The following is a 144,179-nucleotide window of genomic DNA, read 5'->3' as shown; positions in this document are numbered from 1 at the left end:
ATAGCTTCTCTAAGTTCTACATGACTTTACTATGCTCTTGAAGTGGGGGCACATGCAGCCTCTCCAAGTGAATAGTCTTAAACTAAGTGAAGATAAGGCTGATAGATCATTCAGTGTGGATCTCTTTAACCCATAATTGAATACTATGTCTCTCTTGAACCCATAATTGAATACTATTAGGACTTTCAAATTTTTCATGGAACTCAAAAATGTTGGAAGAAAGTATTTGCTTCCAAAAAAGAATAAAACTAAAGCCTCTGCTTGAGGACAATTGATGTCACACCACTAATACTTCTCCATGGAATCTGTATAGGTAAACCACAAATGCAGAATTCCATTAGAATATTGTGTTTATTGAATACACAAATGAAATCATTGCATTTCTTTAAAATACCTTTTCAAATCAAAATTATCGAAATTACATATCGATAACCTAGTGGGTGTAGGATAAAATTCACCCGTGTCATTCACAGAAAGCATGAGAAAAAACCTAATACTATATATAAAACCAAGAAAAATGCAAATTCATCACTTCTAGGGACCTCGTAACCACCCTGCCAATACACAACTATGTTCCTGGTTGCAGTTAGAAACATTACCCAAATTACGATCTGTATACTCCAGCCTATGTTGGAAAGTTATAGAAGGATGATTAGTGCAATCAATCCATTCCTTTTAGCCCTGGATAGTTTAAAACAGAAGTATACAAATATACTTGTCCAATGTCTATGCTTTAACCATTCACATTAAGATGTTTTTACAATATAATTTCCTAAGTCTATTTAATATCTTCATTATCATAAAACCCAACCTATATCCATCTTAACTCCACATCTACCACTCTTAGGGGGATGAAATCTATTTAACTTGGTAGACCCAATGGATCTAAGATGATAGAATTTCCCCTTTAAATAGTCTATGCTCACATGAATACCATGGTATTACCATGGGTCAATACCATGGGTTATCATAAACCTAGAACTTAAAAATTACTATTAGTAATTTATAAAAATTAATAAAATTAATAGTTGATTTTATTTTATTTTTTATTTTAACCAAGCTAAAATGTTTAACATACATTAAATTATAACATCCATTTTTACTCTTGATCCACCAAGCCCCAAGAGGGATCAAATATTTTTTCACTCTATGCTGGTTTGCATGTCACGATATTTAGTAGATACAGAGTAAAGATGGATGTATGCTGGTTTAATTCCCCCATTTAAATAGACTACATTCTAGGTGAATACCATGGGTCAATACCATGTGCCATTTTTATTTTTATTAATACTAATATTAGGGTTAATAATGTTTTTTTTGCATGGTATTAATAATAATCTAGCCCATGGTATTTGTCCCATATATTTTTCCCATAGGTTACACCTAAATATAACACATTTTTTAAGTGTTCGTAAATATAAGGTGACTTATGGAGTAAATATAAAAAAATGTTTTATTTGTTTACCATACCTCTCGTTTATTTATATTTTTATTAATTTACCATACCTCTTTTACAAATATGGTATTTGGCCCATAGGATTCACTAAAATAAAACCTCTTTTTTGAGCCTTCATAAATAAAACCAGGGTTATGGACTAAATATAAAAAGACGTTTTATTTATTTACCATACCTCCACTTTACTTATATTTTTATTTGTTTACACCCTTGCATGTATATAAGGTGAATTATGGAGTAAATATAAAAAATATTTTATTTATTTACCATACCTCTCATTTATTTATATTTTTATTAATTTACCATACCTCTTTTATAAATATGGTATTTGGCCCATAGGATTCACTTAAATAAAACCTATTCTTGAAAATTAGGGTGAATGGAAGGTTGTAACTCCTAATTTCAAGGGCTAAATTTACCTTTTCTACCCTCTCCCTTAAAATAAGGTGGGCTATTTGAGGTGATTTGTAAAAATGTACTATGATACAAAACATTCGCCCACTAAAAATTTAAAACCCCTTAATTTCGCCAAAGGGCGAACATTCACCCCTAAAATTTTCCATGCTTCATAGCCTCTGCGAGGGCCAAGTTGCTATTTTTACTCGCTATGGCTATGGGGTCGTGTCCTTTGAAGGGCAGTCAAGAAATTCTGTGAATTAGGTCGGTCGTGATGGGAATAGCATCCTCCAGCCAGAGATACCCATCATGGACCGGGCACATCGGCTACCTGATGACGAAAATGGTGATGGGCACGCGGTGGTATTGGGGTATCCATCACAGATGGAGTAACCCAGCCTTCTCCACATTGCGCAACCATTTTCGTGGCTCCAAAACTGTAATGGGTGCCTCTGAATTTTGCTTCATTAAACTCTCAGTGGCTAGGTGTGGGAACTTCGTGCTGTCTGTGAGGTCCCAATCCGCGAACTTCATGGTAGGTACTCGTCCCAAAAGCGGACCTTCAAAAATTATACCGTCGGGGAGAAGCGAGGTTTGGAGTGCACTCTTCATGGCCTCCAGGTCTTTCGGTACCTTGGCTTTCCCTTTCCACGGAGGGACGTATGTGGGTAACTTTGTTGTGGAAGTCATTGCTGGGATGCCCTCCTCCTCTTCTTCCTGCTACTCTATTTCAGCGATGAGGTCCTGTAGGTCCTCCTCTTCTTCCTCTGATTTGACATTCACAGCCTTGCCCTTCTCCTCCATGGAAAATTTTCCGAACTGCAGATTTCGTGGGGACATGTGGACCGGTGCCTGTGCCTACTTATCCTTCTTTGGCCTCGGTGTCCGAGGAGATTTTGGAACCTCCACCGTAATTCCTGCCTCCGCAGGGTCATCATGAACTAAATGGGGTTGCGCTGCTTCGCCAACAGTATCTTTGGCAAATCGCACTCTTGGTCTGGTAGCAGTCATCTTGGCTAGACTGGAGATCTCTTGTCATGCACTCACAGGCTCTAAAATCGCTCGGCGCTCAACACTCTGCAACTGCTCAAATCTCAAATGACCAAGTGTTGTTTCGTGGATAGATCTTGCGGTTTTATAGTGCTTTTCAAATTCAAATGTGATTGTTCCCCCAAATCCGGGCCATCAATGCTCCTTTGGTGGCAGATTTTCCAAAATCTGGTCCATAACTGTTGTCTTAATTGCTTGCTACTCGCTCCATTTTGCCTTAATTCGACCATCTTATCATGAACAGTGACACCAATGGTCACTTCATAGCCTATCCGCATGGTAGCGCACCCCTCAGTGTGTGGGCGCGAACCTTGTGTCATCATGATTTTGCACGCACCTTCATCTTCGCGCATTTCCCTAACAGACTGTTTTATAGTCCCGCGCTCTCTTTCAACTGTCTGGAGCGGTGAGACTGTTCTGCCAACGGTCAGTCAGGTGGTTGCACCACCTTCGTGGAGCTCCATTCCACCCCATGGAATAGTCTGCGAAAAATCATTCACTATTCTTGCCACGTGCCCTACTGGTTGTGGCGTGCTTTCTTGATTTCTACGCAGTGTGAGCTGCAGTTCCAGCCACGGAATCAACCTGACTAATTCTCAGCGGTAACCCTCCCATTCATCATTATGAGTGTGCGCACCCAGCTATACTATTATAGGTTTTTTATCGAGAATTGCTTCCTTTAGTTCCTTTTCCAACTTCGTGACTTCTACGTCTAGCAACATGCTCTTCATTTTTAGCAGTACCCAGTCTCTTTCAAGTTCACACAGTCTTTGTTCCCCTCGCCGAATAGCTTTCTGAAGTCTTACAAGCTCACTTTCACGTAGCTGTGTGGCTTCGTGCGCTATCCCTTTCGTAGGTACTATGTCACTCGGGGTCTTCTATTCAGGTTCTTCCGAGAGTACGGCCGGTTCTTCCCTTCGCACCCTTGGAATTGATTCCGTGGTCAGAGTTTTGCACATTGTCCTATAGGCCTAGTGGATCGATGGAATGCGTAAGTCCTAGTCTGTACATCGTACCTGGTGTACTCTGTTCATTACTTCGCACACCCATTTGAACGCTTCGCCTTGGATAGTTGGTAGCGCACCCCACCTCTTCTGCCCTTGCATCTGGTTCTGGCTTCCTACCTTGAGACTGGTGTGCACTGGGGCAAGCTACATGTTGTATGTCTGCACCCATCGAGAAAGGTGTGCGCGCAAGTTATCTTGTTCCTTACAACCGGTCCTCCTTAGCTGGGGTTTTCCAAATCATACACGCATCATTTTTCTACATTCGCGCCAGCTCCCAAGACTTCCTTGATGCGTACCCCACCACCTTGCGGGTGTAGCACGCAGTGCCCATTTCAAGGCCTCGAACTGCTATTATTCAAGTACTGCATTTTCAAATTCGCTTAGAAATTCCTCCACCGTGGTCAACCCATCATACATCGGTAGGTCATGCACTTCTATTGTTACACAGTGTAGTGACTTCATCAGTGTATTGCAGTTGAGTGTTGTCACTTCATGCAGCCGATTCTGCCATCGCTCTATTTCTTCATCTAAATCTGAAGTGTAGGAGCTTTCGCGTTCCCACGTAATCCTACCATCTACCATCGGATTCACCCAATCTTGTTCTTGCGCAGTTATTTGATAGACACAATTGAGTTCATCATCACTATCTTCATCACGCACTGGTTTAGTGTATCGCGCTCCTTCAACAAGGTGTAGCGGTACTACGATGTGTAGTGCCTTCTTCTCAAAAATCATCTTATGCTTCATAAAGTTGATGATTCTGTTCATATCGGTGGCCCAATCTATTGCTAATAGCATGGGATAGGGGTTGCTGTCATCGACAATCTCTATTACTTCAAAATCTGCCTGTGTGCTTGTGCCTTCAATATCAACTATTACCCCTGGCAACCTCCCCATGGGCAAAATATTATGTTGTTTTTCCATTTGTGATTGAATAGGGGACCATTGTAACGCAGGCCTACCCATGTGTTCCCATGTTTGCCTCGGTAATACATTCACGTCCGAATCTAGATCTAGGATTACCTGATCCATTTCATACTCACCAATCTGTGCAGTCAACCTCATTTCCCTTCTAGTGCACAATGCATGCTTCCCCAATTTCTGGACTACGCACGATTCTTCTGACCCCGTGCACCTAGTGATCAGCTCCTGTAGTCTTGTAACTACCTTGCTGTCGCGCAGTAGTTTCATGCATGTCTCGAGAAAGGTAGTGAGCATTGAAGGATCCATTCATGGCTCTAATTGATCCTTGCTACCTGAAGTGGAGGCCTCCGTGAATCTCTTCTTAGCTTCCATGAATGTCTCCTTTGCTTATTATAAGTCAAACTTGGGTTCCTTTACAGGAGCCTTGTGAACCCACGTACTTTCCTCTGGCTGCTTCCCCTTATCTTCTATCGTGGTTGTACTGCTTCTGAGCATCATGTTTACATTTGGGTCTGCTTCACGCGGCTCAGACCTCATCATTTATATATTCTGATTCGAGGGAGGCTGGAATACCCCTTTTTCGAGCATCTGTGTTATCAACATAGGACAGTCTATTGTTTGATGATCAAACTAAGCATAATACGAACAGGATATCCTCTTCAGGTTGGTACAATCATGGGAATAGTGCCTTGGTCCTCCTTAATTGTAACAAACTAATTGTCTGCAACCCCTTCCTGGTCCCATACCTCCTCATCATTGACCTTGCCCCTGAAATCCAGTGTGCGCCATCCCCGCAACTGGGTCAAGGGCTCGCGTTTTGGTCTGCATCCTATGGGCAAGGGTTTGATCCATCATTAGCTTATAACTACGGCAAGTGCGCTCATCGTGGCCCACGACCTGTAGAAATTACAAAATAGTTGTTGGGGTGTCTGTGTATACTTCTACAACAAATGACAATTATCCGTCATGTGTTTCCCTCCTATCTAATAGATCGCACACCATAAAGCAGGTGTCACGCTTGGCCTTGTCTGTGCCTTCGGTCTCAATAGAATTGGCCCTCTTTCTGCCAAGTAGTTCGCGAATACTAGACAATGATTCTTGTCATGGCCCTAGCCCTTACATTTTATGCACCATACTTCTGCGCACGCCTCTGGCTGCGGTGCCCTATCTTTCTTCATACTTTGCATTTCCAGCCATATTTTTTGTAGTTGCACATGGATTTGTTGAACTCCCAACCCAGGGTCTTGTATCAGGGTCTCATGTAATCTCATCGCCATCTCCAACACTTTGACCTAGGTGGAAAGTTTATGTTGTGACAGCGCCATCCTCAAGTGCGGTTTCAGCAATGATACAAACCATGCACGATGTTTTCCATCCATCAATGTCATATTGGCTTCACAGATCGTACTCTTCAGCTGTTGATCTAGATCCCAAGGAGTCTCACCCAGAAGCATCGTGATTTCTTTAAACCTGATGATTGATTGTGTCTCTGACTTTGGCCTGCTAAATTCTCTGTTCAGCGTGGCCTAGATCTCTGTTATCCCTGTGTTTGGGTGGTCGTTAGAGTGCTTGATGTACCATGTTAATGCACGATCCTGCAGTGCGCTCACCAATGTAGTCTTCTTAATATTTTTTCCATGACACCTTGTGCTTCCCATACTGTTCTTACCACAAACCAGAATTGGTCCGGATCTTCATTCCCTACTCCTCTGAATACTGGTAGTTTAATCGCGCTCGCCATACTGAACTGTGGAGGTGGTTGAGGTGGAGTGGGTGGAGATGGAGGTGAGGGAGGTGAAGTGGGTGGCAGTGTGGGTGGAGGTGGTAACCGTGGAATTCACTGCCTTATCAAACTGACCACGCTTCTCAGAGAAACCTTTGCGAGCTCATCCTCGCTTTCCCGCGAGGGTGAAATTAAGGGACTGTTTTCCAATTCTTCACTGCTCTTATAGATCTTTCTGCTCCACGTGGTTCCAAACATTAATTTATTCTCATAACCCCTTTTTCACACAATAGCATGTTAATCCAAGTATTCAAAGTTCTAATGTACTTACCTCGCGGTCCTTTGAGAAAGCGTCATTCTGCCTCGCTGTAGCTCGTGGTCATGTTTACCACAAATTTAGTGATAAATCCCCCTATTATCTGGTCGAGCCAATGGTCCACAACTCGTGCAATCTTATCTTCTGATGCCTCCAGTCTGCGCACTAATTCCAGAGTCCACACTATTGGTTTGTAGAGCCTACACCTTCCCTAGCTATCGGCTAACTTCACGATCCACTCATACAGCTCAGAAGGAAAGGATGCAAAGAAAATATCATGGGTTTCTGCATATGCATAGTGCTCCAACCACTTTTCCTCGGATACTTGCAGAGTTTTATTTTCCTGTTTCGCGAACTCATGAATCTTCTTGTCCAACAACTCTTCAATTTCATTCTTCGTTGGGTTCCAGTGGCACAAAGTTAGACATCCCTTATGCAAATCCCAATCCTAGCAACAGAACCATTTGTTGGCTTAGTGGGGCCTGACCCAAGTCCGAAAGTGATTTAGCCAAACAAATCCCGAGACTACCAGCCCTTTCGGCAACAGTCCTCAATGTGCGAACTAAGGTCTCACCCGAGGTAGTATGGGAGGGTGCTAGAACCAGGTTTCCACACCCTAAGTATGTCTTGATGAAGTTTCTGGAGGTTCGCAGTCCAAACTTGTGTGCTTTCGCTGCTCCGCACAACTATCTATCCTTCGCGACCTGTACCACTGCCTTCGCACAGCTCTGTAAGGGGTGTGAATAAAGTACTACCCTGATCCTATACTTATTGTGCTATTATATTAGTGCTTAACTTAAATTGTGTGGGCCCAATATTCTTATTAATCATTCAACATTCAGATAAGTGCGCGTAACCATAAATAGTATAAATGCATAAAGATAAATAGAAACACAGATGCACAATATTTTGAATCAAACTTATCTTTATTAGTATTCCTCTTCAAGTACAATCCAAACTCCGCCATGCGCACTCAGTTGCAGGGGTCCACGCACTCAGCTACAGACTCTACTAGGCCTCTACGCACTCAACTACAAAGCCTCTTACTACTACTACGACCTAGTACACTTCAAATCCAACTCTAAGCTTGAACCATGCCTTCGCTATTCTATCTCCCATTCATTAATCTTTTCTACACTTAGAGCATCACTCTATTTATACAATTCCATGGTTCGTGGATCATGGGTAGGCCGACACAAATTTACATTAAATTACAATATTTTAGGGTGGACAACCCTATGACTCATCCTAAACTTCGCGCTTCGCGCCCACAATTCACGAAGTATTACAATATAATTGACCAAAACTTGAGCTTTAAGCCCCAAAAACATGTTGCAGGGGATCCCACACCTAACACTGGCAGTGGAGCAATATGTGTGTTCCTGCGTGACTCTGTCGGGGTAATGTCCAGGCCTGCTGGTACCGCAGCAACACCAGAGATGTAAACTTATACTCTGAAAATATTCAAGTCGTGGCTAAACTACCCTTCTCGAATTCGAAACACTTAGATCAAGCTGAAATTTTGATTGTGTTTGATTGAGTTGTTAAAGGGTGGACCATGTATGTCCACGAGGTAAGTGGGGAAGCTGAAGTAATCCACATAATGATTCAATACTCCCCAAAAGATGAAGGCCCTGTGCTATCAATGAACTGAAACAAAGAAGCTGGAGTTCTACCAGTTTGTCACCAAGTGTTGTAGCGGCTACAACCACCTTCCAAAATTTTGGCCTGCACCCAATTTTGGAGCCTCTCTTGAGAGTTTCACTTGATGACTAGACACACTCGGGTTCACTCCAAGAGCTTGTGTGAGTCCTTGCATCTTCCTTGCTTGTTCATTTCATTCACGTTTTTGCATGCTGGTGTCTAAGTCATGTTTACGGCCATGTTCTAGTTATGCTCAAAGTATTCACTTTGTATGTGCTTGTTGTGTTCGCTATGAAATCATCTATCTCACTCATACATGGAGTCAATTCACTATCACACAAGTGTCATCTCGATCAATGAACGGTTAATCAGGAGTGTCGCACTTGTCACTTGCACCATCGGTCAATCATGTTGAACATGTGTGTTTGGATGGTTTGAGTCATTTCATCATCGAGTCATGTGAGTGTGTGTTTGCGTGATCACCTATGCATCTTTTAATTGTTCACACACTTAGTCATTTTTGCTGAAGTTATGACTACCAGACTCCCCTCTAACAGTTGGACCATCACCCCACCATCGAATTGATTGACTGTCAACCAGAACAATGCAAAAGTATCAAGCACGTCTTTTCAAGCTGTGCTGCCTACAAGCAATTCAATCCTTTCATACTAACCACTCGGAAAATCGGACTTGGCATTCACCCAGGGACTGATTCCCCTCAAAAATTGCACAGAGGCCACTGACCTTACTTGATCAACTGACTGAGGAAATTGCATAGACTGGCCAGACAGACACCAAGTGCCCATCCTTGTCTCCCTCAAAAAATTGCGCAGTTTTCTTAGTCAATCATCCCAACATTCGATCGACAGCTCATCCAAGAAAATGCGCAATTTTCATGAGCAGGCCTTCCACTACCCAGCAATCCACTCAACTTAGAAATTGTGTAGAGATGATAAACAGACCGACCTCCTAGCCTCAGTGCATTTTCCTCTGCCATCAGCTCCTAACAATAGACTATCAGTTCCCTCCAGGAATTGCGCAATTTCTGCTGCCAGTGACCCAACAACCAACTGCTAGTTCCCTCTGGGAATCACACATTTTTGGCTGCCAATGACCCTAGTAGCCAACTTCCATTTCCCTCTCGGAATTGTGTAGTTTTGGCTGCCAAGCTCCCAGGAAATTCCTCCCAAAAATTGCACAATCTCTACCTGTTGACCCTTCTTGCAACCCGGCCTGTTCCTCTAGAAAATTGAGCAAATTTGGCCTTCCAACCCTTACTTCCTGCTTGTTCCAAAAACTGCGTAGATCCTACCTACCTTTCCTTCCTGTAGCCTGGACTATCCCTCCCAAAATTTGCACAATTTTTCCTTCCAGATGAGCGAGACCTCATAGACAATCACTGTCGACTTGGATTGCCCATCTTCATCACTCAGTGACTCTTGTGTAGTTTTCATTAGTTGTGCCTAGAGCCATCATCCCGCTTCACAACCATGCTTCCTCTCCCGGTCACCTACATCTAAAATGATAATGTGTCATGGTAGACTAGGAGGTTTTGGATTTGATGTCATCTTGTCATGAGTGACTACAAGTATAGGTACACCAACAAACATGGAAAGACGACGAATGGGATGAACGAAGGGAGCACATGTAGAAGGACAGGTTCACAAACTGACAAACCAACGATGCATGCGAAGATATGTGATCGTGAATGGATGATCATGCAAAGATATGTTCATGGAAGGACCGACAAGAAAACATGCAAGATGTGCTCACGAACGGACAAACATGCACCTTTCGCAAACAGATGAGTCTATCAAGCCTTCCAACATGCAAGCAAGGAGCAACATGCCTAAGCATCATCAAGCGAACCAAAGACCATCCAAGAATCCACGCACTTTTCCATGCGAAGGTGAAGTTGTGATACACCATGAAGAAATCCATCACCCAGCCGCACTTTAGCTCGACATGCACTCCAACAGCAGCATGAATGTACCAACACTATCATGTCAAGTCATGTCATAAGCCATGTCACCCACATATCCACTATGGGCTATGTTATCAACCAATGTAATGTAACATGGAATTCCAAGAGACCCACTTGTTGTACAAAGAGTCATGTAAAGTCGAAAAGTCATGGAAGTCAAACAGTCATGAGGGTAGTCGAACAACCACAAGGGTTAGTTTTCACCCTTGGCTATAAATACCCCCTCATTTGTACATGCAAAGGACTTTTCACCTCAACTCCTCCCACATAGCCAAGAGAGTCTGTAATATTTCCTTTGAGGAGTAAGTAGTGGCTCCAACGCCTCTCACACTGGGTTAGTGATGTATGGTGTAACGATATGTCATGGAATTTTCTCTTAATTCAAAAGCCTTCTACCAGGCCAGCACGTTTTCACACATGTATTGTAACTATTGTAAGGCTAATCTTTAACACTTGTGTTGCATGTTGCTTTAACCCATGTTCTACATTTTAACTATTTCACTTGTTGTAATGCATAATTTGTTAATGGGAATGTGTTATATATGTTGTTAACGTTGTCTTGCCCATGTAGACTACTCTCTCGGACATCAAACAGACCTTTCACATGGAACTTGTTATAAACTACCATTGCACTCATGTGGACTATTCCACTGAGTGTTATACGTGTTATCTTCCCTTGTGTGTTATGATTTCCACACCTGTGTGGACTACTCTGTTGGAATCTGCATATGTCCTATTGTGTTGTGTGTTCCTAGCAGTGTTGGGGTTGCTCCCAATCGATCTAGAACTCACTCTCACCCTTTCCCTCGATAGTGAAAGAACCATTAACACAGGTGACACTTACACTCACCAGGCACGTGAACCTCACTTCTCAAAGACAAAGTAAACTACTCTCTTGTGTTAACAAGCAAGAGTTGAGGCAAATCCTTAAGATAATGGCAACTGAGCCATCTTACCAGATGGGACTTCCACACCAAATGGTGTGAGGTCTAGTTGGGACTTCATACTAGGGTGATCCCATAATCTTGGTGGACCTAACACCGTCAACATGTCCTTATCTAGGCAAGTTTGTTATTGTATTCATCGATCATCAACATGTCCTTATCTAGGCAAGTTTGTTATTGTATTCATTGATGATATATTGATATATCCTAAGAATGAGGGAGAACATGACGAAAACTTAGCAACCGTGTTGAGATTTCTAAGAGAGCATCAATTGTATGCCAAGCTTATAAGATTCAGTTTCTTTCAGACAGAGGTACATTACTTGGGGCATGTGGTTTCCAAGGGAGGCATAACAATGCATCCAAAAAATATAAAAGCTATCATGGAATGGGAAGATCCTAGGAATGTGGATTAGGTAAGGTCATTTATGAGGTTAGCAATTTACTACAAGAGGTTCATTAGGAACCTCTCGTGGATTGCATATCCTATCACATCATTGCAATGAAAATGGAATAAATTTGAATGGACAAAAGAATGTGCAACAAGTTTTGAGTAATTGAAACAATTGTTGACAAATGCTCCAATTATAAAGGTTACATATCCGGACAAATTTTTTTTGGTGTGTACATATTCTTGCAAGAGAGGACTCGGTGGAGTCTTGATGTAGGAGGGATAGGTGATATGTTATGAATCAAGGAAATTGAATGAGCATAAGCAAAACTATGTGACACATGATCTTGAGTTAGAAGCGATCATTCATGCTTTAAAGATGTGGAGACATTATCTTCTTGGCAGGTAGTTCATCTTGATGAGTGATCACAGTGCATTGAGATAATTATTTGACCAATTGAATCTAAATGCTAGGCAAGCTAGATGGTTGGAAACGATGAGTTTGTTTGACTTTGAAATTAGGTACATTAAGGGAAAGGAAAACATGGTTGCAGATTCTCTTAGCAAAAGAGTGTAGGTGAATCACATAGCAGCTATTAGTTCTTATGGGACATATTTACAAGATCAGATCTTACATGCAAGACAATAGGATGATAGGTATAGGGAGCTTAGGAATATGTTACAACAGCAGGGTACAAGTGATCAAGATATGGAATATCATCTCACAGTGGATGGTTTTATTGGATTTAGGGACAAGATATATATGCCAACAACAGTAAGCTCAAGAATCTTATCTTGAGATAATTTCGAGTTAAACTGTATTTAGGTAATCTGGGATATCAAAATACATTGACAATGGTGAAGAAGTTCTACTATTGGCCGAATCTGAAGAAGGAAGTGGCAGAGTTTGTGGCTAGATGCTTGGATTGTCAATAGGTTAAATTAGAGTGAAAGCACCCAAGTTGTCTACTATAGCCGATTATGATTCTAGAGTGGAAATAGGAGATCATTTCCATGGATTTCATTACAAGTTTTCCATGGACATCTAGACAACATGATTATATTATGGTTGTGGTTGACAAGTTGAAAAAGGTAGCACACTTCATTCCAGTGAATTTTACTTATTCAGCTAGTGATGTTGCACAGGTATTCATCAGAGAGATAGTGAGGTTGAATGGTGTTCTGAAGAAGATTGTGTCAGACAGAGATGCTAACTTCACTTCCATGTTTTGGAAAGAGGTATTTACATGTTTGGGTATAGAGTTGTCCTTTAGCACAACTTATCATCCTCAGAAATATGGATAGATAAAAAGGTTCAACATGATACTGGAGGATATGTTGAGGATGTATGTGATGCGCCAACAAAGAAAGTAGGAAGAGTATCCTCTAATAGTTGATTTTTCTTATAAAATGGGTATCAAGAGTCATTGAGGATGAGTTCATTCGAGGCACTGTATGGGAGGAGTTGTAATACTCCTATTAATTGGAGTGATCCAATGAACATGGTATTAATATGGTTGAACATGTTAGAAGACATGGAATAGGAAATGCATGCTGTCAAGAAGAATTTAAAGGCATCACAAGATAGATAGAAGAGTTATGCCGATCAACACAGGGTGTTTAAGGAATATCGGGTTGGGGAACAAGTGTATTTGTGCATCAAGCCCAAGAAGAGCTCCTTGAGGATTGGGTCATGTGTAAAGCTAGCATCTCAGTATTGCGGGCCTTTCGATATCCTTGAGAGGATTGGACTAGTGACCTATTGACTTGCATTTCCCCCGACAGTGAAATTCCATGATGTTTTCCATGTTTCATTGCTTAAAATATATGTAAAGGATGTTGATCATATTATTGATTGGTTTGTATTGTAGGTGGACCCAGAAGGATAATTCTATATAAAACCTCAGTGCATTTTGTAGAGAAAGATGCTTATGTTCCAAAACCGAGAAATTGAGCAAGTTAAAGTGCAGTGGAAGCACTTGGGCCTGATGAAGCTACATGGGAGATGGTTGATCAGATGCGAGCTATGTATCCTTCACTTTTTTCTGGTTGAGGCAAATAATTTTTTGTATATGGATGTAAATACCACCATGAGTTGTGTTATAAAGCTCCAATAAGTAGTATGGTTTTCATGTTGTTATGTTTGTCATGTCGGTGTTTCTTTTCAGAAGGTTGTCCATTATAAATATTGCATCGAGCTAAGTTATAAAGCTCTATAGGCAGTATGTTTTAGTTTTTAGCGGTTTTGCTAGTTGTAGCTGTCATTCAACATCAAGGATGGTGTTCCCCTAAGGGGGAGGGGTTTGTAGCAACCTCGGGTTAAAAGTTCATGTAATAAATTTAATAAAGGCAAAACAATACCAAGGTCATGGGACATGTATTCCAAGATCAATATTGGGAAAAACATCCTAGCGGGTGTTCATTTGGTTCATTATGGCTATAAAAGGAAATTTGAAAAGGCAATGGAAAAGGCTTTGGAAAGGAAATAGGCATTAATTGGTATTGTCTTTATGAAAATAATGGAAAATAGGAGAAAAGGAAGGTGAAAGGTCATAATGGAAAATGAAGAAATTAGAGGTCTCATTAACAAAAAGGATTTTGAGGATCAGTTCACAGCCTTTTGTCATTTTGAGCTTGGAGCTCTCTTTATTCTCTCTATTCTCTCATTCTCTTGCACACTTAGAGCATTCTTGGAGCACTCTGGCATTAGAGAAAGGAAGGAAAAGGAAGGACAAGAAAGCAAAGGGAAGCAAAGATCAAGTGACTACAAAAAGATTACTTGCAGGTATCAAGTTGCATGTATGATTTCCTTGCTAGTTTTAGCATGCATGGTATATGCATGTGTGTGTTTGGTTCTCTTGTTGTCATTGGCCTGGGTTTTTTACAGGTGTGACAATGGTTTCAGCCTTGCCTTGCCATTTCTGGATAGCCATGGTGTGATGGGCTTCTTCCTTTTGGTTGAGTTGGATTTTTGGATGGTTTCGAAATTGAGTTAGGTGGTCTCAAGAAAAATCACAAGGCATAGGAATCCCTGGACCAGTAAAGTTGGGATTGTGGTAAATCCTGGTTGTGTATACCCTTGTTGGGCCTAGGAATCCTTGACCTATAAATGGCGGGATATACGATAAAGCCTGAGGGTAGAGACAAGAAAATTTCTCACGGTTTAGGTGGAGAGATATGGAGGCATGCATGCTTGTATAGGCCTAGTGATCCATGGGACAGTATGTGGTGGGATTGCAGTAAAGCCTGGTAGTGTATGTTTCTTATTTGGGCCTGAGAATCCCTTGGTGGGATATTCAATAAATGCTGGTTGTATAGGTGCTTGTCTATAAATCCTTGACTGGTTCTAGTGGGATATGCAGTATATCCTGAGAAGCATGGTCAGTTTTATTGTGAGTCCACATTCATGCTTGGAATATGGCACGAGGGTGATTGGTTGAAGGAAAGATTTGGTTCAACCTAATCTATGGTCAGGTGGTATGTGGAAGTCCCTGACTTGGTTGGATTTTCATATGTTAATAATATCTCTTTTCCTCTTGTGTATTATGTGTAAATGTACTTATTATTATGTGGCTTTAATGGATGTTCTATCAATAATATTTCTCTGGTTATAAGCATGGTTTATGATAGACTTTGGTTATGGATCTCATCATGTTCTGATTAATAAATGAAATTTAATTGAATTCATGACCTAATAGAAGATAATGTAGATATTGCGAGAGGGCATCTGACCTTCTTGACGAATCTCATATAAGTATGAGGCCCCTATGTTCAGATGTGTTTCTATGACCTGTAGACTACATGTTCATGATGTGTTTGATGAAATGTATGTCATGGATAGGCCTGGTTAGGTCAAGTTCTTGTCTAAGTTTTGTGTGAAAGGATTTGTTCCCATGTCATTTATCATTCCTAAGAGTGTTATGAAGTTCTAGGCAATGGTCTAGAGACTAGCCTGAAAAAGTGGCATTATGGGAGTGACTAGAGAGTTTCAGTCGCATGGAGGACTTGTCATGGGAGCAACTAGGGGTTTATTTCAGTTAAAAAATGAGTCAACTTAGGGGTTGGGTGCCTAGAGTGGTTGGTTAGCCTCTAGGGGTCTTGTAGCAACAGAAGAAGGTCAGTTTGGTTTTGGTTTTTTTATTCCACTTCCTTAACTATACTTGGAGGGTTGAATCATATAATAGTAACTCTTCATCACATATTTACCTTGGTGGACTGGTTAGCCTGGGTAAGTGTGGGAGGAGGGTGTTACAGTTTTTACTTTTTCTGTGAATTTCACAAATAATTATTTTTTCTCCATGAATTTGTGGCTATATATATATATATATATATATATATATTGTTCGCTATGTTAAATGTTTAAAATCTATAGACCTGTAAGATAGATAAAGAAATGAATTATTAGTTTCAATTATTTATTACTTTCAAGGTTATTTACTTTTTGACATTTTTTTTTAATATTTTTACCTTTATATTTTCATTTTGTGTTCATCACCACACATGTGCACACAATAAAGGACCTAAATACTATCCCTAATCAAAGTATTGTCTTCACCTTACATTGCTAAAATGATTTTGAATGATTAGGGTAGTAAAATACTTGCTTCAACACTTCTTAATGATAAATAGAATGTTTATCAAATTAATTGCATCATTGAATTTTGGTCGACGTTTTGAACCAACTAATGTGGTTCATCCTAAGGACAACGGTGAAAAAAACAATCTTCCTAATTGTTTAAATAGCAAAGATGCATCTTGGCCTGTAATTAGCCGTTATGAACTAGCCATTATGAACTAGCTATTGAGAGAAGGTTGTTATGAATTATGAATTAGTTAATGGATAAAATATTAATTTATTTAATAATTTATTATTTATTTTCATTTTAATGGAATAAAATAATATTAATTTATTAATTTATGATTTATTTTCAATATCAATGAGATAATAAAATTAATTGAAAAATATTAAAAAATGATAGAAGGGAGGATAGATATATGTTATAATAAGAATAATCAATGTTGATTAGAACAATAAAACTAAAGATAATTAAAATGAATTATTAATAAAAAAGGAAATAATAGAGAAAGGCTAAATTTATTTTTTGTAAGCTTGGTAGGACTCTCCAATTTTCATGTCCATTACATACCCCGCTATGGGGGAAGGGTAGCCCAAGATTTGAACCCAAGACTTCTGGTTCGGTGAGACTTCATTTCCACAACCACTGCCACTGAGCTACCCATGCGGACAGAGAAAGGCTAAAATTAAAATGAAAATAAATAGTAACTTATTATTTATTTTCATTTTAATCGAATAGAATAATATTTATTTATTAATCTATGATTTATTTTCAATATCAAAGAGAATGTAATAAAATTAATTGAAAAAGATTAAAAAATGTTAGAAAAGAGGATAGATATATGTTATGAAATTAGTTAAATATAAATAAAAAGGAATTATTAGGGAGATTAACGAAAAATGGAAAGACAAGAATAGAGAAAGAATAAAAAGACAGGAACAAGAAAATAAAGATAAGACATCAAGAGGAATCTAGGGAAATCAAGAGGAGAGGGCAGGAATCCAGCTCCTGCTTAATTTCCATCCATCATCCCGATTGAGATTGATCGCATGCTTCTCAATATCAATGGCTTCTCTTAGCTTCCTATGATGGAAATGGTCAACCCTGACTATGACCTGAGAATCCTCTATGAAGACATGGTGTTTAGATTTCACTGCATGTTCAACTAAATCTGAGGAATGAGAGCGATTATGTCTAATGTATGTTGAATGTTCTTGGATTATTTGGTTAATGGAGTGACCAGTTTCACCAATGTAAGGGATCCCACATGAGCAAGGAATTGAGTAGACCCCTTTCATGTCCTTAAGGTTAAACGGATCCTTAACAGATCTAAAAGAATTCCTAATAGTATTAAGGGGCTTGAAAGTAGCAACAACTTTATTCTTTTTAAGAAAGTGACAAATCTTATCTGCAGTTCCCTAGATAAAGGGAAGCATTACCTTAGAAATTTGATCATCACGAGTTTTCTTAACTCAAGATTCTTTATTGGCTCTTTGAAAAGCCAAGATGCCTTGTTGTATGCTATAGCCATTATTTTCAAAAACAAAAAAAATAAAATAAACTCTAACCTACTGAATCCTATATTGAGTACACAAGAGATTATTATCTAAGTTATTATTATGGAGATAGGTATCAAAATAATTGTCCATGATTTTATTTCAAAATGAACATAATTTTTTTCCTAGGGTGCTTGAACCCATTTTAATAGATGTATTTACCAACACAAGAGACACACTCTCTTTTAAATGCCAATGCTCAATTTACGATTGGTAGTCACCATTTCACATCAAGTTCATTGATGGTTTTAACCCCGTATAGAAATTACCTGCATACTAATTCTAAATCCAGAAAATAAACAATGTTGAGAGCCTAAAACATAAAACAGATATACACAGATATTTTCCCCTCGATCCCAAAACCGGGACTACCAGATTGGTTTTTCATTATATCATTTCAATGTTACAATACATATATATACATGCCAAAGCATCCATAAACCCCAATCCATTAACCCTGGATTAGAACATAAACGTAGTTACCTTGACCGAATCTACAAAATGCCATAGGCAGAAAACCATCATGCCCAAAACCATGTGCGAAAACCACACACAAAACCATAGGTAGGTTCACCCACCTAATATAGTGTCCAAAAAAAAAAATTTCCTGGGCATTGTGCCTGACACAACGTACAGGGGGGCTACCGTCCCCCCTATAACCCCCCCCCCCCCCCCCACCCCCCTGCATGGCCCCCCCCCACCCCCATGCATGGGTTAATCGTGGAAAGAATATAACACACACTCACTTCAACATCACCCTCCCTAACTCTTGTACTTCAAGATCATCACTTTTTGACTCATCAACTACCAATTAATCCAACATGTTTGCTCCCACATTATCCTTTATGGCATGTTTGAATCTTTATGACATCCCTTTTTGTCCTCAACCATATCCCTCAGAAAGTGATACTGAACATCAATGTGCTTTGTCTTCAAATGATAAGTAGGGTTATTCAAGAAAATTTCACTATGGTTGTTACAGTCTATCCTTATAGCTCATTATACTAACCCCATACTTGAACACGATCTCTACAACCAAACTGCTTCCTTGCTTGCATGAGTGGTTGCTATGTATTTTGCCTTTGTATTTGAAAGGACCACTACAAACCGTCTCTTACTCATCCAAATGACTGCACCTCCAAATAGGTTAAACACATACCCACTTATAGATCTTCTCTGATCAAGATCTGTAGCCCAGTCTGCATCAACAAATCCACAGATGTCTAAAACTCTATCCAATCATGGTCTTCCTTCATAGCACAAACCATAATCACTGATGCCACGTAAATACCTGAAAACCCGCTTCACTGCTATCTAATTCTCCTTCCGTGGTTTTGACATAAACCTACTCAATACTCCCATTACTTTTGCAATGCCTGGTCTAGTACAGACCATTGCATACATCAGGCTACTAGCTGCACTTCCACATGGAACACGATACATTTTCTCTTCCTCTTCTTGTGTCTTGGGACACTATTCAACAGATAACTTTACACCTACAGGAATAGGAACTTTCACCAGTTTATTATCCTGCATATTAAAACTCTGTAGTATTTTCTTGACATACTTCCTCTGGTTTAACCAGAGCTCCCTCTTTTCTTGATCTCGTTTAATTTCCATGCCCAAAATATAGTTTGCAGCACCAAGATCTTTCATGTCGAATTTGGAGGACAATTGGGTCTTCAAATCCTAGATAATTTCTTTGTCATTTCCAACTAGCAACATATCATCCACATACAAGGCCAGATAAATAACACGGTCACCAATTAATTTAAAATGCACACAGTGATCTGGTTTTCTTCTGGTGAAGCCAAGTCCCCGTATAGATGTATCAAATTTCTGATACCAGATCGTTGGTGACTGTTTTATCCCATACAAAGACTTTTTTAACTTGCATACCAGTTCTTTCTTTCCCTTCATTGCAATGCCTTCAGGTTGTTTCATGTAGATATCTTCTTCCAGATCCCTGTGAAGAAATGTTGTCTTCACATCCATCTGTTCTACCTCAAAATCAAAAGAAGCAACAACAAATAAAAGTAATCTAATAGAAGCTACCTTGACAACATGAGAAAAATATCACCAAAATCAATTCTCGGCACCTGGGAATAACCTTTTTCTACCAATCGAGCTTTGTATTTCTGCACCTTTCCTTCTGAATTCATCTTCTTCTTAAACACCCATTTGCTACCAATAGGTTTCCTTCCAACTGGCAACTCCACTAGATCCAAAGCCTCATTTTTGTGCAAAGATGCCATTTCATCAACCATGGCCTCTTTCCAGAGTTTTCCATCCTCTAAATCTACTGCTTCCCTCACAGTTTTGGGATCATCATCAATAACAAATAAAGAAAAATTTGTACAAAAAGTGGATGGACTATACCTTTCTGGCTGCCTTCTTCCTTGAATAGATCTTCTCACAGCTAGAGTTTGTGGCTCTTCATCTTCTAATTCCTCTTTTGATGTAGAGTCTTATTCTTCCTCCTTTAGCTCAAACTCTATCTTCTTAGGTTCCTTTGGTAGGCCTTCATGTTTAATAACATCTTTCACTTCTCTAAACACCACATCTCAGTTGTACACAACCTTCCTTGTTTCTAGGTTCCAAAGCTTATAACCTTTTAAACCATCCTTATACCCAATAAAGATGCACCTTTCTGATTTACTATCCAACTTTGTTCTTTTCTTCTTTGGAACATGTACATATGCATCACATCCAAATACCCTCAGATGTGAAAGAGAAGGTTTCTTACTCGTCCATTCCTCTTTTGGAGTCTTATCCTCCAATGCTGATGAAGGTTATCTGTTGACCAGGTAACATGCAGTCTCCACCGCCTCTACCTAGAATTCTTGTCCTAACCTAAACCACTGAGCATGCTTCTTGCCTTTTTCATCAATGTCCTCTTCATTTTTTCTGCAACTCCATTTTTTTTAGGTGTGTATGGAGTAGTATTCTTTCATGATATACCACATTTCTTACAGAACTCTTCTAATTCCTTCTTGCAACACTCTCCACCATTATCTATCCTCGACACCTTTATCTTCTTCTCTGTCTGGTTTTCCACCAAAGCCTTAAATTCTTTAATCCTGTCAAAGACTTTAGATTTCTTCCTGAGGAAATATATCCATGTATTCCTTGAGAAGTCATCTATAAATGATACATAGTAGATAGACTTACCCATTTATGGAACTGACACAGGTCCAAACACATCATTATGCACAAGCTCTAATATTTGTTTTTCCCTCTTAGCACCAGAGGGGAAACTCACCTGATTCTGCTTCCCATATACACAATTTTCATAGAAATCAAAATCCAGAGAGAAATTTGACATACCTTATATCATGCCATTACCATGAAGTATTCGAATGCCCTTCTCTCTAATATGTCCAAGCCTTTGATACCATAGCATGGTCTTTTCTCCAGAGACCACTAGATTTTCTACTCCACTTTCAGGAACCATAGAACTGTTGCACCCATCAATAACAATGCTACCCTAAAGCTTGTACAAAGTTCCAATCCGAACTCCTCGCATCAATACCAGTGCTCCCTAAACCATCTTGTAGGTATCTTTCTTGAACATTTTTTTTACACCTGTATCATCCAACTTGCTTACAAAAATCTAAGTTCTGACCAATGCAGGAATATGCGGAACAGCCGGAAGTGTTCTAATCCTTCCAGCTTGCAACTTCAACTAGAATTTTATGCGTTCGACAATTCTAGACTTTCTATCATCCCCTAAGAATACATCACCACCATCATATTTATCATACTTGAAGAACCACTCCCAGTGGGGAGAGAAGTGAAAGGATGCACCTGATTCAATCAACCATGCCTGATTATCTACATGTGTACTTGAATAAGAAGCCAAGTACACATCCACACCTTCATCTGAGGTGGTTTTCACCTCTACCGAACGAGCATCATCAGATCCATTTCTCGTCTAAGGAGCTTTAGATTTACGGTCTCTTTTGAAGTGCCCTTCCTTTTCGCATTTCCAGCACACCTTTACATGTTTTCCTGGAGATTTAGATCTCCCTCTAGATTTAGATCTCCCACTCAAGGACTTATTTTTGTTTCTATTCTGGGACCATCCTCGTACAGACAAGGCACCACCATTCTGTCCCTCCATATTTTTCCGTCTCATCTCCTCCGACAACAAGGATGAGATTATTTCATCAAATTTCAAAGCAGTTGCATTATTATCTACTGCAACAACCAGACTATCCCACGAATCTGGTAGCGAACACAACAAACTGATGCACTTATCTTCATCTAAAATTTTAATGTCAACAGATAATAACTGGCTTACCACAGTATTAAAGGCGTTCATATGCTCGGTGACTGAGTCTCCTTCTTTCATCCTCAGGTTATACAACTTTTTCCATAGGAACAGTTTATTCATGAGAGACTTAGATTGATACAAAGTCCCTAACTTGTCCCACAAGGCCTTCACTGAAGCTTCCCCTGATACATTCAGTAATAGTGAATCTGAGACACACAATCGTATTGTGCTCTTTGCCTTCCGATCCAACTTCGCCCAGTCTTCAGCTGATCTTATCGTTGGTTTAGTACCCGAATCTACCACGATCCACTGATCTTTATCCACTAGCAGATCCTTGAGTTTCCACAACTCAAAACTCTAACCATTAAATTTCTCAATCTCTATCTTTCCACTCCTCGCCATCTTATTTCACCATAAGAATCGATCCCGCAGATCTCCCACTGAACAGGGTGTACCATAGGCCCAAGAAAAACCCCTTAGCAACAAAGGTGTCCCCTTGAAGCCAAAACAACTCTAATATCGAATGAATGTTTTAACCCCGTACAGAAATTACCTACATACAAATTCTAAAAACAGAAAATAAACAATGGCGAGAACATAAAACAAAAAACAGATATACACAAAGATTTTCCCTTGGATCCAAAAACCGGGACTACTAGATTGATTTTTCATTATATTCCTTTCAATGTTACAATACATATATATACATGTCGAAGCATCCATAAAACCAAAACCATTAACCCTAGATTAGAACATAATCATAGTACCCTTGACTAGATCTAAAAAATACCATGCGTAGAAAACCATGATGCCCAAAACCATGTGCGAAAGCCATGCACAAAAACATAGGTAGGTCCGCCCACCTAATATAGGGTCCAAAAAAGAGTTTCCCGGGGCACTGCCTTCAACCTCGTGCAAGGGGGCTACTGCCCTCCTGTTGTGCTTGACGCAACGTATAGGGGGGTTACCAGCCCCCCTGTGACCCCCCCATGCATGGGGTAGTCATGGAAAGAATATAACACACACTCACTTCAGCATCACCCTCCCTAACTCTTGTACTTCAAGATCGTCATTTTTTGGCTCATCAACTACCAATTAGTCCACCATGTTTGCTCCCACATTATCCTTTATGGATTTTTTGAATCTTCATTACATAATGAAACTCATTAATGAACCTATCCTCCATGATTCATCTTAGCTAGCCATGCCCACCAAGTTGTCATTTGACATTACCAAGTTTTATGGTAGATAAGGTGATGATCCATCAAACCATGTGATAACCTTTCATCTATGTCACTAATCCATTAGTATTAAGAAAAATTATGTGTGGCTTAGGCTATTTCAATGAGGGGTGTCTATGTAATGGGACATGAAGAAATGGTCGGCACTCATACTATGTTTGAGTCGATAACTAAAGATTTTTTTGACCTTTTCTCAATCACCAATCCATTAAGAAAACATGGTAAAAATTATCACTAACTTTTCTAAACTGTTTCCATGCATATCATGGATTATATCTTAGTGGAATCGACAACAACATAGTTTATGTAATATTGAACTCAATTATCTTCTTCTTTTGGATTGATTTTTGAAATCTATTTCCAAACCATTACCACATATTTCATGGATTATATCTATGAGTGACATCACAACATAATTCATGTAATATTAAACTCAAAGGTTTGCTTCATTTAGATTTTTTTTTGAAATCTATTTTCCTTATAATTTCGAAATATTTGGCCACCACCATGATGCCTCAATATGAAGATGAGGCTATCCTAAAAGCACAACACTTTGACCTTATATATGCCCAAGTAGGTTATGTATAATTAGTCATCCCCCATGCCCCTCGGCACTATCCTTTTAACCAACCAACATTAGGTACATTTCATGCTACTAATAGTGTTATTGGGTCCCTTGCACATGACACTGATTAGTTTTCCCATGTCTTTCTCCCTTAACACCAGTGAATGTGGAAACAGGAAAAATTTTAAGGGCGAAGTTTTACTAATTAGCATTTTTTGAAAAACAATATTAGCCAATTGGGTAGAATTTTCACCTATTCTTTACATGTATATGATTAAATGGATGATATTCACCAAAAAATTACCAATTTTAATAGTAAATTACATGTTTTTTATTGAATATTTTCCTACATTCTATATGTTTGACTTTTCAAACCAAAATAGTTTCCTACAATATTATACATAGACATAATATTTGAATCCTTAGAAGAATATATATGTGGAGATCACTAAAATAGAGCCAACACCTCTTATAATTGACATAAAATATCCTATGGTAGCCCAAATCTATCATATGGAAACCATCAACCTTCATCTCAAAGGGAAAGTACACCTACTTTTAAAATTTTCACTCTCAACGGGTATGTAACTCCTCTTATAATGGGAAACCCTATAATAGTTTCTTATCTTCTTCATATGGAATAAGCACATCCTTTAGTGTGCCCCCATCACTTAAGCCACACTACCCATTCCTTAATCCCCCACAAATAGCCTTGGCCCTAAATTCCTCCTTATCAACATCTAACATTGACCTTATTCAACCATCTCTTTCCCAACAAGGGCATGTGTTTCAAGTATAACCCACCTAATATGTAACACCAATACTTGACCCATGTGTTGTAAACACCATGTGCATGAAAAATTTAGGTTGGTGAGTTGAGGCTTACTTTTTGGGGAAGTTCACCTATGTGTATATATGTTTTGGGGTTGGTGTGCTTGTGTGTACATGCCTTTATATGCTATGAGACAAAAAAAGCATAATGTTGTAAATATGTTTAACTTATGGATTCAACAGAAAGAGTACGGGGGGGCAAGACTCCATGGAAATATAAAGGGGGATGATATGATTTATTAATGATTGGAAAAGAGCATCGGAGGGTAACCCAATTTCCATAAGTGATTTTAGAGGGTGCCAAGTGTCAAAAAGAGAAGTGATGCACATAAAAGAGGGATGTTTCCCTGTGGAGGTTCGGCTAGTGAGATGGTGAGACTAGATACCTAGGATGGAAGTAAGACTCTTGGAGCCCCAGAGTTGAGATTGTCCTTGTTTGGCAATAAGAAACCTTGAAGGTGGTGGAAAAAATAGAGGGATTGCGGGTGCTGAGAAGGGGTGCATCGCTTGGGCATAGGCTAATGGGGGGAACGAGCCTAAAGGTTGGAGGTTACTAGGGCTTGATACAATAGAGTGGAGGGTAGCTGGATAATTAATTGATAATTAACAATGTGATCTACAATTAGGAGGAACGTCAATGGTCTACAATCAATTATCCATTAGATGTGCATATCACCTTGTTGGAATATAATGAGAGGGTTGATACCCAGGTGATGGGGTTCGATAGTATTACACAAAATTTATGTATTGGAATGTGGTTGGTGGCATCATTGGAATAAGTAAAACAAGAAAAAAGAACTTGGCCATACCAACTTACAAAGGGTAATTAGGCATGGTTTCACCTAGAAGACGACAGAAAATCCTCAATGGTGGGATGGGGGTGTTACATGTAAAGTTGGTGGTGGGCCAAGGATATAATAGGTGGTATCATAGTTATTGGTTTCAACACTTGGATTATATGGGGAAAAAGAGAAAACAATATTATCTCAAGAAAAATCACAGGTTGTTAATGAATTGTTGGCCATAATTCATGTACAATGGAGGTGAATGAAATTTTTGATTCAAGATGATATCCATGAGGAAAATAAATGTAAAAGGATTGAATGTTGATTAAATCTTATAATTTGTGGAGCAACAGGTGACTTTTAATAACCAAAGAGCTAAAAATTGCACAAACAGAAAAATTTAGAAGAATGAGTACTATTGTTAGGAAATAAAATAAACATCCACAGTGGGTGTTCTACAACAGATCTCAATCCCCATGGTAGATTCTCTAGTGAAATGCAAGCCGAGGAGACTAGCGTTGATCAAGGTGTTACAACCTTGGGTTAAAATCTCTTATAATAAAGTTAATTAAGGAAAAATAAGACCAAGGTCATGGGACACATATTCCAAGTTGAATGTTGGGAAAAAACATCCTAGTGGGTGTCAATTTTGGTTTATTATGGCTAAGGAAATTTGAAATCGAATTTCCAAAGGAAAATATGCATTAATTTACATTTAATAATTAAAATAAAGGAAAATATGAGAAAAGGGAGATGAAATACCACAGGTTCACATAAGGGGGAAATTGAAGGAAAAATAAAGGAAATTGAAGAAAATAGGGGCCTCAATGAAAAAAAGTTTATGAGGATCATTTCACAACATTTTGTCAAATTGTTTTTGGAATTAGTTTGAGAGAGAGAAGAGCGTGAAGAGGAGGAATTAAGAAAGAAAGCAAAGGAAGGCAAAGAAAGGAAAAGGGAAGAAAAGGACAAGCAAGGAAGGGTGGATCAAGTCATTTTAGCAAGAAGACTTGTAGGTAACAAGTTGCATGTGTGATTTCCTAGCTAGTTTATGAATGCATGGCACATGCATATGTGTATTTGGTTATTTTGATGTCATTGGCATGGGTTTTTCCAGGTGTAATAGTGTTTTCAGCCTTGCCATTCCATTTTTGGATAGCCATGGTGTGATGGGGTTCTATTATTTGGTTGAGCTTTGGATTGTCGAAATATTTTGGAACTAGGTGAGGTGGTCTTAGCAAAATTCCCAAGGGTTTTGGGTGGACGTGGTTTAATCTCTGGGAAGCCCTCGATAGGTTGGAGGAGACAAGAAAATTCCTCAAGGTAATGGTGAAGAAATTTTGAGGCATCCAAGCTTGTTTTTGGCGTAGTCATCTATTGACCGGTTTTGTTAGGATCACAATAGCTTGAGGGTGAAGGTGGTTTAATTTCTGGGAATCCCTAGTTGTTTCTGTATCAATTTTATTATGTGATATCTTGAATGGTTTTTGACAATATTGCAAGAGAATGAGGGTGGAGGTGGTTTAATCTCTTGGAAGCCTTGGTTGTTTATGTCTTGAGTTCCACATTCATGCTTGGAATATGGCACAAGGGTGATTCGCTGAAAGAAAATTTTGGCTCAGTCCAATCTATGGTCAGGTGGTACATGGAAGTCCCTGACTTGGTTGGATTTTGCATAAGTTAATAAGATCTAATTTCTTATTGTGATTCATGAGTACTTGTAATTTTTATTATGTGGCTTTGCTGTTTGTTTTATCATGGTTATTATTCTGGTTATATGTTGGTTATAAGCATCGTTCCATAACAGATTCTAGCTATGCCTCTTGATATGTTTCGATTATTTGATGAATGGTTAATGAATGAATGAGATTAAAAAAATTATTGCAGCTATTAAGAGAGGGAATTATACTTTCTTAGAGAATCTTAGATAATATTTAGACTCCTATGTTTAGATATGCATTCATAACCTATAGATTACATGTTCACCTTATGTTTGACGAAATGACTATCATGGCTAGGCCTGGTTAGGTCAAGTCCTTGATTAATTTTTGTATGAATGTCTTTGTCCCAATGTTATTTATTATTCTGGAAAGTCTCATTGAGTTCTGAGCAGTGGTATGGAGGCTAGCCTAAAATGGTGGCTCAAAATCCGAGACCACACCCTCTAAACTGGAATTTTTGGGCTATAATCGCACCCTTTCTAGCTTACGCATGCATTTGGAGGCATATAACTGCATGGATGCATTTTCATTCATGCATTTATGGGCCCAATTCACTAAAAAATCAATCCAACTTAGGGTTTGGGCACTCGGAGTAGTTGTTTAGCTCTCGAGTGTCTTGTGGCTTCTAAGGAGGGTCAGTAAAGTTCCAGTTTGTCGAATCCACTTCCCTAATTATAATTAGGAGGTTGTTTCATGTCATATTAGCCATCATATCATGTTTACCTTGGAAGTCTAGTTAAAGTGGGTAAATGTGGGAGGAGCACGTTAAACAAAGTATCTATTAACTCACAACAAAAAGCTGTTAGGGGAAAAAATAATTTTTTTGTCATTTTGCAACGAGATTTACTTTAGAGGCTAGAGTTCTGAAAGAGGGTGAAACCGTGAGTGCAGATACCACCCCCACAATCCATGAGAACCATGGATATTGACAAGAAACCCTTTTTTTCGATTAAGGGGATGAAACTCTATGTTGGAACCCTCCTTACACCCTCCTTGCTGATGTCATACGGAGAGCTTGTCCCCCACCCACAATTCACAATGGCCATTGATTCAAATGATTAATTTCATCCATTGGTTTGGACCCACAATGAGAAGTGGGGTATAAGCACACTAAAAGAGAAAGGGACTTGGTCTCATGGAGATAAAGATAAACCATGGACTACATACTAGAGTATGGAGCGAAGGTGACAATGTGTTGAGGGAGTGTGGGTCCAAACCCATTAAGGGAATTATGGCATAGGTGGACTAAGTGAACATGTATTTAAAATAATATATACGATGACATCCATAATGAGATGGCAATGCCACGTGACAATACCAAGTGGGAAGGCTTGGTGGCAGAATCTAGTGTGACGAGGCACCATCAGGTGGTTGTGATGCACTAAAACACTATTATTTTCAATGCACGATATGAACCTTGGATATTGATCGCAGGAAATGTGATCCATTGGTTCCATTGAGCAATTTTCACGCTGTTAAACAACCACCTAGTTGGAACCCAATGTGTAATTTGAGTCATCGATCTTGCTAGATAATGACAATTATATCTATCAGGGGCATAAGTTGGTTTTATATCTTGAGTAGGATTGAACCCAACATGAAATATTGACCATTTATCTTGCTTAATTGTGGCTATTAGATCTCTTATGGGCGTAAGTCTGGTGAGCCCTGATATTGCACCAAGAGTGCTACAACTTCCAGAGGCTCTTCAACTTTATCAACCCGGGGTTTCATACAAAATTAGAGGTGACAGTGTTATATACACAGTAGATGCATCATTCTAGTCATGCTACCCTCAACTGGGTCACTTGATCATTAGGGTTCTAGACCATTTCTCTATTGAACTAAAAGGAGTCTAACTATTGAGAGCATAATGTAAAGGATAGTCCTAGTGCAGAGAAAGTAAATGCTTTTCAACTTAGAAAATGGCAGCTGCCAACTTGTAAATGCTATGAAAGGACATAAATCTTATGTTAAGTTGCAGAAAGGAATCTATGCTAAATTGCACTCAATCATCTAGCTATCAGGGTTTCTTGAAAATAGAAGAGTATTATACCATTTCATAATTCAATAATGCATGCATTGACTATCTAATTCACACTTGTAGAGTAAATAAAGTTCTAATTGTTAAATTCGGAAATTAAAGAACTAATGCTATCTAATATTGTAGGAAGGAAAAGGAGTGAAGGGACTGATCTAGGTGGTTCTTCTGGTCATGGAGTCCAAGATGAGGGGTTAAAATAATCCTAGGATAAGCTAGGCTATCATTATAGGTCAAAAAAGGGTCAAAACAGACTGGTATAGGTGAGCTACAAGATGTTGCTACAAGATTCATATACTGCAACAGGATGTCCTAAAATGCTATAGGAAGTTGGCTGAGAGGGTTTGGAGGGTAATAATGGTGAGATGAAGTGTTGGAAGGGTGTATGAAATTTGTGGAAAGTGTGGGGAAGGTGATCATCACCCTTATCCAAGACCAATTTTTAAAGAAGGTTGGATTTGGGCTAAGATGGCTTTCTCGCAGTGACCGAAAAACAGAGGTTTAGAACATGGGTTGGCATGCATCAACAGAAGGTGGAGAAGACCTAAATGTAGTTGGTGAAAGGGGTCCTTTCCTGTAGATCAAAAACCCTGCAATAACACCTGCACCTGTTTCTCTTTTCATTTACAAATTATTACAAGTCAATGTGGAAAAGATGAATTGAATTTGGAAAAGCTTATCTAACTAATGCTAAGAACTTGATTCATGAAATTAACTACCTTCTAAGCTACAACAATCATGACAAGAAAAATAAAAAATGTAAATCTTTCCAAGAAATCATAAAAAAACTATCTAATTAATGCTAAAACTTGATCTATGCAATGATTAGGAAATCACACTCTATTTTTGGGTTGTGAGAGTGGGGTCCTCTAATCATGATCCTGTGAGGGAGATGAGATAGGGGTCATTGACATAGGATTTTTGATGTATTTTACTCTACTGAACTGCAACAACTAATTTTCCCTCTAAGCTAATGGAAGCATGAATAAGCAACAACTTAATCAATCTTCTAAGCTAAAAGAAACATGAATAAACTTCAATAATTAATCAACATTCTAGACTAAGAATATAGATACAAGAGAGGAACTTCTGCTTCTAGGGTTGTGCCCTAACCCAAAAGCTTCAGCTCTCTGAATGAACTCAGTGCTGGATCAAAATAGAACTTCTCATTATCATTTAAAAAGTGTCAAATACATCAAAAAAAAATAGTCAAATGTGCTTCAGCTTAATGACATCTTAGCTACAATAAAACTTTGAATCCTAATGAGTCCCTTAACTTTTTTATTTATACAAAAGTGTAGCTACCATCATATCCTTAGAAAATAGGGATATTTGACTCCCCAACTCGAGAATAGGTGAATCCAACTCTTCCTTGACTTGCACTGGCTCAGCTTCCAGTGAACTCGACCTGCTTGGCTGTCAATGCCACTGAGTTGATGAGATAGAGTGGGTGATCTTCAACTGATTTGAGGAGTTAAGGAGGTGGACCACCTCCTAGAATCTCTCTTTCTTGTGAAATCCAAGTTCCTACACTCAAATAAACTCAAAGTTGCTCCAATTCCTGCATTTAACACACATTAGGCCACATGATATAGTAACACATCTTTACTCCCCACAATAAGCATAATATAACAAAATTTGTAGATAAATGTGAGAAAAAATATAATTTAATAAGATGGAGGATGGCATTATGAACCATAAAATATACCTATTGATGAGCCTCATCAAAGTCAATTTTATTTCCTAGGAAATTTGGGGCCTACTGGGAAATCATGGCCATGGATTTCACTTGATTAGAGCCATTGAATCTATCAGGGGAACAACTCCATTTTAACTTCCATGCAAGTTGGAGCGTGATATGCATTTGGTCTATTAGATCATAAAGGACTCTGCCATTCGATCTATCAGGGGTGTAACTCCATATTAACCCCCATGCAAGTTGGATCTTGATATACACCTAGGCCATCAAATTAGAAAGATCATGGATGTTGGATCTATCGAGAAGGAAACTTTGTTTAAAATCCCATGCATGTGTCAGCCTAACAACGATTTGAGTCATTTATCTATCTCAAGATTAGCTATTGGATCTGGAAGGGGGGGAATCCAAAAGAGAAGTAGAAGTGGACCCTATGTGTAGTTATGTTCACTCAGTTACTGCCACATGGAAAAAACCATGTGATTGTGTGGGTCCCAAATGAGGAAGGACATGCAAAGAAGAAAGACTACATGTGTGCCAGGTGTTTAGTGGAAGTCAAATAAGCCAGTTATTGTCCAATACAAAATAAGGAAAGTGAATTGGTACAAGGAGTTTCCTTCTAATGAAGTAGAGGCACACAGGGGAAGTTGGTATGTCAGAATATAGTTATAGGACATACATACAAACCATTTGGGAAATTGGAATAGATTATGGCATAGGAAATTGAAAATAGAGTGTTGTGATAAACAGGGAAAATTGGGGTAAATAGCACAAAAAATTTTGAGGCCATAACTTCTAGCTCAAGAATCAAATTTGAGAAACCAAACAAATGATAAAAATATATCAAGAAGAGGAATTCACCTACCGACCCATAAATTTGGATTTGAGTAGGATTTTTTTGAAATTTCCAAAATAAGGATACAATAGGTATAAGGAAAAACAAATATGAGGACTAGGAGTATAGAAGATGCTCAGGGGTACTACATTCATGAGGAGTATTTTAGATCCATGAATGTTAGAATGGGTAATGATAGAACATAATCAAATGGGAATGGAATGGGTAGGCTAGAGGACAGAGATATGGAGGAAAGAATGGTGAGCCTCAAAATGGAAGTGCTCAACTACAAAATTGATAATGAGATACTTATAAGGGAACAACAACAAATCAATAATCATATTTTACAGAGCCTAAATAAACTACAGATGATAATGGACCAACAATTTGATTCTTGTTGGGTGTAGGAATTGACTTAAACAAACTCCTCAACACTTAATTGTCAACCCACGGGTTTCGTAAACTTAGAGACAAAGCACAGGCAATGCCAGAAGTGGTATGAACTTCCCCTATTCCTAATCCTACTTGTTGAATGAAATGTTATAGAATCAGACAGAGAAAAATCTTAAAAATAATCGACACCAAATAAATTCTAGTGCTGGAATGTAAAAGAATAATTTGTGAGGAAATCAAGTAAAGGAACTTTCACACAACTTGAAGCAATTTTAAATGCTGAAATGAAATACTATGTTTATATTTAGTATAGATGGCTAATAGTTTAACAAGTGGGCCCTTGCAAGATCTGTTTCCCAATTGATCTTCCTTCTACACCAAGCAACCTATTCTTGTACTATTGCAATCTGCTTGCACTAGTGCAGGTACAGTACTTAAGGGAGAAAGTATATTTTACCTTCTTTACTGAAGACTTATGTCTTTATGAAGTTGCTCCAAGCCTCAAGGCTTAGAGCACTCTATTCCTGTGACAAGAGACCAGCTTTTGCGCCAAGACAGAGCTTCCTTCACCAAAGTTTCCAATTTACTTTCGAAAGGATTAAAAGATGTGTTGAAAAGAATTGCAATTGCAAGCTAGATTCTAAGATAAATTACATGTGAAAAAGAATGCTTTAATTAACTGAAATTTGCAATGAAAGTAAATTTCATAAAGAAAAAACATTTCGAAATAATCAAGTAGTAGTCGAAGTAATTTGCATGCATCAACTAACTTTCGGCAATTCACATATAACATTTATGTTCCTTATTCTTAAGTCATAAACTGCAAGTATAAAGTATAGTGTTTGTAATAACTTTCTTTCTTAATTCATGTAAAGATCCTTCAGAAGTATAATTCTTAACATTGAGAATGATTACTTGAATTAACAATACGTTTGCTTGTAGGAATAAATGAAATTATAAGCAGGAAAGGAACGTAACACTTGTTGTAAAGTAAAATCGGTGTGCAAGAAACTACATGCACTGGTACAGGAAGAATCTTCCTGCACGACCCGAGCGGAAGCAAACTAAGCCAAAATTGTAGGAAAACTATTGTAGGAAGGAAGTTGCAAGAAAGTAATTTGTAGGCAAGAAATTGCAAGAAAGAAATAAACTTAATTAAACTTCCAAACTACGGATCTATTCACACTTGACTATAAAATGAATTAATCTCAGAACTCTCAAATAAACATAAGAGAAATCAAAGCCACGCAAGTGAAAATGAATAAATGTTCACACAAACTTTTTAAATGGTGAAAGCACAAGGGTAAACGAGTTGGATTGGCTAGGCCCTAACCAACCAGCTCATTCCCCATTTAGGAAACGAAACAATTCATCACTTAATCACGCATGAAATAGAAATTAAACACAGCATGAATAAAACATGGCACATCCTTTGTATTAACTTGAATAGAAAATATACATGATAGTGCCAATCCTACCCAGAAACAAGGAGATTGCTAGATTGTCTCTACCTACAGTCTACATTATATACATTCTCTCGGCCTTATCCATATTCTATTAATTACAGTCATTTCCTATTCAAGCCTTTCGGCCTAACGGACTAACAAACGAACTTTGCAAAACCGGTTGATGGTTATAATAAAACGCGTACTTTTCTAGCCGTGGACCATATTCTTGGCAAGCACCCCTAACTATATGCCGCCAATGTCTATCCTCTAATAGTCTGCAACCAAACTAGGAGTCGTGGATAAAAACGCCCGCGTGGAATATCACATAGATCATGGAGCATCATTGTTGGCAGTGCAGGAATTTTCCTACACTGATCATCTAAATAATGATTAACACTTAGTTCTTCAAATACTTTTTAGGAAAGTTAAACATAAGTTACAAGAGATACTAAAAGGTATGAAATCTATGTAAAATAATTAATAAATCACTTAATAAATCTTAATTATGAAATACAAAGTATATGTAGGAATAGATGATTATCTTGGACTAGTGTTGGAATGAGAGGGTTAAATAGAGATAAAACATAGGTTAAGAGTTATGGGAATGGGGTAAAAATAGAGAAATGTGGGACACCGACATCCTCCCATCCCTAAGTTGTTGTGTGTCCTCACACAACATTTTACCTTCTGCCAAAAAAATCTTCAAAAATGGGTGGTCAACTCGCAATCCTATACTTCAATACTTATCCCTGCTTTCACTACCTTTGGCTTTTTACCTCGGGCTCTTTTTAGCTGATTAGTCACCTTCTTGAGGCGTTTGTAGCACTTGGAAGCTCGATACTTCCATACTTTCACTTGTTGTTTCTGCTTCTTGACTTCTGCGAGCAACTCTACCTCACCTTTCTTTTGCCAATTTTGCTCCTTCATGACCTGGTTCAAAGCCTCTAGGTCATGAACTTGCTACTCTAATTCCACTATTCGGTTGTTGAGGTAGAGGGTAGAGGGCTCCGTGCTCAGATCCTCTAGTGTAAATACCTTCTCTGCAACGGACTCCAAGCAAGTCCCATCATTGTCGAGACTAAGGTCATCCAGCGTTTGCATTATGACATCGCCAAAAGTTTCTGCACCCAGGGTTTCCTTATCACCGAGGGTTTTGATGCCCTCCACAACCTTTGTGCCAAGGGTTTCAGTACCTTGCGCACTTAACTCCATAGGGTTTTTAATGCCCTGTTCTTCCAATTCTTTAGGGGATTCAGTACCCTATTCATTTAAACCAGCAGGGGCTTCAGTACCCTATTCATCAAAAACATTGAGGGTTTCGATGTCCTATTCATCGAAATTGTCGAGGGTCTCCATGTGCTATGCCTCATCATCCTCGTGACCCTCTGCCTGAACTTCTTCTACACTCTGTGTCATCTTATTCTTTCTTAATCTATGAACAAGGGTGATAACAATATGTCATCTTCCTTTTCCACGTTCTCTTTGTTTACCATGGTGTGGGCCGCTGCATCTACAAGCACTAAAAGGTTATGGTCTTCAGGAAAAACTTGAGGTGATTCATCAATCACAATCAGAGAGCTTGACCGATATTGATTTGTCCTTGGAGAGATAGTATTCATCCTTGTCGAGGTTCTGGTTTTTCTTTTCTTTGCCGAGGGTGGAGTGTCTTTGGCAGACTTCTTTTCCGCTTGCGTCATCGTGCTTTTACCAGTTTTCTTGGTAGGGGATGGTGTCTCTGCCTTCCTTTTCTTGCTTGTACTCATGCCAGCAGACTTCCCTACACTCCTCACCCAAAAATATTTTAGGAATGCCTTCCAGGACACTCCCTTCTCTTCCAGCACTATCTTGATGAGGATTGTGATAAGCCCATGATGATATAGCTTATATGTGACTTGGATTGCATTCCCACTCTACACACCTTTCACCATTTTCTCGAGACTTTGGAGTAGATAGTAAGGAAAATTGATAAGTTTCCCTGACTCAAAGTGAAACAACAATTTCATGTGGTACACGAACGCTAATGTGTAACGTCCCTCACAGGTCACAAATTTCTGTAGTATGAACATGAGGTCTCGCCATTTTCCAAGCATGGTGCTCTGCAAAAGCCCATTTTTCCAGTTAACCTCAAGCTTTTTGTCACTCACAAACCAACACCATTGTTTCTTTTCAAGCCGCTCCTTTTTGAACCACTACTCCCCTCTAATTGACAAGCCTGTAGCTTGTGCAATGGACTCCTCCGTGATTTTGAATTCTAATGAGCCGACCTTAGCTCGACCTCCTTCAAACGTATTCAAAAACTCCAACACCATGGCCATGTCAAAGCCATCGAACTTCTGCAAAAATGGAAGGTGTTAGGTTCCTATACCAATAGGTTTCATTTTTCATGATTGACTATGGAAGTGCCAAATATGATCATCCTTTCCATGCTGCAAAGGTTCCATATTTTGTATACAGATAAAGAAAATTAAAAAATGTAAAGAGGGTATGCCCTAAAAGAAAAATCAAAGGGCAAGAAGAATGAATTGGTCAACAAAAAGAAAAGGAAAATGAACCCCAAAGAAAGACCAGGAAAGTGGCTAGTCAAAATGCCACTACTATCTTATTTGAGCAAAGCAAGTTCACAAGGTGCAAACATTGTTTCATCACACTTGATGTATGGCCCAACAGTTCAATCTGGGCCAGTCCATATTTAAATTTCCTGCTGTAGAATAGAGAATAAAGATCTGTCCAAACAGCTCAAGCTTGGCAGATGAGTGAATAGTTAGAGAAGCAAAGGAGCCCAACTGCTTAATCTAGGCCCTTGGAAGAGATAAGGGTAGATTTAGATAGGAGGGCATTCAAAAGAAAAAAGGAAAATCAGGGTTTGCTAGTCCAAATGCACCCAATCAAAAGGAAGAAAAAATGCTAGGTGTATTAGGCTGGGCAGGTAGTTTGAGGTTGCAGAAGCAAGTTGGTGATCATTTTTGTCTTATCAAGAAAGACTCTTATCATCAATGACACAAATACCATGGCAAAGTAACTGCAGGACAGTGGAAGCATGACTAATTTCCCCTATCATTCCCCCAGAAGTCATTTACTAACATCCCCTCAAGGACCTTGGGATCTGCCCAATAGTCCTACTTCACTTCATTTTATGAGAAATGCTAAGTTGAACTCTGAGTTTACTTAGTGAAAAGAAGCCACATTTCTTGTGTAAAAATGATCATTCCATACTCCTTTCATTTCCCTATGCCTAAGTTTTCACTCTATAAACTTAGCATTTATTCATGCAGTTTCATTCCATATATTCATATTGACATCCTAACTTATTGTATAGCTCCTTTAATTATTTCCCCACCCCTATTTTACAAAAACTATATAAAAAACCCAAAAAATATAAATATCCCTACCCTTGGCAATTTTAGCCATACAATACAGTTTTGGGGAAATATTAAGTCCATTCGGGACCTTAGTATTAACCCTTCCATGTTCGTAATCCATCGGGATTTATTTAACTCCAGGTTAAATAAATAACCGCATTAAAAACCCCACATAAACCATACATTATAACCCTTCGCGCATTATGTATTTGGGATTTGTTTAAACAGTTGGTTAAACGAATAACCGTGGCGCCCACATAAACCCATAACCCAAAGTTTTATGCCCCCGAAACATTATGAAACATTTAAATAATGTGCGGGCCCCCTCATTTCAAAACCCCGCTGCTTATATTTCCCGTCCACCGTCCGATCCCGCGCCGTAGATCTGACGGCTGGCGGCGATATCGGAAGCCCTTACCTGCCGAGAGTTAGCGTCCGGGGGATGGGCGGTATTGCTGCCGTACCCCCGCCACGCGTCAATCTCCCGGCGTGATCGGAGCCCCCCCCTGCAAAACCACCCTGGGCCAAAGGCAGTGCGGGGAAAACCGCTTACCGCCCGCCACCTGCCCCCTGACGTCAGGCCCACGTCACCCGATGACGTCGCGTCCACGTCGCCCGCCGCTGCTCTGCACCACTGCCACATCACCTGCTGACATCACCGCCCCGCCACCGTGTCGTCTGCCACGTCATCATACACGTCAGCTGCCATGTCATCCTCCATACCCGCTACACGACAAAAATACGTCATAATGACGTCATCATAAAAAAGCGCCAAAAAGCGCTAAAATGTCCAAATCTTGTTAAAAGTCGTGAAAATGACGGTTTTTGTCTATTTCTGTTTATGCGCTAGTGGAGACGCTTGCATGCGATTTTACGATCAATCTGCCACCAAACGTGCACAGTCCATCACCCTGCGAATTTGGCTCCGTAGCTCGACCCCGCAGCTCGAGTTGCCCCTGCTAATCGCTCGTCGCGCCATCAAAACAGGTATTTACTCATAGTCTTGCCCAAACCCTATGTTTTTCACTTTCCTCTGCTAAAATTGCTTACCGACTCCAAATTCTAAGATAAAACCAATCAAAATGCCCACAGAAAGTGCACCATAACCACAATTTTTCCAACCTTGCACCAAGAAACCCTGTTAAACAGTCTCCCTTTGCAAAGTTTCCCCGTGGACTCGAACTCGAGTTCACTCCATTCTGTGAACGCTGAAGAAAAAAGCCCGGAGCTGCCCATATCCGATTTCCACTAAAGAAATTTCTGCTGACTATCTTTCTCACTGTCATTTTCACCTCATCAGTTCATTCAGCCCAATTTAGTCTGTAAAAGTCCACAGAAACAGGCTCAAAACTGTTGTTCCACTCATTTCATCCACACAGACCCCAGTTTCAAAATTCATACTCATAGAATTGAGCCATGGAGACTCCAGCAGCCTTGAATATCACTCCTCTCAATGCACCCCATAAGGAACTGGAAGCATTACCTTTGGCTGATAGGGACCACTTAATTCAAGACTTGGTTGGTGACAGAAACCACCTGCAGACATTCTGTGAGCTGAGGAATAGTTATTTGAACAACAGTGACATTTATGGCATTTGGGAATCAAACTTGCCCATCTACTTCCTTCCTTCTGTCAATGTCTTCCCTGAAATAATTCGCCTCTGCTGTGAAAACTATGACCCAACTCAAAGGGCAGTCAAGTCTCCATCTGGGAGCATCCTCTTCCATATAACTCCTGACTCCATCAATCAAATGCTAAACTTCAAGCAAACTCAGCTTCTGGTCCCTCTCTCTATGAAATTCCTGCTTGATGAAGGTCCTAAACTCTCCAGCTCAGAGATAGCCTGAATTGCCAAAATATTCATGAGAGCAGACCGCCAGCCTACAGGGCCACCTCCTTTTCTCTATGTGTGTTTCAATGAAGTGGGAAAATTACTAGTAGATATGATATCTTATGTACTGGGCTTCAAGACAAGTGAACATATTGATCAAACCATATTGGTCTTGCTGTCTACATTCAGCCCAGGACAACCCCCTGCTGTCAAATACAATTATGCCAAATTCATTGCCAATAAGATACATGACCAACTAGTAAAACTGGATAGGGAGGGAGTATTTAAATACTCATCCTACATTTATCATCTATTCATGTATTATCAGCCAGACTGTTTCCAATGCCCCATCAAAATATTGGACTCCAAAGGAGAAAAGAGGTCTGTGATTTTTTGGACCTCAGTCTTTCATGAAGTCCACAACTCCCCTTACTCTTACTGTGAGTTCATTGACCTGTTTGTCTATCCAGTCTCTTGTCTCCTGATGAGAACTCCTCCTGCTAGGCTATCCTATGACATGCAGAAAATATTGCAGCTTTCAAAGAACTACAGAATAGGTGATTGGTACTTTTACCAGAATCACACTGTCATTAGGATATATGGCTGTGAGCTCTGTCCCTACAGGTTGCCAAGATATGTGCCAATGAGACTGTTTGCCTTGGAATATTACAGGCAATTTATCAACTCTGATTTAACTCATTTTCATAGCACCAAGAAAAAGGCCCAGTTGAAATTCAAGGACCAACTAGGCCCCTTTGTCATGAACAAAAAAGAAGGATGGCAAGATGCTGACCAAATATTGGGGGAGAAATTCAGGTTAAAAAGAAGTTTTTGGTGGGTACCTTATGACCCAAATGGTTTTATCAATGCCAGAAAAATAAAATATAGGCTGTCAGCCTATGAACATTGCAAAATCCCACAGATTGAACAATTTGCCAACCAAGATGAGTGGGTGGCAGGGACACTAGTTGAAGAATTCACCCAAGAAGAAATAATGGAGAAAAATGTAAAAGATTTGGAAAAGACTCTTGACTTGGATTCTTTTGAGCAGGTGACATTCAAACTGCCAAAGCAAGTTGGAGAAGGCACATCAGCTGCTGCTCCACAAGCTGCCCAAGAAAGGTCTACACCAGCAACAGGGACAGCAAAGGGCAAGGAGGTAGTTGATGCAGAGCAAGAAACAATGACAGAACAGCCAACTACTTCAACGGAATAGAGTCAAGGGAAAACCCCTCCACTGCAGACAGAGGCTCCATAGGTACCAGCTTTACAGACTCCTCTCAATGAGGAGAGAGGCAAGAAGCGGGATAGGGAAGAAACTACACCTGCTAGTGGCTCAACACAGCAGCCAGAGGCCAAGAGGCAAAGAATAGATCCTCAAATTGAAGAGGAAATTAGTGAAGAAGTCATAGAGAGCCCAAGGAGGGAGAGGGAAACCAGTCAGCAAGCATCCATCAGCTCTCAAAGACAGGAAACAGAGAGACAACATGGTATGGAGGTATCCTCCTCCAGGCAGCAAGGTGCACAACCATCTGGCATTAAAGGAACCTTCATGGAAATCAAGGCCCAAAATGAGATATTGAGGATACAGTTGTATGATCAATTTCTCAAGACAACACCCTCCAAACAGCAGAGATTAATGGCAGCTTATGACATTAAGGAGGAGAAAATGATCTTAGCTCATTTCAAGCCTAAGATACCACAGCCACAAACAGTTGCAGATTACATAAAGACAAACCTGGAGGTCCTCGCCAAGGACATACACCCAATGGACCAAATTGAGCTACACAAGCAGACAGGTGAAATGGTCTATGCTACTCTAGCAGATAAGGCAATGCTGGCCCACCAATTGAAAGAATCATTGAAAAATACAAATACTCAATTGGATTTGGAGAGAATGTCTTCACTGGCCAAAGACAACAGAATAAAGACATTGGAGGAAATTATTGTGGAACTAGGGCATGACCCTAAGGCTAAGGATGCCCAGGGCATCAAAGCCCTCATAAGAAAAAAGGAAGAAGATATTGCTGCACTTAGAAAGTAGCTAAGGCTACCTGCAACCATGCACCCTCAAACTACAGAACTTGTGCAAGAGAAAGAAGGTGAAGACACAATGGATTTGCTCATGAGGATGAATCAAAGGATAATTCAAATGGAGGAAGAGTTGGAGAAAGCATTACAAGGCAAGCAGGGAGAGTCGACCTCCCAGCCACCTGTAACAGCTCCAACAGTCCCCACTGCCCTTCCCACAGCAGCAGCAGCAATTCCTCCTGTCATTCCAGCATCAACAATAGGTACATCAACTACAGATGCCACAGCAGCAGCAACAACAACACCAGAATCTAGCCTAAGTATGGAAGAAATGATGAAAGCAGTCAAAGAGCTAGAAGTCCAAATGACAGAGCTGAAAGAGGCCAAAGAAAATTTGGCCAAACTTGAAGTAAGCTATGACAAGTCCAAGGTAACAGTGGCTGAGAAAACAAGGGAAATAAAGCCTTGGACAATAAAATAAAGTCCTTAGAAAAAGAGCTTACTCTAGATAAAACTCTAGCTGAGATCAAGAAAATTTTGTGGGCCAAGATTGGCCAATCTATCACTGACCAATGGCAATCAATCCAAACTATACATGAGCAAATAGATTTGATAGGCCAAGCTCAACTTGATACTCAAAAGGCTAGAGCAGCATTGGGAAACATGCCTGAACAGGCCAACAGAATGATTCAATTTTTGAATACTCATACCAAGGAACAGCTGGCAGCACTAGATATCAGGAACAGGATAGATACCATTTTGATAGTGAAAAAGGTGTTGACCCTGAGGAATTTTGTGCAGACTCTAGAAAGAAAGTGCCAGGAAATGCAGGCAGAAATAAATGACTTCAAAATAAAGTTTGCAACATTGCAGAGCAAAGGACTGCCCAACTTATTAACTAGCAGTGGAAGGCTGCTAACACATGAACAATATGCCAACAGGGTGAATAATTATGTTGCTAATCAAATCACAGCATCCTCCAGCACCTCAGAAGAAACAGGGCCTCCCTCTGGACAGAGTCTTTATGATAAATTAGAAAATCTGTTCTACATTGAACATGAGATAAATCACCTTTTTGAGGTTCAGCCCAACTTTTATAGATATACTGAAGCTGATGAGACACGGATAAAAATACAAAGACATCAGTTGCCTACAGAAGACTGGTGGCAGAGAATGTTGGAAATTTTTCCAAGGTAATTTTGTTTCTATTTCCTTTTTTGGTCAGCTACAGATCAGCAAATTCAAAGGCACGGGCCACCTGTCAAAGCGTAAAAACAGCAGAAAAAGGGAGTCAAATTGGGACTGCAGCTCATTAAATGAAAAACCAAGCACTGATGACAAGGCCAGGACAGCAACGCAGCAAGGCATCAAGGCAGAAAAAGCAGGAAACACAGAGTAAAGACGTAGCCACCAGCCGACTCACTTAGTCCAGAAAGTCAAATATTTCTGACAAATTGGACAGCTAGCACACCAACATTTACTGTGGCATTTATTTCTCTCATTTACTTCTTCTGAAGAGTTGGTGAAGGGAGTTATTGCATGAAGACTTATCTACAAGATATTTTGTGTCTCATTTTTGTATAAATACCTCCCCATAAAATGTATTTGGGGTTGGTGATTTTCTCTCTGGACTGTCTAATACAAAGGCTGTTGAAGTTCACTGTTGTTGGACCATCTGGATGTGGATTTGATGTTCTGGGAACTGCTACAGAATTCCTGTGTCTTTCTATGGATCAATAATTTGCTCTAACCTGTGTTTATGTTCTTGTGTTTGCAAATATCATATATGTTTCATAGTCTTAGTAACAGAGAAAAAGAATAGCCCAGGATTTGTTTAAAGGCACTCTGTGTTCAATCTCTGCTATTAATTATGTTTTCTTCAGAATTAGTCATAAATATGAATTCTTAGCTGCTCATGTTTGCACTAATTCTTTCATTTTGAATACTATTTAGGAATTCTTAATTGCTCCTTGATAATATTCAAGCACCTTCCCTCTGCCAGCATGATCAAGGATTCTTGACTGCCCTTCATCCACTGGCTTACGTTCCATTAACTTCCAGATCTCAGAATTGTTCCAAGACTGATTATCTTGCTCTGTAGCATTGCCCTTTTACCAAAGAAACACTTTCAGCAATACATCATCATTGACCCCATTGCCCAATGGTATAAACTATTTTTGATTTGCATCCCAGCCTTATTTAAGATCACCATCCAACAAACTAAAAATCAAACTTTGTGCATCATAACTAGCCTAAAATACTTCAAAACAAAGCTAAATTACAAAGAGAGAGCCCTCTCTGGTTGCAGATTGGCTAGAATCTGCAGCTAAAAGATTGTTTAGTGGTTACCTCGGGCGTATTCCCTTCTGGAGGCAGGGAACAACCTGAGTGATAATAGAAGGAATCCGGATTCTTGCAATAGTGCAAGACTATTCCGGTATTCCGCAGGCTATTTTATCTCCTTCAAGGACGATGGCTCATTCCTTACGGGTGCCATGTTAGAATTTGCCACAATTCCCTATCACAACCTCAAAATGATTTTAGTGATTGATAACAACAGTAGCTGAGAATTTTATGTTGGAGGTCCATCCATCCTTTGTCTTTTCAGTCCCATCCAACCGATCATGCTTAATGATAAAAGAACGGCTCCTCCGTTCAGATGTGAATACGTATCATCCCGTTGCAGGTGAGTAATAATGATTGGATGTGGCAGAGGCTTATGCAGCGACGGTGTAACGATCATAATGATCAAGTTAGGAGGTAAGACATGTATGAACAAGTGATGGGAGATTGGTTCAAAGGGAGGTGATTTATGAGTTTTCAGACAACCTATACTATCCCACGGTCTACCTCATAATTCAATTAAGACATATTTCAGTACCCATTAAAAAAATTAGATTTCAGAACCCAATATATCTTGTACTTTAAAAAAATTCCTAAGTCAGTAAATGATAAAACAAAGTATCAATTAAAATATATAATGCTATGATCTATTAGTGCAGGAATCACTCATGTACAAAGTAATAAAATTCCATAAACATTCTTCATAAGATGCTCCTGTACTGTGTGAAATTTGTTTTACACTTGTTTCCACAGTCGGTCGCGCTCCTGCACTAATCCTACTTGCACTGCATCGTGCTTGCACTGCGCATCTTGCACCAGGGATTTTACCAAAATAACAATTCTAATAGAACACAATTCTATAGCTGGAATTTTGTTTTTGCCTCAATATATAAGGAAATTTTTATTCGCCATCCTTTGGTATTTTGTGAGCATGCCTTTTGGATTTACTACATCAAATTCTGCAATCAATTTATGAGGGAATAAAAAAGTGGGAAAGGGGTGATTTTCAGAATGGGAAGGAACATAACTGTAGGGATTCCAAGAACAATATCACCAAGTGGGATAAGCGAGAATGGGATGTCGAAAAAAATTCAAGGGAAATAGATGGATTTCACAAGATCGTGTAAAGGGTAGTTTTCTTTAGAAGAAAGAGGAGGGTAATTCATTGGGGATTTAGAAAAAGAAAATAGTGGGAAGTACGAAATGGGAAAATAGAAGAAAGGCAAAATTTTATCTTCAAGGTCTACTTGCACTAGTGCCAGAAAAATTAATTGTAGCAGAAATTAAGTGTTTACTTGGATAAAAATTTCCATGCTAGTTATCCCAAACTTGGGTAAGGGCTGGGTTCCTTGAACCTGCTTCTTCTTGGTGGTAGCTAGAATATCTAAATATCAAGTAACATTCCATTTTTATTGAAATTTCAATCTTCCTTCCAGCATGCTAGTTTTCAGGTTGATCCTTCTGCAATCATGTCAAGCAACTGATTTTCATAATTACAAGAATTATTTTTTTTGTCATTTTTTCTTTTCTTTTTACTTATTTTTACTTTTATTTTTTTCTAATGAGGAAAAGAAAGAATCAAACCTTCAATAGGTTGGTGTTACCACCTACCAACTCTTTTTCAGATTGATGTTGGACTTGCTGCATAAAATCTCCTTTAGTAAGTGTTGGTTTGTTGGGGCCTAACCCAGGTTCAAAAGTGATTTAGCCAAACAAATCTCAAAACTATCGGCCCTTTTAGCAACAGTCCACGGAGCGTGGATTGAGGTCTCACCCGAGGTAGTATGGGAGGGCGTTGGAACCAGGTTTCTGCACCCTTGGGATGTCTTGATGGGTCTTGGAAGGCTTGCGATCCCACTCTACATGTTACGCTACTTCCGCACATCTGTCTGTCCGGTGCAACTACCTTTGCATGGCTTGAATGAAGAGCGTGAATGTTCTTTACCCTTTACTTTGCTTATTAGTATTATAGATCTTGCATAAAATTAAGTGGGTCCAATACTTTCATTTACCATTCAACATAAACAAACATGCGTGCAGTCATAAACTGTAAACAGATGCATAAACAGAAGTATAAAACAGATAGGCGATGTTCCAAAACCAACTCATCTTTATTAATGCTTTTTCTAGTTACAATCAACTTCCTACCTTATGCACACAGCTGCAGGGGTCCACGCACATAGCTGTAGACTCTACTAAGCCTCCGCGCACATAGTTGCGAAGCCTCTATCTACTACTACAACCCAAGACTCAGACTTACAGACTCAGAACGAAGTTCGCATTCCAAAAACCGATATCACTTCATATCAGATCTAAAAAACTCACCTTCTACCCTTAGGGCCTCGCTCTATTTATACATTCCCATGGTCCGCGGACCATGGGTAGGCCGACTCACTTTACATTACCTTACATTTCTTGAGGATAGGCAACCCATTGACTTGACTCATTACAATTCGCGCTCCGCACACTTCGTGGAGCCTTTACAATACCATTACCCAAAATTGTGGGATTTAATCCCCAAAACCATTACATAGGTGATCCGCTACCCAACAGTAAGGGGTTGAAAATATACCTTCAATCAATGCCCATTTACCAGGAACACAAAATTCTGTCCATCAATCGTTTTGATCTGTACCGCTCCATTTTCCAACACTTTGACCACCTCATAGGGTCCCATCCAGCGTGTATGGAATTTCCCTTTAAAATATTTGAATCTACAATCATAAAGGAGCACCCAATAACCTAGTTGGAATTGCTTCTTATGGATAGTCTTGTCATGCCACTTCTTGCGCTATTGCTGAACCAAGATATTCTGCTAAATAACATCCCTTCAAAATTCATCTAACTCATTCAGCTGTAGAAGACACTGTTGCTGTGCTTCAAAGAGATCTAGCCCCAATTGGATTGCAGTCTTGAAAGTTTTGATCTGGAATTCTATTGGCAAGCGGACTTGTTTCCCATACGCCAGCTCATATGGCGTGTGTCCTGTGTTGTTCCTCCAAGTGGTTTGGTATTCCCACAATGCTTCCAGTAATTTGTCAGCCCAGTCCTTTCTGTGAATATTTATTGTCTTTGTGAGGATGGACTCAATCACCTTGTTTGTGGACTCCACCTGACCATTTTCTTGCTGGTGATACGATGTAGATTTCCTGTGCCGTATTTTGTACTGCTCCATCACCCCCTGTACTAGATTAGAAATAAACTGTGGTCCATTGTCATAAACAATTTCTCTAGGCACACCAAATCTAGTAAAGGTTTCAGTAAAAATAAAATCAACAACAACTCTTTTAGTAGCAAAAGAAACAGCTTTAGCTTCTACCCATTTTTTAACGAAATCTGTACAAACCAAAATATGCTTTTTATTTAATGATGTTGGATTTATTGGTCCTACAAAATCAATGGCCCATTTTTCAAAAGGCTCAATCATAACTAGATGACATAAAGGCATTTCATTGGTTTGATTAGGTTGGCCAATTCGCTAACAGCTGTCACATCACTTGACGTACTGTTTGGCATCCTTAAACAAGGAGGGCCAAAAATAGCCATCTCGTAACACTTTGTATGCAGTCTGCTTATCGACGAAGTGACCCCCGCAAGGTTCATCATGGGAAGATTTTAAAATATCAAACACTTCTTCCTCTCTTACACATCTAAAAGAGGTCTCCTTGAATCCAGGAATATGCAACGCTTTTCTGTATGATATTCCACTTTTCACGAGTGGATAAGTGAGGTGGTAATTTCCTAGTGACTAAATAGTTAGCTATGTCAGCAAACCATGGGGATTTTGTTGACACAACAAAAATATGTTCGTCAGGAAAATCATCATCAACAAGAATTTCTTCACCAGGATTATTTAATCTTGAAAGATAATCTGCTACTACATTAGATTTTCCTGGTCTATCAATAATGGTAATATTAAATTCCTGTAACAATAATAACCACCTAGTCACTCTACCGCTAGTTAATGGTTTATTCATCAAATATCTTATTGTGGAATGGTCAGTATGCACAAAGACTTCATATCTTGTAATATAATGTCTGAATTTATTAATGGAAAAAATTACAGCTAAAAACTCTTTCTCAGTAACCATGTAATTTAGTTCAGCGGGTGACAAGTTTTTACTAATGAAATAAATAGAATAAGTTTGTTTTTCTTCTTCTTGTCCTAAAGTTGCACCAATAGTAGTATCTGAGGCATCAAAGGAAATATGAAATGGTAGGGACTAGTTTGGTCCTCTCAAAACTGGTGCCTGGATTAGTTTTTCCTTCAATGTCTTAAAGGACTGTTGGCAAGTTGTGGACCAAGAAAACTCACTATCTTTAGCCAAAAGTTAGAAAAGGGGGAAAGCTATCCTTGAGAAATTCTTAATGAATCTCCTATAGTAGCCTGCATGTCCTAGAAAAGCTCTCACTTCCCTTTGAGTTTTGGGTATAGGAAGACTCAAAATAATTTCTATTTTTGCAGGGTCAACTTGGATACCTTTGTCAGAAATAAGATGGCTAAGAACCACCCTTGCCTTGCACATTAATCTGCATTTTTTATCACTCAAGGCGAGATGAGCTTCTTGGCAGTGAAGAAGCACTTTTTCTAGATTCTTGAGGGCTTCCTAAAATGAATCACCAAACACAAAAAAGTCATCCATATATATTTCCACACACTCAAGGTCAGGAAAAATGGCCAAGACTGCCCTTTGAAAGGTAGTTGAGTCATACATAGCCCAAAGGGAAGCACTTGGTAAGCAAATGTACCCCATAGACATCTAAAAGTGGTTTTTTCTTGATCCTCGGGTGCAACCTGTATCTAGTTATACCCACTAAAGCCATATAGAAAAGAAAAGTACTTCTTACTAGCAAGGGTATCAAGTACCTGATCGATGAAAGGAAGGGGGAAGTAATCTTTGAGAGTGGCTTTGTTCAATTCTCTGTAGTCAATACAAATGTGCCATCTCCCATATTTTTTTGGGACTAATACCAATGGAGAGACCCACTGGCTGTCAGAAATAGGATAGATAAAATCAACATCTAAGAGTTTTTGCAATTCTTCCTTTACAACATCTCTTAGAGCTGGGTTCATTCGCCTTTGGGGTTGTCAGACAAGTCAGGCTCCATCCTGAATATAGATATGGTGGGTACAAGTTTCAGGAGGGATGCCTTTCATATCTTCATAGCCCCATGCAAAGGCATCAAGATGGTTTCACAACAAATTCACAAGCTGCTCTTGTTAGGAAGAATCCAAGTCTGAACTGATATGCAAGGATTTACCTGAACTAATCTCAACAAGAGTGGTATCAAGCTCAAAAGTACACATAGGTGTTGTTAGAGATGGTGGCGAGGGAGGTAGAGAGTCATATCTTTCTTGAAAATCTAGACTAAAAATCTGACTCAATGACTCAAAATTGGGCATGGTGTCTAGATTGTTCAAGAAGTCTTGAATCTCACCCTCCTGCGAGAACTCAACATTCTAATGTATCAAGGAAATAGGCTGAGTCTCCTCATCACTACTGTAGTCTAACCATAAAGTTTCTTGAAGCTCCTGAATGGATCTAGTGGGTGGATACAAGGTGACCTTCTTCCTAGAATCTCCATGGGAAATATACGTGTCACTAGAACGACATCCGATATAAGAATCGGTCGTAGCAAGCCATGGTCATCCTAAGATCAAGGGATGTCCTCCCACAGGGTTCTTTGGCTGAAGCACAATGAAGTCTACGGGATATTCCCAAGAGTCTAGAGAAATGACCACATCATCCAACACCCCTTCCGGCTTGATTTTAGATCTTTCTACTAGTTCAAGCACAGTGGGAGTAGCACGAATATCGACCAATCCAAGTTGATCCATGGTTTTCTTGGTCATAACATTAATGGTTTCCCCTAGGTCTATAAGTACATTGGATACAAGGACATCACCTATCTGAATAGAGACAACAGGGTTTCCGGGGTCGGTATATTTCTCCATGTGCATACACCCCATCATTAACTTTGTTGTTCTACCAAAAAATTGAATGTTTTGAGGTTCTAATCCTCTCTTTCCTAGCTTCTTGAGACAAAGTTCCCTAATGATTTTTGGGAAAATGGGTATCTCTTTAATATCTTGGAGCAAAGGTAAATTTATGAAAAGATTCCTAAGCTCAAAAGCCAGGCTAGTCTCAGGAATGGGGTCCTTCTTCTCCACAACTAACCTCTCTAGATAGGGAGGTCAGTTGGAAGAAGATGGAAAAGGCTCAGAAGGTATGGGGATAGGCTGGATGGTGTCATATTTTTCAGAATGGTTAGGAGCTTCCTCCTCACCTTTCTTGTTGATAATCACCATAGGCTGCTTTTGATTTTCTGAGGTTACTATCTTCCCTGATGTCAATTGGAGGTCATTGACTCCAAATGGCATGGACTAATATCTAGATGAGGAAAGCAGGTTCATAGAATGGATCATCTATATCACTTTGTTATTGGGGTTGGGTAAAGGTTGGGAAGGTAGCTGAGAAGGTCAAAATGGTGGAGGTAGAGGCAATGGTGGCATTGGATGACTTAGTTGAGGTAATAATGTTGTGGGATTGGGTAAGGTGCATATGTGGGATGGTGTGACTGCATAGGTGTAGGATAGGGATGGTGTGAATGATATGAATGGTTTGGCCCTCTCCATCCTTGTTGCCAAGATGGGGAGGGTTGTACATAAGGATATTGGTTCCCATGCTACCAATGTTGAGAGTGACTATTGTTAGTTCCTATGAATGTGCATTATAACCAAAAAAATGTGGTGGAGGTTCAAGAGCCATACCTGCACTTACCTAAGGCCAGTTTCTTCGTGATCCCATAACATGCAGTGATTCAACTTCAGGTTTTCCTCCTTCAAGTACAGATTTCAGCCTAGGTATGGAGAGATATTTTTCCATGGAATGGTTCTTTGTAAAAATTGCACATTTATTAGTTTCTTTAATATCAAGAGGACATTCTCTTAAAAGATGCTTTCTTCTACTTTTTGGACAAAAAATGGATAATGACTCTTATTCCTCTACAAGTTTTTGTTGAAACTTCAAAGAGTCTATTTGTTTACTAATAGTATTCATTATTTCAATTTTCATATTGTCCATTCTATTTTCCAATCCAATAATCATAGCATCAGTAGATTCGATTTTCTTATTTCTATTTCGCATTCCTTTACCGGATTTATATTGGTTCCTCGAGGATTTCCTGCACAAGTCACATATTTGATCAAAAGTTTTTTGAGCAATATCCCCTTGTCCTAACAAATTTAAAAAATTCCTAGCATCGTCAATAAGCCCCCATAAGAACAAGGTTCTAATGGTAATTAGATCAAATTTGTGCTTCGACCTTTGGAGGATGTACAGGAATCTCTCCAAGTAGTCCTCTAGAGTCTCATCATAATTTTGCACAATAGTAAAGATTTCATCTTGAATATATCTAGTCTTACAATATTCCTGATATTTTGACAAGAACACTCTCTTCATTTGTTCCCAAGAAGATATAGTGTTTCCTCCTAGTCCCATGAACCAACGGAGTGCTGCGTCCTTGAGAGTTGCAGGAAACGGATTTAACTTTTGGGCATCAGATGAATAATCATAACTTCTACACAAAATATCAAACTCAAATATAAAAGATTTTGGATCTTCATGTACCTTACCGTAGAAATGAGGGCGAGTTGATGGTGAAATATTTTTCATTTGTGCTTATGTATCAGGATCCACAATTGGGAATCCAAAAGTGGATTTTTCCTCATTTACATGATTTTAACCAGTTTATTCTCCATGGTCTTCCTGATCTACCATTGTTGTTCTTCCACGCAAACTTCTCTCAACAGGCTGAGAAGGCTGACTATGGGTTCCAATAGTCCCCTTCTTCCCCTTTGTGGGCTATGTCACACCTGGACCATTGCTGCCAGAGCCCAAGTGGATTGTTCTTGCATGATGAGTCTGAGTTTGTTTGGACTTTCTGCCTACAAAAGAAGGCCCAATATGAGATTTAGTTTCAAATTTATCAATATTTCTTTGGCCCCTAATGGGCTTCAAACCCCTACCTCTTTTAGGCATTCATTTCAAAAAAATGACAAACAAAATTTCAATAAAAATGTTGCAACTTAAAAATAACTGGACACCTATAAATTCCTTCAAGCAAATAGAATCACACTGCAGAAAAAATAATAGCAGACTTACCCCTATTGCAAAAACAAAAAATTCTTACCAATTCAAATCGCCTCCCCGGTAACGGCGCCAAAATGTTGGGTGCAGGAATTGCACTTAAGCAAACTCCTCAACACTTAATTGTCAACCCAGGGGTTTCGTAAACTTAGAGATGAAGCACAGGCAATGCCAGAAGTGGTATGAAATTTTCCTATTCCTAATCCTACTTCTTAAATGAAATGTTGCAGAATCAGACAGAAAACAATCTTAAAGACAATCGACACCAAAGAAATTCTAGTGTTGGAATGTAAAAGAATAATTTGCGAGGAAATCAAGGAACTTTCACACAACTAGAAGCAATCTTAAACGTTGAAATGAAATACTATGTTTATCTTCAGTATAGTTGACTAACAGTTTAACAAGTGGGCCCTTGCAAGATCTGTTTCCCAATTGATCTTCCTTCTACACCAAGCACCCTGTTCTTGTACTATTGCAATTTTCTTGCACTAGTGTAGGTACAATACTTATTGAAAAAGTATATTTTACCTTCTGTTGGGCATGGAATCCCCCCAAGGCATGTTTTGGGGCTCAAAGCCCAATTTTTGACCCGATATTGTTGTAAAGACTCTGCGAATTGCAGGCGCAGTGCGCGAAATGTATGATAGAGTCATAGGGTTGTCCACCCTAGTTTTGTACTGTAATGTCGGCTAGATAGACCTGCCCATGGTCCGTGGACCATGGGATTGTATATATAGAGCAAGGCTCTAAGTGTAAAAGATAACTAATAGGATAGTGAAGTGGTAGAGAAAAGAAAGAGTCTAAGGATCTAAGTGTGTCTTTAGGCCGTAGGATAGGAGAAGGCTCTGCAGCTGAGTGCGTGGACCCCTGCAGCTGAGTGTGCAAAGCAGAGTCAAGTCTGTAACCAAAGAGGGGATTAATAAAGAGAAGTTTGATATCAATTTGTGTATTTTTTCTTGGATTAATGCATGTTTGATATAAATTGCAAGTATATTGTTTATTTACTGCGCGCACCTGTATGAAAGATTTATGTTGTTAAATGTAACTTAAAGCACGCAAGTAGGCTAAAATAATCAACTAATATTGGAATACTAGTAAGGACTTGGGTAATAACAGTGTTCGGACCCCGAGTAGGGCTGCGAGAAGGCAGCACCTCAGGCTGCGAGGTACGGGAAAGTGCACGTAACGACGTGCGCATAGGGTCAAACCGCGAAACACTTGAACTCATCAGACATCTCCAGGGTGCGGAAACCTAGTTCTAGCACCCTCCCATACTACTTTGGGTGAGACCTCAATCCGCACTCTGCGAACTATTGTCGAAAGGGCCAGTAGTACCAAGATTTGTTTTGCTAAATCAACTCTGAACCTGGGTCAGACCCCAATAAGCCAACAAATGGTTCCATTGCTAGGACCGAGATCTGCATAAGAGATGTCTAATGTCGTGTCACTGGAATCCGACAAAAATAAATTGAAGAGTCGCTGGACAAAAAATTCATGAGTTCGCGGCAGAGGAAAACAGGAATCCGCCAGTATTGAAGGAAGAGTGGTTAGAATGATACTTATATACGGAAATCCACAAAATTTTCTTTGCATCTTTCCCCTCTGAGTTGTATGAGTGGATCATGAAGTTAGCAGACAATCAGGGAAGGTGTAGGCTCAACAAACCGATTGTGTGGACTTCAGAGTTGGTGCGTAGACTGGAAACATTGGAAGATAAGATCGCGCACATTGTGGACCATTGGCTCGATCAAATTAAAGGAGGGTTTATCACCGAGTTCATGATAGATACTTCAATCATCTACAACGAGGTGGAACGATGCTTCCTCAAAGGACCGCAAGGTAAGTACGTTAAATCTTTGAACACTTGGATTAAGATGCTACTGTGTGAAAAACGGGTTATGCAAATAAATTGATGTTTGGGGCTACACGAAGTGGGAGGATCTACAGAAACAAAGGTAGCACGGAGATAGAGACTAGTCCCTTGATTTCACCTCTGTGGGAGAGCGAGGAGGAGCTCGTTAAAGTTTCACCAAGAAGTGCAATCAGTCTGATAAGATAGTGAAATTCCGCACATACCACCCCCACCTACACAACCACCAATTTCACCATCTTCACCCCCATCTTCGCCCACACCACCTCCGCCACCACCACAGTTCAATATGGCGAGTGCAATAAAATTGTTGATGTTCAAAGGAGTAGGGAATGAAGATCCAGACCAATTTTGGTTTGTGGTAAAGGCTGTGTGGGAAGGACAAGGAGTCATGAATGATAATATAAAGAAGGCAACACTGGTGAGCGCGTTATAGGATCACACACTGACGTGGTACATTAAGCATTCCAATGACAACCCAAACGCAAGGATCACATATATCTAAGCTACACTAAACAGGAAATTTAGTAGGCCAAAATCAGAGACACAGTCGATTATTGGATTTAAGGAAATCACAATGCTTCCAGGTGAGACCCTCTGGGAGCTAGATCAGAGACTGAATGGTATGATTCTCTAAGCCAACATGATCTTGACAAATGGGCAACACCGCACATGGTTTGTAGCGTCACTAATGCCGCATCTAAGGACCGCGTTGTCACAACAGAAGCTATCCATTCAGACCGAGGCCTTGGAGATCGCAATGACACTGCACGAGACCCTGATACAAGATCCTAACCTGGGAGTCCAACAGATCCACGCACAGTTGAAAAACCTGTATCTTGAGATGCAGAGTTTGAAACAAGACAGGACAACTCGCCCAGAAGCGTGCGAGGAGGTATGGTGCATAAAGTATAAAGGCCAGGGACATGACAAGGACCATTGTCTTGTCTTCACGAACTACCTGGAGGGAGGAGGGCCAATGCCATTGAGACTAGAGGCAGAAGCAAGACCAAGCGCAACACCTGCATTATGGTGCACAATTTGTCAGATAGGAGGAAAGCATGCTACAGAAAACTGCCACCTATTACAGAAGTATACGCAGATGTCCCAGTAGTTGTTCTGTAATTTTTGTAGATTAGTAGGACATGATGAGCGTAACTGTAGAAGTTATGAACTAATGATGGATTAGACTCCTACCTACAGGGTTCAGACCAAAACACAAGCCCTTGATCAAAATGCAGGGATGACGCGCACTAGATTTCAAGGGCACGGACGCGGTCGAGGTGGAATGGGACTAGGAAGGGGTCGTGGATAGCTGATCTGTTACAATTGCAGAGGGCCAGGGCATTATGCCCACAATTGTACAAATTTGACGAGAGCTTCATGTTTATATTACACCCATTTCGATCATGAGACGGAGGACTGCCCCACACTGATAGCAAGGTTGCACTATAAAGGAACACTCCAACCTCCCCCAAATCAGAACTTGCAAATGATGAGGTATGAGCTGCGCGAAGAGGACCCGAATGTAAACATCGTGCTCCAAAGCGGTATCACAATAGGAGATGACAAGGGCAAGTAGCCCGAAGAGAATGCCTGGGTTTGTAAGGCTCCAAGAAAGGAACCAGAATTTGATTTGGATCACGCTAAGGAGACATTCATGGAAGGTAAGAAGAGCTTCATGGAGGCCTCCACTTTAGGTAGTAAAGACAAGTTAGAACCATAGATGGACCCATCAATGCTCACTACCTTTCTGGAGACATGCATGAAGCTACTGCATGACAGCAAAGTAGTGAAGGGGCTGCAAGAACTCATCACTAGATGTGTTGGACCAGGAGAACCGCGCATAGTCCGGAAGCTCGGAAAGCACACAACACAAATAGGAAGGGAGATGAGATTGAGTGTGCAAATCAGAGAATATGAAATGGATCAAGTGATTTTGGATCTAGGATCTGACACAAACATCCCATCAAAGCAGACATGGGAGTGAATGGGCAGGCCCACGTTGCAATGGACTCCTATTCAATTGTGAATGACGAACCAGCAAAATATCCTACCCATGGGAAGATTGCATGGAATCACGATGGATATCAAAGGTGCAAGCGCACTTGCAGATTTCAAAGTGATAGATATTGTTGATGACAACAATCCCTATCCCGTGCTACTAGGAATAGATTGGGTCACTGATATGAATGGAGTGATAAATTTAAAGAAGCGCAAGATGATCTTTGAGAAAAAGTCACTACACGTAGTGGTACCTTTAGACCCTACGGAAGGATCGTGCTACACATAGCTGGTGCACGACTGCGATAGCGACGATGAACTAGACTGTATCTACAAGATAACCATGTGAGAGCAAGATTAGGTGAATCCAACAGCGAATGGTAGGATTTTGTGGGAGCACGAAAGCTCCTGCACCTCAGATTCAGACGAGGAGATAGAATGATGGCAGAACCGGTTACACAAGGTAACCATGCTTAACTGCAACATGATGACAAGGTCATTGCATTGTGTGGCAATGGAAGCAAGAGATCTACCTATGTATGACAGGTTGAACGAGGTGGATGATTTCCTAAACAAGTTTGAGAGAGAAGTGCTAGAACAGTAGCATTTTGATGCTCTGAAATGGAAGCCCAAAAAATGGTGGGGTACACATCAAAGAAGTTTTGCGGACTGGCGCGAATGTAGAAGGATGATGCTCAGACTATTTGGAAAACCTTAGATGTGGATGAAAGTTGGGTATGACAGACGAAACATCCTGTGTGCCCACCTCTCCATATGGGTACAGGCGTATGGTACGCAACCTACACGAATGCACACCGTCCTCGCGATAGGAAACAGGATCAACAAGCAGAAGCGGGCAAGACAATGGCGCGAATGACGAAGTATGATAAGACCAAGCGCGCCACAGCTTATCCGCATGGAAGCTTTTGTCAAAGTATGCAAAGTACTGAACACGGTCCACCAAGTGAGACACACTGACTGGGACCTGTGCATACTAGCAGTTCAATTTGCTTATAGGATCATGTGCAAAACCCTGACCACGCGGGCACTTCCGACGCTGAAGTATGAAGCAGATGCTGTAATCCCTATGGAGCATGCAAAGCCTAGTCTATGCATAGCAACGCTAACAGGAATGATGGACCACGAAGCTCTAGAGGAAAGGCTCATGTAATCAGAAGAACTTGAGGAGGAACGGTTCTTGGTGGGTTTTCATCAGCAAGTACAAAAGAAGCGTGAAAGGCCTGACATGATTGCCATATTAAGTTGCGCACATTTAAGGTAAATGACTTAGTGCTGTTGTATGATAGTAAGTTTGAAAAATTTCTGGGAAAATTCAAAATACATTAGTTGGGACCATACATGGTTAAGGAGGTCACAGATGGAAGCGTGGTCCAACTAGTCAAACTAAATGGAGAACCCTTCCCAAGCAAAGTGAATGACAGTCGCTTGAAGCCCTACACAGGTGGGCCGACTATCTGACTAGCCGGTAGAAGCACAGTCTTCACGCTCCAAGGAGCTGAACAAAGGTGCGGGGCTATAAACATATGCAACAAATACCGGTACAGATGTATGGAAGCACTCCGGACACAAAGGTCTCAGAATAGCGGATGCAGCAGATCCAGCAAACAACAGCTCAGTATGCTGTTGATCTCAGCATAGTTCGAGAACAGTTAGAGGGACTCCATGCAAAGATCGTCGTGCCGATGGAGTTACTCGAGGGCGAGTCACAATGTTTGTGTTGGGGGCCTGTTGGGCATGGAATCCCCCCAAGACATGTTTTGGGGCTCAAAGCCCAAGTTTTGACCCAATATTGTTGTAAAGACTTCGCGAATTGCAAGCACGGAGCGCGAAATGTATGATAGAGTCACAGGGTTGTCTGCCCTAGTTTTGTAATGTAATGTAAGCTAGATAGACCTACCCATGGTCCATGGACCATGGGAATGTATAAATAGAGTGAGGCTCTAAGTGTAAAAGATAACTAATAGGATAGCGAAGTGGTAGAGAAAAGAAAGAGTCTAAGGATCTAAGTGTGTCTTTGAGTCGTAGGATAGGAGAAGGCTTTGCAGCTGAGTGCACAGACCCCTGCAGCTAAGTGTGTAGGGCTAAATCAATTCTGTAACCAAAGAGGGGATTAATAAAGAGAAGTTTGATATCAATTTGTGTATTTTTTCTTGGATTAATGCATGTTTGATATAAATTTCAAGTATACTGTTTATTTACTGTGCGCACCTGTATGAATGATTTATGTTGTTAAATATAACTTAAAGCATGCAAGTATGCTAAAATAATCAACTAACATTGGAATACTAGTAAGGACTTAGGTAATACCAATGTTCGGTCCCAGAGTAGGGCTGCGCGAAGGAAGCACCTCAATCTGTGAGGTACGGGAAAGTGCGCGTAGCGACGTGCGCACAGGGTCGAACCACGAAACACTTGAACTCATCAAACATCTCTAGGTTGTGGAAACCTGGTTCTAGCACCCTCCCATACTACTTTGGGTGAGACCTCAATCCATGCTCCGCAGACTGTTGCCGAAAGGGCCAGTAGTACCGGGATTTGTTTGGTTAAATCAACTCTGAACCTGGGTCAGGCCCCAACAGGCCAACACCTTCTTTACTGAAGACTTATGTCTTTATGGAGGTGCTCCAAGCCTCAAGGCTTATAGCACTCTATTCTTGTGACAAGAGACCAGCTCTTGCACTGAGACAAAGCTTCCTTCACCAAAGTTTCCAATTTAATTTCGAAAGAATTAAAAGATGCGTTGAAAAGAATTGCAATTGCAAGCTAGATTCTGAGATAAATTACATGTGAAAAAGAATGCTTTAATTAACTGAACTTTGCAATGAAAGTAAATTTCATAAAGCAAAAAAAATTCGAAATAATCAAGCAGCAGTCAAAGTAATTTGCATGCATCAACTAACTTTCAGCAATTCACTTATAACATTTATGTTCCTTGTTCTTAAGTCATAAACTGCAAGTATAAAGTATAGTGTTTGTAATAACATTCTTTCTTAATTCATGTAAAGATCCTTCAGAAGTATAATTCTTAACATTGAGAATGATTACTTGAATTGACAATACGTTTGCTTGTAGGAATAAATGAAATTATAAGTAGGAAAGGAATGTAACACTTGTTGTAAAGTAAAACCAGAGTGCAGGAAACTACATGCACTGGTACAGGAAGAATCTTCCTGCACGACCCAAGCAGAAGCAAACTAAGGCAAAATTGTAGCAAAAGAATTGCAAAAAGAAAATTGAAAGAAAGTAATTTGCAGGAAAGAAATTGCAAGAAAGAAATAAACTCAATTAAACTTCCAAACTACGGATCCGTTCACACTTGACTATAAAATGAATTAATCTCGGAACTCTCAAATAAACACAAGAGAAATCAAAGCCACACAACTGCAAATGAATAAATGTTCACACGGACTTTTTAAATGGCGAAAGCACAAGGGTAAATGAGTCAGGTTAGCTGGGTCCTAGCCAACCAGCTCATTCCCTGTTTAGGAAACGAAACGATTCAGCACTTAATCACGCATGAAATAGAAATTAAACACAGTGTGAAGAAAACATGGCACTTTCCTTATATTAACTTGATTAGAAAATATACATGATAGTGCGAATCCACCCCAGAACCGAGGGTGATACAAAATTACAAAGTAAACAAAATTACAACTCAGAGATCACTAGCTTGGCTCTACCTACAGTCTACATTATATACAGTCTCTCGACCTTAGCCATATTCTACTAATTACAGTCATTTCCTATTCAAGCCTTTTGGCCAAATGAACTTACAAACGAACTTTGCAAAACCGACTAATGGTTATAATAAAATGCGAAATTTGTTGGCTGTAGACCATATTCTTGGCAAGCATCCCTGACTATACGCCGCCAATGTCTGTCCTCTGATAGTCCACAATCGAACTAGGAGTCGTGGATGAAAACACCCGCGTGGATTATCACGGAGATCATGGAGCATCATCGTTGGCAGTGCAGGAATCTGCCTGCACTGATCATGCTAAATAATGATTAACACTTAGTTCTTCAATTACTTTTTGGGAAAGGTAAACATAAGTTACAAGAGATACTAAAAGATATGAAATCTATGTAAAATAATTAATAAAGCACTTAATAAATCTTAATAATGAAATACAAAGTATATGTAGGAATAGATGATTACCTTGGACTAGTGCTGAAGGGTTAAATGGAGATAAAACAGAGGTTAAGGCTTTAATATGCGAATAGGGTAAAAATAGAGCAATTTGGGATACCAACAATTCTAGGTATGGAGATGAACATGACTCACCATTCAAAAAAAGGTGTTGGCTAGGAAACATCACCATACATTAAGATGGTAAACCGAGAGGGATTATGTTACTTCAGAATTAGGAAGTAATCCAAGCATATCACTAGTAAGGAAGCCAAGGAGATTTTGATTTGGAAATTCTATAAGGAGAACTCAAGAAAAATAAACTTCTCACATTTAAAGGCAAACATAAGAAAGGAGGGAAGATAAAGCATGGTTATTAGAAATGAAAAATTACCTATGGTTATATAATTTCTCATCCAATTTGGAAGAAATAATTTTCATCTATCATTTGAAGGGAAGGAAAATATGGGGTGGGAACAATTCAAAGAAGTAAAACATATAGATGAAATAAAAATCAATGGAGGAATTTAAGAAGTACTTGCAAAGGAAATATCTATCTAAGCACTATTATGAAAGAAAAATACATGAGTTTTTCAAGCTCAAGTTGGGAAGTATGACTATGAAATAATATGGTAGAAAATTCATTGAAATGTTAAGGTATGTGGATTTTATCAAGGATGAAAATTTTAAGATACAAAGATATGTGAGTTGGATACCAGCATTCTATGGTAATATAATTAATTTTGATGAGCCAAGGACATTGGATTGAGCCATGAGGAAGTTGGAGTACCTATATGAGTAGATCAAAAATAAATCAACCCTCCAAAGGACTTGGGATGACAAGAAGAGAAGAATGATGGAGAAAATGAAAATGGATTCAGACTCTCATTCCTTAGAAACAAATCCTAGGAAAATAAGCAAACAAAACCAACTGTTAGTGAACCAAAAGGGTGTGATTCCTTAAATAAGAGACTAATATTTTATGCTCTTAGATGTTGGGGTTGTGAAGTAGAGCACATGTGTAAGGAATTCCCTCATAGAGAAGGAAATATTTGATCTGTGGAGAATATTCAAGAAGATGATATAGTGTATGATGTGGGTAGAAGCATGCCTAGAATCTATGAAAGATTGGATAATAGGTTGGTTGAGCATTAGACACACATGATTGAAGTGGAAGGTAAGTTAATAATAAACCCATTTACATTCTAATTGATTTTGGATAGTCATAGTTATATTGATTCCAAGTTGATTGAAAGATTTAACTTAAATAAAATGAAGCATCGTAGGAAGTGGTTAGTTTAGTTGTTTACATGAGCTAAAAGGAGAATAATTGAATTGGTAAAAAATGTCCCATCAATATGAATTAGCTAAATACAAATGTAGACTTAAATATAATATTGTTTGGATCGTATAATTTTCTAAATGACATGGATTGGTTGGAGAGACATCATGCAATACCGGACTGTTATAATAACACATTTAATTGTCTTAATGAAGAGGGGAAACAAAGACAAGTACATGGAATCACAAGGCCAATATCTACTAGGGAGATATCAAACATGCAACTAAAGAGGAATTTTAGAAAAGGGTGTCAAATTTATTCAACCCACATGAGGTAAATAATTCAGGATCAATAACCAAGCCTTGAGGACCACCCAGTACTTAAAGAATTTGAAGATGTGTTTGCCAAAATTCTAGGATTACCACATAAAAGATACATGGGATTTTCTATAGACTTGGTATTTGGATCTGCCCCAATGTCCAAAACACCATACAGGATGAGCACACCAGAACTTAAAGAATTACAAATGAATTTAGAGGAACTCTTAAAGAAAGGGTATATATGCCCAAGTGTGTTACCTTGAAGTGCTCCAATTCTATTTGTTAAAAAGAAGGATGACACAATAAAGCTATGTATTAGCTTCAGGTAGTTCAACAAAGTCCCAATAAAGAATAAATACCCCTTGCCAAGGATAAAGATTTGTTTGACCAACTCACGGAAGCTAAGATAGTTTCAAAAATCAACTTGAGATCAGGGCATCATTAACTAAGGATTAAGGAAGAAGACATTGTAAGATGATATTTTGACATCATTATGGCCACTATGAGTTCGTAGTTATACCTTTTGAGCTCTCTAATGCACCAGATGTTTTCATGTGCCTCATGAATGATATTTTTCAAAATTATTTGTACAAGTTTGTTATTGTATTTTTTTATAACATCTTAGTGTATTATAAAACTGCGAAAGAGCATGAACAACACTTGATAATGGTTTTACGAGCACTTGGGGAGCATCAGTTGTATGCTACGCTGAGTAAGTGATCATTTTGTTAAAGGAAAATAGATTATTTGGGCCACATCATTTAGGAGGAAGGGATAGAAGTAGACCCAAAAAATATTAAAGCAATCAAAGAGTGGCCATCACCTAAATGTGACAAAGGTGAGGTGTTTTATGGGTTTAGTAGACTATTATAAAAGATTCATTGAGGGATTCTAAAAAATAGCACATCCTATTACTTCCTTACAAAATAAAGGCATGAAATTTGAATGGTAACATAAATGTGAAGAGATATTCCAATATTTAAAAGCATTGTTAACAAGTGCACCTATATTAAAAATAATTGATTTGAATGAAGACTTCCTTGTGTGCACAAATGCATGTAGGGAAGGACTTGGAGGAGTTCTCATGCAAAATGGGCATGTAATAAGTTATGAATCTAGGAAACTAAAGGAACATGAAAAGAACTATGCCACTCATGATTTCGAGCTATCAGCCATCATACATGCCTTAAAAAAGTGCAGGCACAACCTCATAGGAAGAAGGTTTGAATTATGAATTGGTCATAATGGTTTGAGGTATTTGTTTCGACAACCAAATTTAAATGCCAGAAAAATTAAATGGCTAGAATTATTGGTTGAATACAAATTTGAAATTAAGCATATAAAGTGCAAGGAGAATAAAGTAACATATGCACTCAATAGAAGGGTGCATACCATGTGTGTTGCAACCATAAGTGTATGTGAATCTGATTTAAAAATCAAAAGTTTTAGAGGATGGAAATTCAGATAAGTTGTATATAGAAATAAAAAACAACCTACAACAATGAAATTTTCAACCAAAGTATAAGGATTATGAAATAGGAAAATATGCATTTCTTTTGTACAAGGGTAGAATTTATCTACCAAACTTACAGGGGCTGAAAAATCTAGTTTTAGATGAGATGCATAGAGTGACTTATGGCATCTAGGGTATCAATAGACAATCTTAGAAATCGAGAAACAATAATATTGGCATGATATCAAGAAATAAGTGTTTTCTTACATAGCTAAGTGGTTGGAATGCCAGAAAATTAAAATTGAATATAGACACCCAACTGGATTGCTACAACCAATACCCATTCCTGAGTGGAAATGGGAAATTGTTTCTACTGATTTTATTACGAATTTGCCTAGAACTACAAGGAAACATGATTCCATAATGGTTGTGGTGGATAAAATCACCAAGGATACCCAAATTATCCCAATGAAGTCAACGCACAAGGCAACCAATGTTGTTGAGATTTATATGCAAAAAATTGCTAGGATACTTGAAGTTCGCAATGAAATTATCTTGGATAGGGATCCCAAGTTTACGTCCAACTTCTGGACATGTTTATTGAGGATATGTTGAGGATGTATGTGATGAACAAACCATCGAAATGGGAAGAACAAATGCATTTGGTGGATTTTTTTTACTATAATGGGTATCGAGCATCTTTGAAGATAAGCTCATTTGTATCCTTGTATGATAGAAAATGTAATACATGCATAAGTTGGGATAATCCAATGGATAGGGCTATTTTTAGTCTAGAATTGTTTAGGGAAATGAAAGAGAAAGTGATAAAAATTAAATAGAATTTGAAGGTTTCCTAAGATAGATATAAATGTTATGCTAATAAGAACGGGTTAAAAAAAGGAATTTAAAGTCGACAATCATGCCTTCTTAAAAGAGAAGGAAAAGAAAAATTCATTAAAATTGGGTGGTTCTGCAAAGTTGGCAGCTAGATATTGTGTATCGTTTGAGATCCTAGAGAGGATTGGTCTTGTTGCATATAAGATTGCATTTCCAACATCTATTCATATTCGTAATGTGTTTCATGTTTAATTAGTGAAAAATAATGTTCTTGATACTAATCATGTGATTGATTGGAACATGACTTAGGTGAAGCCCGAGAGATACTTCGAGGTCCAACCAGTACAAATTTTGAATAGGAAGGTTAAGGTGCTTTGAATTGAGCCATTTCCTTGGTAAAGGTGCAGTGGTCCCTCTTCTGTCTTGGATGCACTACATGGGAGCATGAAGATGTAATGAGGGAAGAGTACCCTTATCCTTTTATTTAAATCATATTATTAATATGTGTACATATAATGCATAGAGGATGGTGCATAAATAAGGGGGATAGGAGGGTAACACCCCTACTCAACCCCTATGTTGTAAACACAATGTGCATGTGAAATTTAGGCTAGTGAACTAGAACGTATTCATTAGGCTGTTGAGTTGAGGCTTACTTTTTGGGGTGGTGTGCCCATATGTATGTGTGTATATATGTTTTAGGTCTGATGTGCTTGTATGTACATGCTTTTATATGATATGAGACTAGAAAATCTTGATGTTGTAAATATGTTTCAATTATATTAATAAACACATAATGATCGCAAACTTGATTTGACAAAAAGAGTATGGGGGGCCAAGACTCCATGGAAATATAAAGGGATTTGATATGATTTATTAATTATGGGAAAAGAGCACATCAGGGTAACCTAAAGTCCATAAGTTATTTTAGATGGTGCCAAATGTCAAAAATAGAAGGGATGCACACAAAAAAAGGGATGTTTCCCTATGAAGGGTCAGCGATAGAAACATTGATACTGGATACCCAGGATGTTGGTAAGACTCATAGAGCCCCAGAGTTGAGATCATCCCTATTTGGAAGTAAGATTCCTTGGAGGCAGTGGCATAGACTAAGGGACTATGGGTGTAGAGAAGAGGTGCATTGCTTGAGCACAGGTTGATGGGGGCATGAGCCTATAGGTTGGAGGTTGTTAGGGTTTGATACAAGATCCTAGAGGGTACCTAGAAACCTCAAATGGAAATAAGAGCTCCTAAATCCAAATATCTAAGACCTTCCCTGTCTGGAAGTAAGATGCCCTAGAGGCAGTGGCACAACTTGAGGCACTGCAAGTGTAAATAAGGGCTACACCACTTGGGCATAGGTTGATGGGGGGGCATGAGGCTAGAGTTTGGAGGCTACTGGGTTTTGGTACCTTGGCTAATTATTGGTACTAGACATGCACCCGGATTTGGGCAGATTATTTCCCCATGGATTCGAGGCCCCAACTCGAAGTGACTTGTTGTTGATGGATAGTGAATAACGGGATCTATGGTTGGGAGGAATGTTAAAGGTCTACGACTAGTTGGTCAATTAGCAGATAAGTGTTTTTGTACCATTTACTTAGATTTTCTGCAATTTCTTGTGAACCCTTTTCTATGTTATGTATCAATTTAATTTGATACGCATGAATTATAGCTACTGTATGAATAAGTAAATTTCTAGACATTGCATTAAAATTCCATTAGATGTGCATATCACCTTGCTATAATATAATGAGAGGGTTGATACCAAGGTGACAGAGTTTAGTAGTGTTGTACATAATTTATATATCGTCGGGTGGTTGGTGGCACAACTGAAATAAGTAAAAAGAGAAAAAAAAAATATGTCCATACTAGCTTACAGAGGGGTATTAGGAATGGTTTCACCCAGTGGATGGTGGAAAGGCCCCAAAGGTGGGTTGGGGGTGATATAGGTAAAGACAACAGTGGTCCGAGGGAATTATGTAATCCCTTGAATCCATAGAACAAGGGGAAGAAGATATAAAAAATAACTAAAATCAAAACTACAGGTGGGGGGCGCTTCACCTAATTCTATTACCAATGATGGGGGTTATCCCTATACCACAAATTGAATCCAAAGTCCAACCAAAGTAACTTAGCTAAAAAAGGTAAAGATAACCAACTTAGACCAAATATTCCTTATATTATTTGCAAACAAAAAGGGAATTGCACAAAATATTGACCCAAAATCTCCAAATGACACTAATTAAAGTATTAGAATGAATATTAAACTACCATATATATTCCAATGGACAATTCATCACAACCTTTCTACTAAAATATATTAAAAAAATCAAAATCTACATTATGAGGGTTAATTTTCTCCTTAGATTTTTGGATCTATTATTACTATTTATTGTATATTCAATCAAATTATGACTATTTAGATAATAGAGAAAAAACATAACAATCACTCACAAACCACAATCACACAAGATATGACCTAAGAAACCCTTTTAGGAGAACACCTAGCTAGAAGGTGAGGTCGCTCCACTCTCTCTTTCTTTGAATGGAAATGGTTCCAACTACAAAGAAGTGAGGCCTATAGCCTTTGGGATGTTATATTGGTGCACAAAAGCTATCTATTTTCTCTCTCCCTATTCTTGGTTACTCTTCTCATCTATGGAACAAAATGCACTCAGATAGAATGGAAATGTTTTTCCTCCTAGTGGCTTGGTTATAACACAATCCAATAGGCTACTAATGGTTAAAGTTGACTCTTTCAACTCTTAGTTAGGCTTACAATATATAATATTCTAGAGTCTTCTTCACCACGAACATGTGGCTATCCCATTTTCCATGAATAATGCGGGCTGACATGGCATGCTTTTCAATCCTGGTGGTTAAAATGGGAAGGTCAAATTCCGAGTGAAATATATTTTGCATATAGACTCTGATTGAGGTGATTCTTACATTGTTGGAAAAACATATATGTGTAGAATATTCATATGAGGTGCAACAACTAAGAAAAAAAAGTACCCCAAAAAACTCCATTGATTCCTTACCTACTTTCATAAAGTTTCAAACTCCAATTTACTAAACTAGGACCCATTAGTAAAAAAGGTACTATGAGATGATTCCCCAAAATTTTCCACTTTGAAAGAATCAAGATGTATGAAAAATAATGTATTGATATAATCCAAATCATAACATGGAATTCAAGAACTAATTCCCTTGAAGGGAATAGTATGGCTCAATAAAGGGAGCCCTAATTCTTGAGAGTTAACTTGCTATTAAATCATTTCCACCAACAAGGAGTAGTCACTGACCAATATGAGATCCCCACTTCCTCCCAGATTTCTATTTATTCATAGATAAGATACCTTTATTTTAATAACATTTAGTTGAACTTAGTGGACATTCACCTGTAAACTTGTAACGAGGCCTTTGTTATGCTTGAGCCCACTTCAATAGAATGTGTTAATGCTCAACCATTAAATAGTGGCACCTTGTGAACCTCTCAACCTAATGTTGAATATATATTGCAGGCGCCAAAGGTGATTTTACATCAAATTACATCATATTCATGCTTTATTACCATTAAATTCAACAAATATGAGACAAGGATCCCACTATTAGTGGTATTTCAAATATCAATCACGATAAAAAACATTATCATCCATTGACGTATCATTGACAAAGATGGATATACTTGTGTCATGCCTACCACGTTTTGGTGAAAGTTGGGATCCATATATTTAATCTCTTCCACCATGACACTCTACACCTACAACATATGGCCCTCCCAACCCAAATGTATTTTTAAAAATTCCCAGGTTGAACAAATAGGTAAAACCATATAGATTCATATTGAAGTTATTGATTATTTTGTTAATTGAAACATTCCCCTTGGATGCAACTATATGTACACCAAGAATGTGATGCCATCCTTAGTATACCACGCCATGGTATTCCCTTATAAATGGAAAATCATTAAATTAGATCAATCTATGTATTACAAGACCATCCAAAAATTTGGATAATGATTTCCCCCCCATTGAGGTGAATAAAGATCCCATGTTTCTTCAAAGTCTTCACTCTACTTGGGACATATCATAAAACACCTCCTCAAATCCCTCACATATGATCTTCTCTCACGTGTACCATTACATCCTTTGATGACCTAACTCATGTATCATTAGTCATATCTATTGCACTACCCACTCTAAAATCCATTCTTTATTTGGTTAATGAACTTATCATTCCCTTTGCTTCCTTGTCATTGTCAGCTATGGACATCCCGTCCAACAACAATCCCCCTCTTATATAGAACATACCTATATGGAATCTTATTTGGCACCTTTTTCCTCCATCCATTTGACATTGTTGGTATCCTTGTAATGGGTAACCTCACCCATCTTGGTTAATCATAGGGATTCCTTTTGGGTACATTTCCTCCCTATACCTTGTTTTTTTCCATTGCACCACATATTTACTTATTTTTATGCCCCATATGACCTTTGAGTGAATGATCACTTATCATCCTATATATACATAGGACATCGGCGCTACAAACTAATCCTTATACAAGAAAACAACTTGAAGGCTTCCCCTTCACTTGGTACTATTCCTATCCTACCCATAAGACTCCTCAATACTCACATGAGGATCTCACTCTTATGTGCACTCTATTATGCACATGGTAATTCTAATCCCCATTGTCCTATGCTCCTCGAGTTCCATCATCTCCTTCATTCATTTGTAGTGGTTCCACCTTAGTCAACCTAATTGTCTATGGAAACCCCTTCTCCTTCCTAAAGAAAACCACATGTTTTTGCAACCAAAATTATTATTTACTAATAACCCTCATGCCTTATGTGAGACCTCTCAACCATTATTCCCACCATTTTTGCAAACTCTATGTTCCAATTTTATCTTGCTATAGTTTGACATCAAGCCTCATGACAAGTCACCAAGTACATTTCAACCAACTTGTCCCACCCCCACCACACATGGATCACATTGATTACATTGAACATATTAAATTGTATCCTAAAGAGATTAAAAAAACTATGCCAAAATTTTTAATATCCACTTGCAATCAACGCCTTGATGGATAGTAAGCACACCTAAAAGGATGCAAACAATTTTTTGTTTTAGGTGGGAAAAGTAGGACAACTCCTAGCATGGGTAAGTGGTACACAATCACTAAATTAGTTCTCAAGTTTCCTCATCTACTTATGCAATAGGGACCATTTCCAATTAATGGGGAAGGTTTGATCCATGCTAGGACTTGATTGGAATCAAATCAAATTGTTCATAGTCTTCAATCGAATTCTTCGGTTGATCAAAATTGACCCTCATTTATCCAGTAAAACCTTAGTCAATCCTTTATTTTATAGTCAAACCTCAATCAACCCATAACTCTTTACTTAATCAAACCTTAGTGAACCCTCAATTTAGTTGAATCATGAATCCTTTGACAATGATCGATCATCATACATGTCAAAATACACTTGATGATTCAACATACATGTTCAACCGACGACCACATCTTGAACAATTAGTAGACACATAGGAAATAACTTGGGTGGTCTTATTCTTTTCTCTTGTAGCTGAAAAACATGGGTTGGGCACCCAAGTGTCATTTATAACTTGTATAAATACATGTAATCTCTATGAGAAATTGGTTTCACACTGCATAACCTACAAATATATCTATATTATTATATAGGAATCTATAGGAGTCTATAGACTCAATTCACCTATTTTCAAAGTTTCTAGCTTACAAACTTTGGAGAGTAACTAGCTAAGACGATTGATCAATAAACTGATGGTTTTACCCATTGGGTTTGTCCATTATTAATTCTTAACTTGCATCTTCATGTGAGTGGTATCTTTTATTGTTTTTTGTGAATTCTACTTGGTTGTTTATGCATTTGGTTTTCATAAACAATCTAAATTTTTCATGCTTCCTCCATAATAGAGATTAATTACTTTAGTTAACTTTGTGGTCTCATGTCATCATCTAGGTGAGTCCATGGTTCAAGTAAGTTTACATTAAACTCAAAATATAACATAAAAATACATCATAAACAACACAACATAATGTCAAAATCTAGTAATATTAAAGAGTTATGACATAACAATGCAACCTACAACCAACTAACAAAATCTCAACTATCAAATAACCCAACTAATCAATTAATTCATTTACCCCAATATATCCAATAGATTTTATGCAATTTCTTCCTCAACTATCAAATATCCCAACTAATCAACTAATTGATTTTATGCAATTTCTCCCTTTGACATTCAAACTAAGTTCAGAAACCTAAAACAACTTTAAAAAGTAACATCATCAATATACATCCCTCGATGCATTAGCCTTGAAAAATAGGAATTTTATTTTGGAAATTCTCTAGTTGGTTATGTCCAACAATTTCCATATTATTCTTCCCCTTCAGGTTGACTACCTCCATCTTTCCAAACCATGCAGAACCACTTTGTTTAATTCTATTTTGAGTTGGCAACCACCATGTCAAGTTACAGTGAAAAATGAAGAAACCCAGCATTGCGATTATCAAGAACCACTTTACTAATACTTATACTTGCAAAAGAGATTAAAAATAAACAGATCTTATGCATAGCTATAAAGAGATTAAAAACAATTTCGGTTTTTTCTTTACTTTTAGGAGCATAGGACAATTATTTATTATCAAAAGAATTAGTTCAGATTATAATATCATGATTTTATAGCAGATTTATAATGCTTTTGGCAAAAGTCCAATAAATCCAAATCAAACTCGGCCAAATCTGAAGATCCTATTTTTCAAGCTTTAGTATTCAAATAATTACTTATCCTAAGAATATTTATTTTACTAAATGACTAAAAAAAAATTATTTCTCGTTTTCTAAGGCCTTGTGACAATGTTGCATATTGTTGGGCTATGCTGAATTGCTGTAATATTTGATTGAATCTTGTCACTACTAAACATTTGAGTTTGTTATTAAACATTGAATCCCCTTATCACAAATGAAACTTTTGAATTCGTTAAAACTCAATCCCATTAAAACATCCGTTATTGTTAAAAAGTGCTTTTGCTTAAACATTATTAGGGCCTAGTTTAATTTTCTTATGTTTTGGTTTTTTAAATGGGAATGAGGTAATATTTTTATGTTTCGGTTAATTTAGTTTTGCGGAGTGCGTAGGTGGCTTCACTATATGGTGCTTTTGGAAGTGGAGGAACTTAAAAAATTTTGAGGATTCAAAAATCTCCTCCAAATATGTTCTGTCTTCTTTCTCTGCTCTCTATTCTCCTATCCACTGAAGCAGCCCCTCTGGGTTTCAATTTTGTCTCTATGATCTTGTTGTTTCTGAAGGCAATCTCTTTTGGTATTATGCTTATCTTTTGATGCTTTTGCATGCTGACCCATCAGTCTTTCTCACATGCGATCTTTTAACAGATCCATCAGAACAATTTTGTATATATTGCCTCAATATAATATAGTGCTTTTCTTTCTGAAAAAAAAGGTGGCTTCACTCTCTCTGTAATGAAAGCCACTTTCGCGTTCCGCACAACATAAAATTGATTTAAAAAATTTAATTGAATTTAATTGTATGTAAGAAGGTTTTTTCATTGTGCAGGGAGAGATTTTTCCGCACAAATAGCTTCTATGGCTCACCATAATTATTGCTTTTCCCCACACAATAATTTTAGCCCAATGATTTGTAGATTTCCCGATCTGTTATCTCTCTTCTACTTCATCATCCATGCATACTTGTTATGGATTCAAACGATTATGGTAAAAAAGAAGAGAAAGAAGCAACAACGTTTCGAACTTCTGTTATGGCAAGAAAAAAGGGCAATTCAAGGAAACAAAAGAAAAGGCACATGAGCATAGAATTAGTGCCTAATAAGCCACACTCCATAATTAACTTTGCTCAAAGTAATTTTCTTTTTTGCCACTTCTCTGTTAATCACAATAGACTTAACACTATTATTACTCTCAAAGGATATAATTTTCATCGTTTCCTGAGTCAGAGGCAATGGTTATTTCCATACCAGTGATGGGTAGGTGTTGTTAAGCTTGAAGCAAGTGCTATAATTTCCAAAGCACAACTAGGCGAATGGAATGGAAAATAATGTATCCAATGGAAGGTATAGAAGCCATATTTTTTGGGTGAAGTGTATTTGTAAATCTTAAGTATCCGTTGAGTCTAACAATTGAAATCAAGGGGTTGGAACTCTTGTAACTTAAGAGGTGGCACAACCAAACTAAAGGTGCAAGTGACGAGGGTGATGAATCCTGTCATTAGGAAAAATCCTTTAAGGAATTAAAGATTATTGTAAAGAAATTTCTAGGTGAGAGATTTTGGGCTATCATTGCTCGGTCTTGCAAAGGTGATTCACTATTTTCGGAGCTTTTGGCCAGCACGCTCGGCCACTTGGACCCTGAATATTACCGCTTTCATTACATGTTGGGAAAAATATTGAGATGGAGGGGGCGGGGGGTGAATGAAAATTTTTAAACTCAAACCCTCAAATCTTATGTGCTAAAATATGTATGCTATTGTTATTAAAGCAACCTCCATATGTACGCTACTTTATAGAAAGAAACCAATGTATATCCAATTTACTAATTTTTCGTGTATTATATCAAATGATTATCTTTAATCATTTCATTAGTAGATTACTTACTTTTAAGTATGCAATAAAGAACATAAAGAAATCATAGCAAATGAGCAACACACATAGAACACTAGGATCTTTAGGTGGAAACCCAATGTGGGAGAAAACCACTGTGGTTGTTGTCTTTGTCTTCTTTATTATGATATAAAGACAACTATTCATTACATTTGTATTGATGCTGACTCTAATCAGTACACAGGAACCCACCTACAAGAGGCTACAACCTCCACTCATTCTCCATCTCCTACTGGAAGGGAGCTACAACCCCCTAATCTTATTTACCGCTTCTACTGGACGATAGATCCCACCCCCTTTCTGAAGGCTGCAACCCTCAACTCTTTTAGGACCACTTTTCATAATGTTTCAAACTGGATCCACCTGTCAAATAATCATCAAACAACTTGTAGGCCACCTTTCATCACATTTTTAGACTGGACCCATATAAAAAATAAGCACAAACAAATATATCAAATTAAAGCACTGAATCTGAGAATCTATAACACTACAAATCAATTGAATTTTTGAAGCATTAAATCACTTAATGTAGAACCCAAAAAATTCAAATTATGTATGCGACTATACTGAATAAGACTCGTGTATGTATGTGTCTCCTCTTTGTAACACCTGCGTACAAATCTTAAACTACTGCAAACTGAATCATGAATAATTGTAATGTTGAATAAATCGTTGAACCATACACATAACAATAACAAAATATTGAACCAATCACATATCCCCACACTGAAGCATCAATGTCAATCAAACAGCCCAATCATCATTGTCAGACACAGATCATCAAGATAGAGACATTATTGGTAGACAACATAAAATAGAGCAAAACTCATCAGGTGTCATCATCAAACCATACTGCAAAATCCTAAAAGGTATATGCAACATCAATGAAACACATTGGTGTATGTACACGACTACTAGGCTTAAAACTCGCATATAGATTTCAATATACCAAATAAATTATTGCAGAAATTATACACCACTTTACTGAACCAGGTCCATGTATGTACATGACAAATCAAAAGAAAACCTGCGTACAGATCCTAAAATACTTGAATCAAACTTTCACTGCAATTCACAACATCTGTTTAAACCCAAATCTCGACACACATCATTATGTTTAGATCAAATCATCATCATAGCTATAGATCTAAAATTATAAGAATAAATAGATCAAGCAAGTATTTTCATTAGTCTTCACAACCCTTTCAAAATTGTAAGATATGAACTATGAGTCCTTGCTTCCTAATGGAAACCTATTCCAAATCAAATTACATAAATATAGATCATTTATTTTCACACACAACACCTTGATCTCCATCTCCTTATATAGGTTTAGCCTTAGCCAATACCTTAGGTAAATCCCTTGGTAGTGTCGTTAATATTCTTTGGCGGGATCAAATAATCATTGTCGTTGGTTACTATGGGACAATACCATGATAAAGACCCCCGATATCCAGATTACCATGATGTGGATTCTATACGTGACTTTCCCTTATAGGACACCTACGTATGAATGTGACCCTTCTTCATAGGATACACATATACTTTCTCAAACTTCACCCTTAACATTCATTTGTATCTGAACTATCATTTCTCTATCCATACCATGTGTAGCATATGCATAACCATCATGTTGACATATTTATCAATTACATTGCCATCAAGGACAACACACTATCCATAATGCAACCAATCTCCCCCTTGGACTTGTTGGAAACCACTTTGGTGTTTGGTCACCACCTGTAATCACCTGCAAACGCACCTGCAAATACCAAGACTTCTTACCAACCTTCTCCAAACATTCTTCTCTAAACACCAAGCTTCGTTCCCCCTTTGACATCAAGGGAAAAGGGTTGAACAATGTTGAGTGAAGTCTTCTCTCCTTATTTGACCATGCTCCCCCTGAACATATGTTGAACCTTATGAATGTATTCAATAGAGTACAAGACATTATGACTCAACAAAAAATGACCTTTCCTATGACCAATGACTCTATATTACCATGATTACATCAATTACCCAACTTGTGGGTTTTACATATTGGACCAAAAAATATTAAATCAATGTCCCCTCACTGAGGGAGACTACATACATGACATGATCCCAAAATCCCATATATAACTGAATTTTACAATGATTTACAACATGGGTATTTTCATGACTTTTACATCAAGATACATTTATAACACTTATAACCAGAAAAGGTATCTCGACAATGAGGTAGCAAGATCATGATGGTCATAAACAACCACCATACATCATCTAGAAACATGAAACATGAACATTTGATCGTAACAATATTCTCTTAAGTGCTTGGAGATGGGTTTCCTTAGGATTTTCTTGAAATCGTCCAACAATTACAACTACATGCATAATATTTGGTCGTGTACTTGTAAGCTAGAGCAAGTTTCCAATCATAGATATGTATTTTGGTTGATCGGCTGAGGGAGAATCATCATTTTGACTAAGATTGCATCCTATTACCATTGGTGTGCATACATGCTTGCAGTCTACCATTCCGTATTTTTTCAAAATCTATTTGAGGTACTTGGTTTGAGAAAGAAAGATACCATCCTTAGATTGTTGAACTTGAAGACCAAGGAAGTATGTTAGTTCACCGGGTAGAGACATTTCAAATTATTCCTGCATAACTGAAGCAAATCCTTGACTCATATATTCTTCATTACTTCCAAATCTGATACCATCGACATAAACAACAACGATCAAAAGTTTGTTTGTATCAAATTTGATATATAGGTTGCTATCTGTAGACCCCTTTGTGAAGCCTTATTGTTGAAGATACATGTCAAGATGATAATACCATGCACGAGTATCTTGTTTTAACCCATGCAGTGCCTTCTTTATAAGTTTACAAACAAGATTTTTGTCATTGCCAAGAATGAACCCTTCAGGTTGTTCAATATAAATTTCTTCTTCTAGATCCCCATATAAAAATGCATATTTAACATCCATTTGATATACCTTAAAGTTATGAAAGCTTGAAAATGCAAGAAACATTATTATGTCTTCAAGTATAACTACAGGTGCAAATGTTTCTTCAAAGTATATCCCTTCCTGTTGAGCATAGACTTTTCATACAAGTCTTGCTTTGTTTCGAATTACTTCTCCATTTTCATTTGGTTTGTTCTTGAACACCCATTTTTTCCTAATAACATTTTTATCATGAGGCCTTGGTACTAATTCACATGTATGGTTTTTTTCTATTTGATCAAGTTCTTCATGCATTGCCTTAACACAACATTCATCTTTTCTTTCTTGATTCACATTTTGAGGTTTAATTGTGGATAGTAAGGCTAAGTAACTAGAAGTTCCAACAAGAGTTCTTATAGCTTGTATTCCTTCTTCCTTTTCACCTAGAATTTGAGATTCGGGATGGATTTTCTGAACATACCTTGAAGGAGTCTTTTCTGATGTATATGTATTTTCATTTCTTTATTCTGATGCTTCTCTATTTCCTTCTCCTACAACCTTTTGGCTTGTAGTAGGGAGATGTTCATCATCTACTAGTGCTTCTTTTTTGGTACTTATGGATGCTTCATCAATCACAACATATATGCATTCAACAATATTTTGAAGCCTTTTATTATAACATTTATATCCCTTTCTTCTAGAAGAGTATCCAAGAAGGATTCCTTCATCAACTCTAGATTCAAACTTTCCAAGATTATCATCATTTTTCTTTATGTAACATTTTCTTCCAAAAATTCTAAAGTGTTTGATAGTTGTAGGCTTACCAAACCATAGTTCATGTGGAGTTTTATCATTGTTTACTCACACATGAGCTTTGTTAAGTATATTGAAGTTTGTATTTGTTGCTTCTCCCCACTGGAAGGTGTGAGGTGTTCCTGACTCATAAAGCATGGTACATGCCATTTGTTGGACTGTTTTGTTCATTCTTTCTGCCACTCCATTTTGTTGAGGAGTCTTAGCTATGGAAAATTGTCTTTTGATGTCGCGTTGTTCACAAAAATTGAAAAACTCATCTGATATAAAATCTCCTCCTCTATTGGATCTAAGGTATTTGTTTTTTAGATCTAACTCATTTTCTAGTAGAGCCTTGAATACTTTAAATTTATCAAATGCTTCATCTTTATGTTTTAATAAGCCAAGCGAACACATTCTTGTAAAATCATCACTGAATAATATGAAGTACTATTCACCGCGAGGAAAATTATTTCTCATAGGACCACATAAATCAGTATGAATAAGCTTTAAATTGAACTCTGGTTTGCTTACCAAATTGACATGATTTGCATATGTTACTTTTAGGTGGAGAGATGTTGGTTAAGTCACAAACTACTGCCATTCTCCTTGATTTGTATAATTGAAAAAGCTAAGGCGCCCCAACCTTTTGTGCCAAAGCCAAATTTCTTCAGATTTTCTTAAATAACAATGCTCTTGTTTGCCTTCTAGGACATAGACATTACCTGGAGTTCTTATTCCTTTTATTATGATCTTTCTTGTATCTAGATTTCTTACCACACAATTCTTTGATCTGAAAATAACTTCATGCCCTTGGTCACACATTTCACTAACACTTAACAGATTATGTCTTAATACGTCAACAAATAATACATTTTCAGCCTTGACCTTTTTCTTCAACAACACAGTTCCTTTTCCCTTGATAGCAGCAGGGGAGTTACTACCAAATGTTACATTCTTCTCTTTCTTTATTTCATTAAAAGAAATAAACTTATCTTAGTCACTTGTCATATGCTTTGAACATCCATTATCAATGTACCATAGATTTTCTTGATCTCCTGCATACATAGCTAGACCACAATTTTCAGTATCTGTAATTTTCTTTTTCCATACCTTGGGTGGCATTGTCTTATGTTCATGTTAGTAAGATGGTCCCATTCTTATTTTGCATTCAATTTCTTTATGACCAAATTTATTGCAAAGAGAACATTCAATTTCATATTGAAATGGTGAGAAAACATTATAAGAATATTTCTTTGCCCCGATCTCATTCTTTTGTTTTCTTGATTCTCTAGTCATAATAGTTTTATGAGCAACATACTGAATAGCTTTGTGACCAAAATTTTGACAAGTGAAGCATTGACCATTGAAGTAGGAATACCTGGGAGTATAATACCTTCTTGAGTAGCTTTCCCTTTGATTATGGTAAGGTTGTTTTGCATGAGAAGTATTTGAACCTTAATTCTTTTGTTGAGAACTATAATTTTGATGACTGCTTCGTTTTATTGCATTAATGTAGCTTCTTGTACCTGCTTTAGAAGATTTCATAGTTTTTTTATGTTTCACCATTTGGACTATATCTAGGACCTATCATGATTAGAGGATAATGTTGCACATTGATGATTACTTCCAAAGTATTAGACCCTTTAACAAATCTAAAATTTAAAGCCCTTGTTTTCTTAATTTCCTTTCTTAGACCCACTATTTCAAGTTCTAAATTTTCAAAATTCCTTTACTTTTATAGAACTTGTTTCTTCAAAACTTCTTAAGATAATTTAGCTTCTTCTAGACAGATTTTTAGTCAAGTTATTTCTTCAACAAGAGTATTTTCATTATACACACACATTTCCTTTTCTTCTAAAGCATCCATAAAGACATCATCAAATTCATCTACACATTTTTCTTCAAATTCCATAAGCAACTGATAAACTTGATCAAATTCAACATCCTCATTATTGGAAGAATATTCACTATCTTCATGAGTATAAAAAAATTTCTTGCTATCAAAACTTCTTTTAACATTCCTTTTTGGAACATTCTTCCCTTTCTCATGATTTTCTTTATAAGGACATTTAGTAGCATAGTGACCTACCCTTCCATAGGCAAAACATTTAAAAAGAAGCTTACCTCTAAACCTGCCAATTCCTACCTGAAGTTTCTTCACAAAATTCGCTTCTTCTTCATCTGAAATGTAACTTGTTTCCTTAAGCTCTTCCTTTTCTTTCCCTTTGTTTGTAGCTTTGAATGTTGTTTCTCTCATATCTGATGGACCCCATTTTCTCATCTCAAAAGTTGTTAGGATCCCATGGAGTTGTTCAATAGTGAGACTCTTCAAATCTTGCATTTCTTCAATGGCAAAGACTTTGGAATCAAACTTTGGAGTTAGTGATCTTAGAATTTTCTCAACAATAGTAGAATATTTTATTTCATCACCAATATTTTTCATTGAGTTAACGATCTCATCTACTCTGAGGAAAAAGCTACTTTCATCATCATGCATTCTAAGAGTCTCATATTGAATTCTAAATGTTTGAAGTTTAGCGCATTTTACCTTAGTGTCCCCTTCATAACTTTGGACAATATTGTCCCATATAGACTTCGCGGTATTCAGTTGCATGACCTTTACAAATTCAAATTCAGCCAAGCTTCCCAAGATAACATTGGATTCCTTTGCATTGGTCTCATATTGTTTCTTCCCTACATTATCTATGGGGATGGAGGACGAGTATTGATATCCACCTTCAAACATTTCCCATACATAAGCTTCAAGTGCCTACAAAAATGCTCTCATTCCGACTTTCCAAAGTACAAAGTTAGTTCCATTAAACAAAGGTGGCTTAATAGAAAATTCTCCTTCTTGACTACTCATCTTGATGGATTTCCCTTTAAGCGATCAAGCTTCTCTTGAGGGACCTGGTCTGATAATAATTGTTGGGAAAAATAATGACGGGGGGAGGGGCTGAATCAGTATTTTTAAACTCAAACCCTCGAAACTATATTCTAGAATATGTGTGCTATTAAATAAACCTATGTATGTACACTACTTTAGAGAATAAACCAATAGTATATCCAGTTTACTGATTTTTCATGTATTTTATCAAATGATCATCTTTAATCATTGCATCAGTGGATTAATTACTTTTCAGTATGTAGTAAAGAACATAAAGAAATCACAACAAATGAGAAACACACATACAACACCAGGATTTTTAGGTGGAAACCCAATGTGGGAGAAAACCATCACTATTGTTGTCTCTGTCTTCTTTCTTATGATATAAAAAAATATATTCATTACATTTGTACTGATGCAGACTCTTATAAGTATGCAGGCACCCACCAGAAAGAGAATACAACCTCCACTCATTCTCCAGCTCCTACTGGAAGGGTGTTGCAACCCCCTAATCTTGTTTACCAGCTTCTACTAGATGGAAGCTCCTAGCCCCTTTCTTAAGGCAGCAACCCTCAGCTCCTTGAGGACCACTTTTTAGAATGTTTCAAACTAGATCCACCTATCAAATAATCATCAAACAACTTGTAGGCCACCTTTCCTCATATTTTCAAACTAGACCCATATCAACAATAAACCCAAACAAATATATCAAACTAAAGCACTAAATCTGAGACTCTGTAACACTACAAATCAATTGAATTTATAAAGCATCAAATCACTAAATGTGGAACCCAACAAGAATCAAATTACGTACACAATTGTACTGAATAAGACTTGCGTATGTACATGCCTCCTCTATGTAACACCTGCTTACAGATCTTATAATGCTACAAACTGAGTCATTTATAATTGTAATGTTGAACCAATCACTAAACCATACGCAGAACAATAACACAATATTGAACCAATCACAGATCCCCACACTGAAGCATCATTGTCAATCAACTAGCCCAATCATCATAGTCAGACACAGATCATCAAGATAAAGACATTATTGATAGACATCAGAAAATAGAGAAGAACTCATCAAAAGTCATCATCAAACCATATTGCAAAACCCTAGAAGGTATATGTGACATCAATGAAACACATCAGAGTATGTAAGCGACTACTAGGCTTAACACCCATGTACATATCTCAATATATTGAATAAATTGTTGTAGAACTATATGCCACTTTACTAAACCAGGTCTATGTATGTACGCGACAAATCAAAAGCAAACCTACTACATATCCTAAAATACTTGAATCAAACTTTTGCTATAATTCACAACATTTGTTAACCCCAGATCTCGACACACATCATTATGTTTAGATCAAACCATTATCATAGCTATAGATCTAACATTATAAGTATAAATAGATCAAGAAAGTATTTTCATTGGTCTTCACAACCCTTTTAGATTTATAGATTTGAAATATCTCTTTTTTTCCTTAAATGCACACCTATTCCAAATCATATTACATAAAGATAGATCATTTATTTGCACACACAAAACCTTGATCTCCATATCCTTATATAGGTATAGCCTTATCCAATACCTTAGGTAAATCCCTTTGTAGTGTCGTTAGTATTCTTTGACGAGATCAAATAATTGTTGTCACTTTGATTACTATGGGCCAATGGCATGGTAAAGATCCCTGGTATCCAAATTTCCATGGTGTGGATTTGTACGCAACTTTCCCTTATAGGACCTGCGTATGTACGTGACTCTTCTTCATAGGATTCGGACCTGCATATGTACATGACCCTTCTTCAGAGGATTAGTGTATACTTTCTCAAAATTCACCTTTAACATTCATCTGTCTCTGAACTATCGTTTCTCTATCCATACCATCTGCAACATCTTCATAATCATCATATTGACATCTTTATCAAATAGGTTACCATAGAAACGACACATTATCCCTAATGTCGACATTACCTAACTACAAAATATAACAATTAATATATTAACAATCCTTTTTCAATTATATTTTTATATATCGTTATTGCTATCCAATGTAAGATATGGCCTCTATTGATAACCTTTACCAATGAATCACACTCCACTTATAACATTTCATTCCATGTGGTTGGTTGAAAATATACTCATAACAAAAATATAATTTAATGGCGGTTAATCATATTTTCGTTGCTTAAAGCCATAATTATCTGTTAATTTCGACCGAAATTGGCATGAAGCTCCATGCAATCAATGTTATGAATTGAAATTGGTTATGATAATACACCTATATATTCAATGTTAGGAATTGAAATTGGTTTTGATAATACATCTATATTGTTTAAAGTTCAATAATATTTTCGTTGCTTAAAGCCATAATTATCTGTTAATTTCGACCGAAATTGGCATGAAGCTCCATGCATTCAATGTTATGAATTGAAATTGGTTATGATAATACACCTATATATTCAATGTTAGGAATTGAAATTGGTTTTGATAATACATCTATATTGTTTAAAGTTCAATAGTTCAATATTTCAAGCGGTGAAATTGCCAAATGGTTATGAGATTATTTGAGTAAAACAAGATAAACTCTCGATATTTTAACTCTCAATGACACAGAGAACATGATCGTATGTGCCCATATGAAAAAATGAGCTCCTCTGTTGTCTTCTTGAAAATTTCTCTGGCCATTTGGCACAAAATCTTAGACAAAATTGATGTTATGAGTTGTATTTTGGAAATATAATATGCATGAACGAGCATTAAGCATCTCGACGGAAAAATTAGATACCTATTTTTAAAGCTATTTCAAAATCTATTTAAAACCGGAACACTCACTCCTATGCGCTTCCATTCTTTGGAATGACGGTTGGTGGAGTACATAGGCAAGAAGTTAAATACGAGCACAATAATGTAATTGGACTAACATAGGGGAGGAAATTGAATTTTGTGATAATTATTGAGTTGAGAGGTTTATTATACAACACAGTATGATGTGTAAGGATTTTTTTTTTTTCAGAGGAAAAAAACTATATATGTTATATTGAGATCATATAAACTGTTGTGATAAATACATGGCTTTTATGGATCGATAAGATGCCATCGATCACACATCGCATCAGATCTGTGTCATCCTGTGGAGAAACAAAATAGGAGGATAATTGTTCAAAGATGTGTAAGGATGTTAGTGCATCATCATAGTTGAAATTTACTCATGTTGGCGAAAATAAAAGTTTTAAAAAATCTAAAAATAAAATAAAAATAAATAACTATAAAAAAATTTAAATAACGTGTGCTCATAAACAAAATTTGTACATGAAGAAATTTGATCCCTCTTGGCTCATGTTAGATTTGTATTTAAGATAGATCTATGCTAATGTTACTCACATTCTTTCCACCACATATGTAAACCATAAGCATTTGAGTATGATCTAGCCTTGTTTGATATGTTCTGCAAAGAGCATTTCATAAGCCAGGGTGGGAAGAGGAAGCTCATAACATTGGGCTCCAAGGTTGGTTTAAGGTTATTTAATCTAATGGTGGGAGATACCTCTCAATAATCAATCCAAAGGATAAGCAACAAACAAAATATCACTAGCACACACTAGTGAAGGAGCATAAAATCTATAAACTCAGTTATGTCTGTAATTCATAACAACTTTATTGCAGTTCTTTAGTTTTATCCTTCCTTGAAGATGGTATGTTTTTTTTCTTGTGACTCTCTTTTCTAATGGATTTCTTGCAACACACCTATGGAGGTTGTCCAATTCATAGGCATTTATCCTCTAATGGGATTGACAAGATGCCTCAGATGGGGTAACGTCCTCTGAATAACACGCTATTGGCAATTATGCATATGAATATAGATTTGAATGAATGACAAGGTTTAGCTCCAATGCGCGTTTGACAGTGGAAATATCATATCACATTAAGGGTATTCAAATTTGCTTTCTTTCTCTTTGAAATTATCGATTGTCGAGATATTTTTATTCATTTTGGGAATTATTATGCTAACATTTATCTTGTAATAGGTTATGGTTGATGTTGCTCGGCATTATTAATTTTTTTAATGAGGAGGAAGCTTATTGTGTGGGAGTGTGGAGATCCATACAATCTCCTGCATAATCGAACTTATGTCCAAAAAGAAAATAGTTGTGACACAAATGAATGGGTAATGATTATTAATTTTTTAATATAGAGTAAATATATTATATGATATAGGTTAGTGTCGTTGGTTATTGTTGATGTTGTTGGGCATTATTAATTTTTTAATTGGAGGAAGTTCAATGTGCGGGAGTGTGGAGCTTCCTTCATATTAAACACAAAGTGTGGAGTGCAGACTCTGCACAGAGGATGATTGTGATCTCACTTAAAGTTCAATAGTAAACTTGATGCTTAGCTCAATACCAATGCTAATTCACTAGGTTTCATATTCTTATAATATGGAATTTTTTTATAGCATAATATGCATATGAATAAAGTAGTCTTTTCCTAAGCCAATGGGTATGGCCCATAAAAAAAATGACAATTGGCTGAAAAGGTGAAACAATTATAACTTTTTCACTACAATATCATTTTTAATAGCAATTTTGATTTTAAAAAAAAAAAAAATTAGATTTAGCTTCTATATAATAAGCTTGTAAAGAGAAATTTCACTAAAATCTTTCATTATGCGAAATTTTCTCCACACTCCCGCATCATTTAGTCAATTAATTAATAGTAAATACATAACTATACTACATTATAACTATTACCCTTATTTAATTTAACCACACCACATTTAACACTTTAAATATCTTAACTATGCAAAACAATAAGTAACCTAAAACAATGTAATTTCCCATACAAAAATTATCCAGGAAAGAATGAGGTCATTTGTGACACCAAACATCTACAATATACTCTTGGGACGATGACTATACTTATTTGAGTTTGTACTACATTCCAACACACCATTTTTTAAATTTACTCTTCAACCTTTTCCTAACTGCACTCGTTGAATTTTGATCGAAAGCATTAATGTGGTAAGAGTAGATAAAGCCCCTTTAATCTCATTTCATTAAAGTCGCTATAGATATGTCAAATCTACATTAGTTTTTAAATTTTTTTGAGAAATTATGATGTTAAGAGCTTCTCATAAGGTGAAAGGTAACTCTTAGTATGCTACTATGTGAAAGTGCAGGTGTCAAAATTCTATATCCATAGATTTAGATATGTTTTTCATTTATTTAAACAAAATTTTATATATATATTTTTAAATAAAAATTAATTAAATGCTGTTAAAATTTCAGATAATGTTAAGTGTATTAAAATTTGAAAGTATTTGTCAAGTTCTTTATCTTTGAAAAATTTAGATATTTTGATATTAGATGTGTTAATATCAACTCCTTAACAAGGTGATGAAGTAAGGTTGAGTATGATAATGAACCACTCATTTATCAAATATGTTGTCATGAATCTCTTCATGAAAGTGACGAGGTAAGATTAAGTATGCTAATGCTATGAACCTCTTCATAAAGATGATGAGGTCAAGTTGCATATGCTAATGCACTTCTCATCAAAGTGACGAAGTAAAGTTAATGTAGTTTTTTAATCAACTTGGTTACATTTTTTATCACCACTATTTTCAACTAGAGCATTTATTTTTTATCAAAATATATTTATAAGTATATATGTTATATTAAAATATTTGATCATTTTTAATAAATAAATGTGTACTCTATATATATATATATATATAGTCTAATTCATAAGGTCAATCCATAAGACATTGCCTAAAGAATTGAATTAGGAAACACTAACATAATATTCATTAGGAACCACTAGCATAGTATTAGTTAGTACTCAACATAGATCAATTGATTAGTTTACCCATGATAGATAGAAAAAAGTATATAATTAGATGAATCTAATAATCTAAAGTATGCATTGCTTTTTAAGAATTTTAAATTAAAATCTTAATTTTCAAATAATCAAAATATATTTTTCAAATAAATAATAAATCAACAATCAATTATTTATTTAATGCATTAATGCGATTTCAATAAATTACTAATAACTTATTAACATTTTTAATTGAATGATTAATAATTAATATATTATTTCAAATAACCAATTAAAAATAATAATAAATATTTAATATTTTAATCATACCATAAATAATTAATAATTTAAAAAAAAAATAAGATTAATAAATATTTTAATAAAATTAAAATATCCTACCACAAATATTTAATTATTATAAACTTTTAATCTATTATGCTAACAACAATCATTATGTACTCATAAGGTGTAGACAAGTAGGTTTGAGTGAGGTGTAGTCATAATCAAATCCTAGGTTCAAATATCATGGAAAGGGATTGAGAATGAAAGCCACTCTTACGGAGTTAAACTACCTCAAAAACATCTAAACTTAATCGAGCTTCAAACAATCTTAATCATCTCATTGTGAGTAGATTATTATTCCCCCCATAAATAAACTCAACCTAAATAATAAAAAATAACCATCCTTATAAAAATTTATCAATATTATAATAATCGATTTCTAACCAAAAATTAATTAAAAAATAATAACTAATATATGATAACTAACCACCAACCAACATCACTAGCAAATAACTAATAATACGATATGTATCGTGATTTATAAACAACTAAAAATAATAAAAAATATGTATAGTGACTTATTACCAACTAAAAATAATAAACAATATATAATACTTTAGTGACTTTAAGATTATTATAATAATTGATGTATGTTGTTCACTCATCCAAGTTGATGTATAATGTTCACTAATCCATTAAACAATGTTTCAAAATTTTTAATTAATAGACTGAATACTCAAGTTTTTGAGTTTTCCTTTTTGTTAATATTGTAAAGCTTATTTTCATCCAATCGAATTTTGAAAACTACACTTAAACGATTATATATATATATATGATATGAGAAATATATTTATTCAGTTTATTATATTAAATTTTATCATGTGTTGTTACTAGTTGAATTTAAGTCGGGAGGTTTCCATTCTCTCTTCTCAAGTATCATAAATAATTTAATATTTTTCAATATTAATTAATAATAATAGTAAAAAATATAGAGTTAAAAGTAATATTTAATTAAAAATAATCAATATTTTTTCAAAAATTTAAATTTATAGTCAAAATTGAAAATTTAAATTTATAGTCAAAATTAATCATAATGAAAGTAAACTTTTTAATCTATTATTTATATAATATATATTTTTAATGAATTTTATTTATTTTTTATTTTTTATTATGATGATTATTTATGTCCACTAAAATTTATATGCTTTACTGAGTTTTAAGAGCTAAGAGATTAATAAAAAAGAAAAATTAGCATTTTATTTTTATGCTAAAAAAGAAGTGAGAGAAGTATTCCTAGACCACTATAGTTTTGGTGAGTTAAAAGGTTTACAAGGTTGGTAGTGTGGAAAATATTTTGAAAATGAGTATAATATGCCAAATTTAAGAGAAAGGACTTTTCATCTTACCCTCTTTTAGGATTGCACAAGTGAAAAAAAAATTCATCCTTGTTGGGTATGTGCTATATTTTTGCACATCTATCCCCATGTGTGGTTTTCGGGCACTTGGTGGTCTTTCCCATGGTTTTGTATATCCAGTCAAAGGAACTACATTTATATTCTAATCCTAGGTTAATGTATTTGGGGTTTATGAATGCTATGATATGTATATATCGTATTGTAAAATTCAAACAAATATAATGAAAAATCAATCTAGTTTTCCCAGTTTTGGGTTCTAGGAGAAAAAAAATTGTGTATATTTTATGTGATTTCCATTGTATCTTTTTCTAATTTTTTAAAGAATTTGCTTGTGGGTATTATATGTATAAGGTTAAAAACTATATTTGGTATCAGAGCATTTTTGGATTTAAGGGGATACGTTTGTGGCTAAGGAATTTATTGCTCGGCTTGTCGTAGACCCTGTTATAATGGGAGATCTGCAGGATCAAGTCTTGTGGTGAAAGGAAATGGCGAACAATGAAAAGATAGAGATCAAGGAAGTAAAAAAAACATAGTTTTGAGCTATGGAAGCTCAAGATGGAGGCTCTATTGGTGGATAAAGATCAATGGATAACTATGGATCCAAGTACTAAACCAACTATAGTATTGATAGAAGACTGGACTAAGTTGGATTGGAAGAAAAAGAGCACAATATGATTGTGTCTCAGATTCAAACTTACTGAATGCTTAAGGAGAAGGTATAATTAAAGCTTTGTACGACAAGTTAGGCGATTTGTATCAGTCTAATTCACTAGTAAATAAATTATTCCTATGGAATAAGTTGTGTAAGTTGAGGATGAGGGATTGAGAATCAGTGACAAAGCATTTGAACAACTTCAATAATGTGGTAAATCAACTATTATTTGTTGATATTAAGATATCATATGAGGGTAAATGCATTAGTCTATTATGTTATTTTCCAAACTCGTGGGATAGTCTGGTTGTTTCCATAGGTAGTAATGCAACTACCTTAAAATTTGATGAATTAGTCTCATCCTTGTTATTGGAGGAAATGAGATGTAAAAACATAGAGAGCTAGAACATAGAATCCTTGTCTTTAAGAGCCTTGTTCTGAAAACATAAATAGAAATAAGACCTCAAGTGGGATATCTAAATCTAGAGGGAGATCTCAATCTCCAAGAAAATTTGTAAAGGTATGTTAGAAGTGTTGAAAAGAAGAGCACATAAAGAAAGATTGTAGATCCAAAACTACTGAGAAAGGAAAGGGATTTGTTGATGCTCCTTTTGCATAAATGAAAACCACCTCAGATGAAGGTGGGGGCGTGTACTTGGATTCTTCAATTACAAATATAGATCATGAGGCATGTGTGATTGAATTAGGTGTATCCTTTCATATGACTCCCCATAGGGAGTGGTTATGTAAGTACGAGACTTATGTGGGCAGTGATGTCTTCTTAGGTGATGACAAGAAAACTAGAATAATAGGCTAAGGAAAATTCAGGTTGAAGTCAACAGGTGGAAGGGCTATAATATTTCTTGGTGTTCTTCACATTCTAGGATTGACCAGAAATCTAATTTCTATAAGCAAGATGGATGATGTAGATGTAAAAATAGTTTTTGTGAAATATACAGCCAAGATGATTCAAGGAGCATTGGTATTGATGAGGAGAGTTCAGATTGGAACTATATACAAGCTCTTGGGAAATAATAATATTGATGGGTGATCCATAAACTTCCATGGATATTCCACTTGGTAGTTTGTTACAACAGATATGATAAAACTATATTTAAAATTTGAAATCTACACTATTAGGGTTTTATTTTTCTTTAGATTCATGGATCTATAGATTACTCGTAATTTCATATGCATGCAAGTTAAAATTACGCAAAAAATAGATAACAATGAAATAAAAACTCACAAACCATGATTTGAAACAAGATATAACATGGAAAACCCTTTCAAGATAAAACCAAACAGAAAGGTAAGGTTGCTTTACTCTCTTTCTCTTTATAGAAAATGGTCATGAGTATAAAGAAGTAAGCTTTCTGGCCTGTGGAATAATATAGTGCGCAAATCCTCTCTGTGTATTCTCTCCCTATCCCTTTCAAATATTTTTCTCGTTTATGGAACAAGTTCATTCGAAAAGAATGGAACCCCTTTTCCTCCTAGTGGCTCAGTTATAACATAGCTGGATAGCCTACTAGTGGTTAAGTTTGACTACCTTAACTCTTAACCAAAGTTACAATATAGAATATTTTAGAATCTTATTCATCATAATCACGTGACTGGACCATTTTCCATGAATAATAGGGGTTGATGTGGCATGCTCTTGAATTATGGTGGCCAAAACAGGAAGGTCAACTTCCGAATGGCATAATTTTTGCATACAGATTTCGACTGAGGTGATTCTTACGCCGTTGGAAAAGTCCATGTGTGTGAAATATGAATGAAATGGCTATATGATAAATCGGCAATGTTTTACCCAAAAAATTTCATTTGATGCCTCAAAATGCTCCCAAAAAGTTTTAGACCATAATTTGCTAAAATGGGTCTCGCCGGTGTAAATGGCCTTTTGAGTTGATTCCTCCACCTTTTCCACTCTAAAATAATCAATATGGATGGAAAACAATTTAATGATCCTATCCATATCAATGGGTGCAACCATTTTGTCGTTCCTAAAAGTGGAGCAAAAAAAGGACAAAATATAATAGACTATAGAGAAAAACTATGTTGTGGCATCAAAGATTGGGACATGTTGGAGAGAAGGGCCTTCGAATACTACATGGTAATGGTATGGTAGAAGGTATGTCTAATTTATCTTTTGGTTTTGATCTATGTGAACATTGTGTATATGGGAAACAAAATCAGGTGATTTTTTCCTCTTGTGCTAAGAGGGCAGAGGGAATATTAGAGCTAGTGCATAGTGATGTGTTTGGACTTGTGTCTATTCCATCACTAATTAAATCTATGTACTATGTCTCGTTTATAGATGAATTCTTGAGGAATACATGGATACATTTCCTTAGGAAGAAATATGAAGTCGTTGACAGGTTTAAAGAATTTAAGGCTCTTGTGGAAAATCAGACAAAGAAGAAGATTAAGATGTTGAGGACATATATTGGTGGAGAGTTATACAAGAAGGAATTCAAAGAGTTCTATAATAAGTGAAATATAACACGATAGAATAATTATCCATAATAACCTTAGAAAAATCAAGTTGTGGAAAGGATGAATAGGACGTTGATGGAAAAAAAAAAAGGAGCATGGCTAGTGGCGCTAGATTAGGACAAGAATTATGGGTAGAGGTAGTGGATGTTGCATGTTACCTAGTTAATAGATCACTTTCATTAATGTTGGATGATAATATTCCACGTGAGTTATACACTGGTAAGAAACCCTCTCTCTCACATCTTAGGGTATTTGTATGTGATGCATGTACATGTTCCAAAGGAGAAAAGAACCAAGTTGGATAGTAAATGTGAAAGGTGCATGTTTATGGGGTACAAAGATAGCTTAAAAGGTTACAATTTGGTATTTGTTGAAAATAGAAACAAGAAATGCTAAAAATAGCATTGCTATAGATAGCATTTTAGGATATATTCCAATTTTAATTTGTCATTGAATTAAAATTGAGAATTAAAATTCGAATTTAGTCTCACCAGCTATTTGAAAAATAATTAATTAATTCATCTTGAGTTAATTAGTTGAAGAAATTCAAACATGAAGTCTTTGTGAAGACACGCAACAGTTATCCCTTTGATTGAGGAAGTTATCCCTTAATTAAAGAGATAAGGATGAGTTGTATTTAAGTTGTAATTAGTTAGCTTAGTTAACTGAGTTAAGTCCAGTTAAATTAGTTCCAAACAGTTTGTGGAACTAATTGTGAGTTCAGTCAGTTAATGCATGCATGCATGCAACTAGTGTTCTCCAAATAATTGAATATTCTCTCGTAAATAACTCATGCATGTCAGTTCAGACAAAGACCCAGTTGAGATTAAAGGCAAGGACAATGTACTATCAGTTTCTAGAATATTCCCATGTGAATATCTCTTGCATGCAGAAGGAATTCATTCCTTGAGGATTTCGCAGTTACTACATAGGTCAGAGCAGTGTGTGAGGTGAGAATCACATAGGTTACAGCTAGAGGACCCAGGGAAAACTACGCAAGAAAATAAGAGGCTTGGAGGACAGAAGAGAAGGCATATGTGTTGTCTATTCTGTCTATGAGCAACAGTGAGGGATTGTATTGAGAGCTGGATAGCTTGAGAGCTAAAGCTTTGTGTAATCTTGAGATATTTCCACTTGTATGATAATACAGATAGTGGGGTTTTTAGCTGAGGCTTTCCCCGGAGTATTCTTATGTGTTTCACGTGTGATTGAATCTTCTTCTTTATTATATGTGTTCTGTTTGATCTTGCTCAAAATCGATTAAGCTTCCACAAGTTTGATTGTAGAAGTAGATTAAGTATTTTGCTTTAGTACATTGCATAATCAGTTTAATCTACAGTGATAATTTCTACATGGTATCAGAGCAAAGGTGATCAAAGCAGAGAACAGTATACAAAGAAGGGAGAAGTTCGAAGTTTGAAGTTCTTGATTGTAGGTACAAAATTGATTTCTTATCACATCTCAAAGTTCACCAATGGTGTTCAATGGCTTGAGACTCGAGTATGCCCTAGATGGCAGCTCGAATTACATAGCATGGAAGGATCACATGGAAGTGATATTAGAGGAAAATGGTTTGAAGGACTTCATTGATCAATAAGTCCCTAAGCCAGTAGCAACTAATGCCCAAGAATTGGCAGAATGGAAGAAATGTGTGGCGAGAGTGATGAGGATTCTTCTGGAGGGAGTTCGAGCCCATATTGTCTCGAGTCTCCATGGGAAGGAGACTCTGTTTTCAATGTGGAAGACATTGAAGGACCTATATCAGAATAGAAGTGACCAGAGGAAGCTGGCGCTAAAGGACAAGCTTTGGAAAATCAAGTGTGAAAAGGGCAACACGATCTCTACATATCTGAACAAGCTCACCACTTGCAGAGATGAGCTTGGAAGTGTAGGAATCACGACAGTTGATGATGATATGGTGAGTCTTTCTCTCCTTGGTCTTCCTAAGAGCTGGCATAGCTACCAGGACTCAATGAATGGAAGAGAGAAACTGCCAGATTGGGAACGACTATGGTCGGATTTGATGCAGGAGGAGATCAGGAGGAGCACCAGAGATGGTTCTTCATCTAAGCATGATGATGAATAAAATCTAGCCGTAGCAAGTAAGACGTGGAAAGGGAAAGGCAATACTTCCCATTCCAAATCAAGTTCTTCCCATGGTGGGAACAAGATTGAAAAATCTAAAGTGAGATGATTTAATTGTCATGAGGTGGGCCATTATGCAACTAATTGTCCATTGAATAAATCCAAGAATGGATCCTCAAAAGGATCAGATGGTGAGGCATTGGCCTCACAGTTCAAATTAGATTTTACCCTCATCGCATGCATGGTTTCATTGATGGTGGGTTGTGTTTGGTACCTGGACAATGGAGCCTCATTCCACATGACCGACGATAAGAGTTTATTCAGTACCTTGGAGGATAAAGACCTTCAGATGTGCATAGATATGGGCGATGATGGAAAGTACCGTGTTTCAGGTGAAGGTACAGTTGTGTTTGAGAGGGAGCATGGAGCTCCTCTCACCCTGACTGATGTAAAGTATGTGTGTGGACTGAAGAAAAACTTGGTATCGGTCGTGATGTTCGAAGACAAAGGCTATGATGTAGTCTTCAGTAAAGGAAAGGCGTTCCTGAGACACATAGCCATGGGTCAGACCAAGAGGATTGGGATATGAGTGAAGAATATCTACAAGCTGGAGGTAGATGACTGTGTTGCATTGAGTTCAAAAGCAGAATTGGTGCAAAGCCAAGATATTGGCGAGTTATGGCATAGACGGTTGGGCCACTTGCATCATGGGGCCTTGAAGATAATGCAGCAGATTTCTACTGGACTTCCCAAAGGTAAACTTGAGCAAGTGGACACATGCAAAGGTTGTACCTTGGGTAAGTATGCAAAATCTACCTTTCATGATTGAGACAATTGAGCTGAAGCAATCTTGGAGCGAGTTCATACAGATGTGTGGACCATTCTCGACAGCCTCCACCGCTAAACAAAGGTATCATGTGATTTTCATTAATGATTTTTCTCGTAAATGTTGGATCTATTTCATGCAGAAGAAGGATCAAACCTTCTCAAGGTTTTGTGGGTTCAAAGCCTTGGTTGAGCAAGAACTAGGAAAGAAGATCAAGGCCTTGCGAAGCGACAATGGTGGAGAGTATGTCTCTCAAGAGTTTAAGGACTTCTGTGTAGCATAAGGAATTAAATAGGAGTTGACAGCACCTCATAACCCACAACAGAATGCGGTGGTCGAGAGGAAGAATAGAACAATTGTGGGGGCAGCTCGGGCGATGTTTCACGACCAAGGCCTACCACTTCATTTGTGGGCTGAGGCATGCAACATAGTGGTTTACTTAAAGAATAGAAGCCCACATCGCATACTTGGGATGAAGACACCAAAGGAAGCTTTCTCCGGGAAGAGACCAGATGTGGGTCACTTCAGGATATTTGGCTCATCGGTTTATTGCCATGTGACCAAGGATGCCTGGAAGAAGCTAGAGCCGACAACAGAGTTGGGGATACTTGTGGGGTATAATGATACTCCCCACAACTATCGGGTGTATTTGCCTACCAGTGAGAGGACAGTGGTTTGCAGAGATTTTAAGTTCGATGAACTGAAGGCCATGCGAGTTTCTCTTGAGAGGGAGCTCAAGTTGTAAGCAGAGGAGGAAATTTTGGTTCCTAAGGAGAAGGAGCCTTAGACTGATGCAGAGAAGCTGCATACAGAGGTTCTAGGAGTGGAGATATCCACTCAAGCATATTCTTCTATAGATGGGCGGAAGCGCTCAAGGGAAGCTGACAGATTGTTGTCGGATGTGAGAGAGAATGTGGGAGAACCATCTTCTCTGCGCAGACAGAGGAGGTCACCTGATAGGTACACTGGATACATGGCCTTTTTTAGGGAATGTGTTGAGACTAAGCCATCTTCCTTTGAGGAAGTAGTGCAGCAGCCGATTTGGGTTGATGCTATGGTGGAGGAGTATGACTCCATAGTTTGAAACAGTGTTTTGGATATGATTCCAAGACCGGAGAACAAGTCAATTGTTAGTTCCCGTTGGCTTTACAAGGTAAAGCAAGCTACTGATGGTAGTGTGAAGAAACATAAGGCAAGGTTTGTTGCCCGTGGTTTCTCACAGTTCGAGGGGATTTACTATGATGAGACTTTTGCTCCTGTCGGAAGGTACTCATCTATCAGATCGATGTTGGCACTATCAGCACATATGGGTTGGAAGATCCATCAGATGGATGTGAAGATTGCATTCCTCAATGGCAAGATTGAGGAAGAGGTGTACATAGAGCAGCCCGAAGGTTTTGAGACCTTCAATCATGAGTCACATGTGTGCCAACTCAAGAGAGTTTTGTACGAGATGAAGCAAGCACCTCATGCTTGGTACACGAGGATCGACAACTACTTCACTGAGTTGGGTTTCACAAAGAGTGAAGCGGATGTGAACTTGTACCACATTATGGTGGAAGGTAAGCAGTTGATCATTGTTCTTTTATGTTGATGATATGATATTGACAGGTGATGATTAGTTGATCATGTCTTGCAAGGAGGACCTTGCAAGAGAGTTCGAGATGAAAGACATGGGTCTCATACACTACTTTCTAGGCATGGAAGTGTGGCAGAAGGATGGGGAAGTGTTTGTGTCTCAAGGCAAGTATGCTAATGAGATACTTAGGCAATCCCACATGGAGAAGTGAAAGCCCATGCAGACTCCTCTAGCAGGTAACTGGAGGAAGGAGGATGCTACTTCAGGAGAAGTAGTAGAAGCTACTGTGTATCGGCCTCTTGTGGGTTCACTAATGTACTTAGTGAACACATGACCAGATTTGTGCTATGTGGTGAACCAGCTGAGTCAAGCTATGGTTCAGCCTACCAAACTGTTTTGGAAGGTAGCAAAGCATGTTTTGAGATACCTCAGAGGCACATCTCAATATGGATTATGGTACAAATGGTCAGAGGGAGTGAAGCTATAGGGCTTCACAAATGTAGATTGGGCAGGGAGTCCATCAGATCGAAAGAGCACATCAGGAGGAATTTTCAACCTTGGTTAAGATGTAGTTTCTTGCTATAGCAGGAAATAGAGGCTAGTTGCACTCAGCTCAACAGAGGTTGAATACATGGCTGCAATTCATGCAACATATGAGGCCATTTGGATGCGGAAAATTCTAGTTGGTTTGTTTGATCAGAGGATGGATCCAACTGTGATCTATTGTGATAATCAAAGTTGTATCAAACTCTCTGAGAATCCAGTATTTCATGACAGGTCCAAGCATATCGACATTCGGTATCATCATCTCAGAGACTGTGTGGCGAGGAGGATCATGTTGTTGTAGTATATTTTGACCAAGGAGCAAGATGCTGACATTTTGACTAAGGCATTGTTAAAGTGTAAATTCAAGTTCCACAGAGACAGGATCGGGGTGGCAGATAATCCCTTTCTTGTTGAGAGGGAGTGTTGAAAATAGCAACAAGAAATGCTAAAAATAGCATTTATATAGATAGGATTTCAGGATATATTCCAATTTTAATTTTTCCTTGAATTAAAATTGAGAATTCAAATTCAAATTCAGTCTCACTAGCTATTTGAAAAATAATTAATTAATTCATCTTGAGTTAATTAGTTGAAGAAATTCAAACATGAAGTCTTTGTGAAGACATGCAACAATTATCCCTTTGATTGAGGAAGTTATCCCTTAATTAAGGAGATAAGGATGAGTTGTAATTAGTTAGCTTAGTTAACTAAGTTAAGTCCAGTTAAATTAGTTCCAAACAATTTGTGGAACTAATTGTGAGTTCATTCAGTTAATGCATGCATGCATGCAACTAGTGTTCCCCAGATAACTGAATATTCTCTCATAAATAACTCATGCATGTCAGTTTAGACAAAGACCCAGTTGAGATTAAAGGCAGGGAAAGTGTACTATCAGTTGCTAGAATATTCCTGTGTGAATATTTCTTGAATGCAGAAGGAATTCATTCCTTGAGGATTTCGTAGTTACTATAGAGGTCAGAGCAGTGTGTGAGGTGAGAGGCACACAGGTTACAACTGGAGTACCCAGGGAAAACCGCGCAAGGAAATAGGAGGCTTGGAGGACATAGGATAAGGCATATGTGTTGTCTATTCTATCTATGAGCAGTAGTGAGGGATTGTACTGAGAGCCGGATAGCTTGAGAGCTAAAGCTTTGTGTAATCATGAGATATTTCCACTTGTATGATAATACAGATAGCGGGGTTTTTAGTTGAGGCTTTCCCCAAAGTATTCTTTTGTGTTTCATGTGTGATTGAATCTTCTCCTCTGTTATATGTGTTCTGTTTGATCTTGCTCAAAATCGATTAAGCTTCCACAAGTTTGATTGTAGAAGTAGATTAAATATTTTGCTTTAGTACATTGCATAATCAGTTTAATCTACAGTGATAATTTCTACAGTATTTAGGGAAGTGAAGGATGTCATGAAATAAGAAGTCCTACCAAGGGAAAAGGAACTAGAAAAGATAGATTTTGAACTAAAGGATGAAGAATCAAATTCCACAAAAGAATAGGAATAAGAAGAAGAAGAACTACACACTCTAGTTTTGAGGAGATTAATTTGGAAAGGAAGGCAGTTAAAGTGGTATACTTCATCTAATTTTTGTTCAACTTTTTTCTTTATTTATTACTTATGATGATCCTAGAAATGTTAGGGAGGTAGTGGATTTAGAGGATGGTAAACTTTAGAAAAAGGCCATAGTTGAAGAAATGGTAGCCTTGGACAAGAATGAGGCTTGGGATATGGTGGCGTTGCCAGCTAGAATAAAACCCATTAGCAAAAAAATGGGTTTTTAATAAGAAGTTGAATGAAAAAGGAAAAATGGAGAAATACAAAGCTTGATTAGTAGTAAAAGTTTATTCCTAGGTGTCAGGAATTGACTTTGGTGATATTTTTCTCTTGTTGCCAAGTTAGATTTTATTAGATTACTTTTATTTGTTTCTACTACTTTTTATTTTGATGTAGAAAAAATGGATGTGAAGACTGCATTCCCACATGGGTATCTAGAAGAAGGAATTTACATGAAGCAACCAGAAGGATTTGTAGTGAAGGGTAAGAAAGAAATGGTATGTAGGATATAAAAGTCTTTATATGGGTGAAAGAAATCACCAATGATGTGGTATAAAAAAAATTCATACATGTATACAGGGACTTGGCTTCATAAGGAGAAAAGCAGATCGCTATGTGTATTTTAAATTAGTTAGAGATCATGTTATTTATTTGGTATTATATGTGGATGATATGTTACTTCTTGGAAATGACAAAGATATTATCTAGGATGTGAAGACTAAATTGTGCTCTCAATTTGACATGAAGGAGATTGGTGCTCAAAATTTTATTTTTTGCATGGAAATTAAAAGAGTTCAGGAAAAGATGAAATTCTAGTTAAATCAAAGGAAGTATGTCGACACAATATTGTAAAGATTTTATATGTAGGAAAGTAAAATAGTAAAGGTTCCTATTCTTGTATCTCTAAATTTATCTTCAAAACAAGACATAGGAAGAGGAAGAGGACACGTCCAATGTTCCAAATGTGAGTGCAGTTGGAAGTTTGATGTATGCAATGGTCTATATCAAACTAGACATCGTGCATGCAGTGGGAGTGTTGAGAAGGTTCATGTCAAAACCAAGGAAAGAGGATTGGCCAACAATGAAGTGTGGTTTCAGGTATTGGCTTGGCACTCGTGATTATGGTTTATGCTTCCATGGAGGACCAAGATTCAACAGAGTGTTGAACATATGTGGATTTGTTGATGCAAACTGGGATGGAGATCTAAATCACATAAGATGTATGAGTGGGTTTGCGTTTAACCTATTTGGAGGATAAATCAGTTGGGTGACTAAGATACACTTTGTAGTGGAATTTTCAACTACAAAATTTGTATGCATGAAAATCACTCATGCAAGCAGGGAAGTAGTTTAGTTACAAAGATTTTTTTTAGGTATGGGGTCGGTACAATAAGCTACAAGGATAGATTGTGACAACCAAAGTGAAATTTTCTTGGAAAATAACCCTTCTTATCATTCAAAGACAAAGCATATTGATGTTCAATATCACTTGGTGATGGATGTGGTTGAAGACAAAAAGGTGTCGCTGGTAAAGGTGGACATTTTAAAGAATTTTTTAGATGCATTGACAAAGTATGTGCGCACAAACGTTTTCTTGGTGTAGAGAAACAATGGGAGTCACTGCCCTAGATTGGTGAATGCGTACTCCTTCGGTCCCCTATGTGCAAAGAAAATAACAAGTGGGAGAATGTTGGGCATGTGTTATATTCTTTAGAAGACTATACTCACACATGATTTTCAGGCACATGGTGGTTTTTCCCATGCTTTTACAGATCGAGTGAAAGGAACTACGTTTATATTCCAATCTTGGGTTAATGGATTAGGATTTTATGAATATTATGACATGTATATAATGTATTCTAACATTGAAATGAATATAATGAAAAATCAATCTGGTTTTCCCGATTCTGGATTCCAGGAGAAAAATATCCGTGTATATTTTCTGTGATTGCTATTGTATCTTCTCTATTTTTTTTAATTTTTTATTTTAAGAATATGTTTGTAGGTATTATTTGTACAATGATAAAAGATACAATCCCATGGAATTTTGGGAATTAACCAATGCCTAGTTTCACTATGAATCTTATGATAATAGTTCTAATCTTGGAAATGCTCATTTTCTTCTTAACACTAGTCAGGATAGAGATATTTTGGTTTTTGAGAATGGGGTTAATCACTTCCTTATAATATCACAGTTTACTTTTTCTCTCCATCACTTTATTTCCCCACAATTTATCCTTAAATTTGGAATTAATAATATTTTTAATGTTATTCATATTTTACAAGATAATCTCCTCCTTTATTCCCCAATGGTCCAGCGATTACTAGGCATCCTTATGCCACCCTCTCTTGAACTGAAGGAGGGGATTTTTGATAGAGTTAGAAGTAATTGTAGGAAAATTCTTGGCGTCCATGTTGTATAACTACTTCTTATACATAAGATACATAGTCATAACCATGATTTCAATGAAGGAAATGCTTTCTTCAATCAAGACAATAGGTAGGGAGTATTTCCTTTAATCTTGAGGTTGTAGGTTATTAACTATTTTTGGATCTATTCAATCTTCCTCCATGACTCTTTTGATATACTGCAACCCCAAACCTCACATCCATATAAAATAGTGGGAGTGACGAGAGTCTCAAAGAGGAGATTTTTATTTTTATTTTTAATCCCAAATGCAAATATTTTTCGACTTAAAATTGGTTTTAAGCCCATAATAAGCTTTCCAACCTCCATCTATCCTTTTATCAATTCTATAATTCTAATTGATCTTATGATGTATGTCAACTCCCAATTATTTATATTAATAAGAACTTCCTCCAAGGAGATGTTGTCATAAATGAAAGTATTATAAGTTATATTTTTCGATTTAATTACTGTGGCTTTAATTTTGTCAGTTTTTATAGTCATATCCATATTGGAGCTTAAATATTCGAGGATTTTGTGTTGTTTTCCAAGATCATAATTACTCTTTGCCAAAAGAATAGTATCATCATCATAAAAGAGAAGAGGTATGTTATGTCCCTAATATTAGTGTATTCCCCTTACTTGTATTGTTATTATGGCCCCTTATTGTTATTGATGTGCCCATGTATCCCCCATGTTGTTATTGTTGTGTCCTTACATTAGTAATATTATGTAAGCTCTAATTATATTGTGATCCCTCAAACTCCTATATATACCAAGGAGGTCCTATCATTTGTATCATGTAAGAATTATTAATTTATCTAATGTAAATGATGTTTCCCCCTCAAAGAGGATAATTTGTAAGTCGTTGATCTATATTTTTGGGAGTTGGTTGCACAACATTTGGTATCAGAGCTTTGGATTCTAGGGTTTCGCTTCTTCAAATAGGCCATCTTGGAATTTTCACTATATTTTTTTTCTATGAGGCTTCAGAAGCTGAAAGTGAAATCACGTGGAGTCCAATATTGGTGAACTTTGTGTACAAATTTCTTATCATGTTTCGCTATATTTTCGGAGATATGATCCAAGGAAGTTAGCGTTTTTGCAAGCTCTAAAACTCCATCTCAAACAGGTGACCTAGGGAAAATAGTCATAACTTTCTCTCCGAGAATAGGATTTGAATTTGTAAAATGTGACTAAAATTGAAAAGATTCTAGTTTTTTGTGTATCATATTTTAGGGCTAAAAGTAAAAGCAATGGCATTGTTGAGAATGCAACAAGATGATGGAGCTTAGTGGAAAGAAGTCGCCTTCACTAAGTGGGCCCGCAGGGTATTTTGGCGCAAAGTCTATTTTTAGACATATGGATCATGGTCTATGAGTTGCAGGATGTTGTTTATGGATGATTGGTCATGTTGGGAAAAATAGATGGACTTCTATTTCTGGTTCACAGCAGAGTGATCAGAGTTTATTTTTAGACTGCCAGGCTAAAAATAGAAAAGTCAAATATTATTGTCTCATAATAATATTTAGACTATAAACATTATCTTATCCTCTTGGAGCACTTCAGTTTGAGCTACAGATGTGGCACATGCAGCTGTCAGAAGGAAATACACTTTTATTATGGGTCAGTTGAGCTATTGCATGCATGACATCAGTTAGAACTCATGCATGTGAGTTCTGTGGAGTTGGATGTGGAGTTGATGGAGTTGTGTTCAGTTTGACTTGGTTAAACTAGTTGTAATTAGTCTAACTACAAATAGACTAGTGATTAGTGATGTGAATTAATTGATTAAATTAATTCACTAATTATTAACTCATAATGCAACTGAAGAATACATCAGTTAACTCAGTGCATGTACAGTTCAGTGGAGACAGGTGTTAGAGGTTGAGATTGCTATCAATTGTGACTATAGTTGTGCATGAGATGTTGCACAATCAATGGATTGAGTATGCCCATGAGGATTTCTCAGTATATGCCCAGTGAAATAGCCTATGCTCATGTGATTTTCAGTGTGGATGATTTTCACTTGGTATTTTGCAATAGAGGCAGGCAAAGCAGTGGAGAAGATTTGAAGCTGTGACTTGTTCGGATCTGAGCTAGTTTTGTGTGTAACAGGTGGAGATAGTGCTGGATACTTGTGAGGAGTATTGTACTATGTATTGTTACATGTTCTCAATCATTAATATACAGATAGTGTGGGGTTTTCAACTGTAAGCTTTCCCCAAGTTACATACTGTGTTAATGTGTGCATGCGATTGTTGTTTCATTGTTTTTGATGCTGCTAAATTGATGATCAACGTAGAGGAGGTTATGTATTGTGCATGTATTCCGCAATAGTGTATAATCAGGATAATCTCTGTGAATAAGTGTTTATTATTCAAAATTTCTACATGGTATCAGAGCTGTTGATCATCAGATCTATTATTCAGAAAGTGTTTACATCTTATTTCTTCAGGCAGAGTCTGTAATCGGGCCAGGTAGCCTCTGGATTCATCCTTTCTTTGGAAGGTGAGATATCCGGTAAAAGCCCATACAGTCAATCTCTGTACAAGAAATACTTTGTTCTCACGAATATTAGATCAGAGGCGATTGAGTTTGGAGCTAGTTGAATTCGAATTTGCAGCAGGGTTTTCTTCGTATCAACGTGGCAATATCTTTCAACGGATTGTGATTGGAGTATGCTCTTGAGGGCAGATCAAACTATATTGCATGGAAGGAAAGGATGGAGGCAATGTTGGATGATAATGGGCTGAAGAATTTCATAGAGGCTGATGTCCCAAAGCCTACTGATGCTACTCAAGTTGATGTTTGGCAAAAGAAGACAGCAAAGTGTTGAAGGATTCTGTTGGAGGGCATGAAGGATCACATTGTGTCCAGCATGCATGGTAAGTCTTCTCCATACTTGATGTGGAAAGTGTTGACATATCTATTCCAAAGCAAGAGCAATTAGAGGAAGTTGGCACTCAAGGACAAACTCAGAAGCATCAAATGTGAGAAGGGAGATAGTATGCCCAAGTATCTCATGAAGTTCACTTAGTGTCAGGATGAGCTGGGAAGTGTGGGGGTGACTGTCGATGATGAGGACTTGGTGAGCTTGGCTCTCCTTGGTCTTCCGAAGAGTTGGCATTCCTATCAGGACTCTGTCAATGGTTGGGAGAAATTGTTAGGATGGGAGAGACTTTGGTCAGATCTTGTGCAGGAGGAGATCAGGCGGAATACCAGGGACGGATCTTCATCAAAGGGACCTAATGAAGAAAATTGTGCTTTAGCTGCCAAAGCAAAGAAGGGGAAGAGCAAGAAAGCTTCTCAGTCCGATGCGAAAGGAAAGAAGCAGGACATGTCCAAGGTGAATTGTTTTCACTATCACCAGCACAGACACTATGCCACTAATTGTCCGTAGAAGAAGAAGAACAAGCAAGCTGTTGGATCTGCAGTAGGAGAGGCTCTAGCCTCGCAGTTTGAGCTTGATTTTTTATTGATCACATGCTTGGTTTCAAGTGTGATGGGATCGATGTGGTTCTTGGACAGTGGTGCGTCTTTTCACATGATAGGAGATCGAGATTTGTTTTCTGAACTGGAGGACAAAGATCTTGGAGTGCACATTGAGATGGGCGATGATGGTAGATACAGTGCGACCGGTATCGATACCATTTCCTTTGAGAGGGAGTCTGGTAAACCCTTCGTATTGAAGGAAGTGATGCATGTTCTAGGATTGAATAAGAATCTTATCTCTGTGGCGATGTTAGAAAACAAGGGATATGATGTTGTTTTCAGCGAGGGAAAGGCTTTCCTGCGCAACAAGACAACTGGAGAAACCCAGAAGATAGGGGTTCGAGTGAGGAATCTTTATCAGTTGCATGTAGATGGATGCGTAGCAATGGCATGCAAGGCAGAAGGATTGGTGAGCCAGGATGATGGTGAGTTGTGGCACAGGAGATTGGGTCACCTTCACCATGGAGCCTTGAAGATATTGCAGCAGATCACTACAGGGCTTCCTAAAGGCACTCTTGCGCAGTCAGATCAGTGCAAGGGGTGTACTTTGGGAAAGTTTGTGAAAGCCACCTTTCACGAGAAGGATTTTCGTGCCACAACGATCCTTGAGAGAATTCAGACAAACGTGTGTGAACCTTTCTCAGTAGCTTCGACAACAAAACACAGGTATTATGTGATCTTTGTTGATGATTTCTCTCGTAAGTGCTGGATCTTCTTCATGCAGAAGAAGAGCGAGACGTATTCAAAGTTCTGTGAGTTCAAAGCACTGGTCGAGAAGGTGTCGGGAAGAAATTGAAGGCTCTTAGGAGTGACAATGGTGGTGAATACACCTCTGGCGAGTTCAAGGATTTCTGCAGTGCAGAAGGGATTCGAAGAGATCTCATAGATCCCCATAACCCACAGCAAAACGGGGTTGCTGAGCGGAAGAACAGAATGATCGTGGGTGCTGCACGGGTGATGTTGCATGATCAGGGCCTACCCCTTCACTTGTGGGTGGAAGCATGCAATACAGTAGTTTATGTGTAGAACCGTTGTCCTCACAGGATGCTTGGCATGAGTACACCCAAGGAGGCTTATTCTGGTAAGAAGCCTGATCTTTCTCATTTGAGGATTTTTTGTGCTAACGTTTACATGCATGTGATGAAGGATGCCAGGAAAAAGTTGGAACTGACCATAGAGGTTGGGATATTTGTGGGGTACACTGATACGCCCCACAACTATCGTGTGTATTTTCCAGACAGTGCTAAGACTGTTGTGCGACGGGATATAAAATTTCAGGAGGAGAAAGCCATGAAGTGTTCGCTTGAGAGGGAGCTACACTTGCATGAAGATGAGGAGCTATTAGTTCCTAAGATGAGCCTTAGGATGTGGATCATCCACAGGACGAGGTTCATGGAGTGGAAGAGACCAGTCATGCAGCGCTAACCATCAGAGGGCGAAAGCGCTTGACAAAAGCTGAGCGACTGGCTCAAGATGCAGAGAAAGTTGTAGGACCACCTACAGCCCAACGCAGGCAGAGACAGTCACCTGATCGGTATACTGGATACATGGCTCTTATGAGAAAATTTGTTGTGACTGAGCCATCCTCTTTCGAGGAAGTTGTGGAGGATCCCGCATGGGTAGACGCCATGGTGGAAGAGTATGATTCGATTGTCAGAAACAATGCATGGGAGATTGTTCCTAGACCGGAAGGGAAATCAGTGGTGGGTTCGAGATGGATCTACAAAGTTAAGCAGGCAGCTGACGGGAGTGTGGAGAAGTACAAGGCAAGATTTTTTGCCCGAGGCTTTTCACAGATAGAGGGGATCGATTATGAGGAGACTTTTGCACCTGTCATAAGGTATTCTTCCATACGGACGATTCTTTCTCTCTCAGCGCAGATGGGATGGCACATTCATCAGATGGATGTGAAGACTGCGTTCCTCAACGAAGTCATTGAGGATGAGGTGTACATAAAACAGCCCGAAGGTTTTGAGATCTTCAGTAGCGAGTCGCATGTGCGCAGGCTCAAGAGAGCGTTGTATGGGTTGAAACAAGCATCACATGCTTGGTACACGGATAGACAGTTATTTCATCGGACTTGGATTCTCCAAGAGTGAGGCGGATCCTAACCTATAACAGATTGTGGTGGAGGGTAAGTTGCTTATCATTGTACTTTATGTAGATGATTTGATTCTAACGGGTGATGAGCTATTGATACTTTCAAGCAAGGATGATCTTGTAAGGAGTTTGAGATGAAGAACTTGGGCCTCCTTCATTATTTCCTAGGATTGGAAATTTGGCAGTGCAGTGATGGACTATTTGTTTCTCAGGGTAAGTATGCTCGGGAGATACTGGAGAAGTTCAACATGCATGGCTGCAAGCCTGTTGATACTCCTCTTCCTGGAGGTTGGAGGAAGGAGGATGCCACTTCGGCAGAAGAAGTGGATGTCACTGTTTATCGACAGTTGGTGGGGTCGCTTATGTATCTGGTCAATACACGACCCGATATATGCTATGCTGTTAACCATCTTTCACAAGCTATGGTTAAGCCTACCAAGCTCTTATGGAAGGCGGGCAAGCATGTATTATCTTATTTGAGAGGCACATCGAGATATGGTTTGTGGTATAAACAGGAGGATGAGGTGAAGCTATGTGGCTTCACGGATGCAGATTGGGCAGGGAGCCCAACGGACAGAAAGAGCACATCAGGAGGGGTCTTTAGTATTGGGTCGATAGCAATTTCTTGGTACAGCAGGAGGCAGAGATCCGTGGCACTCAGTTCAACAGAGGTCGAGTATATGGCAGCAAGTTTGGCTGCATGCGAGGCTATATGGATGAGGAAGATCCTGGTCGGTTTGTTCGGTTCTTACTTGGAACCTACTGTGATTTACTGTGATAGCCAAAGTTGCATTAAACTCTCGGCTAATCCTGTATTTCATGATAGATCTAAGCACATTGACATCAGGTACCATCATATCAGAGATTGTGTGCAGCGGAGAATCATGTTACTTTCATACATTCCAACAGAGGATCAGGATGCTGATATCTTGACGAAGGCGCTCACCAGGAGCAAATTCGAATACCACCGAGGTAGGATAGGGATTGCTGATAATCCATATCTTATTGAGAGGGAGTGTTGAGAATGTAACAAGATGATGGAGCTTAGTGGAAAGAAGTCGCCTTCACTAAGTGGGCCCGTAGGGTATTTTGGCGCAAAGTCTATTTTTAGACATATGGATCATGGTCTATGAGTTGCAGGATGTTGTTTATGGATGATTGGTCATGTTGGGAAAAATAGATGGACTTCTATTTCTGGTTCACAGCGGAGTGATCAGAGTCTATTTTTAGACTGCCAGGCTAAAAATAGAAAAGTCAAATATTATTGTCTCATAATAATATTTAGACTATAAACATTATCTTATCCTCTTGGAGCACTTTAGTTTGAGCTACAGATGTGGCACACGCAGCTGTCAGAAGGAAATACACTTTTCTTATGGGTCAGTTGAGCTATTGCATGCATGAAATCAGTTAGAACTCATGCATGTGAGTTCTGTGGAGTTGGATGTGGAGTTGATGGAGTTGTGTTCAATTTGACTTGGTTAAACTAGTTGTAATTAGTCTAACTACAAATAGACTAGGGGATGAGTGATGTGAATTAATTGATTAAATTAATTCACTAATTACTAACTCATAATGCAACTGAAGAATACATCAGTTAACTCAGTGCATGTATAGTTCAGTGGAGACAGGTGTTAGAGGTTGAGATTGCTATCAGTTGTGACTATAGTTGTGCATGAGATCTTGCACAATCAATGGATTGAGTATGCCCATGAGGATTGCTCAGTATATGCCCAATAGCCTGTGCTCACGTGATTTTCAGTGTGGATGATTTTCACTTGGTATTATGCAATAGAGGCAGGCAAAGCAGTGGAGAAGATTTGAACCTGTGACTTGTTCGGATATAAGTTAGTTTTGTGTGTAACAGGTGGAGATAGTGCTAGATACTTGTGAGGAGTATTGTACTATGTATTGTTACATGTTCTCAATCATTAATATACAGATAGTGTGGGGTTTTCAACTGTAAGCTTTCCCCAGGCTACATACTGTGTTAATGTGTGCATGCGATTGATGTTTCATTGTTTTTTATGCTGCTAAATTGATGATAAACGTAGAGGAGGTTATGTATTGTGCATGTATTCTGCAATAGTGTATAATCAGGATAATCTCTGTGAATAAGTGTTTATTATTCAAAATTTCTACAGGCATGTTGCATTCCGTACAAGTTCCATGATCTAGATTTAAACAAGAATGCAACAAGTTACATATATAACCATAATTACATAGATGCAGTAGAAATAACACTTCATTTCATTAATATCAAATACTGAAATATGCTTACAAATATAATGGAAATAAGACTAGCTCGGGCGATGGTAGCTTATCTCTAATAAGAGATGTGGTGGCTACATGCCTCTAAACTATGTTACAATGAGGCTCAAAGGCCTATTTATTATTGAGAAACAATGGAAAACCCTAAACATCCAAAAACCTAACCCTAGAAGATGAAGCGCCACACTATGGACCCCGTTTGGGTAAATTGGTACATCAACTTCCTGGGGTCATAACTTTGGCATTCGATCTCAGTTTGGCACACACAATACCTCACTAGAAATATCTATCAGAGGACTACAACTTTTGAATGGCCAACGTGGGCTATGACCCATATTGGCCCTAGTTTTCCCAAAAGATGTCGTTTAGGACCTCAAAATGGCTCTGGAAGCTCAGGACCTGAAAAGCTGCCAAAAATAGTAAATTGTGCTACAAATAAGGAAACTAAAAAACTGAAAGAAACTATAGTGGGGGTATAAGTGGAATAGGTGGGTGGCCACCAATATCCACCTGAATCATTCCTCCCCCCTTAGGAAGCAATGGTCCCCATTGCATTGAGTTCCTCCATGAGATGAGGAAACTTATGTTGAACTTGGTCGCTTGTGAGCCACTTGCCCTTGTGAAGGAGTTGGCTTGCTTTGAAAACTCGATATAGTTGGATCCTTTGTTTTCAGGTGTTCTTGATCTACATGTCCATAATTCAGTCAGTTGTGGCTTGTTTCATGTAGTCTGGATTTAAATATGTAGGTGTGATTTGTTCTGCAATGTCTGATGTGTCCAACAATGGTGGGAAGTATGGTCAAAGGCAGTTCACATTGAACACTAGGTGTAGGCCAAGGAATGGGGGAATGTTGAGCTCAAATGCATTGTCTCCCACAGCCTTGATAATGGTGTAAGGACCATATCAAAGTGGTATGAGTTTCCAATAGGCTCCGACAAGGCGTTCCTTCTGCAAATGCAACCAAACTTTGTCGCCCACATGAAACTTGTGTGGCACCTGATGTTGATCATGTCATTGCTTGTACTTGGAATTTGATTTCTCCAGAATGTCGTGGACCTACTGGTGAATGTGTTGGATGTGCTCAATGAAGTTGTTTGCCTTATCGGCTTCGGATTGGACATGAGTCAAATCTCCTTGAGTAGTTGCGAATGGTATGGCCACATCAATGGGACAGAGTGGTTGGAATCCCAAGCCCACATGAAAAGGGTTGTGGCCAATCAAGCTATGGAGAGCCTGGTTATAGTTGTGTTGGACATAAGGGAGGCTCTCATCCCATGTGCGTGGATGATTTGAGTTGTACATGCACAAAATGTGTACGATATCCTGTTGATGACCTCTGTCTAGCCATCATTTTGGGGATGGAAAGTTGTGGGATTAGTGAGCTTGGTGTCCAGCATCGACTAGAGACTAGACCAAAATGTACTGAGAAACCTGTTGTCCCGATCTGAGATGATAGATTGTGGAATCCCAAAGAGTACCCACACTCATTCAAATAAGAGTTTAGCAGTGGCTTCTACTGTGATATTCTTCTTGCAAGCCGCCATAATGGCCATCTTCGAGAATCTATCGACGACCACAAAAACACAGTCGTTGCTGTTGGAAATAATACTGAGAGGGGGGGTGAATCAATATTTACAAATCAATAACTTTTTCATTTCCATAATCAAATTTATATACGCTACTTTAGTTAAGGGAACTCGCGTGTGCACGCAATTGTTCTTATGGAAACCAGCATATATCTAGTGAACTTATGATTTAGTTAATTCATCATATGTTGATCTTTAATCAACATTAGTACTTTATTAAACATTAAATCGTAACCATGTGCAATAATAACAGAATAAACCATCACACATAAGAAACACACATGAACACCAAGATTTAAGGTGGAAACCCAATGTGGGTGAAAACCACCTGCTGCTGTCGTCTCTGTCTTCTTTTAATAATAAGAAAATATGTTTACAATCTTGCACTGGTGAAGACTCATACCAGTACGTAGGCACCCACCTGCAGAATGCTACAACCTTCTCTCATTCTCCAGCTTCTTCTGGAAGCGAGCTACAACCCCCAATTCTTGTATTAGCCGATATATTTACTAGTATGTAGGCTCTGACCTATAGAAGGCTACAACCTTCACTCATTATCCAGCTGCTACTTGAAGGGAGCTCCAACACCATGGCTCTTGTAGTGGCTGATATGTTTACCAGTACATACGCGCCGACCTACAGAAGGCGATGACCTTCAGAAGGCTACAACCTTCACTCGTTCTCTAGCTGCTATTGGAAGGGAGCTCCAACCCCCTGATCAAATCACCAGCCACTACTGGCAGGAAGCTTCGACTTCCTCACTGAAGGCTCCAACCCTCAGTATCCTCCAGGGACCACATTTCATAAATTTTCACACTGGATACTCCTGGTACAAATACTACAATATGAAGGCTACATTTCATCAAATTTTCATACTGGACCCATTAGTAACATTGAAGCCCAAAATCAATCACCATTGCAATACAACCATCAAATACATATGCATCAACCAATCACTGAAACCTAGTCAATCTTTGATATAACTGAAACCCAATCATCAATCTCTGATATAACTGAAACAATCAATCACTGAAACCTCTGAACCTCTGACACAACTGAATCAAACAATCACTAAACCTATGACGCAACTAAATCAACCATTCATTCAAACTTAATCAAATTCAACCAATCAACTGGAACAAACAGATCACTGTAACCAGTACACAGATCTGAACCCAAAACACTACATCAACAACTAGAACTAACTGTAACCTCAAAAGGCACGTGTCAGAATGTATATGCTCCTTTAATGAAGCAAACCTGCGTGTATATGCTACTTCCTTTTGCCCAACCTGCGTATACCTCTGAAGATACTGAATCATAAAACCTCTGAACCACAAACTATACCAATCAGTGACATTCTGAAGATCTACTGTCATATTACAAAGTTCTAAACAGATAGCAACAAGGATCACCCTTCTTTCTCAATCAATTAATCAATGAGACACAAACTCTTTATGCATTCAGTTTTACTTTTAGATCTAAGAAGACTTCATTGACAGACAGCAGTAAAACAATAGCACTGATATGATAGACTAGTCATACTTGAACATCAAGCTTTTCTTTTGCATATGCTACTTGGAAGAGCCGAACCAGCGTGTATATGCACCTTTGCCAAAGTGAACCAGCGTATAGATCTACAAATACTTACTTATAACTTCGCTGCAATTCCCGAATTCAGACATACCCAGATCATCACATATAAAGGATAAAACATGTGTTAACAATCAGATCTAGCCTATCCATGATCAAACCATATAATAATAATTCATTTTAGATCCTGATCTATCATTAGATCTCATCCCTCATCAACCGCATAGAGGCATCCTTAATTCAAATCAAGCAAAGCATCAGAAACCCATAACCTGCATATTTGATCTAACACTTCATAAGATATTCAATACTTGCACACCTTGCCCTTATGATCTTCTCTTTCTTATATAGCTTTAGGCCCTTTCTCAATACCTTGGACCAAAACCACTTAGGACCAATACCATGGACCAAATACCTAGGGTCAATACCTCGGACCAAATACCTCAGACCAAATACCTTGGACCCAAAATACCTTGGACCAAATACCTTGGCCCAAAACCTTGGTTTTCCATCCCATACACGTTTTTCCTTCTATGAAAGTGTGTGCATACATATATGCTTCTTCTGTTCCATGAGCCCGCGCGTATATGCTAGTTGGACAAGGTGAACCAACATATACTTCTTAAACCATTCTCTTTCTTCAATTTCTTGATTCTGATTTGTAGTCCTTTGTTCCTTGATCCTATTTTTTTTTTGTACCATTACTTTGTTCCCTCTTAATAGACTTGTTATAATGTGATTTTCCATATTACTTCTGAATTGATTCCTTTGAACTGCCCTGCATTTTGTCACATTTGTAAACACAACTGTCATGCATTCTGTCACACCTGATATCTCTCCTGTAGATTCATCTAGTTACCATATACAAGTGAGTTGTTCTGCTACAAGTGGGTTGCCATCAAGTACAACACATGTATCATAATGCCAACAGTTTCCATGCTTAGTAGAAGTAAGTCCCGACATGTAATCCATGGAGATGGTTTCCCAAGGTTAACTAGGGGTAGGTAGCAGAGTATAGAGGCCTTTCTTCTTGATGGTCGGTTTGGCAATGACACAGGCAATGTAGGATCTGATGTACCTCTCGACATCTTGTCGAAGATTCGGACAATAGAAATACTTCTAAAGTACTGCCACCATTTTCTTGGCCTCGAAATTCCTAGTGGCTCGACTGTAGTGCACTTCCCAAATTGTCTTGGCATGCTCTCTTGAAGGAACACAAAGGTGTCCTAGGTGGCATAATAGGGCATCCTGGAGGTGAAAATATGGAACTTGTTGACCCTCCAAGAATGTCTCGTATGTGTGGCCGAACTCTAGATCTCTTTTGTAGAGAAGTGGCCAATCATAAGTCTCGTTCCCACAAGAGTTGAGCATGGTGGTTAATGCCATGATCGGCGGTCGATTGAGGCAGTCTACAACATTATTGGTGCTACCCTTCTTGTACTTGATATTCAAATGGAACTGTTGTAGGTATGTGGAACATTTCTGATGGCGATCATTCTTCAACTTCCCTTGCATCTATATGAACTATAGGTGTCAGTGGTCTGTGTGGATGACCATTTCCTTCCCCAAAATGTAATGCTTCCATTGTCGGAAGGCTTACACAATGGAATACATCTCTTTGTCATAAGTGGGATACTTCCAGATTCTGTCTGAAAGTGTCTCACTATGATATGCCACTGGATGCCCCTGTTGGCTAAGGACTTCCCCAATATCATAGTCAAAGGCATCTGTCTCGATCTCAAATGGTTGTTGCAAGTCTGGTATTGTGAGCATTGGTGCAGAGCAGAGGTGGTATTTCAACTCTGTGAATGACTTCTATTGAGATTCTGACCAAAAGAATTTTGTTTTCACTGCTCCCTTGACGACTTGACTCAAGGGCTAAGTGATATGAGAGAACCCCAACATGAACCTGCGGTAGAAATTGGCAAGATCCAGAAAGCTGCGGAGCTCTGTCAGAGAGGTTGGGGCTGGCCAATCCCGAATGACTTGGATCTTGGCTGGATCCACATGTACCCCCTGTTCATCAATAATGTATCCCAGATACTGAACCTGGGTCATGCCAAAAGTTCATTTCTCCAAATTGGCACATAGCTTGTGTTGTCGCAGTGTTTGGAGAACGTGTTGGATGTGGTGGAGGTGCTCTTCCCAACTCTAGTTGAAGATCAGGATGTAATCCAAGTGTACCACTACAAATTAGTTGGTGAATGTCCACAAGATGTCATCCATCAACCTCATGAAGGTTGCAGGAGAATTTGTCAACCCGAAAGGCATAACCAACCATTTGAAAAGGCCCTCCTTGGTTTTGAAGGCATTCTTCCACACATCAGAGGGTTCAATTAGTACCTGGTGATATCCAAACTTCAAGTCGATCTTGCTAAAATATTTCCCCCCTTGATTTGGTCCAGAAGCTCATCAATCTATGGGATCAGGTACATATTCTGGACAGTGATCTTGTTCAATGCCTGATAGTAAATACATAGTGTCCAAGTCCCATCCTTCTTCTGTACCAACATGACCAGGCTCCAACAGGGCAATGAACTCGGCCAGATGTGACCTTTCTGCAACAGCTCCTGAATATTCCTCTTGATTTCATCGTTCTCCAGAACGGAGTGCTGATAGATTGGTCCATTAGGCAATGACACACCTGGCGTCAGATCGATGGAGTGCTTGACTTGACAATGCAGAGGCACCCCTAAGAGGGAGGTGAAGGTGTCTTTGTACTCCTCCATGACTTTGTCCATTTGTTATTATCGTGTAGAGGGGCCCTGTATGGAGGTCTCGGACACTGTCTTCTTCTTTCCCCGAGGGCGTATCATCAGGAAATAAAATTTCCCAGTTTTGGAAATGAGCTTACTGCATTATTTTGCAGTAACCAAAGAGATGGCAGTAGGCAGTGCTACCTTCAGTATCCTGTACAACTTATTTCCCAAGGTAACAATAACAACATGAGGCCTTGACTCATACACAGTTTGTTGCTTGCACAAGTATGGTTGCCCTAATAATACATCACAAACATCAAGAGGAGTAACATTACATAATACCTCATTTGTGAAGGGCTTGATGTTGTATGGAAGGCGACACTGCTGGCTCACGCGAAGATCCCGTCCTTGGTGAAGCCATCCGATGGTGTATGATTATGGGTGTGTTGTGGGCGGTAAGCCCAACTGCTTCACAAACTCTACTAAAATGAGGTTCTTTTGGTTCCCACTATCGACAATGAACTATAGCAAGGAACCCTTTACCCACATCTGGGAGTGGAAGAGGAGCTCCTCCTCCTCTGGATCTTCGGGTTCCTCCTTCTAGATCTTCGTATTGGTAATGGTGGCAATGGGCTCTGCATCGATAATATTATTCCCTTTGTCAATCTGCTTATCAGGTTTTGACTCAGAGCCAAAACATGCATCTAATTCTGAAGCCTTAAGCTTGGACACCAATGACTACTTGGCCCGACACTCACTTGTGTGGTGAGTGGATCTCTTATGGAACTCACACCACTTTCCCGTATCCCTCTTCAGCTTCGTGGTGTTGTTCTTTTCTTGCGGCTTTGGCAGGTTGTCCTGGGCTGCCCCTCCTTGGCTTTGTCATTTCTTCTACATTTTGGGGGCACCTTTCCCTTACTACGGGTTCGCAGATCCAAAGTCTCACTTCTTCTGTTTAAACTTATGCTCGATCTTGACGGCGTATTGGTAGGCTATGTCAAGCGAGGAGATGTCAAGGAACTCCATCTCATCCTAGATATATCTATGTAGGCAGCCACGATACTTGAGTACTAAATGTTTCTCAGAATCCTTGAGCACAAATGGAGCAATATTTTGATATCTATGATGTGCAACACACACAAAAGGTACGCATTGCATCTTTATATTTAGAACCCAATCAGTTTGTATGGTATCGATGGATTTGTTCTCGTAAACCACTTGTCACTTGGTCATTTTTTATGGAGGAAATGATAGCACATTATGAGGATACAAAGAGAAACACCTTCTTTAGCTAATTGATAAATCTCAAACAAAAGGGTTCAATGGCGGAGCACATTGAGGATTTCCAAAAATTAAATATTAGGGTAACTAATATACAAGAGGAGAATAGGATTGGTGTCTTCATAGGAACTTTGAAGGATAAAATCCAACATGAGGTTTGCATTTGGGAACCTGATTCATTGGAGAAGACATTCAGGGTGGCAAGAAAAGCTGAAAGAAAATAACCCTCAAATGATGCATCCTAATCCCTTTTCTCATGGAAACCTAATCCCTCAATTAAGGAGTCTCATCCTCCTCTTCTGGATTTAAAAATTCTTCCTCTTGGCCTATAAAATGACTAAAGGGATTGAGAAGGTCAGAACTCAGAGAAGATAAACTTATGTTGTTAGTTTGAGATTTTAAAGCTTGTCATTTAAGGATGATATTGAAGGCATTTGCGAGGAACCTCGCAGAATCAAGGTGAAGGTTGTAAGGCTCCTCTTTATCTTTGATTAATACAAATGAACACTTTCTACATCGATTTGTCTTATTGGAGTGATGGATGGTTTATAACTGTTTATAATGTTATTAAGGAAAATTCAATTCCTAATTTCCTTGATCATTAGGTTAAGTTTTGTTTGGATTATTATGTCACATGTGCTTTTGATCCTTTTATGGTCGATGTTTGCAGGTCTTATCAAGCATTGAGTAGTTGCATCAAATCACAATAAGGGATCTTCATCGTGAATTTCGTGAAATAGGTGAGAGGCTCATCCATTAGCCTTAATTATTATAATTCAAACAAGTCCAACTTAGGGAAAGAGTCAGTTCAATTGTCTTGCTTGTTTCTAGTTTCCATCAAGGATCTAGGGAAATCGCTCTTGTCCGCAAGAGGGATTTGTCCAATGTAACACAGTGGAAGATCACATCAATCATCAACAACAAGTTCTCCAACTCTTAAAGGATAAACTTACTCTGGAACTTAATCGAATGAAATAACAGGAAGATCAACATCACAATGAAAGAAGTTTTGATGTAGGCGAGTGGGTATCTTTAAGGATACAAACATACAAAAAAATGTCCCTCAAGCAAGATAAGAAGGATAATAAATTATCACAAAAGTACTATGGTCCTTATAAGGTGTTGCAAAAGATTGGTACTATGGTATACAAATTTGAGCTGCCTTCATCTTCCCGAGCACACCTAGTTTTCCATGTTTCATGCTTAAAGAAGGTTATCAGTGACAATTTCCCAGTTCAAACAGTGTTTCCAGAACTTTACAAAGAAGGAAAAATCATATTTGAGCCTGAAGTAGTCATGGAAACAAGAACCTGAAAGCTACGAAATCGATTAATTTCAGAGTATATAATTAGGTGGAAGAAATTACCCACTAAATATTCCACATGGGAGGATGATAATTTTATACAGAAGAATCTGGAACTACTCAAGCATTGAGTACAACATTTTTTTGAAGGAGAGGGGCATGTTATGTCCCTATAATACTAGTGTATTCCCCTTATTGTTATTGCTATTGTAGCCCATTATTGTTATTTTGTTCCCATGTATCCCCCATGTTGTTATTGTTGTGCCCCCATATAAACCCACTATTTTTGTTGTTGTGCCCTTAGATTATTATTTTTATGTAGGCTCTAATTATATTAAGACCCCTCAGAATAATATATATACCAAGGAGGTCTTATCATTTGTATCATCCAAGAATTGTTCATTTATGTAATGTAAAGGACGTTTCCCCCTTGAAGAGGATAATTTTTAAGTCGTTGATCTATCTTTTTGTGAGTTGGTTGCATAACAAGGTATGACCATACCAATGAGCATGGGGCCAACAAAACCTACATCTTCCAAACACTATTCTAGAAATGTATATGAAAAAAAGGGTAGGGGATAATGGACACCATTTCTTGAATACAACATTGGATTAAATTTCTTTTAACCAACCCTCAATGGTCCTAATCTTGGCAATAATATTTCTTGTATAGCCTTGTCACATCAACCCTTAATCCGAGAGGAACCATAATCTCTTCTAGCTGCTTCCATAACTTTGTTAGAGGAATGGTGTCAAAATATTTTCTTAAGTAAAAAAAACAACATAATATATTGGTTTTATTATTGTGGAATTCCTCTGCAATTATCCTAAAAGTAACAAGATGGTCCACACTTGAATGATATCTCCTAAATCCATCTTGGCCTTTGGCTCTTTTATCATGGATTTAAAGCTCAATGATTGAATCTTAATTTCCAAAATAACCCTATACATCTTGGCTAAAATGTCTCTAATCAAGGGGGGGAGGGGTGATCTATCACCCTAAGGATCAATAGGAATAACCCTTCTCTTGGGTCTAGGAATTTTCACAAACAACCAAGCATAATCCTACACACTTCTGCAAGGTCTCTCTTTGGTTGCAAAGAGAAAAGTTCAAGATCTCATTATCAATGGTGACTTTTCCATTATTTTGTGTCACCTCATCAATGACTCTCTTCCATTTGACATGAAACTCCAAGCTATTGTAAAAAGGATCTATCATATGCTAGGATGATTTCAATCCAAATTATTTATTCATGTCCATAGGCACAAAAATAAGAAAATGAACCTCCTCGCAAATGAGGAGGTTCATATAGAAAAAAAAAAATCTTAAAATGGATGGGGTTCTAAGCTTAACCCTAGTTCCTTAATCCTACATGCAAACCATGTTTCATAAGTGTTAGTTTTTAGTTGGTATTTTTTGGAGGATTTACAAGCTAATAGTTTTATAACATGATGATGCTCCTATGCCTATTCCAAAGATAGTTTTGGATCGTAATTTAGAATTTGTGTTGCTTACTACAATGTTGATCAGTTTGGATTGCCAAGAAAAACATGTAAAGGATGTAAATTTGTGCCCCCTAGCATATATTTCATGAAATACAAATATATTTTAGTTTGGGTTAAAAAATGTGACTAATCATAATGGTCCTATATTTAGAGGGAATTTTTTTATCCCCGCTCTTTTTTTAAAACGTAGGAATAATAAGGTTCTGCGTCCAAAGCTTAAGGAATCCTTTCTTCCATGATAAATTAAAGAGCTTGTGTATGTGTAGGATGAGGATATATTCTCTAATCTTAAAAAATTCGGCTTGGTAGCCTTCATTGTCGCTAGCTTTCCCATTAATGTGCTACTTAACCCCAAACTCAATGTCTTCCAAGGAAAATATATCGTCCTCTATAGGGCCATTCAAAATGGTGTCCATGGTGTTATGGGATTCATAGAGGTTTTCAAGGGAATCAAATGATTTTATTTAGTCTTATGAATCAAAATTTTCCTTCAAAACTTTCTAGGGTCAGATTTAGAGAGGTGCAATAACTTCTATTTATTTTTACTTATATAATATCATTTATTTTCTTTTAATAAGATATTTTTATGTATTTATCTTATCAAGTTTTAAGGTTTCATTAGGAGCATCCCTAATCACTTTTCTAGCAATTTTACAATCATTATCATACCAAGGTTTGGTTGTTATATTATTCTTTTTATATGACACCTTAGTAGAGAAGTTGCTAATGGTACTAGGGAGAGTTCTAGTAAAATTATGATAGAGGTTTTCAATATCATCCTTATAAGTTAAGAGGTGTAATTTCCTTTTTAAATCCTTTAAGAAGAGACCCATTTTACTCTTATAAAAATGTAGGTTGCTTTAACTCTCACAATTCTCATGCATGTGCCTTTTTTGTATAACAAAGTTTATAGTTACGGCTAAATTTTATGATTAGAGTCAGGCTCACGGTTATTTAAGATGTCAAAGTTTACAATTTGGTTGGAAACATGGTATTAGATATCATAGAATACATGACACTAATTCCAAGACAATGAATACAAGTACTCTGGTTGGAGTTTTTCCAATTGATTACATCTATGCAATTTATAAGGTCTTGAAATACAGAATTTGACTAACACAATTCCAAATAAATTCCCAATTAGATAATTAGAGTTTATTTTGAATCTACTAGCTAAATCAAGGTCCTCTTCTATCCAAAGAGGATTATGGTTTCAATCATGACTTAGAAGAATATCTTGGTTAGATGTGGTTCTAGCATTAAAGTCTCCCAACAAAAGGATATTACCTCCATTCCTTATAATATGAATATCATGGTCTAAGGTATTATATGGGAAATTTTTATCTATATTGTTTTTCTTATAAAATGCATAGTTGATAGGTGCAAAATAAAACATTGCAAGACAAATACTCTTAGCATTAATATCAATTATTTTAATCCAAATATATCGATTGAGGGGGTCTATATTATGAAGTTGTATGTGAAGAGAGATACTCTTATTTATATAATAGGTTATTCCTCCAATTCCTATTTGAGAGGATTTATTGTTCCAAGCTAACAACAAAATGAATCCATCTATGTGAGAGACCTTAGACTCATCATGCTCCCAAGATTTAACTACAAAAATAATATAAATTTCACTTAGAAGCTAACTAAACATTAGACCTTTATGCCATGGAAATCCACGACAATTTCAAAATAGGATTTGGAGTTTTCTAAATTCCTATTTATTACTCTCCATTTGGTCTCTATCCCTAATAATAACTTTCTTATTTCTAATGATTTCCTATTTTCCTTCCTTTCTAGCTTCCTTTACCATTTGAGCCTCCTTAATTCAACTTCATCTACTAGAATGATGTCCTTATTTATAAAGATTCATGTCCCTTTTTCACTTGGATGTTTATGAAGTATGGAAAATTTATGGTCACTACAACTTACATGAACACGAATCAATCTATCTTTATGCTCGACTATATTTCTCAACCTTATTGATTCTACAAGATAAGTTGTTTCAATTTGTGACTTATTTTTTAGTTTTTATTTTACTATTTGTAACATTTCCTCATCTTTTAGCTCCTTTTAATGATGATTATAAGATTCAAGGCTCTTTTATTGCGCTCATGATCCAACTCAATCAACTTGTGTATTTCCTCTTTGATGGGTTTGGTGTCTAATTTATTATTTGTACTTATTAGGGCCATAATGTTATTTAATTTTTCTTTTAACTCTTTAATCTCATATCTCAAGGTGTGATTTTCTTCAATCGTGGTTTGTTTCTACATTTCCATTTCTTGTATCCTATCTTTCATTATTTTTAGCTTAGTCTCAAACGCTAATAATTTATTTTCTAACAGTTTGAATTTGTTTTAAATCATCGTAACTAATGCTATTTTATGTTTTATTTCTATTTATTCTCTCTTTTTTTCTATTGAATCGAAATGGTCATAAAGACATTCTAGGGTGACTTTGCTCGTCCTCCCCTTTCTAGGTTGAGGATTTGACATATGTGGCAAAGCACTCATAAAAAAGGGAGGAAGGAAAAAATAGAGAAGGGAACTAATGCACCTGGGTTATGAGTAATTACAAGCATCCACCGCAGGGTTAGGAAATTCACTACGAAGTATTACAAGAATCCATCACAAAGTAAAAGAAATCCACCATAGTGTACTATGAGCGCCCAAATGATATATTTCATTGTAGAGTAAAACAAATCCACCGCAATATGCACTTGGATTATGAGTAATTTTGAACATCCACTAAAAGGTAAAAAAATTCACCTCAAAGTATTGTGAGCATCCACTGTAGAAATCCACCACAGAGTATTATAAGCATCCAAATATCCATAATAACTTACATCTACTTTAACATTCATGTTGAGAATGCCAATTTAAACATTCAAAAAAATATTCATAATAACACAAATGATTTTTTATTTTATTTTATTTATTTATTTTGACCCATGAGTGATTTGAACTTTGAATCTCATGGTTTACATAATACCTCATAACATGGTGATAACCAATTGATCTACCTCCAACGGACTAATAACATAAAGGAAAATTTATTGATAAAGTTATTTAAATATTTATAAAAAATTGTAAATAATATATTTAATAGAAAAATAATTAATAAATATGATAAATAAATATTGAGAAAATATATTAATATGATATGAATAATTAATTATTAAATTAGTAGTTAGTGTGATACATTAATTAACTAATTTTTTCTTCTTTGAAATATTTAGATAGAAGGAAATTCTATCACTAGTCATAAAAATGACTACTAATCTTGAAGAACTTAATTAGAATTGAATTTGTGACTTCCTTGTTCACAGGGAAACATTGGAAAAATGGTTCGACCAATTAAACCAAATTATGAGACTATAAATTTGATGTACTATGTATAATAATTAAGATATATTTAAAACAGTAGTAAATAACTATAAGTGTCAACCTAAGTTCATATTTAAATGGGGATTGAATCATGAGTAAACCCCATGGAAGTAATCTTTGGCCCAAGATTAATATACATTTCCAATTGCTAGGTTTTATGCACTATAACTAAATTTAGTACTAAAAACATGATTAAATGCTAAAGAATAGGCATCTAAGCCCTAAATTCTACTTCTAAAGCACATTGTCCATGCATAGGACCATGGATCATGAGACATGCCCCCCAACCCATCAACCCACTAAACCACTGGACCCCTAGCTAGTAACCCACTAAACCCTTAAGCAACTAACTCCACAATGCTCTAATCCATAAACCTCCTAACCCACTGACCTTTAACTATCAATGATCATATTTATTACCATTATTCACCGTAATTAACCATCATTAAACATATTTACCATGGTTAACCAAACTTACCTATAAACCCTTGAACTTCTTAGTAGATTAACCTACTAAACTCATAATCGTCTAACCCTTAAACATTAACCCACTAACCTATTATCCATATAATCCACTAATTCCCCTTACCATAAACTTCATAACCCACTAACCCTAGTGACCCATTAATTCTTAACTTTCAATAACAATAATGTCTACCGTTGACCATAGATATCATTGTTTTTTATGGTTGACCATTATTGATCACCATTAATCATATTTCCCATTATTAACCAATAAATCCTTGAACCTCCTAACTAACCCCACTAACCCATAACCCCATAACCCACCAATCCCCTAACCATTATATTAGGTCCCTATACTACTAGTGTAGCCCCTTATTGTTATTGTTAGTGTAGCCCCCTTATTATTATTTTCGTGCCCATGTAGTCCCCATATTGTTATTATTGTGCCCCATAGAAGCCCACTATTGTTATTGTTGTTCGCTTACATTATTATTATTATGTAGGCTTTGATTATATTATGGCCCCTTAGACTCCTATATATAGAAAGGAGGTCTTGTCATTTGTATCATCCAAGAATTGTTAATTTATGTAATGTAAAGGAGGTTTCCCCCTTGAAGAAGATAATTTTTAAGTCGTTGATCTATATTTTTGTTAGATGATTGCATAACATTTGATATCAAAACTTTGGATTCTAGGGTTTCACTGCTGCAAACAGGTCATCGTGGCATTTTTGCTATAACATTTTCTCTATGAAGGTTTAGAAGATGAATTTTTTTATCACGAGGAGCTGAAATACTTATGAAGTTTTTGTAAAAATTTTAGATCTTGGTTCACTCTATTTTTGGAGATATGGCCCAAAGAAGTTAGGGCTTTTGCATGCTCCAGAATTTCATCTCAAATAGGTGACCTTGGGAAAATCTCCATATCTTCCTCTATGAGCATCGTATTTGAATTTTGTAAAAGGTGGAAGAGATTTCGTATAATGTAATATCGTTTTTAGCGTTTTCAGAGCCGAAGTTTGAAACAGTGACACGGGGCACTCTGTACAAGTTTTCTCTACTCAACTAGTCCATAATCAAGTCATTGTGGGAGACTGGACGTAAATTTATCTTGAAGATTCCAAATTTGTTTTGACTTGTGAAATTGAAAATAAGACTCATAGAGATACTACAGAACCAAATTTTAGACCTTGGATATCTGAATTTATAGAGATACAATAGATTCAATATCGAGCTCCTACAAAGCAAGAAAACAATGTGCATTTTTTAAAAATTTGCATAAGTTTTATTTGAAAAATCAGTTTGAAGTGATTTAATGGGTATAGAGAAGCATAAATATCATTGTTTGATTCCAAAATGAATCTAAGCAAGAAAATGGAAACACTTAGTAAGAAACCGTAAAACTCTACTATGATGCATGAAGAAGAGGAAGAAATGTAACATGATATATCAAAATTACGAGACCAAGTGCAACAAATTTCGGTCTCGCAAAGAGTAACCAAAAATGAAATGGAAGATAAGATTCATGGCTTGAAGAATGGTTTAAAATTAGTCATGGAAGGTTTGAACGATGGATTAGAAGCAGACATGAAAGGTTTGAGGGATGTTTTAAAAGTAAACATGGAAGGTTTGAAAGAAGGTTTGACAAAGTTGCTAAAAGAAATGCTTCCTAATGGAAAATAGATATTGGATGAAACTCATAATGAGAATAGAAGAAATTTTGATCATGATTTCATAGACTATAACATTGGATTGAAGACCCACCATATTCCAAAGATCAATATGAGGAAGTTTGATGGAAAGATTTGGTAACATGGATACTACAGATGGAGCAATATTTTGATCCCCATAATGTGCAACACACACAAAAGGTAAGCATTGCAACTTTATATTTAGAGCCTAACTAGTTTGTATGGTATCAATGGATTTGTTCTTGTAAACCACTTGTCACTTGGTCAATTTTTATGGAGTAAATGATAGCACATTATGAGGATACAAAGAGAAACACCTTCTTTAGCCAATTGATAAATCTCAAATGAAAGGGTTCAATGGCGGAGCACATTGAGGAGTTCCAAAAAATGAATATAAGGGTAAATGATATTCCAGAGGAACATAGGATTGATGTCTTCATAGGGACTTTAAAGGATTAACATCTAAGATGAGGTTCTCCTTTAGGAACCTGATTCATTAGAGAAGGCATTTCGGGTGGCAATAAAAGTTGAAAGAAAAATTATGGAAACAAGTAAGTTTACCACTCACAACTATAAAGATGGAAGTGTTGTTGCTCCTAGCCTTCCACAACCTACAAGGTTGACACCACAATAATTGGAAGAAAAAAGAGAAAAAGGGATTTGTTATAGTTGTGATAGAAAACACAATAAAGGATAAGTGTGTTGAGAAGAAATTATTTTACATACATTGTTAGGAGGAGGAAGAAAAGGAACAAGAAACATCAAAAGAAGAGGATATACACCAGGAACCAACCCTAGAGAAAGAAGAAATGAATTAGATCATATCTTGTAATGCATTGGTAAGAATTACCATTCCTTAAACTCTCAAGATAGAAGGACATATCAAGAAGAAAAAGGTAATAGTGTTGATTGACTTGGGTAGTACCCATAATTTTATTCATTGTAAGATAGCCAAGGAATTGAATTGCTTCCTATATCCAGCACCAGAGTGTCAAGTGATGGTTGCAAATGGAGAAATAATAAATTGCTTGAGAAAGTGTCATAATATCAAGCTAACCATGGGTGAATATGCATTGAACAGTCCAATGCTTTCCATTCCAATGGGTGGTGTTGATGTTGTACTAGGAGTCCAATGGTTACAATCTTTGGATATGATAGCTTCTAATTTTCAAGGACTTTTCTTGAAATTGTTTTGGGAAGGAAAGGAAACTGAATTAAGAGGTATCACAGGGAAACTAAGAAAGGTAATTATCTATAATGGCATGAAAAAGCTTCTAAACAAAGAACAAGGGGGCATAATTGCACAATTATGCTCACTAGAGGTTCAAACATCAAAATCATCTATTTCCCTAGATCTCAAAAAAGTATTAGACAACCATTCCAAGGTATTTGAGACTCCCAAAGGCCTCCCACCTATTCATGATCATGACCATGCTATTCATTTGATTGCTCCAAACATCAGGCCTTTCATATATCCCTATGCCCAAAAGATCAAAATTGAACGTATGGTTGCAGACATGCTAGAGGCCGATATAATTCAACCTAGTCAAAGTTCTTTCTCTTCTTGAGTAGTATTGGTGGATAAGAAGGATGGATCATGGTGCATGTGTTTGGATTATAGGGAGCTAAAAAGGATCACTATTTGATCCGGATTTAAACAAGAACACAATAAAATACAGAGATAACCATAAAGACAGATATGCAGTGGAAATAATACCTCAATTCATTACTGTAAAATACTGAAATATGCTTACAAACAGAAATGGAAATAAACCAGCTAGGGCGATGGTAGCTTATCTCTGAGAAGAGATGTGGTGGCTACATGCCTCTGAACTGTCTTACAATGAGGCTCGAAGGCCTATTTATTGTTGAGAAACAATGGAAAACCCTTCACATTCCAAAACCTAACCCTAGAAGATGAAACGCCAAATTGTGGGCCCCGTTTTCAGGTAAGTTGGTACATCAACTTCCCAGGGTTGCGAATTGGTCGTACTATCTCCGTTTGACGTGCATGATAGCCCGTTGGAAAGATCTCTCCGAGGACTACGACGGAAAAGACAATTTTTATCAGAAAAAATCGCTGGTGGTGGATTTCCCAAAAAACGTCGTTTAGGGCCTCAAAACGGCTCCGGAAGTTTAGGACCCGAAAAACTGCTAAAAATAGTAAACTGTGCTATAATTAAGGAAACTGAAAAAAACTGTAAGAAGCATTAGAGGGGATCCAAGTGGAATTAGCAGGTGGCCACCAATATCCACCTGGATCATTCCTCCCCCCTTAGGAAGCAATGGTCCCCATTGCGTTGAGTTCCTCCATGAGATGAGGGAACTTCTGCTGCACTTGGTCCTTGGTGAGCCACTTGCCCTGGTGAAGGAGTTGTCCTACTTTGACAACTCGATACAGTTGGATATTCTGCTGGCAAGTGTGCTTGATCTGTGTGTCCATGATCCGATCAGTTGCAGCTTGTTCCATGCAAGCTGGATTTAACTCTGTGGGTGTGAGTTGTTCTGCAATGTCGGACGTGTCTAGTAATGGTGGAAAGTATGGCCGAAGGCGGTCGACATTGAACACCGGGTGCAAGCCAAGGGATGGGGGAATGCTGAGCTCAAATGCATTCTCTCCCACAGCCTTGGTAATGGTGTAAGGGCCATATCGGAGTGGTCTGAGTTTCCGATAGGCTCTGGTAAGGCGTTCCTTTTGCAAATGCAACCAGACTTTGTCGCCCACTCGAAACTTGTGTAGCACCCGATGTTGATCATGTCGCTGCTTGTACTTGGCGTTTGATTTCTCTAGAATGTCATGGACCTGCTGGCGAATATGTTGGATGTGCTCATTGAAGCTGTTTGCCTTATCTGTTTCAGACTGGACATGAGCAGAATCTGCGTGAGTAGCTGCAAATGGCATGGCCACATTGATGGGACATAGTGGCTGGAATCCCAATCCCACCTGAAAAGGGCTATGGCCAGTCGAGCTGTGGAGAGCCCGGTTGTAGCTGTGCTGAACATAGGGAAGGCTCTCGTCCCATGTGCGTGGATGCTTTGAGTTGTACATGCGTAGAATGTGTATGATCATCCTATTGACGACCTCAGTCTGGCCATCAGTTTGAGGATGGAAGGTTGTGGGCTTAGTGAGTTTGGTGTCCAGCATCGACCAGAGGCTAGACCAAAATGTACTGAGGAACCTGCTGTCCCGATCCGAAATGATAGACTGTGGGATCCCAAAGTGTACCCATACTCGTTCAAAGAAGAGTTTAGCAGTGGCTTCTGCTGTGATATTCTTCTTGCAGGCCGCCATAATGGCCATCTTCGAGAACCTGTCGACGACCACAAAAACACAGTCATTTCCATGCCTAGTGGAAGGGAGGCCTGACATGTAATCCATGGAGATGGATTCGCAAGGTTGACTAGGGGTAGGCAGCGGGGTATAGAGGCCTTGCTTCTTGATGGTCGGTTTGGCAATGGCACAAGCAGTGCATGATCTGATGTACTTCCTGACATCCTGTCGAAGATTCGGCCAATAGAAATATTTCTGCAGTACAGCCACCGTTTTTTCAACCCCAAAATGCCCAACGGCCCGACTGTAGTGTGCTTCCCAGATCATCTTGGCACGCTCGCTTGAAGGAACACAAAGGTGACCCAGGTGGCATAACAGGTCATCCTGGAGGTGAAAATCTTGAACATGTTGACCCTCCAAGAGTGTCTGGTATGTGTGGCCGAATTCCGGGTCGCTTTTGTAGAGCAGTGGCCAATCAGAAGTCTCGTGCCCACAAGAGTTGAGCACGGTGGTTAATGCCATGATCGGTGGTCGACTGAGGCAATCTGTGACATTATTGGTGCTGCCCTTCTTATACTTGATATTCAAATGGAACTGTTGCAGGTATGTCGACCACTTCTGATGGCGATCATTCTGCAATTTCCCTTGGGTCTGTATGAACTGCAAGGGTCGGTGGTATTTGTGGATCACCGTTTCCTTCCCCAAAATGTAATGCTTCCATTGTCGACAGGCCTGCACAATGGAATACATCTCTTTGTCATAAGTGGGATACTTCCGGACTGTGTCTGAAAGTGTCTCACTGTGATATGCCACTGGATGCCCGTGTTGAGTAAGGACTGCCCCAATAGCATAGTCAGAGGCATCTGTCTCGACCTCAAATGGTTGTTGCAAGTCTGGTAATGCAAGAACTGGTGTTGTGCAGAGTCGATCTTTCAACTCTGTGAATGCCTTTTGTTGAGATTCGGACCAAAAAAATTTTGCTTTCGCTCCTCCCTTGGTGACCTGACTCAAGGGCCAAGTGATATGAGAAAATCCCAACACGAACCTGCGGTAGAAGTTGGCAAGGCCTAGAAAGCTGCGAAGCTCTGTCAGAGTTGTTGGAGATGGCCAATCCCGAATGACTTGGATCTTGGCTGGATCCACATGCACCCCTCATTCATCAATAATGTATCCCAGATACTGAACCTGGGTCATGCCAAAAGTGCATTTCTCCAAATTGGCACATAACTTGTGTTGTCGCAGTGTTTGGAGAACCTGTCGGATGTGGTGGAGGTGCTCTTCCCAAGTCTTGCTAAAGATCAAGATGTCATCCAAGTATACCACTACAAATGAGTTGGTGAATGGCCGTAATATGTCGTCCATTAGCCTCATGAAGGTTGCAGGAGCATTCGTCAATCCGAAAGGCATAACCAACCATTCGAAAAGGCCCTCCTTGGCTTTGAAGGCAGTCTTCCACACATCGGAGGGTTCGATTGGTACCTGGTGATATCCTGACTTCAAATCGATCTTGCTGAAATATTTTGCCCCCTTTAGTTGGTCCAGGAGGTCATCAATCCGTGGGATTGGGTACCTATTACGGACAGTGATCTTGTTCAGCACCCGATAGTCAATACAGAGTCTCCAAGTCCCATCCTTCTTTTGTACCAGCACGATCGGGCTCCCACAGGGCAATGAACTCGGACGGATGTGACCTTTTTGCAGCAGCTCGTGAATCTGCCTCTTGATTTCATCGTTCTCTAGAACAGAGCGCCGATAGATTGGTCCATTGGGCAGCAGCGAACCTGGGGTTAGATCAATGGAGTGCTTGACCTGACAGTGCAGAGGAACCCCTGCGGGGAAGGTGAAGATGTCCTCATACTCCTCCATGACCTTGTCCATCTGTAGTTGTCGTGCGGAGGGGCCCTGTCTAGAGGTCGTGGCCACCGTCTTCTTCTTTTCTTGAGGGCGTATCATCAGGAAAACAAACTTCCTGGTTTTGGAAATGAGCTTACTGCATTGTTTTGCAGTAACCAAAGAGATGGCGGTAGGCGGTGGTACCTCTGGTATCCTATACAACTTATTTCCCAAAGTAACAATAATAGCACGGGGCCTTGACTCATACACAGCATGTCGCTTCCACAAGTATGGTTGTCCTAATAACACATCACAAACTTCAAGGGGTGCAATGTCACACAATACCTCATCCGTGAAGGGCTTGATGTTGTATGGAAGGCGACACTGTTGGCTCACGCGAAGATCCCGTCCTTGGTGCAGCCACCCAATGGTGTATGGTTGTGGATGCGCTGTGGTCGGTAAGCCCAGCTGTTTCACGACCTCTGCCGAAATGAGGTTCTCTTGGCTCCCGCTGTCGATAATGAACTGTAGTGGGGAGCCCTTTACCCACATCTGGGAGTGGAAGAGATGCTCCTCCTCCTCTGGATCTTCAGGTTCCTCCTTCTGGATCTTCGTGGTGGCAACAATGGCATTGGGCTCCACATTGATAATCTGCTTCCCTTTGTCATTCCCCTTATCGAGTTCTGACTCAGACTCAGAACTTGCATCTGATTCTGAAACCTTTAGCTCGACCACCAGTGACTGCTTGGCCCGACACTCACTTGTGTTGTGAGTGGAGCTCTTATGGAACTCACACCACTTTCCAGTGTCCTTTTTCGGCTTCGCGGCGCTGTTCTTTGCTTGCAGCTTTGGCGGGTTGTCTTGGGCCGCCCCGCCTTGGCTTTGTCCTTTGTTCTGCGGTTTGGGGGCACCTTTCCCTTGTTTCGGATTCGCAGACCCAAATTCTCGCTTCTTCTGTTTAAACTTTTGCTCGACCTTGACGGCATATCAGTATGCCATGCCGAGCGAGGAGATGTTCAGAAATTCTATTTCTTCTTGGATGTACTTGTGCAGGCAGCCACGGTATTTTAGTACCAAATGCTGCTCTGTATCCTTGATACCCAACTTTGTCCGAAGGGTATGGAAAATATTGGTAAACTCTGGTACGTCTTGGTCCCTTCCCTGCCGTAGCATGGTCCACTTTATGTATTGATCCTCATAGCTTCCGACAGGGTAGTACTGCTCCTTGATGGCATCTCGAAATGAATCCCAAGTCAGTGCGCCTGAAAATAGTGAGCCTGTACTTTCATCTTTCTGTTCGCAGTAGGTTTCCCACCAATCCTTGACGTGGGGGGCTGCTTTGAGAAGAGCAAAAATAATCTTTTCCCGACTGGAAAAATCATGAACAGAAAAATAACCCTCTAGCACATTTAACCATTTATCGACGGCATCTGCGTCTATCTGACCCTCGAATATGGGGATTTCAAAATTAACTTGTACCTTAAATGGTGTGGCGTTTCCGGAGTTGCTGTTGGAAGCCGATGCGTCGCCCCTGGGTAGCCGCTGAAGGATTTGGGCAAAGTTGTCCATCATTGCGTTCCTTTGTCACTCGAGGGCTTCTTCGAGCAAGATTTTGATGGGATCTCCTGCCCCCTCGTCTTTCTTTCATCCGCCATGGGAGGCCGTCGGGATTTGCGAGGCTGGTTTTGCAAAGGTTCGACCAGTTCAAGCCCTAACTCCTTATATCCCGACCTCGTTGGGGACATGCAAAGAAAAACAGAGAAGAAAAGCAGACCACTCTGATACCACTGATCCGGATTTAAACAGGAACACAATAAAATACAGAGATAACCATAAAGACAGATATGCAGCGGAAATAATACCTCAATTCATTACTGTAAAATATTGAAATATGCTTACAAACAGAAATGGAAATAAACCAGCTAGGGCGATGGTAGCTTATCTCTGAGAAGAGATGTGGTGGCTACATGCCTCTGAACTGTCTTACAATGAGGCTCGAAGGCCTATTTATTGTTGAGAAACAATGGAAAACCCTTCACATTCCAAAACCTAACCCTAGAAGATGAAACGCCAAATTGTGGGCCCCGTTTTTGGGTAAGTTGGTACATCAACTTCCCGGGGTCGCGAATTGGTCGTACTATCTCCGTTTGACGTGCATGATAGCCCGTTGGAAAGATCTCTCCGAGGACTACGACGGAAAAGACAATTTTTATCAAAAAAATCGTTGGCGGTGGATTTCCCAAAAAACGTCGTTTAGGGCCTCAAAACGGATCCGGAAGTTTAGGACCCGAAAAACTGCTAAAAATAGTAAACTGTGCTATAATTAAGGAAACTGAAAAAAACTATAAGAAGCATTAGAGGGGATCCAAGTGGAATTAGCGGGTGGCCACCAATATCCACCTGGATCACTATTAAATATAAATTTCCCATTCCTGTCATTGATGAATTGTGGGATGAATTACATGGAGCAATTTACTTCACCAAGTTGGATCTTCATTCAGGATATCATCAAATTAGAATGAAGATTGAAGACATTCCAAAAAAAACATTTAGAACTCATGCGGGTCATTATGAATTTTTGGTCATGCCTCTTGGCTTTACCAATGAACCTTATACATTTCAAGGTTTGATGAATTCCATTTTCAAACCCTTCCTTAGAAAATTTGTGTTAGTATTTTTTTATGATATAATAATCTACAACAAGCCTTGGAAGGATCATGTTCAACACATTGATAGGGCACTCAAACTATTCGAGGAGAAACAATTATATGAAAAAACCTCCAAATGTTTCTGTGGAGTACAAGAACTAGAATATTTGGGTCATATTGTATCTCATGAGGGTGTTAAGGTAGACCCTAACAAGATTAAAGCCATCAAGGAATGGAAAATCCCCACAACCATAAAGCATCTTCGAGGATTTGTCAGGTTGACATGGTATTATCGCAAGTTTGTTAAGAATTATGGGAGAATAGTAGCACCTCTAACAACATTATTGAAGAAAGATGCATTTTCTTGGAATACAGAAGCAACTAAGGCCTTTAAACATATTATAGAGGCAATCTACCAAGCATCGGTCTTAACTACACCAGAATTCACCAAAACCTTTATTATGGAATGTGATGCCTCATGAAATGGAATTGGTGTTATTTTAATACAAGAAGCAAGAACCATTGCTTTTGAAAGTCATCCAATCAAAGGAAAGTATTTAAACAAACCCATTTATGAGAAGGAAATGTTGACAATACTACATGCACTAAAGAAATGGTGACCTTACCTAATGGGAAGACACTTCAAGGTAAAAAAATATCATGATAGTCTTAATCATTTTTTGGAACAAATATTATCTTCAGAAGAGAATCAAAAATGGGTCAAAAAGATGTTGGGCTATGACTTTTAAATCATCTACAAAAAAGGGAAGCAAAATGTTGTTACAGATGCACTCTAAAGAAAGGATGAGGACGTGGAAGGATTACTTTGTGTCATTTCTATTATATAACCAGATTGGATAACCGAAGCAAGGCATGAATGGAAGAATGACAAAAATGTGTGGATGCTCATTCAAAAGTTGCAGCAAGATCCCAGTACATCTGATACATTTAGTTGGAAAAATGATTCATTATGGTACAGAGATTGCTTTTATCTTTGTAATAATTTCCAAATCAAACAAAATATTCTTTTGGAATTGCACACCTCTCCCTTAGGAGGGCACTTAGGATTTTTAAAAACTTACCATAGGTTCAAGAAGGAATTTTTTTGGGAGGGACTTAAATATGATATTCAAAAGTTTGTGGCGGAATGTTTGGTTTTCCAACAAAATAAAGTTGAGACAATTAAGACCCTAGGCCTATTACAACCTTTAGTCATTCCATGTCAATGATGGGAGGAGGTTTCAATGGATTTTATCACAGGTTTACCCAAGTCTAAAGGGAAAAGTGTTGTCATGGTGGTAGTTGATAGACTTACCAACAATGCACATTTTTTTTTGCATTATCTCATCCATTTAAAGCCAATACAGTTGCTACTTCATTTATGGAAATAATTCAAAAGCTACATGGAAACCCAAAGATTATTGTACGCGACAAAGATCCCATTTTCACTAGAAATTTTTGAACGGAATTATTTTCTTGTCTTGGTACTCAATTAGCTCATAGTTCATCTTATCATCCTCAATCTTATGGGAAAATAGAGATATTGAAAAAATGTTTGGAAGGATATCTTCATTGCTTTGTATCTGATAAACAAACATAATGGATCAAGTGGTTACCTCTAGATGAATGGCAGTATAACACTTACTTGCATACTGCAACAAAGATGACCCCATTTATGGCACTTTATGGATATCATCCACCATCCATCACATCATTTTCAAGAGAAAATTCTAAGGTTCAAGAAGTGGAAGATCATATCGAGCATCAACAACAAGTTCTTGGGGTTGCAAAAGATTGGTACTATGGCATACAAATTAGAGCTTCCTGCATCTTCCCGAGTGCACTTATTTTTCCATGTCTCATGCTTAAAGAAGGTTATAAGTGACAAGCTCCCAGTTCAAACAATATTGTCAGAACTTGACGAGGAAGGAAATATCATATTGCGACTTGAAGAAGTCATGAAGAACCCAACAACTACAAAATCAATCAATTTCAAAGTATCTCATCAAGTGGAAGAATTTACTCACTGAAGATTCCACATGGGAGGATGAGAATTTTATATAGAAGCATCCAAAACTACTCAAACATTGAGAAAAACAATTTTTTGAAGGAGAGGGGCATGTTAGGTCCTTATACTACTAGTTTAGTCCCTTATTGTTATTGTTACTGTAGCCCCCTTATTGTTATTTTTTGTGCCCATGTAGTCCCCATATTGTTATTATTGTGCCCCATAGAAGCCTACTATTGTTATTATTGTGCCCTTGCATTATTATTGTTATGTAGGGTTTGATTATATTGTGACCCCTTAGACTCCTATATATAGAAAGGAGGTATTGTAATTTGTATCATCCAAGAATTGTTCATTTATGTAATGTAAAGGAGGTTTCCCCCTCGAAGAGGATAATTTTTTAGTCGTTGATCTATCTTTTTGTGAGCTCGTTGCATAACACACTAACCCACTAACTCATTAACCACCTAACCCACTAATCCCCTTGTGCATTTACCCACAAACCCCTAGTGTTAGCCAAGCCACTAAATCATTAACACTTAACTATATATATATATATATATATATATATATATATATATATATATATATATATAATGAATAAATATTGAAATTATTAAGATGGCAAGGAAGAGACTAATTATTAATATTATTCTAATTAATTTAGCCCATCAAGTATAGTCAAAGAGTAAATATTAATTATTTATCCCATTTAGCGCTTATATACTCAATATGTACATATTTCATTGTTATCCAACGTATTTTGAAAGAAACATCATATTGATTTCCTCATTCTCTCAATTTTTTTATGATTATTCTTCTTGTTTTCATTAAAAATTTCTAATATTCATGTAGTACATGTCAATTTGTTACTATGCATATGAATTCAAAGATAATTATTATCATATAGGAAGCCTTAGTTTCTATATGGGTGTGTAATGGTTTAAGACACACACATATATATATGCTCAATTTATGATGATGATATGAGCGTTGCCGATTTCCATTATGGTTTACCATGTGTTAGTAAGGATCACAACTTTCATCGTGCATAAACCCACATTCATCATAACAAGGTATTTTTTCATCTCATATTAATAATTATTTTCTATTCATTATTCTTAGACAACAAATAGATGCCCCTTCCTCTTTGGCGGTTTCCCAAGTCCTCCAAGAGACATATCCTTCCTATCCTTACTCTCACCTTTAATATATCCTTGTGGCATGTCAAAGCATTCCATCTTAATTGGTGATGCCTCAATATGTCGCCTTCTCCTCCCCTCATCTTGTGCCTTTAATATGTGAACCTCCTAGTCCTAAAGTTTATTTAGTTAATTAGTTTTTCTATATTAGTAATGTTATTCTATAATGTATAAGTTCTAGAATAATAAAGTGAATTCTAGAAGTGTTGTATTTCCTAGGTGATAGGTTGGCCTCTTCATGATCCAAAATGGATCCATTTACCCTCTAAGTCTTCAAAAATCCTCTAAAAGAGAAAAAGTATCACATAATCAAACCTTCACAAAATAGCGGAAAACAATATCGGGAGCCAAATACACTAGGAAAATGTTGAAAAACAGAGTAGCAGAGGCTTGAACAGGGAATGCACAGTAGCCGCCAGATTTGGCCGATCAACGGTCCAGATCTGATCGACGAATCGCAATTGGCAGATATCGGCGGAGACTATACAAATGTTGCGATAGCGATCGGCGGGGTCAATGGGGACTGTCGATCAAGCGCGCAGATCGACGGCCCACGTTGCATCGCAAGATCACTATCGGAAAATACAAAGAGTGCTTACAACGGCCTGAGGCATGAGCGATATGCGATTGCGATTAATTGCATCGTGATATCGCAATCGGAGAAACACCATGGAGCAGGGCTTATACACATGTATATGTGCGATGTGATTAGCCAGACCTGATGGCTATATAAACATTGTTGCATAAGACTTGAGATCCGCAGAAAGGCATTTTGTAATGTATTTTCATATATCTTGAAACAACGCCGATGCGATAAAGCCCGGACCTGAAGGGGTTTGGGAATGAAATGTATATTGTTTCAAGTCTGGAGGAAGCCATTTTTACGTTATTTTTAGTGTTTTTATGTATTTCCAAAATACAAAGGGAAACCTTGGAACAAGGCTGAAGTGACTTGCGATGGCGATTGAGGATGGACCCGATAGGAGAATAGACTGGATTTAAGGACTTTTGAAGTCCGAAAGATTGTGTTGTGGCGGATTTTCACAGTTTCGAATACATTTCTTTGTGTTAACAGAAAGCAGCTATTTCATGGATTTCAAAAGCTCGATGCACTCATTCATTGCAGATTAGGTGGCCACCTCCCCTTAATGCATTATGCAATGATTGTTTAATGCTAGAAGAGGGATTCGAGCGGATAGAGGCCGGGAGACAGAAATCCAAGAAGCAGAAATGAATAGGTAGAGTAGATTGGCTTTAAAGCCACAGAAGATAGAAATAAAGGCAAGCAGTATTGGAGGTAGTGCCAAGACAGAGAGCAAAGACAGAGATAGAGAGTGATTGAGAGAGTTTGTGTACTCAGAGAGGCTTGAGAGGTTCAAGCAAACTCTTGCTATTGTATCTGTTGTGTGTTGAGTCTCAAATTGAGCTCATACTGTTGTAAAACTCTGTTTGAAGACATAATAGAGAGGACACCACTGAAGGCTGGACCAGGAGATGTAGCCCAGGAGTATTGGGTGAACTCCTTATTAAATTTGTTGTGTTTATGTGTGTTGTCTATTATGCTTCTTTATTGCTTCATTGTCTGTGTATTTCACAATCTTATTGATCCATTGCATAAAATAACATACACAAATCCATGAACATGAGTCTATAATACCTTAATAATTGTCTTAGATCTCATAATCAGATCAAGTGGTATCAGAGCTTTAGGTTGCTAAGGTTAGACAAGCTTGTGTTGGATTGGTGAATGATAACTAGGTCAAAGCTCAAATTAGGAGAAGGAGAACTGGTTGAAGCTAACCCAGAAATAGGAAGAGTCTATCCTAAGAGAGAAATGGCAGAAGAAAATCCCTTGGAATCAGACTCTCAGTTCATGGACAGTTTCATGACCATGAGATGCATGGTAGAAGAGATGTATCAAGAATTTAATAAAGGTCGAAGTGAAGATTCTTCAACCTCCAAACAAGACAAAGGAACAAAGGAATATCTTCTAGATGGCCATTTTGAAGGCAAAGGGAAAGGAAAAGAGGCTCCTCTATCCACACCTCCTGATAGCCCTGAAAATAAAAAGAAGAAAACATCTCAGATTAAGTTAGATGTAAAATTTGATTTGCCAATATATGATGGAGAATTAAATGCAGAAAAGCTAGATAACTGGATTAGACATATTGATGTGTATTGCAGGGTGCAGAACATTGATTCAAACAGGAGTAAAATTCAGGTGGCCAACCTACGCCTTGGAGGAACTGCCTTAGTCTGGTGGGAAGGCAGGACACAAGCTAATTTGAAGAAGCATGGTAAAATTCTTTCTGCCTGGAGTGAATTTGTTTTTGCCATTAAAAAACAATTCTATCCACTAGCTTATATGCAGCAAGCCATGATGAGTTGGCAAACTCTTCGCCAATTAACAAGGAAATGTATACAAAGTTATACCCAGAAATTTAGAAAAAGAGCTTAATTATAGGAATTTCTTTAGACTCACCTGAAACTTTACTGAAGTATATAGGTGGTCTACATAGCTATTTGAGGCACACCATTCTCATGTTTAACCCTGGTAGCATAGATGAGGTATCTGTTCAGGCTACACATCTAGATGCTAGAGGCAAGAATGTGAACCCAGAGATTGGGGGATCATCAAAACCCACTGCAAGAAAGAACAAGTAAAAGAGGAAGAAAAAATGGAAAGAGAGGAAGGAAAATTCTGTACAGAAAGCCAAACCTTCATGCACTCACTACAAGAAGGATGGACATGATGATGAATGTTGTTGGTCTTTGCATCCGGAGCTGAAACCCAAGAAGTTTGATGGCAAGAAGAAGAAGGTTGCTGCTGTTGTTTAGAAAGATTTGGGGTCAGACTTAGGCGATGAAACAACCATCACAACCATAGGTATAAAAGGTAAAAATTCTGAAGCATCTACTAGTACTTCTACACAAACTATTGATAGTGAAGAAAATGAGAGGAAAAGACATGAGCTTTTTCATATTATAGTTATTTCCAAGCATCAAAAGATTGATACTTTATTTGATAGTGGCTCACAAGTAAACTTAACTTTTGAAGCAATTGTGAAGAAGTTGGGATTACTAACCACACCTCACAAGAAGTCATATCCATTAGGTTGGGTATGTGATAAAGCAAAGCTACAAGTGACTAGACAATGTAAACTTAGGTATTTTTTTTGGGTCAGCATTTGTAGATGAGGTTGAGTTAGATATCGTTCCCTTGGATATATGTGGAATTGTTTTAGGAAGTCCTTACTTGTATGATAGAAAAGCCATTTTATATAGAGCTGAAAATAAGTATCAACTTGTTAAAGATGGAATAGAATATCTTGTAAGAACTCATAAACTCAAGAATAATTATACTCTCATAAACTCATGGCAAATGAAAAGAATTGTAAATTCATGCCAGCAATTTTTACTGATGGTTGTAAAGGAAAAGAAACCTGATAAAACAAATGTATTTGAGGGTTGTGATACTAAACAGAAAGCTGATTTCAAAATATGATATATTATTTCAAGAACCTAAAGGTCTGCCACCCAAAAGGGAAATTGTACATGATATTCATTTGCAGCAAGATGCTCCATTGCCTAACATCAGAGTGTACAGGTTATCTGCTTTAGAGAATGTGGAGATCAAGAAGAAGGTACAAGAGCTGCTCAAAAAAGGGTTCATAAGGCCAAGCACATCACCATGTGGATCTCCAATCATGTTGGTGAGAAATAAATATGGTTCATGGAGGATGTGCATTGATTACAGAGCATTGAATAAAATAATGATCAATAATCATTATCCCCTTCCTTGCATTGATGATCTATTGGATCAGCTAAAAGAAGTTGTTTACTTTTCCAAGTTGGACTTGCGTAGTGGTTACCATTAGGTCAGAGTAGCAGAGCAAGATGCATGGAAGACTGCTTTCAAAACAAAGCAAGGGTTGTATGAATGGCTAGTTATTCCTTTTGGCTTAACTAATGCTCCTGCCACTTTCATGAGAGTTATGAATGATGTACTCAGGCCTTTTATTGATGATTTTGTAATTGTATATTTAGATGACATTCTTGTTTTCAGTAAAACATGGGAAGAACATTTAAAGTATGTAAAGCAAACTCTAGGTGTTTTAAAAAAAGAAAATCTCTATGTTAAATTATCAAAGTGTGAATTTGGCAAAACATCTTTAAATTATTTGGGTCATATTGTAGGGGGTGGTGAATTGAAGATAGATCCCTCTAAGGTTGAAGTCATTGTAAACTGGCCTAAACCCAAATCTGCTACAGAAGTTAGAAGCTTCCTAGGAGTAGCACAGTATTGGAGAAAGTTTATTGCTAACTTTTCCTTAATTGCAGCTCCCTTACAAGCTTTAATAGGATTGAATAAGGTGTTTCATTGGGGAGGAAAACAGTAGAAAGCCTTCAACACCTTGAAAGAAAAAATCAGTATAGCACTAGTACTAGAATTGTCAGATCTTCAAAGACCATTTGAGATCGAAATAGATGCCAGTGACTATGCCATGGGAGCAGTGTTGATGCAACATGGTAAACCCATATGCTACCATTGTGAGACATTTAATTCTGAAGTAGTTAATTATCCTGTTATCACTTAAGAATTCTAATTTCAAAAACCGCTCACATTAGTTTGATGCGCATAAATCCTTTTAGCAGTTTCGCAGCGAAACATGTTTAGGTGGTTTCGTAGCACATAATTCATATTTTGCACTGGCTACGCTATGAAATTGGGGAAATGAGTTCATATATTGACGGGGAATGGGAAGACACAATAGAAAACCTCCTGTATGAGGATTCCCCTATGCATTCTCCGATGGAGAGCACAACCTTGAAGGATTATTCTAATGGAAGCATAGATTATCCCAGTGTTGCAAATATTTCTGATTCATGTTCTGTTTCACAAACTAATTCTTTGCAACAAGAAGCATATGCATCAACTGGTCACCGGCAAGATAATGTTCATACAGGGAGCTCTTCCAAGCAGCTGTTAGTTCAATGTGCAACTGCAATATCTGAAGATAAAAATAGAAAAGCTGGTCAGATCTTCAGTACCAAGGACTGGTTCATGTGGTAGGAATATTCCCATGGATAATGTTGTTATTATAGATGATGAGGATGATGACACTGGGACAAGTACTTGTGATATAAGTTCAGCTAATGAACAAGATGACCATGATTCATGTATAGAAATTAATTCTGGGAATGTAATTTCTGATACAGAACTAGATGGTGATGATGAAAGCATAGAAAGTGATTCTAGTTCTAATAAAAATACAAGTTCCTTATCCAAGCAAACTGTAGAGCAGAATCCTAATGCTTGGCCACCTAGTTCCCAATCTACAGATCTTTCTGAGGACGATGATGATTGTCAAGTTGTGTTTGAATATGGCAGCCAACCACCGTTTACTTCAATGAGAGGTACTCAAATACATCGCAAGCAAAGTTCTTCAGGATATTATAGAAATGTTCAAGATTTGAATACTGATAGTTCTGATTGCGAAATTCTAGAAGCAACTCATGGGGAAATACGCCAAAAGTGGGAAGAAGCAGCTTTGCGGAAACGAAGTGCCCAGGGCTTAAAGCACATGGCAAGCACAGATGGTGGTACGGGGTTGTGAGTCATTCAGATTATTGTGAGAAATAGTCGCCACCGCCAATGTCATTTAGATGATACTGTGATTCTAAGTTCAATCAATATACACATGGATCACGATGGCGGTGTGCAGCAATTAATAGAAAGGATCATCATGAAGAACACGGTTTTATCACCAGATAATCTTGAGGGAAAACCAGTTGTCTTGAAGTATGTAAAACTCCAGAATGTTCGCAGTTTGACCATGTTTATAGAGGACAATCAGGGCGGTGCCGACATTAGTTCCATTGAATGATTTCAAGCAACGCGCTAAAACTCCATTGCGTTTTAACATTAGTTTTCTAGATTGACATATTCACGGTCCAATCTAGTAGGTGTTTGAAGGGATTTTTCATCTCGGGCTCGAAGAAATTCGGCAATTAAAAAATATAGAGCGGTAGAACAGTAGCAAATTTGCGGTTCTAGCCGCTAATCCCCAATAATTTAGAAGCAATTTCAATAGTTATTGCTGCTGCCATTTGATGGGTATGCAGGTCGAAGCCCCGGACATTAATCGATTGACAGGGATGGGCACGAGCACTGCAACTAACAAAGAGGTGCTTTCTGTTATTCATCATTGAAGGAAATTGACTTTGGGCTGTCTGTCTTTTTCAAACCTGGTCAGGTGTTCACTGATGTGGTTGGAAGCCCATACTATGTTGCCCCGGAAGTGTTATGCAAACGCTATGGTCCAGAGGCAGAGGTGTGGACAGCCGGGGTCATCCTATACATCTTACTCAGCGGTGTTCCACCATTTTGGGCAGAAACACAACAGGGAATTTTCGATGCTGTTCTACGAGGTCATATTGATTTTGATTCAGAACCCTGGCCCACAATTTCTGAGAGTGCCAAGGATCTTATCAGAAAGATGCTTACTTCAAAACCATCTGAGCGCCTGACTGCTCATGGAGTTCTATGTCATCCGTGGATATGTAAAGATGGTGTCGCTCCAGATCAAGCTTTGGATCCAGCTGTATTATCTCGATTAAAGCAATTTTCCGCAATGAATAAATTGAAGAAGATGGCACTTATGGTAATAGCCGAAAGCTTGTCAGAGGAAGAGATTGCAGGTTTGAGAGAGATGTTTAAGGCAATGGACACTGATAATAGTGGTTCAATAACTTTTGATGAGTTGACGGCTGGCTTAAAAAGATATGGATCATGCAGAGTCTGGGGGGTGTTGCAAATAAGATGGATGTATTAATGGAAATGACTTTAGAACATCTGAAATTATGTGCTGATGAGGGTCGCCTGCCACAGCATTAGGAAGGTTGGTGGATTGGTGCTTGCAATACTTGTATAATCATAACAAGGAGAGGAAGCCTGTGAATCCAGGAGTGCATGGGGTATTCTATTCAGCATGTCAGGCTGTTATGTATATACTTTGCTTCCGAATGAAGTCGCTTATAGATGATCCTAAACAGAGATTACTGTTAGAGAAGTTACCACTGAAAAAGATTATTGAGCACAAGTTGAATCCTTTAAAGATTTGTTTGCCAGCAGTCGTAGAAGAATTTCTAAGGCAGGTTAAAGCAGTTCATCTATTTGAAGTTTTAGGCTTCACAAGTTCAAAGAACATAATTGAAACAGAGGAATCCAAGGCCTTTGGGGGTGTTGAGAGACTCGGCATGTTCTTTCCATTTGACCCATATTTACTGAAATGCTCAGACAGATTTATCAGACCAAATTTTACTTTTTGGTCAATGGTTCAGACTCCAGTTAAGGATGATGATTTTTAAAGACTGTGTTTTTGAAATTACACAGCAGTTTCGTAGCGCGCTACGAAACTGCTGTAGGTGATGATTTTAACACAGACAGGCAGTTTGGTATTATGAGCGGGAATTTTGAAAAGGAGATACCTAAAGGATATGCAAGACATCAAATGGAGCTACCATAGCCATTCAGATCAAGACAGGTGTACGTTTATAAAGGTGGAATATTTTAACCCAAGTTCAAATTTTTGTTGTAAAGTCCCTTTACCACCGTTCAAAGGGAATTTAATGATTTGCATTCAAGGAACTTTTGCTTGCACACATGCTCATCGATGCAGCCTACAACACATCAAAAACGTGGCAGTGTTCCATATTTTGGGTCATTTAAGGCTAGAAGACATGCTGCTGTACATTCGAGCAATTTGAGGAAAACTGGAACCGAGAAGCAAGGGACATCTCCCAACACTTCTGAGCAGTTAGAAGATTCAGCGTTCAAGGTCAATATGGAGTATTAAATATCCAGCTCAGCCAAATCGAAAGAGGACCAGGTGTCAAAGAACAAGGAGAAGTCGTATGCATGGAAAATAGAGTTAGAGTCATAGTTAATTTAGAACTCTTTAAAAACTCCAGTCAGCACTTTAGTTGTATTTATTAGTTAGTTCAATAACTGATAGGTGTCAGTAGAGGTAGTTATCGACTCCCCTCATGCTGGAGGAGGAAGCTCGAATTAGTTAGAATAAGGATTCTATACATAGCTGAAACAACAATGTAACAAGGGTTGGAAATTTTATAACAGAGTACTGTTTTGGCTTATGTAAAGACAGAGTTTCAGTAATATAATTTGGCTGCTTTTCTTCTCAGGATTCATGAAGGATTTCTATGTTCAGAATGTATGATTTTATCTTTTCCTTAATGTCTTTTACAGTTGCATAGGTGTACAATCACTCAGAATTCACTGATTGTGCTCTGATTTCCTGTGTGCATTTATGAGCTGTGGTTCCATATGTGTTGTGCTCTGAATATTCAAATGCCAAGTGCCCTGACTTCTATGCAAAGGCAGTACCATTGTTTACTGAAGTGTGATTGACTCCATAGGCCCAATGGAAACTTATGAAATGTTTGTCCAGCCTTTATATTTGTCACTGTTATGTCACAAGAGTTAGCCATCTTATTCTTAACCAAAATCAATAACCCTTTGAGAGAGCCCTCTCAGGCTAAGGAGGCTAAGCCTTAGTCAAAAGATTGGTTTGAAACAGTTACTTGAAGTCTTCCTGGTTTGCAGCCTTCCAGGGCCTGATTTTGAGATAACATATCCCACATATGATAAAGAATTGTATGCATTAGTACAGAGTGTAAAAAAGTGGAAACATTACTTAATGGGCAAAGAAACAATTATACATACTAATTATCATCCACTTCAGTATTTGCACTTACAAACTAAATTACAGCAATCAAGACACTATAGGTGGATGGGTTTCCTACATCAATTTCATCTATTCGTCAGATATAAAAAGGGCATACACAATAAAGTTGCGGATATGTTGTCTAGACCAATTATAAATGCATCTGCTATACTTAAGCATAACTCGGTAATGCATGAAAACTACATTGAACAGTATGCTCAAGATATAGATTTTAAAGATGTATATGCAACTTTATGTCATGGCAAAAAAGTAGAAGAATTGGACTAATATGTTAAGGACCAAATCTTGTATCATTTGGGAAAGCTACACATTCCACAAACTGAAAGAGTTAACATAATTAGGGAAGCACATACTTCTTTGATATCAGGTCATTTTGGTGTAAGTAAAATAGTTGCACAGCTGCAAAGATTCTGCTATTGGCCAAGAATTCATGAAACAGTTTCTAGATATATTAAAGGGTGTACCATGTGTGCTAAAAGCAAGCCCAACAATAGAAAATTAGGTTTGTACACTCCACTTCCAGTCCCTTCTCATCCTTGGGAAAGTGTTTCCATGGACTTTGTTGGGGGGTTGCCAAAATCTAGAAAAGGTCATGACTATTTATATGTTATTGTGGACATGTTTAGAAAAATGTGTATTTTAATACCTTGTAACAAGCATATTACAGCTGAACAAACAGCGAAATTGTTCTTTCAGCATGTCTGGGTGCATTTTGGGTTACTCACTTCCATAGTATCTGATCGACATTCCCGATTTGTTGGGAAGTTTTGGTCAAGTCTGTGGGAACTGATGGACACCAGATTGAAGAAGAGCATAGCCTTTCATCCACAAATAGATGGCCAAACAGAGGTGGTCAACAAGACAGTGATCCAGATGCTCAGGGGTTATTACAGCAAGCATCCCAAGCTTTGGGATGAACATTTATGTTATGTGCAGCATGCTTACAACCGTGCTAAGCATTCTTCTACAAAGAGGTATCCTTTTGAGACTTGTTTTGGTTTTATACCAAGGTCTCCCTTGGATTTTGTCTTTGAAAAAGACATAGTAGTTGATGGACACAACGATGTGGACAAAGCAACCAGGTTCATGGAACAAACCTAAGAAATTCACCAGGCAGTGCAGGAACAACTGGAAAAGAGCCAAGCCAAGTACAAGGCAAGGCATGATAAGCATCGGACGAAGTATAGCTTCCAAGTTGGTGATCAAGTCTGGCTGTATATCAGCAAAGATAGAATGCAAGGTGAAGGAAAGAAGCTGAAGCTAATAAGGTATGGGCCTTTCAAGATACTTGAGAAAATTGGTGAGAATGCTTTCCGCCTTGATTTTCCAGCTTACATGCACATCTATTCAGTGGTAAATGCAGAAAATTTAAGACTGTTTGAACCTTCATTAATTGAAGATCCCGAAGAGCAAAGTCAATTTCCTTCTATTGATGATCTGTTGCCTGAATATCTCAATGAGTTGCAGGAAGATACAGTTCTGGACAGGAAGGTGAGAACCACACGCAGAGGGGATGTTGAGTACCTAAGAATTGGACTCAAAGGTTCAAAACCCAGCAATGCAAAATGGATAGAGATTGGGCAAGTGAGGAAGTTGTATCCTCACTTGAGCGATGCTTGAAAACCAACTTTTGGTGGTCCAAAAGCCTTTTTCAGTGGGAAGGCATGATCCAAAATGGATCCATTTACCCTCTAAGTCTTCAAAAATCCTCTAAAAGATCAAAAGTATCGCATAATCAAACCTTCACAAAACAGCAGAAAACGCTATCGGGAGCCAAATACACCAGGAAAATGTTGAAAAACAAAGTAGTGAAGGCTTGAACAAGGAATGCACAGTAGCCGTCAAATCTGGCTGATCAACGGTCCAGATCTGATCGGTGAATCGCAATCGGCAGTGGCAATTGACGGATATCAGCGGAGACTATACAAATGTTGCAATAGCGATCGGCAGGGTCAATGGGGACCGTCAATCAAGCACGTAGATCGATGGCCCACGTTGCATCGTAGGATCGCTATCAGAAAATACAAATAGCGCTTACAATGGCCTGGGGCATGAGCGATATGTGATTGCGATTAATCGCATCGCGATATCGCAATCGGAGAAACACCATGGAGCGGGGCTTATACACATGTATATGTGCGATGCGATTAGCCGGACCCAATGGCTATATAAACATTGTTGCATAAGACTTAAGATCCGCATAAAGGCATTTTGTAATGTATTTTTGTATATCTCGAAACAGCACCGATGCGATAAAGCCCGGACCCGAAGGGATTTGGGAATGAAATGTATATTGTTTCAAGTCCGGAGGAAGCCATTTTTACGTATTTCCAAAATACAAAGGGAAACCTTGGAACAAGGCTGAAGCGACTTGCGATGACGATTGAGGACGTACCCAATAGGAGAATAGACTAGATTTAAGGACTTTTGAAGTCCGAAAGATGGTGGATTTTCATAGTTTCGAATAAATTTCTCTGTGTTAACAAAAAGCGGCTGTTTCGGGGATTTCAAAAGCCCGATGCAATCATCTATTGCAGATTAGGTGGCCACCTCCCCTTAATGCGTTATTCAATGATTGTTTAACGCTTAAAGATGGATTCGAGCAGATAGAGGTCGAGAGACAGAAAGCTAAGAAGCGGAAATGAA

At 38.0% G+C, this 144,179-nt stretch overlaps 1 pseudogene; it reads left to right on the top strand.

The window, feature by feature from the left end:
- Positions 1-138,176: 138,176 nt before the first annotated feature.
- On the top strand, positions 138,177-139,601 carry LOC149263989 (calcium-dependent protein kinase 4 pseudogene; annotated as a pseudogene).
- The last annotated feature ends 4,578 nt before the right edge of the window (positions 139,602-144,179 follow it).

This window comes from Pinus tabuliformis, chromosome 6 (assembly GCF_031772625.1).
Source record: "Pinus tabuliformis cultivar Carrire ecotype Pingquan chromosome 6, CPIR1, whole genome shotgun sequence".
In the NCBI taxonomy this organism is placed as follows: Eukaryota; Viridiplantae; Streptophyta; class Pinopsida; order Pinales; family Pinaceae; genus Pinus; species Pinus tabuliformis.
Note: the sequence above shows the minus strand (reverse complement) of the source record. Positions and strands in the feature narration are given on the sequence as shown.